Consider the following 144,179-nt stretch of genomic DNA (forward strand, 5'->3'; position numbering starts at 1 on the left):
ATTATTTATTTCTGATGTATTTCACACAAAAAACCTTTAGTGGAAACGTTTTCACTTATATGATTTAAAAAAAAAACGGCAAAGTGGCAAGGCTTGCCCACCCTGCGTTGGGGGGGGGGGGGGGCACAGTGACTCATTTGGGGGGGCATGGCCCGCGAATGACCCCCCATGACGCCGACCCTGGGTGGGAGAAGTACTCAGATCTTGTATTTGAGTAAAAGTAGGTACCAGAGTGTAAGAGTACACTGTTACAATTAAAAGTCCTGCTTTCAAAAATGTTACTCAAGTAAGTACATAAGTATTAGGATCAAAATATACTTAAAGTACCAAAAGTAAAAGTACTCATTATGCAGATTGGCCCTTTTCAGAATAATAATGTGATATTTTGATTATATTTATTGATGCATTAAAGTGATAGCAAAGCTAGTAAAGGTGCAGCTAGTTTGAATGACTTTGTATTCTGCAGGGTAGCTTGTGAATTTACTCCAGGTGCAACTAAAGTCTGATTTAAGTGTTGATTATATTTCACATTTTCAAACAATACCTGGAAAGTATCTAAAGGTATTAAATACATTTAGTGGAACAAAAGTACATTATTCACCTCTGAATTGTAGTGGGGTTTAAATTACAAAGTAGCAAACAATTGAAATACTTTTGTAATGGATCTTGAACTTCTACTTAAGTACAGTACATGAGTACATCTACTTAGTTACTACATATCTCTGAACTTAAGTAATATAAGTATATTTAAGACAAGTGATACCCATCACCACAACAAGTACCGATATAACGTCACATGTAAAACACACACCTGTCTCCTGTCCCCAGGTCCGTCGCTAAAAAGCGTCCCCGGGGAAACATCCACTTTTATTTTTCCGGGTTGGGATAAAAGAGAAGGAGGAAAGTGGTGTATCTCTCTGTGACATGTATATTTTGTTAGTATAGTTTTTCGTACATGAATTATGTATAGCTTAATTCATGTATTTTTGTTATTTTGCAGTGATGTTTGTCTTGTTTAACCTTTCTATCACTGTCATAAAAAACAGATTACATAACACCCCTTTTTATAGTACAGTAGGCTACAGCCTAAATGTTGGGGCTATAAGGCAGCTCTTTTTGCCATTAGGTTGGGCAGTGTGGTTGTAGGTTGTATTGAATTGTTCCTGGATTTAAGTGTTGCCATGGCTGTGGCCTGGCTATTTGCCATCCCTTGTAAATAAATTCCCACACCGTGTGATTTGCTGGACGTTCTGCCTCTGCATCCTTAGGTCGGGCCGCTAGGTCAGCCTAAAATTCATAATAATACATTTTATTTATCAAGCGATTTATCAGGACAGGTGCTCAAAGATGCTTTATATAGGTAAAAAAAAGGGTAACAAGTCAATCATCTTGCAATTAAAAGTCTAGCCTACATCTGCTTTATTTGATCAAAGTGATTTATTTCGAGATCATCATGACCCGTCCCAGATGTGTCCTGTGAGCCTTAGGAGGGCCGACCTTTAATAATCGTCACATTAAACTTTAATTCTTTATACAAAGCAGTTAATACTAGCTCTGTTAAAGAGTAAACATGCTACTGATGATGTATACATTAACATCTAATGTCTTTCTTTACACATCCATCACTAGCTTTATCTGTAGTAAATGTTCTGAAAATATGCCTCTTCTTTAAACAAAAATTGTTTTGTGGGCAAATACTAAACATCTATATTACGATACTGACAGCGTTAGCTACGATTCACTTTCTTTGATCAACATTTTGTCAGTGCCATAGTGGCTGATATTTACTGTTAATAGTCAGGGAGTGAACTGCAGTCAGAGGGTAATAATTCCACAACCAGAGTCAAAAGTGTTTAAATAGAAATTTGTATTTACATCAATATCAACAACAGAACAAATCTGTAATATACATCCTGTAAAATGACAGCTTATCTTACCTTGAAATAACGAAAAAAACAAACCCTATGATCTCTTGCCTCGTTTTTGCACTTCATTTTAACTCTACAAAGTTTCCTGAAGTAAAAAAACAAACATCTTGACATAAAATGAAGTTATTTCCTGAAAGATAGAAGAGATACTGATATGTCTTGGAGTGGATTGCATTCCATTGGTATTTCTCTTTCACAGCAAAACATGCTTCGTTTGTTTTTCCTGGATGTAAAAACGTTCTGTTTCCAGTCCTCTTCGCTCTGCACTGAACGGCTCTCACTGTGGAGGAACTTCTCCTTATGCTTACAGTACAAAAACCAGATCCATGATATGTACCCCAGTCACCTTCAGACGAATATAATCATTACAAATGTACACCAGAAACCTTGGAGACTATACAGAGATGTGGAAAAATATCTTTGGATTGCGCATGTTGAAAAGGTAGATTCGGCAAGATGAGACTAACAGTCAACAGAAGATGGGGGTGAATAAAATACCCTCGACAGGGTTAAGGGAGGGGGAAACATTGCAAGGTTACATTGAGGAGCAAATTCCTCTTTACTGTACTGTAGACAAAACCCATACACCTCCCCTCACACAAAGCCCCCAAAAATAATTTCATTTTCTAACGTAATCAACCACCTCCGCCATCTTCCAATAAAACCTCCGACCAGCTCAAACCTTCAACTCGTCAGATCCTCGTCACAAGTAAAAGTGCCTCGCTAAAACATGGAATACATGACTTTTTGGAAAATTAAAAAATACAGCATACAGAAAAATGACAAACAAGGGAAGGAAACCCCCGAACACACCTGCAATATTTGCAACGGCATTACAAAAATAATAAAAATCAACCAAATAGGCATTGACCTATGGGACACAAAAATACAACCAGGTCTCATACTTTGTGCAATAATGGGCCTTTAAAAAGCATGTTTGATATATTTTGTAGAATATTTACAATTCATATTCACAGAGACATCTAATACTGCAGTACCATTTGTTTGCTTATAACAGGTGTTAGGATGCTCAGTTACAGTCTAAAGCATAGAGGCGTAGAGTTATTGCTCCGATCTGCATAACGTAGATAACTGTGCTTTATAGCTTCCGATGACTTCAATAATGAGGCGCATCCAAAGTAGAAATAAAAGAAACCCATTGTTGTGAAGGCATTGAATCTCTAGTAAGGCTGTAATGATGAAGAAATATTGCATCGATCTTTGTTCCACACAGAAGCTTCCTGGTAAAGTGCAGCCACCACTCGTTGTACCATAGTTCTGCAGCCTGGCCGTGACGCTGAATACTGCCGACAGCAGCGCACTCACAAACATGCGCTCACACACACACAGACAGACACACAGACAGACACACACACACACACACACACACACAGGTACTTTGTGTTTGTGCATCACCTTCACAGGGCAACAGATTTTGAGGCTTCAATCGGGGATGAAGCCCAACGGTAGTCCGTCTAGCCCCACGTCCTCCAGAATGAGCGGTCTGCTGTGCCTGTGTCACAGATAATGCCGGAGAACTCTTACTGCTTGTGTTTTTGAGTGTGTGTGTGTGTTTAGGTCCAGCTATTCTCGGGCTCGGACCGCTCTGCTGCAGCTGAAAGGCTCCAGATTCTGCCACCGGTCCTCAGCAATACTTCTGCAGAGACAAAAACAGGATATTGTGAGAACACAACTCAACAAAATATATAACATACGTTTACCTATATTCAAGCATTAGGAAATGTTACATATTATCATTTAAAACTCCTATGTTGCAATGTTTTACACACCTGATCAGGTCCCATTTGCATTCTGCCCATTGCCATGGGGTTCATGCCCATCTGGCCCTGCATCTGGCCCTGCATCTGGCCCTGCATCTGGCCCTGCATCGGGCCCTGCATCGGGCCCTGCATCGGGCCCTGCATTGGGCCCTGCATCTGGCTCTGCCGCTGTACTGGCATCTGGCCCATCTGTCCCGCACCGGCCCCGCTGACCGGCCCTGCTCCACCCATGGAGTTGTTCATCATCATGGGTCCAAACTGGCCCTGGCTGCCCTGCTGGGGAAACTGCTGCTGGGGGTAGGAGCTAAAAAATAAAAACAAAACAAGGTTAAACACAGGCCGTTTATCTCAGACAGAAATAAACACAAGGGAAAACCTTATATGATGCTAAAAAGGTTACCATCAGCTTTAAACACTTGAATAATTGATACATTATTTTGCTGAACGAGGCCTGGCGGTACATACTTGCTGCGGGGAATGCCGCCTTGTGTCCAGCCTTTCATTTCTCCAGAGGGGTACATGGCCCCTCCCTGGGGATTCCCCTGCATCCCCGGCATCATGTTGGTCTGAGGAGGGCCTGCCATTCTTCCTTGCATCATGTTTGCTGGTGGGCTACTAACAGGAGCCATGAACGATGGGTCCCCCTGCTGGTTCATCCCTGCAACTACAACAATAAGAACAAAGTTAAAGTGGAACACCCAAGAGAAAATGACACACGTATCTCAGTTAACTCACCGTAGTTACCTCCGTAGTTGAAGCCCTGCTGTCCAGGCTGGTTCATGGCAGGGCCTCCGATGGGGCTCTCCATGCCTCCTGGTGCGGTGACATTTGGAGGAGGGCTGAAGCCCCTTGATGCTGCCGCCTGCCCCTGCCCCTGCTGCTGCTGCTGCTGCTGCTGCTGCTGCTGCTGCTGCTGCTGCATCAACATCATCATCCGCTGCCTCCTCATCTGCATGGTCATCATCTCCCTTTGGCGCTGAGCCATCATCTGCGCGTTCAGGAAACCAGGCTGCAGATAAATATCACACTTTGACATTAACACTTCCAAATGTGCCATAGCAGATGACATTTAAAAAGTGGCAAGTGAAGGCACACTACATTAGTGAGAGTAAGTGCAGATTACATACCTGGCCAGGCATGTTTCCAGGCTGCATGTTGGGCTGCATGCCAGGCTGCATGTTGGGCTGCATGCCAGGTTGCATTCCTTGTTGCATCCCAGGTTGCATTGCAGATTGCATCCCAGGTTGCATTGCAGATTGCATCCCAGGTTGCATTGCAGATTGCATGCCAGGTTGCATTGTGGGTTGCATCCCAGGTTGCATGCCAGGTTGCATTGTGGGTTGCATGCCGGGCTGCATGCCTGAATGCATGGCAGGGTTTCCTCCGGAGGCGTGTTCCATCTTTATGCCTTGTCGGGTCTGGTTCATGAACTGCAAAATATGACAAGATAAAGAGTTAAATATTGAAGTTTTTGTTTTTGTTATGTTAACTGCTGGGTGTCATATTTGGATTATATAACGGAAATGTATCGTAATGAATCCTTTAAATCAGGGGTGCCCAACCAGTCGATCGCGATCGACCGGTTGATCGTGGGGAGATTCCCAGTCGATCGCGATATGTGTCTAAAAATAGAACAACAATATTCTGTTTTATCGTTAACGTCCTATAACATAATCTTCCTGTGCCAGAATAATGCACTTGAACGCATCAAAGCTTTGTGATTGGCCGGCGTGACCCCATGTGTCGGGGCGTGGCTGGTGGGCAGTGGGCACTATTTCGCTGACGTTGTCCGTGTCAACAGGAGTGACAGTCCGCACACACACAAGACCGCAATTATGGCAGAAGCAAAAAAGCCCAAAATATATAATTTTCACTCCGAGTGGGAGGATGATTATTTTTGTATCTATTCCAATTCAAAGTCCATCTGTCTCATCTGCAATGCGAGCGTGGCTTTATCGAAGAAGGGTAATTTAGGAGCGGCATTTCAAAACAGTGCACAAACGCTACGAGACGGAACTCCCTCCTAATTCTGCCCTACGCTCCAAAAGGGGAGGGGCCTGAAAGGACAGCTAAATGCACAGCAGTCCATTTTCACCAGGCCCAACAACAAGAGCAAGGCTGCTACCATAGCACCTTATCGTGTCAGTCACGTTCTTGCGAAACACATGAAGTCTTTCAAAGACGGCGAAGTTGTGAAAGAAGCATTCCTGGAGGCTGCCGATGCGTTTTTGGGGGACAGTAAAAATAACTAGCATTTCAACATGTTTTTGATATAATAAAAACTCAAGTTAGATACCGTTATTAATCTGCTGTAAGTTTTAGTTTGTTTGAACTTATTCATTATAATTATTGTACAAAATGGTATAAGATAAAGATAATAGTCTATTATCAATTCAGGTTCAGAAACTAGTGTTGCTTGCATCCTATTTTAAAAAAGGCATTTATTTTTATACTCTACTAAATGCAACAAAAAAAGGGTTTGATTCTATTAATTTTGTCTTTTTTATTGCACTTTGGCAGCAGATTCCTGTGCAGCTTCAGATCTGAGTTGTCTTATTAGTAAGCCTAATTTATACTTTTGTAGCAACACTACTCAGTTTTATACAAGTAGAAGTGTGTATTTACCTGGTAGTAGGCTGTCAGTAATAGCTACGCCTCTCTATTTGGACTGATAGATCTCGGCAGACTGGCAACTTTAAAAGTAGCTCTGGGTTCAAAAAAGGTTGGGCACCCCTGCTTTAAATCAACATTTGTGAAAGTGTAAATGACAGCTATCAGAGCATAAAACCTATGGCCTGTTCATTCTTACAAAATCGAGACTCTAAAGTCTGACAAAAGCTTATTTGTCATTACTGGAAACAAAAACAATCAACAATTGAAATGCATTATGGCTTTTTTTTAAATAGGGACATCCTTCTCCTGAGACAGCAGTTGACCTGATTTAACTTTATTATAACGTGTATATCTGTGTGTGTGTGTGTGTGTGTGTGTGTGTGTGTGTGTGTGTGTGTGTGTGTGTGTGTGTGTGTGTGTGTGTGTGTGTGATCACCTGCTGTCCCTGCAGTCTCTGCTGCAGCTGCAGTCTCAGAGGCTTGGTGGCGGTCATCATGCGAGGCCTCATCATGTTTGAACGCGGGTTGCCCATACTCCCAGCCATATTAGGGAAGCCCCCAGTCTGGCCCACTTGATTCATCATGGGGTTGAAGTTTCCTGGAGACTGACCATGCATCGTGGAGCCACCATAACCGGGCTGCATGCCCATAGCGGAGGGCCCCGGGGGTCCAGGGTAGCCCTGGCTGTACATAGGTTTTTGGTCCATGCCTAAAGAGGACTCGCGCCCGGGGAAAGGCTCCGACTGCGGGCGCCGAACCGGCCCTCGCTCCTGGCCTTCAGGTCCGTGGTTCTGGGGAACAGACAAGATGCATTTCATTCAGACTGGACAATTAAACTTTAATATCAACAAAAAGCAGATACGGGCATTCATTTTGTCTAACTAGTGATAGATCATTTATTTATGAACTCTGCACAAAGACCATTAAAAAAACATGTTATATTTTCAAATGATATTCTCTTTAATGTTGGAGATGATGAACTTATTTTTTACTGATAAATGATCAATTATTTGTGGATTTTATTTGGTATTATAAATCTGAAATTTAAATTTGAGTATCAAGCTTTCAACTAAATAGCTTAACATTGAATGGACAACTATGCATATATAAATTGAGCATTGCACCCATTAAGTCGTATTTTATATTTCCTGAAGCACAGGCTTTCTGCATAAAGAATAACAAATGTATATATTCCCAATTGTCAACAAAGTAAGTTTTTTTAAGTTTTCATTTCTTGTATATGCTAAATATAATACGTTTACTCTAGTAAGTGAAGTACCTGGCCTACTATTTCAGGGATGCCTAGGGCTCGGTCAATCTCCTGTAGAGCGATAACATCAGTGGTGTTGAGAAGAGAATCCAGCTGGTCCAGAAGTGCCCGTTCATCACTCGGACCCTCGCTGTTGACCCGAGGCCCTAGCAGCTCCTCCAGGGGGTGCCCAAACTGGTCCCTGACACAGGAAACCACACAGGAAAGCTTACACCACTGACTGGGATCACAGAAGCTATCAACACCATCTTAGCTTCAAAGTTGGAAAACATCTAGAAGCATAGGGTGAGGTGCAAAAAAGGTGTACCTGGTTGTGTTAGTCTTTGGTCTGTCCATTCCCATAGCAGAGTCTGGCCAGGACGGGGACCGAGGTGTGGGGCCGTGTGCACCAAACGGGCTCATACCCATACTGGCTTCATTGGTACCTGCAGAGAGGAAAATGGGAAGGTAATGATCAATAAGAGGTCACCTTAAATCAAATTACACAAGTCCAGAAAATGATTCTGATACCGATATTATCTTTATTCATATCATGTCTCTCATTACAGTTCAATGCAAAACATACCCATATCCATGAGTTGCTGCTGCAGCATAGAGCGGGTTTTTCCGGGAACACTGTTGGACCGGTTGATTATGGGTCCTCCCATTGGACCGGAGCGTCCCATGCCAGGGTGTCCTGGTCCGGCCACAGGGCTGCCGCTGGACCTCTGCATGCCCCAGTCGCCTGGTGCCGACATGGGAGGCCTCTGAGGCATTCCCATTCCTCTGCCCATCCCTCCTGAAAGACCAGAAACAATGTTTTATCAGTATGTTTCTCAAGTATTTAAAAAAAAAATTGGTTTAGTTATAAAAATATATAAAAATAATAGTATTATCCCCATGCTTTCTACTCTGTTGATCCCAGGAATCTTGGGCATGCTAAGTTAAAGTCTTTAATTTACTTGTTGGATTGCCTCGTGGCGGACACACACCCATGCCCCCTGGAAAGCCATTGGGAATGGGCCCGGGTCGGATCGGCGTATCCATCTTCTCCTGCTTGATCAGTGTGGGACAGGGAAGGTTTCGTCTGCTGGCCAGCCCCCCTCCTACCGCTCCTTCTCCTCCCATGGGCTTGGCATCCATGGACAAGGCTCTCTGATAGGCACTACGCTGAGCTGGAGGCATGGGGCCTCTTACCCCTTCTGGAGCACACACACAATACCACATTTAAGTTCACATACCAACACATATAGGTTGTGTGATTAACACTGCCCTGACAAGGAAGCATCTACAGTGTGATATTTCATGCAAGACTTATATATAAAACTATCTGATGCCATATGCCAAGGCTTCTATGGCTGTAGTGTCTCGGACGTGCATTATGTTCTGTGTTTTTCCACATTAACCAGTGTTACATTTGATTACGATACTAAAATAGATTGATGGACTCACCATGTAAACTGTCCGGCATATTTCCTGGTTTGTTTCCTGCCTCTTTCCCTGCTCTGGAGTCCGGTTCAGAGAAGAAGCTAGAAGTGTTCCTTGGGACCCCCAGAATGGTCTCCAGTGTCTCCGACTGAACCATCGAGACACAGCAAAGATTAGAAAAACATTCTCTACTGAATATCTTAAACTCAATTTCACAAATTAGTATTATGGGGCATAAGACTCACCACTTCATTCGGCTCCAATTTTACCTTCCCATCCATGCAGTGGGGGTCCGAGCTGGTGACCCCTGGCCCCTGAGCTACTCTCCCCTCCAGCTCCTCCAGCTTTGGCTTGACATCCCCGCCTTCTTTAGAGTCATCCTTGTTGAGGAGGTAGTGAAGGAGGGCGTGGGGCTTCTCCCTCTTCGGGCTGTGTTGCTCCTGCTTTGACTCTGGTCCTCTCGCCCCCCCTGCAGCGACGGGCCCCGGCTCAGCTGCCCCGCCCTCCAAACTGCTCTTCCCAGTGGCCTCGGCTGTGATGCGAGCCACCTCGTCAGGAGTGTTCCCGTTCTGCAGGAGCTTGTGGAGGATCTTGTGCTTCTCCTGCAGCGACTGACTGGTAAGATGTGCGCCGGAGGAAGAAACGGCGCCATGGTTTCCACCCGTGGAGGAGGACACTCCCGTGGAGGAGGAGGGGCTCGTGACACCGGCTGTTCCTTCTTTAGCCTCGGGCGTGGAGCAGGGGCCGGAGCTCGGTGTGTGGTTAGGTGGCACCAGCTCATCCGTGGGGGAGGTGAGGAGCTGCAGAAGCTTCTTGTGGCTCTTGGTGTCCGGGACCCGTCGGTTGGAGTCTCCCCCGGGAGGACCCGCCTCTCTACTGGCTTGGCTGTCAGGCTTTTCGGGCAGCCCCTCGCTGGTGGGGGTGTGCGGATGCTGCTGAGACTCTCCTGCACCCCCCAGTAAGCTGCCTGGGCTCTTAGAGTCAGAGTAGGCCGGAAGGCTGGGTTTACACGGCCCTCCAGCTGCCTGATTGGTGGAGTTGATGCTCGGGGAGCTGTCAGGCCTGTGAGGGGGAGGAGAGGTGAGGGGGGAAGGCATCGGGTTGCCCACTCCCTCACTGATGGCTTGGAGGGCGTTCAAGGAGCTACTGGAGAAGGTGGTGCTTCCTAATCCTCCTCCAGAGTTACCGGGGTGACTGGAGCTCATGGGAGAGTTCATACCTGCAGAGGAACAACCACAGATATGTCAACAATCCAGAAAGGTAACAATGTCAAAAAATACAGAAATGTCACAAAATGTGGTTAAAAAGTTGTGATTTTTTAAAACTGAAATAATGCTACCTATCTTTTCTACCCTGGATATGTACTTTTATTTTAATGCAATTAATTTTCATTATACAAGTGTGATTCCTTCTTTTTATGCAAGATAACTGCACTGTCCCCTTTGCTGAAACAATGTACCTTTCACCGCTGTGGGACGAATAAAGGATTTCAGATTTCTGAGGAAGTTAGATTTTTGACATGTAATAGTCTTCAGGAGTTACAAAGTTGTGGTTCATACCTCCAGGAGAGAAGGGACCTGCACCCATTTTTGGGCTTCCTCTGACTCTGGGTGAACCCATGACGTTGTGTGGGGGGCCATTAATCCCTGGACTGGCAGGGGGGGGACTGGTCATCCCGTACCCTCCACCTCCGGGTCCGCCTCCACCTCCTCCATGGAACTGACCCATCTGCTGCTGCTGCTGCTGTTGTTGCTGCTGCTGCTGCTGTTGCTGCTGCTGCTGCTGTTGTTGCTGCTGCTGCTGAAGCATACTGTGGTGGCCCATCTGAGTCATAGGCCCCATTTGGTTCATGGAGTTCATGGGGGAGTTCATTGAATGCATGGAATTCATCTGATTAATTTGACCCATGTTGTTCATCTGATGCATGGGACTCATTTGATTAATCTGGTTCATGGGATTCATGCGGTTGCCCCCGGTGTACGACGGCGCTCCCCTCTGTGGCATGTTGCTCTGCTCCGCAATGCCGTAGCCTCTGTTCATGCCCCCCGCTGGGCTCATGTTCATCTGTTGGTTGGGGTTGTTCACAGGCACGGTTTGAGGCCTTATACCTGCTCCCTGGTTGGCTCGATAACCATTTTGCTCCCTAAAATGGAATCCATAAAGTTAATAACAGAATATGAAACTAAGCAAGACAGTTACCAAATCTTGGAGAGCATTTAAAACATGTGTACCTTTGTAGCAAATGTGTGGAGAGGTATGAGTGCGGTTCATTGGTGCTGGGATTCCTGCAGAGGTCACTCCTGGTCTGGGCTGTGACTGGGGTGCCGTCAGCGAGTGAGAAGCGGTAGAGAGGGGTCTCCGCATGACCATTATGGAAAGCTAGAGTGGAGAAAAGGAGAATTGAAAACACAAAGAATAGCAAGTCAAAGCCATTCAAAAAAGTGCTAATAATCAGCCGTGCCAGGTTGAAGAAGTAACTTGAATAAATATCCATATATCTGATATATTCTTGCCGTTTGTGAAATAATCAATGCAACACAGATATGTTTTTCAGAAGACACAAAGGAAGGCACGGTAAAATGTGTTGCTCAACCTTCACTTGCTAATACCGGTCACAATAAATCTTCCATATAGATACTGTGCAACAAAAAGCCCTCCAGTGGTCAACGTCTAAAAGCTCTTAATGTGAAGCTAACCCAATTAATTCTGCAATAACAGCTGCTAAAGTTCGACAAAGACAAATGCAGGCTGCTGTCTGTTAGATAAGTAAAAAAAAACATGAAGTCAAGAGTGATACTCATCGTGACGTATGAATGCATCGACGTAACACATGTTGGGCTACATTCCTTGAATACTTTAGTTAATGATCAAATCACACCTGACACCTTTAATAATGGCTCAGAGCTCGCCAATGTCTGTTACCATGCTGTCATTCTAATCCATTAATGTTAAAAACAAATGCAAATATAAAGTTGCTGTAGCATCTGCTGATGTAGCACCAGATGCATGAATGCTATGCTTTTTGTGTTAGTGACTAGGGAGGGAGGTTCAGATTAAACATACCATCTTGATAGTGCCGTTTGTAGGACCACGGTTGTCCCTCACTTCGGTTGAGGAACATCTGCATGCAGCGCCTCACCAGGTCCTCCCAGCCCGGGCGCATAGTGGTGCTTAGAGAGGCCTGCTGCTCAATCTCAATCAGTTTACCTGCAAGACAAGATAAACCAATGGGATTACACAAAGGATGATGATTTATGGAGAACTATAGATGCAGTGAGTATGGTTTCGTGTATTTAAGAATCTTAGATGTACATCTCTAAATAACAAGAATGACATGGCTTTAAAGGTCCCATAACCATAACAGTACAAGTTATGAGTATAAGTGGGGACATTCTTTTTAGTACACAGCATCATCATATGCTAGCTCACAGTGCCTAAGAACATATTTCCAAAGATCGTGCCACCTGATTAAATGTGAGAAATGACTTTCATCTTATAGAGATAACACAGTAGAAACTTACCAGTGAGTTCATGGCGAGTGCTAAATCTCTCCGTCCTCTCTACATGGATAATGCGTCGTGCCACACAGATCATACATGACTGCAAATCTGAGTAAAGAGACAACACAATGATCAGTTGAGATTCTGGACAAATATAATTTTGTAGGTATGGTATTATTTGCAACATCTAGGCAAAAATATACCGAAAAATACAGTGGAAGGCATGGCAACACACGTAAATGTAAATGTATCTACAAGGTAGCTGCTAGTTAAATCATAACTTCAGCATTATTCAATGGAATTGAACTGGAATCAGTAGCCACATTTTAACAGTTGTATTTTCACATCATTTTAATCTAAAATAAAATACAAGATAAACCTTTAACCCCATAGGGAATTCAGCAACAGCAACAGGGGAATGAAAGAAATACATATTTGAAGCTTTCATCCGTGACATTTACCTTCTCCCTCCTCCATCATGGCTCGGGGCTGAGTGAGGGCGAAGCACTGCATGGTCTCATAGCGCTGGCCGCCCGGCCTCTCTTCTGGCATCCCATGACTTTGACCGTGACCAAAGTTGACCAGCATGCGACAGTTGAAGGTGTGGCTCTTCTGCCGGGGTGCCTCTCCGCTCCACGATGCCCCGTTCGGTGCTATGGAGAGAAATTGGCAATGGGTGAGCAGATGAACACGACTTCATACGTGTGTTATCGAGTACTCATGTTCATATATTTATACATCTGTGTGATTGAACCCTTGTCTCACCATTAGACTTGGGCAGATTCTTGTGAAACTCCTCCCTGTCCTCATCGTGGATGATATTATACACGCTGGTGTTGATAAGCTCCTCCTGCTTGTACTGCAGGTACTGCGTCACGTTGTCGGACACAAACACAATGTTGCCCTCTCGGTTGACCACAAACAGAAAACCGTCCAAGGCCTGAAAACATAGGTGCCATAAAAAATGAAGAGATGATGATTAACTTTATTTAGTTACAATTGATGCGCCTCTATTAACCAGCTGAGACACTTCTATCAAGTTTAAGTGAGCAATGACAGCAAAGCACTGGCACAGCATATGGACAGGCAGGTCATTATTGTTGCCCCCCCCCCCCCATGATTGTCCCCGAGCTGACCTGTAGGAGCAGCGGTCCCAGATGGTCCTTGTCAATGACCCCCTGACCAGTGGAGGACACATCCGCCTTCTGGACATCGTCATCACTGCAAGTGCTCTTTCCTGAGGACAGATGAGTAATTTAACAACAGTTAAATATGCCAATGGATTTGTATTTGTTACTTTATACATTATAAATCATTTCCATGGTGTGACTGGACTAGAACAACTGTGGTTCAGAAGGAAAGACTAGTGACCTTCATTCTGAGAAATGCACATGACCTGCATGTTTTGTTGAGTGACAGTTTAATACATTTTGTATAATGGTGTTTTGCCTATTGTACAGTTTGCTGTGGGTGCTTTCTTTATGCAAACATAATTGTCTTTCCAGCCAGCAGGTGGCAGCATGAGTCACGGATGAATAATTAGCATGCCTTTCTATTTTTAAAACCAGCATGTGTCTGAGGCTTTGTTAGATACCACTCTATATAGCAGGGCCATCTGTGGCGCGGACACTGAGCAGGGCGACAAATAATACCACTCTGGATTTAATTCAATTTCCAATTCAAACTAGCTGTTGTCTGAGCAAACAGAGAAAGCAGAGGCTAATTTGATGAAGGAGACAATGATCGCAAAGATGTGTAAACAGGGGGAGGGAAAAGGTGAGTTAAATGGACAACAGACAGAAAAGAGAAGAGAAAACAGGCCCTCCATCATAGCCATCCTGTAACTATGGCAACCTGGCTGCATAACACCGGGGCCAGCAGTAGCCAGCTGTGACCCTCTGGGTAGACTCCAATATTATTGCTCTTTCTCTTCCTCACCCACTTAACCTCACAGATATAATCTCAACGAATGTAAAACAGGTGGAAAATATCCTCCTTTGAATATCCAATCTAATGTCAAATCTGCAAAACGATTGGAAGATGGCCCGAGGGCAGCAGCGACTGAATAAGGTCTGATTCCTGCGTCACCACTAGTGTCATTCGTCTCGCAGCGAGGAGCACGGTTTGGCACTAACAGATCCACACTGTCACTGACAGCCTTGAGCCACGACCACCAAGGACTGGTCTCAATTACTGGTGTTCGTTTACCCCCAGCGATACAAAACGCCAAACTGACTGTCAGTCTGAAGCCGCCTGGCCATGAACCAAAACACCACTTCATCACGGCATCATCTGTCCTGCAGGCTAAAAGAACCAGCCCAACTAACGTCCTTGTTTACCCCCCATAGCAAATACTAGAAAATAAACATGTAAAAATAAATTATATAATTCCATTAGTGATAGAAATTTATTTATAACAAACAAAATAAATAATATGAATAATAATAATACCTCGACTTGTAAAAAACTAAAACTAAGAAAGGTTTGGCTTATTTGTCACAACAACAGCCCCATTCAGCTAACTTAAACGATACAAAATAAGGTTTAATAAAGAAGGCTTTAAACTGCGGTCACAAAACTGTGTGAAACTGCAATTCATATGTTTTAAATAATACATTTAAAGTAAGATATTTTGGCTCCAACATGCAGTGGCACTAACATTGGGATGGTTTATTGAAAACTCATGTACTTGCAAGTTATAAGCTTCAGCTAAATGTAATGTAACAAATGCAATAAAAGTAATAATAATGCTAGTGAGTGTGTGAGTGTGTGAGTGTACAGTGTGGGTACCTTGCTCTTTTATTTGTCTGATCTGTCTCACAGTCTCTTTGAGGATGGCACATTTGTCAGGCTTGACGTTGAAGCTGTCAATGTTGGAGAGATTGGCAGAGATGAGCTCCGCTAGCTCCTCGATGTACTTGCTCTCCTGTTCCCTCCGACGCTTGTCACACCTGCCGAGGCGCCAAGGGGATTAGACACGTTACTATGACAACCTCACCTCCCCATGCCCCGTCCGTATGCAGGCCATACGGCCTTGGCTGGGATGCTTCGGATACTTCGATGGCAGCAGAAGACATACGTTTGAACCAGATGAAGGGGGGTAGGGATGTTTACCGGGGGCAGTAGGGAGGAAGCGACCTCGTGCACTTGCTGACATTCACACCGAAAACAGCAGCGGACAATGATTGATTTGCGACTGACAGTCAACAGAAGTTACAGTACTCACCCTAAGCCTGGTGTGTCACAGGTGGAGAGTTTACGTTTGCGGTCGGAGCACAGCGGCTCCAACGAGTTGTCTCCTATGCCACTCATCTTCAGCGCATATCAGCCCCTGAAAGCACAAAACCGCACATCATATATACATGCATACACACATACAGGGAGCGCAACATGATCAGAGGGAATTAACTGGGAGTGTGGTTTTATATGCTTATGTGTGTGGTATAATCAAATCAAAGGATAAGTGTGGATTGGGACATGCCTTCAGCCGTCAATTCTTTGCAAAGTTCACTTTTTATCCCAGGCAAACCTTGAGAGCTCAGTGTCAAGTAATGGGGGAAAGAAATAAAGAAGCTACTGAGGTTATAAATAAAGTGACTTCTGAGGCGAGAGTAGATTGTAGATTCCCACAGATTTATGAGGGTAAACTATCCAGTTAGTAAAGCAGCCTTGGTTCCTGCTTAGCGCCTGATGGGAGTGAAATCTCATCTGTTCCACTGTAAGGAGCGACTGATGATGATGTAGTGATTTGGAGCCTCGGGGGAGATGGGTCATTCTGCGTTCAGCCAGCTTGCCCGCTAGAACGATACCACTCTGCTAGCAGCGGCAACACACAGCGCGCACAAACTGTTTCCAGAACAGTTTCATGTTCAGGCATGTCGCAGCACGGTATGCAAGAGAGTTTTAGCTGCTGTCCCAGCTAGAGACACATTTTCACCAGCCTTCCTCTCTGTCTAACTGCATGGGACGGCACTGGGGGAAAAAAATACCCACTGCTTATGCACGTGGAACCCAGAAACAATCCAGGCGATGGACTAGTAAGAATTATCCCCTTTCCGCTCTCTCTTTACTCCGCATTCTCCATACTAGGCCACATCCGCTCTTTATTCCAATAGGGTTTAACTGCTGTTTCCTCCCATACCATCCTGAGGCAGTCCCTCCCTCCCTCCCTGGGTGTAGCAGTACTGGGCTGTGGACCCTGCCCTTGTTGTCTTGCTCTGCCATTGCCCTGTGTCTGACCCCCTCAAAGTTCACGTTAGAGGAAACCTCTCTAACCAGCCTCTAAGGTCACTGCTCTTTTCCGATTCCCACCCAGAAACACACACACACAGAGCTGTAGCATGCTGCTTCACAACCAGATACGACTCTATGCTCGACTCTGCGTCCGCACACAAAAAAACAAAGTCTTAAACACAGAGTGAGCTCATTCCAGAGTGGAAAAGTATAGAACGGATGGGAGCCATTATGCAACTCCTACTCCGCAAACTGCAGGCTAGGACACGCAGCCCATTCACCACTACTACTCCTACAGGAGCGCCAAGTCTCAGACAAGCACTCCGCGCCATAAATCTGCAGCGCATGCTTGGTGTCCGTCTACCTTTCACCACCCCTCTCTAAAATCTGCCTGTCCTGCTCTGGCTGTGACTCTCAATGCCTTCCCTTCTCTCTTTCTCCCTTCCTTCCTTCCTGCTGTCTGTCCTAAGGCTCACCTCTGCAGCAGTGGAGAAAGATGACATCAGCCCTCAGTCAGCCTCAAATCCTGAAAACGGAAAACAAGCCGAGCTGGGGGCCTTTCTGAGAACAGGGAATGTATGGCTGTGTACACAGTTCTGGTCATGGGGGAAAAATGTTCAGTCTGTTTGTAACTTCACTTAAACAACTATGTTTGTAAGGAATTTAAACTACACGACACAATTTACATTGAAAATAGTATGTGTCATTTGTTAATTAATTCTGCTCTTTCCAAAAGACTTTGACTGCCTGAAATCTAAAAAAACCCACGCACACAGCACTTCTGGAGCAGAGTTAGAGATTGCGAGCAGCAGCCAACCAAAACCACAGATGAGTCTCAACAGGCCTGGCAGTTTGCCACTGACCTGAATCAGCTTCATTTGACAATGTGAAACTTGCTCAGGGACAAGATGAGATATGTCAGACAAACCATCAGGCAAACAAACAACAGCTGCCAACCTGAGAAATACAACATATCATAGTTAAAAATAATACCATTTCTTAATTTTTTGACGGACTGTCTACCTGGCAAGTGTGTGTGAGTGTGTGTTTTTCAGTGGCGAACCGTGTCTATCACAACTGGACCTTCTGTAGACACACACACCCCCCGGCTTTATAATGTCCGTCTTTTCACTGAATTGTCGTCTTGAAAAGGGTACTCACAACAATTCCGCAACAACTTCATCTTCACCTGCTGCACTTGCCATTTCAACGTTAAAAACAATAAAGCTGCATGAATTGCTTTGTGGCATTCATCTCTAGATCCACTGTCTCGAGCCAGTGAACTACCGGGCCTCTAGAGCAGTGATTCTCAAACTTTTTTCAATAATGTACCCCCTTTGAAAAAAGAATTCAGCCAAGTACCCCCTGATCAGCGCAAAAACTATTTGTTAGGGAAGAAATGCCTATATAAAGAGATACAGTACAGTGCTGCACCATCAGTGTCTGATTTATTAAAACAACAACCTTGTAACTGAGAAACACTTAAATGCTACATTTCAAATGTTTACAATCCATCACTAAATTCATGCCCAACTAATTTTAACATCATGCCATAACACTAAGACGACATTAGTTGCATTGAACTGATCTTTTTAATAAGTTGTACTTACAATGTAGTGAGAAACATGGGCTTGTGCTTCACTGAGGATCTTTGTCATTCTGACAGGGAGGCAACCTGCAGTTATTACACTTCGCGTTTTGAAATATGTGTAACTCTGTCAACATAAAACCCACACTGCTCAAACTTCCTTACTTTTCCTAAAATTGGTATTTTTATCTTTTTTTTTTCATTAACATAATAAATCTCACGTACCCCCTGCAGTACTCCAACGTACCCCTAGGGGTCCACGTACCCCCATTTGAGAACCACTGCTCTAGAGCAGGGATGCCCAACCTTTTTTGAACCGAGAGCTACTTTTAAATTTGCCAGTCTGCCGAGATCTACCAGTCCAAATAGAGAGGCGTAGCCATTACTGACAGCCTACTACCAGGTAAATACACACTTCTACTTCGTATAAAACTGACCTTTGTACGATGAATACTTAATAAAATACTGCAGATCCTTTATCTTACCTCTTTCTAATCTACACACATACAAGTATTTAACTGCAGTTACACAACAGTGTTGTTGATACAGAGTTGGAGTTTATTCACACGTCACATACTACAGTGGGTAATGTTTTCAAGAAACATTGGACAGTGCTGCCACATGTGACACAGGGAAAAAAGAAAATACTCTGAACCCTTTCTTTGCCATTGCATACAAATAGTGTTGCTACAAAAGTATACATTCGGCTGACTAATAAGACAACTCAGATCTGAAGCTACACAGGAATCTGCTGCCAAAGTGCAATAAAAAAGACAAAATTAATAGAATCAAACCCTTTTTTTGTTGCATTTTATTAGAGTATAAAAAGAAATGCCTTTAAAATAGGATGCAAGCAACACTAGTTTCTTAACCTGAATTGATAATAGACTATAATCAATTTAAACAGAACAGATCTGAATGTTTGCATTCTTATACCATTTTGTACATTCATTATAATGAATAAGTTCAAACAAACTAAAACTTACAGCTGATTAATAACGGTATCTAACTTGAGTTTTTATTATATCAAAAACCTGTTGAAATGCTACTTTTATTTTTACTGTCCCCCAAAAGCGCGTCGGCAGCCTCCAGGAATGCTTCTTTCACAACTTCGCCGTCTTTGAAAGACTTCATGTGTTTTGCAAGAACGTGACTGACCCGATAATATGCTCTGGTAGCAGCCTTGCTCTTGTTGTTGGGCCTGGTGGAAATGGACTGCTGTGCATTTAGCTGTCCTTTCAGGCCCCTCCCCTTTTGGGAGCGTAGGGCAGAATTTTAGGAGGGAATTCCGTCTCGTAGCGTTTGTGCACTGTTTTGAAATGCCGCTCCTAAATTACCCTTCTTCGGTAAAGCCATGCTCGCATTGCAGATGAGACAGATGGACTTTGAATTGGAATAGATACAAAAATAATCATCCTCCCACTCGGAGTGAAAATTATATATTTTGGGCTTTTTTGCTTCTGCCATAATTGCGGTCTTGTGTGTGTGCGGACTGTCACTCCTGTTGACACGGACAACGTCAGCGAAATAGTGCCCACTGCCCACCAGCCACGCCCCGACACATGGGGTCACGCCGGCCAATCACAAAGCTTTGATGCGTTCAAGTGCATTATTCTGGCACAGGAAGATTATGTTACAGGACATTAGGCGCATTCACACTGCGGTACTTTTCCCACAAAGGTTCATGTGAACTTAGTTCATGTGAACTCTTTTATCGCGTTCACACCAAAAAGAGCCGGTACTAAAATTAGTTCATGTGAACCTATTTACCCCCTCGAAAGTCCCTGCTAGAGAGCCGGGACTTTCGAGCGGCTCTTTTGTGAGAAAAGAGCTACATTTCTAATTGGTTGGGCGGATTGCAAACCACGCCCCGTAAAACTCCCAAAAAGTTTTGTGAAGCCGCCATTTTATTATCCTCGCATTAGCATTATTATTTACACACAGCATCTATTGCACGTCTGTCCGTCCTGGGAGAGGGATCCCTCCTCTGTTGCTCTCCCTGAGGTTTCTCCCATTTTTCCCTTTAAACTGTGGGTTTTCTTCGGAAGTTTTTCCTTGTACGATGTGAGGGTCTAAGGACAGAGGGTGTCGTATTGTCATACTGATATTTTGTACAAACTGTAAAGTCCACTGAGACAAATGTAACATTTGTGATATTGGGCTATATAAATAAACATTGATTGATTGATTGATTGATTGATTATTAGCATTAGCATTAGCCCAGCGCAGAAACGCAGAGAGACTAACTTATGACAATACAAAATAAAACATGGGAGCGGTGGAGATGAGGAGGTGTCGGCGTTCTGGCGATTTACTCGGAAGGCTTCAGTAGAAGCCAGTCCCTAACTTCGGGGACTTCCGGCCGGGGACTCCGGGTGGCAGTATACGCCGTGAAGTGGTTTGCGGCCTGCCAGTAAACCCAAAGCAGAAGAAGAAGAAGCGGCTTCATTTGCCTAATCCACCCCCAGGGACTTTTTCCAGTGTGAACGCGATCTGTACTTAGTTCATGCGAACTAAAGAGTTCACATGAACCTTTGTGGGAAAAGTACCGCAGTGTGAATGCGCCTATTAACGATAAAACAGAATGTTGTTGTTCTATTTTTAGACACATCTCGCGATCGACTGGGAATCTCCCCGCGATCGATCGGTCGATCGCGATCGACTGGTTGGGCACCCCTGCTCTAGAGGATAGAAGGCCCGATATCAAGGATATAGAATACCTTGGTGAAGGATATTCTACCCAGAGACCCAGAACAAGATCTGATTGGTTGCTTTCTTTTCTAACACAAAACCACTGAAATGCGTAGCATGGTCCGAGAAGGACAAACAAATCAATGTAACACTGTAATATTCAGTGTTGGGCAAGTTACTTTTAAAAAGTAACTAGTAATAGTTATAGTTACTGCTCTCAATAAAGTAACTGGTTACTTTATTAGTTACTAAATTATAAAAGTAACTAGTAACAAATTACTTTACTTTAAAAATAATAACAATAAAAATACAAGTTTTTGTGTTGTTCGGTGGCACCGTAAGAGAAAAGACAACTCCCCATCATTGTAGCAATTATCATTATGAAATGTAGTGGAACAATAAAACACAAAAGATATGTTTAGACATTTTGACAGGCATCTTTATTGTAGCCTCAACAATCAAGTGGACAATGCTTTCTGTCCTGCACAGTTTACATTTGACCGTAATATTTGTTGCGTCCTTTATCCCCACAAATTGAAAATAGTGGTTATATCTCCAAGTTGTAAATGCGCTGCTGCTCTCGCTGATACTTGCATCTGCCATTGTGTGTGTGTGTGTGTGTGTGTGTGTGTGTGTTGGTGGTGGTGGGCGTTGCCGTGTATGTGTGTGTTAGCAAGTAGGCTTGTTTGAGACAAGCGAGACCTGCGCAGTTGCGATCAACGTCTTCCTAGTGCGTTGCATGATGGTTACGGCCCGTCCACACAGCGGCGTGCGTTGAAGCTTCCAACGCTTCTGCCCATTCACTTTGAATGGGGGGACGTCACTTTTAGCCGAACTGCATTTTGGGAAGCGACGTGGAGCGTTGCTGGCGTAGCTGGCGTCAAAAGTTGAGCAATGTTCAACTTTTGACGCCTCGACGGAGGCGTCAGCCAATGAAATCCCGTTTATTCAAATCTGCCAGTACAATCGCTAGCCAATCAAACCGCGTGTATGCTGGGAGAGACTGCGCAGGTCATTTCCTCATATTCAAACAAATTGAGGGAAAATTCATTGTAGCGATAGTGAATCACCCGGTGCTGTATGATCAGTCTCTGTTGATCTACCGGGATACAAACCGGAGGAGCGAGGCATGGAGGGAGGAGGCAGAGACAGTGGGTGAAACTGGTAGGTTTTCGCCTGTTTGGGGATTTTATATCCAGTTTACTTCGTTTTAACATTGCTATTGCTTTGTATGTCGGGGGCGGGAGATTCATGTGATTGGTTGTTGGTCGTGTCGCTCGCAAAAAATCCCCAAGCTTCAGATACGCCCACCTCCAAGCGTCAACGCACGCTGCTGTGTGGACGCTCCGTTAGTCATTTTGTCCGACTTGCTCTGGAGGCTCGCCTACATGAGACGTTATATAAAGTATGAAAACGGTAAGCAGTGCAAGTATAGTATAAAATATATAGATATTAATTTCATGATGATAAACATTGTGGAACAATGATGAAAAATGGGAATGGATGTGGTGACGTAAAACTGACACAAAACAACAACAAACTTTTGCCGAGCCAATTGGAGAGTTTCATCAGCAGCACGGGGTAAAAACCACCAATGAGCGCTCAGCTCGAGATACCAGCGAGTCGTTTCCCATCAAGCATTTTGCTTCCGCAGCCTGTGGAGAGGAACTGCGCCGCCTCGCCGCGCCTCGCTGTCAAGGCTGCGGGCGTCTTTGTCCCGCGAGATTTCAACGTCTCAGAGCAAGTCGGACAAAATGACTAACCATCATGCAACGCACTAGCAAGCCGTTGATCGCAACTGCGCAGGTCTCGCTTGTCTCAAACAAGCCTCTAGTGTTTGTGTGTCTGTATTTTCCCCATAAGGCAAGACCCGCCCAACTCTGTCTCTGATTGGCTTACCCTGAAATGTTATCCCGCGTTAACCAATCATCACTCCTCTCTGGTCACTTTCACTTTTCCATGGTACTGTGAGAGGACATCACTGTATTTGCCTGTAAATTACATCCGCAGGGAGATTCGGTTCAGTTGGATCATATAATGTAACCCATTTAAATCACAGTAACTATAACGGCGTTACTGAATGGGAATAGGTAACTAGTAACGTTATTAGTTACCGCAAAAGGTAGTTGCGTTACAGTAACGCGTTTGTTTGTAACGCTATCGTCCCAACACTGGTTACAGATCAACAACACAGATACCATTCTCATTTATTCATTTTATATACATTTTATTTAGGGATGCACGATATTGGTTTTTTGAAACCGATACCGATAACTTCCTGCTTCTCAAGACCGATACCGATAACCGATAATAATATAATATATATATATATATTAAATGTACCTGTAGTTTTTGCACACCTGGTGGTACAAAAAAGACTAGTAGTGAGCAAATGACATGAGCATTACTACTATGAACAAAACAAAGCCAAGAACAGTTTTGACTCTTCAAAGTGACCATATTTATTTTCCCAAACAAATCTGGCAAACTTCTTGCCTTTTTCAAAAGCCTCGTCGATAGGTAAAAGCCCCCGTGCCTTTGCAGCTGGCTTTGGATTCGCTGCTGGGTTAGCAGCGCAGGCGTCTTCGTACGCTTTTAACACACCATCGTAGCGATGGCGATGTTTCAGGTGACTAATCAGGTTGGAAGTATTATAGCTCGTTGCCTTTTTCCCTCCTCGTGGAACTTCTGCATTTGTTAATACAAATAGCAAGCGAACTATCTAACTCTGAAACTTTGAAATAGTCCCATACTACCGACGACGTGTTTGTTTACTGTCCTGGCTTCACGGCCGCACACCATTTACGTCACAGCCAGGCATGAGTTAGGGAGCGCTGGATTTGTGAAGAACTCCCCTCTTCCTAAACCACTAATACCACAGTACTGGCAAAACGGGAGGAGCCGAGTGAAAAACAAGCGCCCCTCATCCCAATCCACCCACACCGCAGTATTTGTTTCTTTTTTTTTACCCAAAAAATATATTGTATATTATCGGGGCTATTAATACTTTTATCGGGTTTATCGGGATGACGTCATCATTCCTAATATCGGGCCGATAATTATCGTGCACCACTAATTTTATTTATATAATAAAATCGATTTTTTGTTTGTTTTATCTGAGTGTTCCAGGGTATTTCCTGAATACCTTGAAGGCCCTGACGGTTCGCCACTGGTGTTTTTCTTTAAGTTATACATCATGCTCACCTTGACCAGTAGAAGCCCCAGACAAGCTCCATTCAGGGTCTAGTGTCGCTTCAATGTCTTAACATCTCCTGGAAAGAGAAAATGGAAAGGTCATGAACTCTGAAAGTCTTAACGTGACTCCATAATGGCACTGCCATTTTTATGTTTAGCTTTCACAGAAAATCATGAAAAAAAAAAAACTGATTTCTAAAAATGCACAGGAAGCCACTGCAGATAGCATCCTGTTTGCGTCCTCCCCTCAGCCCGTTCCACTGCGTCATCACTTCCCTTTCCTGGAAATGTTGCCACTGATCCACCCTATTTACATATTCTGTTTATCAGGCTAGACCCCTGTCGCCTGGATCGTACTCGCACACCTTGATTGATATTAGCTGCTGGCCATCAGAGGCTTACACAAGCGTTTGTCCTCAGTATTAAGAGAACAACAAAGTGTGGCAATTATTAATCTATCCCCAAAACGGCCAGAAATCCCTACACAATTATCAGGTGGTGGCTAACTCTTAATTTATATCCTGATGGGCCAATAAGCTATCCTTACTGAACACATGACTAATGTTTTATGTGTTGCTTGGTCATTATTTATAGTAAAAAAAATGGTTATGTCTCCTCTTTATCCTACAATTAGAACATATACACTGCTTTCAAAACGTTGAGATGTCAGACATGCGATATTAAGTATTATGTCAAAGCTTCCATAACCTTCAGCACTTATAATGCTATTCATAATCACAGTAGAGAAGGCCCTCTGGGGGTTTGTTGTTTTCGCATCCGAGCAATTGGATAAGCTGTAATCAAAGCAACATAAAGGAATCTCTCTTGAGCTGGCCACTATCATCTATTTTACAATGTCACACTCAAATTTCAGGATTTAAATGGTTTACTTTCATTTTTCTAGCCACATTTTCATATCAAGGGACGCGTCATATGGTCCCAACAGAAAGTGTGGCCTGGCTTTCAGTGTTTGGGTACAAACTGATCCCAAAACCAGTGACCTTTAGCACCATCCTCCCTGTCACAAGCCTGTCACATGTTCTCTCCTAATGAAAATCTAATAATAAATCACACTCAAATTGCTCATAATACAGCTACAATTTTGCATGGCTTTAATGAAAGAAACCTCCTCAATTGGTGTTAAATGTTAAACAAAAAAACACACTAGCATTTATTGGTAGCCTTAATAGTTTCTAATAAAACAGTCTAACTCACAATAACCACAGTAGCTGCAAGCCTGCATCCTACTGCCCATCGTGTGTGAGTGTGTGTGTGTGTGTGTTCCTCCATCACAGACCACTGATCACATCAGGCCTGAACGTCAAGCTGCTACTGAGCTAATGCTGCAGCTGAATAATTTATCGCAGAGAAAGAGAGAAAAGCGTTCCCTGTCTGTCAACTGTCCAAACACAGCTTAATAATTCTGAATCGCCTCTTACAAACGCTACAACAGCAAATCACCAATTCACAGAAACTAGGGTGAGAAAGCAGTGTGTAATAATAATATATGGGCATCTTATCCAATACAATTGTTAAACTGTGTGAACTCCTGTGTTTTGTGTCCTTGTTTATTGACACATGAACAAATACACAGCAGTAACTTCTGGAAGGGAAATGTAATTCAAACCGGGGGATATATGGTGTGAATATGGTCCGCAGCAGGAGGAGGAGTCAAGGCAGATTGAGTAGAATAAAGAGGGGGAGGAGGTGGGAGAACTGGGAGGGGAGGGGGAGGGGAGAAGAGTGGACACGGTGCACGACATAAATAGTGCTGGGTATCCATTGGAAAAAATGTAGATACTGGTGGCAATGGATATTTGACATTGACATATTTGACAGTAATCTACTTTGTTTTTTACGTTGTATTGTAATAAAAAACTAAAGTGTGATATATACTGATTCCTCATTGTATTTTAAAACTGCTACTACTTAGCACACTCATATAATGTATACATTTCAATCAGGAGATACTTCATTTTGTTTAAAGAACATTTATTGACACATGTCATATGATAAATGTTAAGTCTTTGGCGATTAGACCCCGATCCTGAAATGGTATATCTAAAGGGGGAAATGCAGCCGTAAGCATATAGGGAACCCCCCGGGGTCTAGACACCGGTGATGATGCTGAAGATCTGGATTTGATGAGGAGATGGGATCAGGGGCGGATCTACCGGGGTGGCATGGGGTGTTAACTGCCACCCTAAAAAATAGCCTTCCCACCCCAGCTGGCATCTTTGTTTTGAAAGAAAAGTTGTGGCTCATCGGACATTTATGAGAGAAAATCTCTAATGTCCGAGTGCAAGTGAATGCAGCACAAGACGCGAGTCTTGTAACCCCTCCCCCGGCCCTGGCGCGAGCTTCGAAATATGATTGGCAGAGATTTCATTTGAACAGGGGGACAGCGCAAAACGAGAAGCATTCGGACTCAAGTACATGGAAGGAATGAGGTATTTGCGGTCTACAATGACAGAGAAGAGACTGTGAAGTTTGGCTGTACTTAGCATTGAATCAAAACGCACTAAAGCTTTAGATCTTAATAAGTTTGAGAGGCGTTTTGCTGAACAACATGGTAATCGCCGCATTCAGCTGTAATAGGCATGCTAACTTGAGCTCTGCTCACGGATGATTCGAGCATAAAAAACTGTTAAGATGATGACCTTGTATGTGTGTATATATATTTTTTTCTTTGTGGGGGTCTGCCCCCAAAAAACAGTTTTATGTCCTGAGAAAGTCAAATAAGACGTAAAAGTTTACACTGCCCAGCCAAAGAAAAGTAACCACTTTGATTTAACTAGGCCAGTAGGTAAGGACTTTCCACTGGATAATAACTGCAGCGATGTTTATGTTTTAGCTGAATATACGTTTTTTTTTAACCCTAACTGATGCAGTTAGTCACTTCTTTAATGTTTGTTCTTTCTGATGTAAAGTCAAGGTTGTAACTGTTTGCAGTAAAGTCGTGGGGCGCTGAACTGTTCTCCTTTGAATCTTTTGAATTTTGATATAGGAGGGTGAGCAAGCATCTTGAGGAACATTCATCATTAACTCCTCCAAAAAAATATAGTTTTTCAATAATAAATGAATATGTGAATTATAACAGTGATTGACAGCTGATTGGAATAATATGATTGTTAATATTATATTAATTCAGACAAACATCGATGAGACAGTTAATTAATGTACTGCAGCAGTCTTCATAGATTTGGTACCCCTGCTGGTCTAAGAGTGAAACAAACTCATTCAGTTATTGTTCAGTTAAAATTCATTAAATGATGTCTGCCACCTTATATCAGAATCAGAATACCTTTATTAGTTCCACAGAGGGGAAATTTGCAGCGTTACAGCAGGAAAGAGCCACAGACAGCTTAGTGTTGCATATCTTAAATGCATTAAAAAAGTACTAAGTTATAATAAACAAACAACACAACAATATGCTAAAAAAGTACTAAGTTATAATATAATAAACAATATGCTAAATAAATATATAAATATATTTCTATTTAAGGCTTTACTGATGTGCCACAATAATGTCACCTATGTTATTGAGTTAAAATATTAATATTGTGGCTTTCCAAGTTAACATTAATTGATATGACTGCGATTAAATCAGCATATACTTCTGCCAGGGGATGCCACCCCTCAAAATCTCCTGCCACCCTATGAATATTTGTCTAGATCCGCCCCTGGATGGGATGAAGAGGAGGTGTGATGAGGTCTTTGGATTAGCTCTCCTGGCACTGGATATGATGAAAGGAGGTGGATGGGGAGGAGGCGGGCGGCAGCATGAACACCTGAAATCACAGCTGACTGCAGGAGAGAGGAGAACCATTTTAAAGTTTGGCTGCAGCACAGTGATTGGCTGCTGGAGAATGAGGTGAATGTAATAGGTTAAGGACAATGCCCGTGATGAGCTGATTATAAGCAGCTGCGGGCTGAATGTATACCAGTCTTCCTGAAAGAACTTGCGCTGAGCTTCATTTAGCTACTTTTACATTTTGTTAGCAATTGTTTGGTTAATTTTATTGTATTCTAACTTATTCTGTATATTTATTATTTGTATTCAATTGAGATACTCTACACAGATATGCCTTTTCTACTGTTGATATGTACATACATGTAATGTTTGTTTAATTTCTATTCGTTTTACTTTTAACTCATGTGCAATGCTTTTTATTGTGATCGATAAAGTAAATCCAATCTAATGTAAAAAATTCTGCTTTTCACAACGTTTTTATTTAGAAGTACTCCAATTTAAAGCATTACAAAATGAGTTGAGTAGAATAATTGTAGGAGTGAGAAGTGAAGTTATGGGCTGTTTGTTTTACCTGGAAGGCTAGCATGTATCTTTCAAGCTGTGTCTGAAAACACTCCCTATTTATTATGTTATACACTATATTTACTGTCAGCCATTTGGGTTTTGGTCTACAATTTCACAAATGAGTGTCAGAATCTATAAAATTACAGTCATGCAACTCTACACCTCTCAGTGATAATGCAAAAATGATCAGCGATCGCCAGAATTCAATTTAAATGCTCGCCTAACTATTAAGTATGTGTCATTTAGAGAGTACTGAATGAGTGAAGGAGGAAATGATTTCAGACAGTCTCGGTGTTGAGTGCACTGAGTAATGACGGGCAAATGAGGATCGATGAGCCTTCTTACACATTACTCCTGAGAAGTGGAAATGAGGGGCACCTGCTGCTCAGAGAGATTTACGGCAGGCAAGTATACTGAAGATTAAGTAAGAGTTTCAAAATATCAAGCAATTATGTTATCTCCTAATGTTGAGAATTAATAATCGTTTTATCTTGTTTATCACCAAGGAGGAAGTCTATCACAGCGTAAATAAAGAATTAGTTCTTGGCCTGAAATAGTCTGGAGTTGTTACCTGTTTAGTCATACAAAGACTCTTAATTTAGATTAAAATATTGCATATGTTTTTGCATTTGATGCGGAACGGGACTCCAAACCCGCAGGTAGTGGCACATGATTAAAACATGTCCTTACTATTGGGTACAAAAATACCAGGATCTTCCAGGGATCTGGGCCCAAAGCATGTGCACTTATAATCGTCTTAAGCCCCACCTCCAATCCGCTGCGCCACATCTGGGTTCTGCTATATAAATGTAGAGGTAAAATAGCTTTATTTATATAGCACCTTTCAGCACGCGACAATTCAAAGTGCTTTACAAAATAAAAACAAAAGACATTTAAGAATAAATACAGCATAAACACATTATTAAATGGCATTTAAAAACAGGCATAAAAAAGCAAAGATAATGAAATAAAGAAATAAACACAGCAGGTACAGAATACATGAATAAAAGGCATACTGCAGTGTGTGTGAGTATGAACAGCTCAATTAAAAGCAGCGGCAAAGAGATATGTTTTTAGTCTGGATTTGAAAATAGGAAGTGTTTCAGCGGACGTGCACAATTCGGGAAGTTTGTTTCAGATTGTTGGGGCATAATAGCTAAAAGCTGCTTTTCCATGTTTAGTTCTTATTCTTGGAACAGAGAGCAGGCCCAACCCAGAGGACCTGAGACTCCTGGATGGTTCATAGTTATGCAGGAGATCGTTTATATACCTCGGTCCTAAACCATTTAGTGATTTAAAAACTAGCAATTTTAAAATCAATTCTTTGGTCGACTGGAAGCCAGTGTAAAGACTTCAGAACCGGACTGATGTGATCCACTCTTTTAGTGATTGTGAGGACTCGAGCAGCAGCGTTCTGAATCAGCTGCAGCTTTCTGATGGAATTTTTTGTGAGCCCTGTGAAGACACTATTACAGTAGTCGAGTCTACTGAAGATGAATGCATGGACAAGCTTTTCTAAGTCCTGTTGTGACATTAGTTTTTTTAAATCCTAGATATGTTCTTCAGGTGATGCAGACCTAATAACTGTTGTAATGAGACTGTTAAAATTCAGGTCTGAGTCCATCACTACACCTAGATTTCTAGCTTTATGAGTTACTTTGTAGTCTGCCGACTGAAGCTCTGCGATTACTTTTAATCGGTCCTTCTTTGCTCCAAAAACAATGATCTCAGTTTTTTGTTTGTTCAATTGGAGAAAGTTCTGAGTCATCCAGTCATTGATGTGCTCAATGCACTTGCTCTGTGTTCTAATCGGAGAGTAGTCTCCCGGTGTAATTTTAAAATAAATCTGGGTGTTGTCTGCATAGATATGATAGCTTAGATCACTGTTTTTAATAATTTGAGCCAGTGGTAGCATATAGATATTAAAAAGCAAAGGTCCTAAGATGGAGCCTTGAGGAACCCCGCATGACATAGTTGTCATGGTTGATTTGTAATTGCCTATTAAGACAAAGTTTGTCTGTCCTTTAAGTAGGAACTAAACCAATTCAGAGCTGTTGCTGAAACTCCCACCCAGTTTTCTAGACGGTATAGCAATATATTGTGGTCAACCCTATACGATCATTTCCTGAATTGATGACGCCATAGCCCTGCCTCTCCCCACTTCTCCTGCTCACCCCTGCGTCATTGCTGATGCGTTTCGCCAACAACAACAGCAGATCACAGGGTTGCGTTCGTGCTCCAGACGCTACTGACCATGATACAGATGTTAGTGCAAAATCTATAGCTCCTCTACCACAACCATCAGCAACAAGTGGACATGGAGAACTACATGAACTACATGTTACTAAATCCACTGCGGAGAATAACCAGAAGGGCAACCAGGCAACCATGGCAACCATGCTCGGGGGGTCTTATTCGCTGCTTTTGGTGTATTTTGTGGCGGAAGTACAGCGCCACTTACAGGCCCAGCATATGTACTACAGCGCCTCCAGCGGTTTCCAGCTGTCTCGTGTGGACGGACAGGTTTCTTGAGCCGAACGGACGGGGCCTAAAAGGACTCTTTGCTTGAAAAAGCTGAATGTGTTTGAATGGACTATATGAGGCTCCTTGAGGAGTGTTGTTTTTTGTGTGTGCCTAACAACTATCAGCAAGAGAGCCAATGGGGATCTCCAACAGCCTGTTCTCTAACAGATAAGATGCTGATGAGATTACTTAGGTAAACACTTCTGGTAGTGAATGACACTGCATTTTCTGTAGAATCAAAACACTTCAGTCACTATTGTAAAAAGAGAATTATTTGGACACAAAGGAGTTTGGCTGATGGCCATAATGGCAGCAGTGTCAGTCAGTCAGGACCAGAATAGTGGAGAGGACATGCCTGCTCCGCCTGAAATAAAACCGGCAACTTGATCTCCCTGAGACAATGAGTGGCAGGCCCAACAATAAACACTGGCCAACCCAAAACAAAGATCAGACAGAATGGGGCACACATACACAACTAAAGATCCCTACACAGCCAAAGCACATGTGCCCAAACGTTCTTTACTATGAATGTGTGTAACAGAGAGTTGGTTAAATAGCTTCAGTTTTTTAGGAATATACTGCAAAAAAAAGTGACATTCTTTTCAAAATCAAGGCAGACAAGAGCTACTAAAAGCATTTAGTATCATTACTGCACTCACACACACTCAAAAACACCAAAAGACCTACAGACATGGTAATAAAGTAACAAAAAGGTGTCCACTTGAATTTGTGACATCAAGAGCAAAAAAGAAACAAGAGGAGAGAATGACTTCCTGTTTTGCTTCAAAGAACTTCTCCGCCTCCTGCTGAGCATACAGCCAGCCGCTGGGCTGCGTGCAACTGGATCTCACGCAGACCCCAGACTCAACATCTAAATGTGGAGACTTCAGACTTCATTCATTAATAAATTAGAATTAGTAACGCAAAAATGAAGAAACCTATATACATGTCACTATTTAACATATAAAACAATAGTCTACTATATGAATAAAGTGTAAAATCCTTCACATTCAAAGAAATATCATGGGTTTTGAGAAATTATCAACAGTCCCGCACACTTTAGATTGGTTCGATCGTAAAAACAAACTTTTGACAAACACATTACAGATTAGTTTGATGTATAAAAAGCTTGTTGTCATTTTGCACTTAATAATTGACTCCTAGTTGTCAAGGAGCACCTTTTGTAAAGGTCCCATGTCATGCTTTACCGCTTATTACCCGTCCCCTTGGGTGTCATGAAGGTTTTTATGCATGTAAACGGTCTGCAGAGTCAAAAACCCTCAAAGTACACCCTGTAGGGAGTAAAACTCTAACACAGAAAAGACCTCCCCAAAACACCTCGTTGGAGATTTCTCATTTTCCAATGTTTTCTTCCTGGGTACTCTGACGTGGGGATACCCAGAGGCCACACCCTCTGCCAGCCTTTCACGAAACAAAGCTTCCCAAACCTTTCAGCGATTCATGCCGGATATGTACAGCGTAGGGCACTGAAGAACGATGCTGTTCCTACTTTGTTTGGACCAGCGGGAGATTCGGGTACACAACCTGTAAGTATTCATTGTTGTTTGTGTATTTATGATGTTTAAAACAAACAAGGTATCTACCACGACTGTTTAAATGGGTAAACGTTTTTCAGGCTACTAAGTTGGGATCGCGGATAAATGCTCTCCGCAGACCCATTCTCACAGCGTTATAAACCTTTTTCTTACTAAATATCAAGCCACGAGTGTTTGTGTGTGCTCAGGATGAATTTCGCTTGTTCTCGCTGTATCGACGAGAGGCTGCTTGCTGCTCCTCGCAGCAGATCGCAGCAACAAGCCTCTCAACGTCCCAACCAATCAGAGCACACTGGGCTCACAGGGAGGGGGGGCAGGAGCTCCAACAAGCCGTTTAGGACAGAGAGTGAATAACGGTGAATACACATACTTTACAGAGATGCTGTATGAGAAACCAATGTGAGTTTGGAAAATTGCACAGTATAAATCTATTTTAGTATACCTCAACCAGTGCATGACATTAAGGATTTTGGGAGATGGCCCTGTGGGCCATCTAAGCTAATTTACAGATGGCCCTGAGCCCAATAGAGATTGCCCTGAAAAATGCGCGCGGACGAAATGGTACGAAGGGTTTGGGGGGCCTCCCCCTAGAACATTTAGATTTTTGCAGGTCTTAGATGCTGTCTGGTGCATTCTCTAGACTGAATTATAAGATGAACCACCACAATATTATATTGTACAATTTCAATTTTATTCTTAATTTCACGTTTGTAATGTTATCTACTGTAAGTTGGTCGAACGAATGCCTCCTCATCCGGAAGCTGACCGAGCAGACCCGAGCAGCAGTCGAGAGGAGCCGAGCGCATCCGCGAAGCACACAAAATGGCGACGTCAGAGTTCCCGTTCGTCGACAAATCTAAATCTCTTCGGTCAAAATAATTTCCCTTTAGCGCAATACCGCTTCAGTTGCACCACTTATGTGACAGACAAGAATAGTATGTGACCGACAAGAAGAGTCAATTCTAATGTCTAACACTTAATGTGGAGAAAGAGATGTCCTATGGGTTGATTGTGCGTTGATCTGTTGGTAATGCCTCGGGGTTCCGGTGGGCATGTAAACAAATGCATAATGCTGCGCTATACTTTGTGGCCTCACCCGGTTGCATAGCGACACTTATTGTTTAGGTGTCTTTTAATAAGCAGGTAGTCCTATCATTAGCTAGAACTAGATAGATCTGATCGATATGGACATAAACGCGAGTGAAGTCTAATCTGACGGGAGAGAGAGATCAGCTGCTGCTGACGAGTCGACACGCAGCTCTGCATGATCACATGCAGCGGTGAGCGGACAAAACACACACTTCAGGTTAGAATATCACACGTAGCTATTTTAATTACCTCTCAAACTACCTAAACTAGTTCTAGATATGTTTAGTTTTACTGTCGGGGGGTCACTCATTACTGATCCGCGAGCTGCATGATACTGGCATAATAGATTGCCCGATCGGGCAACCAGCAGGTAAGGCTTCATTGCCCGAGGTAAATACTAGATGGCCCCGGGCCATCGGGCAGTCCTTAATGTCGAGCCCTGCCTCAACAATGGAATTATGATCAGTAGAAATGGCCATGACATGGGACCTTTAATGTAAATAAATCCAAACCTTTTCAAGATGGATTTATGGGCACCTAGAAATATTCATCAAATAGTTTTGAGTGAAAATTGAATGAATTCAAATGTAGCTCCATCATTCTGTTTTCATTCTGGACGAACAGACAATGAAAGCAACGTAACATTTGTAATCAGAAGGTCTTGTAAGTTAAGGAATAAGTTAGAAAATGAGCATTGCAACAGCACTTTTAGTGTTTGAAACTGGTGAACTTTAAGCGATTCATTATTTTACCCTTGCATGATGGAAGGAAAAACAAAGGAACCATAGAGGACATTACTGGTTTGGCTTCATATAATTAAGAAACATATTTCACTTTGTTTAGCAACCATCCATCATCTTGACAGTTTGGGGATTCCCACTTAATTTTGAAAAAGGATAACTTCCTGCAGCAAAGATTTTTGCATAGAGTCAAATGCCCCTTTGTTGGTGAACATTGCCAATATTACACGTGATTTCAATGAAACATGGGCTAGAGCGACTCAACTGAAGCCAGGATGGCGTATTAAAGAGGAGAGTGGCACCACACAATGCGATTCAGGGATGGGGATGAAAAGAACATATGTCAAGCATGTGTGTATAAGTGTTTATTTAGAAAAAAGGGAAGCTGTAAATTGTTCAGAGAAAGACTCCATTTAGGTGCTGAGGCAGCTGTGAAATTCCAGCGAGGCTTAAAAACAAGACGAAAACACAGGCTTTGTCTGTAGCGTGTCTGGTGGTGGAACAAGATGTTTCTGCCTCTTTATTCCTCTGCAGCTATAATGTGACCATCCATTCAAACCATGCAAGGGTTGCAAATTGGCACTGCCATAAATAAAAACAAATACAAAGCCAAACTTGTTTAATTTACCAAATTAACTCGCTTAAATAAGTTTCTCGAATGAAAGGCCTGAACGAGTCGGAGTTAAAGTCACACAAGGAGCAGCTCACAGTGGAATAAAGCGCACCTTTCAAAAACCATGGTGGTGACGCAAACGAAAAACGAGGGAGGTGGAGTTTGGAAAGCAGGCAGTGAAGCACACTTTCCAAAGCTCATTGAAGTGTGTGAAGCTTTTCAGAAAAGCACAAGTAAGGTGCATAACTCAGTATGGAATTTGGCTTGATTGTTCAATCAAGACCTAAACTGTCCTTAACATTTAAACAGTTCCCTAATCTAATAATATTAGTCACACGAAATCTTTGTAGATTAAAGAAATGAAATGAGACAGAAATGTCCCAAAAAGTTAACACTGCTTAGCTCATCTGCGACACATTTGCAAAAAACATTGTTGACGTAAATCATGTTAGAAAATGTCACGTAAAATAATTTTACAAGGGCACATAAAAACAAATCAGAACATTTATTTGTCTTTGTGGCTTTTCCTCAAACTTGTCGTGTACATGATGCCCATAGATGAATGTGGTGAGGGGGGAGAAGATATTTCAAAGCAGAGAGGAACTGCCTTCATATGTATTGCTTTTTCCTATAAAAAAACATCCCCCACCCATGCCCAGCACACAACACACACACACACACACACATCTGAGCTGTGTGTGCATCTCCCCATTATTCTCACACAAACTGCATGGTGTAGAAAAACCAGGGAAAATAAATGAAGGTGGAAACAAAGAGATGGCAGATTCCACTGTGTGTGTGTGTGTTTTTCACGCATGCATCTCTTACAACTATCCATCATTAATACGGACAAAGAACCAAAAGGACCAGACAAGGTCGCACGCCGGCATATATCCAACCAGCTAAATCTCCAACAACACTCTTCATTTTCCATAAGCTTGACATGTTGCTGTATAAAGCGAGGAGATAAGAGAGGAGACACCATCGTCCAGCAGAAAGACCACAGCGGCCAAACAAAATGCAGGCGGCTGTGATCGCACAAGGCTAATATTATGGAAATTAGATCATTAATCAGGCCTTTAAACCGCCTTTTATCTGGAGAGCCAGAGCGACAAGGCCTGCTCGGCCGCCATATTGGCCCTTCTGATAACATTTGCATCTTTAGCAGCTGATGGAGATGAAGGGAGAAGAGAAATCTCATGTAGCCTCAGATAATTCAGAGTGAAGATATGTCAACACTGTAATTACATTTAGGAAAATATTCTTAATGATGTCACGTTGATTTGAAGAAACACTGCCTGGTTTTAACTTTTTAGAAACAGTGTTTGTGCACACGTTTCCACTGTGTAAAAAAACAGATATTCATTTCATTTTCAGACTGCAGCGCAGCTCTGACGATTTTCCCTCTTCCCTTCCTCCCTCCTCCCTCTCTCTCTCTCTCTCTCTGTGCTCCCTCCCCCTTCCTCCTCCTCCCCCTCTCCCCACCGTCCCTGTTGGATTGGTGGAGTAAACACAGGAAGAGAGCGGGCTCTGTTCCACCACGCCAGAGCTGGGCTGGGCGTTCCTGCAGAGCTCCTGCGCCGGGGTCAAAAGTTTACTGTGGTTTTCATTTCACCTTTCCTCAGCCAATCACAGCGCCACGCTGCAGCGCCTGAACTTTAACCTCCGCAAAGAATTCCACTCAAAAGATGGTCTGACGCCAGTTTCACAACTGCACCCCCCCCCCCCCATCTCCCATTTTTCCCTTTACTACTGCTTTTCCTTTCCTTCAACTGGCCAGTTTCACGTGTTGACAGAGCCTAGGTGAAAAAAGATTCCAGAAAAGAGGTACGAGGGGTAACGGAGAGCCGAGCGGGACTGGGTTTTTTTGTCTTCGCAGCCATGCTTTTCGGGAAAAATATCAATACTTGCTTTCTTTTATCCCATGGTGAAAAACAACTAAGTGTGGCCCAACAAAAAACAAAACAACTTAACTCAAAATCTGAGAATCACGAGATCAACGCACAAGAAGAGACCGTTTTTGTTATTTTTGTATCCTAGTGAAACACACAGAATTACTGATTGATTATATATAATGAGTCAAAATGTATTGAACTAATCCTTGTACACTTGATAAGGTGTAATATACTACTCTTTAGTTTTCCTTCTGTTTACGTCTTCATCTACAATGCCGGACAGAGCCTGCAACACGTTCTGCCCACCACATGGCGCTCAGTTCAGGTTAACACTATTAAAAGCTTGTTTAAATGACTTATGAGGACAGGCTGGATACAGGGGTCACAAGTACCAAGTGCTGAAAGACACACAGAGAAGGAGAATGGGAGAAAAATAAATGAGGAGCGCTGCTGGCCTTGTATCATAACACTCAGGAATCTGAATCAGAAGTGACCTGACACACACGCCATAATCCAACAGTGGGTTTGTTTGTGTCTTGCTCCCACTGCACCCAGTTCCCATCTGCTGAGTGATTAAGCCTGCACTGCTAATCAAGTCGCTCACACTGTAAGGCAGCGGGCAAAGGACGAGTCATGCTGTTCGAGCTGACACACGCCGCCCTTTGATTCAAAGTGCATCATTTGTTTTCACACGCCAAGAAAAAAAGTTCATGGTCAACAAAACCAAATCACATAACTAAGTGTATTTGTCGGGAAGCAGAAACAAAGTGGCTGTGGCACAGGTTCAAACCCCACTGCAGTCAGCATGTCGTTGTGTCCCTGGCCAAGACACTTCACCCCAAGTTGCTCCTGTGGGGATTTCCCACAGTATTGAGAAAGAATGTAAGTCGCTTTGAATAAAAGCGTCCAACAAGTAACATGTAATGTAATAATATTGATAGGCGTCACTGGTAAGAATACCCGTTTTATTTGAAAACTAAAGCCGAAGAGATATCAGTTTCTATTACGTTTTTTATTTAGACTCTAGAGTGTTTGATAATAGTGCATTTCTGTGCAACTGTATTGCAGCCCGCAGTACATTACTTGTCTAATTCTTCACATTTTTGATAAGTTGTTAAATTAAACCTAAAGCATAACTTTTGTACTAAGTCAAGATCAAATCTCGATCAAAATTATTACCAAACTAATTGTGCATCCTTTATAAAGCTTAACTAGTACATAGATTGTACCGTTCAACAACAACTACACAATCATAACATACTGTTTACCTCTTCAAGATTGAGTTTTTTTAATATACAATTGTAAGTATTGAAAACCTTACAACACTTATGACTACTATACTTTCCTTGTCCGTCAAAGGAAATTCATTGAATCCTTCAAAAGCATGCGAGATGACTTCATCCACACTGCGGCAAAACACACTTATACTGATCTTATTACTGTGTGTTTGGCCCCCGTAAGTGTCAAACTCTGCCATTTCTATTTAAATTCAAACTCATAAATTGCCCTATATAAGGGGAGCCACATGGAACAGGGTAATACAGACGGTGGTGCAAATTGAACAGGGACCTTAACGTCTCCTATTATAGTCATACCACAGTATGAATCTATAGAATCACTTGTTCCAGGATGGCATTGGCAATCAAATGAGCGTATGAGCACCACGAGAAACAAGACGAATGGAAACATGTCGGTCACTTGCCAAAATTGGAACCACCTACATACAAAATATTGGAGCGGACTAATTTCCAATATTTGTGACTGCTATTTGGTATACAAAATAATGCATTGGTGCAAACTTCAGATGATGTGGCACCGTCAGGAGGCAACCTTTTTATTGGATTGTTGCCTTAACAACAAGCCACACGCTCAGGGCTGACGTCACCCGGCAGAGCGAGGAGCAGGGAACATTTTCCACTTTATTCAGAAAGGAGAGAAAAAAAATCAGTCCAATTAAGGAATGAGTGTTGTAGGAAAAAATGGACAGTACTAAATTATCTGACACATGCCTTGCCAGTGTTGACATGCTGTAGAAAGTCTGGAGCCATTAACGATGGCGTTGAAGTCTTTCATTCACAACTTGACTTTTCTTTGAACTCAAGGCTGCAATGAAGTAGAAATTCCAATTTGTGGAAAAGATGTCTAGCACTAGGCCGTGAGCAAGTGTCTGCACACCCGCTGCAATTTGCGATAATTTATTTTAATGAAAGGAGCCTTTAAATTACAGGTGAACTATAAGACCGGAGACACGCAGAGCTCGTTGCTTGCACGGTCACATCACGCAAGGATCCTCTTACAACTCACAACGGCAGCGCCATGCCAGCCACAGCTGCCTCTCAATCCAGGCAGACCCAGAAACCACACCCCATTGCCACATAGGTCCAACATCCAACCGTTTCATCTTGGAAATGTACAGAGAGGGAGAGGAACACAATGTAAACAAAGGAGGGAATAATTGCAACCAACCATTTGACACAGTTCAATTACAGGGGATGGAGCATTGAGGGCAGTAAAGGTGACATTTTGGAACATGTGCACTTTGTAGTTGTCCACGCCAAACTCCCCTTGTTGTTTTCATTGCAAAGTAATAATCTAGCCTGAAATAAAACACACTTTTTTAATTTTTAATTTATTTAAATGGAAGATTCATTGGACGAGAAAATTGCAGACAAGGAGAAGATGGATTTTTTTCCATGTAGCATTTGAGAAGTTCATCCAGAACTGACTGTCTTTCTTTTCTCTTCTCCTCTTTACCAACCTCTCTTTCTCCTCAATAACAGACAGGGAGAGCATCTGGTAGCAGTTATCTCACAAACCAAACTTTTTTCACCCTTGCTGTCTCCCCCCCAAAGCATTTTTTTTTAATAAAAGGGGGCCCTAAACAACACAAACAAGGTCTTGCTAACATTTTACAATGGTAACAAAACTAGGCCAGGGAGCTACCCTCCCACTGGCTTGTTCAGGTGAACCCGTTTTACGAGCATTCTTCAGCTGGGGGAGCGAAAGTTAAAGGGGGAGTTGAAGTTAAAGAGGAAGGGCAAGGAAGGGAGGGGGGGGGGGGACAAAGCTCTTGGCACCCCCTTCCCTAATAAACTCTTGCCTTCGTCCAATCAACAGGGACTACAGAGAGTGAACTGTTCCAAATCCTTGCTGGTTATAAACTAGAATTGGGTGCAATGATTGCTTCAGGCTGCCCGTTTGGCTTTCAGAAGTGTGCATGGCTCACATATGGCTGAGCTAGCCTAACACTTGGGTATTACCTCAGGGTTGAAGAAGAGGGGACCGAGGGGATGAATGAGATGTAACCTCCAATAGACTCGAGAGTGCAAACTACGCCGCTTGACTTTGGACTCAGTGGGCCGGCTGTCTGGCTTCCTCTGACTAGTCAACAACAATCTGGCTCGGCAGCTCTCATATTCTCACTCTCACTTGTTTGGGCAAAGTCGCTGTAAATATTTTAGCAGTGGAAACACGACTGTCTTGTTGAGCAGAGTTTTCTATATTTAGCCCTACAGAGGTAGGCAGAACCTACCTGTTGAGCACTAACTCACTGGTGTGGGGGTTGTGTTTGTCCATGTTAACAAACACAAAACTGAGTGACCTTGAGATGTGGTGTTTAAACAGGATGTTTGTTTTACACAGCTTGAGATGACCACGTGAAACTTTTTTAAACCGTGATTGTAAAACAGTCTGGCATGTAAAGTCAAGTCTAAATGGCATCCTGTAAAAATGTACTCCAACTCAACTTGGAAAGTGTTAAATCCTGATGACATTAATATAAATATGTTTTTTCTATACCTGAATGACAATTGCTAGCTACCAGTTACCCTCCAGAGGTATCAGCTCTGGTATTTTCCCTGACTAACCCTACTCTACCTGTACTGCTGCCTAACAAAAAGGCTCGACGTCCGAGGAGTCATATTTCAATTAGGGTAAACAATCAGGCTTTGCTTTCAGCTCTGTGTGTCATCAAGAGTCCTCTCAGAGCCACTACTCACCCATGCATTCATCTTAAATTGAACACATACCACATGACCGATTGGCAGTTACTCGTAACGAAACGTATTATCTCCATCTCTCTGTAGACACACACACTGACGAAACACTTGAAGAATGCTTTGTATTCAGACATCACCGACGCAAAAATGCAGCTTGACAAAGACAGATTCGAGACAGCTATCAGAAAGTGGCAAGCGTGTCACTTGTTTTTCCTCTTTGTCGTGATACCAGCTATTAAACTCAATGCAACACATTTACCCAAGACTGTTACATATCAGGGAAATGTAATAAATGTTTTTAAGTATTGGAAAACATTGACTTTTGAACCCAATTAAGCCTACTGGTTTCCTTTATGAATGTACAGTGCTTCCATATAGATCTATACATCTTAGGGCTGCTCAATTAATAGTATTTTAAATCGCGATTACGATTATGGCTTGCAACGATTACGAAAACAATGTAATCGAAATAAAACGATTATTCTTTTATCATTTTTTTCTTCTTCTGTTTTTCCACTTGAATTATACTTAAAGTTCAGGGTAATCAACTGTTAAAAACATACTGTTAAAACAAAATTTCTCCAATAAATGGATGTTTTCAAAGTCAATGAATAATCGCATTTAATAATCGCAATTACAATTATTGACCCAAATAATCGAGATTATGATTTTTGCCATAATCGATCAGCCCTAATACATCTACACATATGTATAGTTTTTAAAATACAGTTGTTCTGGACATAAAAAAGGAGTGAAACAATCAATACACAGACAGAATTGAAAAATAGAAACATTACCCAGAAGCTGAAGACGTCACTGAACGAATACGAACGGCACAACGGGAATATTTTCACATCCATGCATTATCTGACACACATGATTCCCATATCATTTATTTCCTTAGTCTGTTGGTAAATGCGTCACAACAACATATTTCTACAATTGTATACTTTGGACCGGATGCTTAAATGTTTGGCATGAACCTCAATGAGTTATAACTGAATATGCCACTGAACATGTGCTCATTCGATTATCAATCAGCAATCTGATGTAAGAATCTGCCACCAGAGAGAGACTTCTCCCAGTCCCATGAGAAAAAGTGATAAGTTAATGAATTATTGAGAGCACAGGGGCCGGCAGACAAAGAGCGAAAGCCATGCATCCCAGTCACTTCTTCACCCCATCTGCAGTCAAAGAATCCCCCCAAAGATTGATTCATTGTTAACGCAGCCTGACACCCTGTGTGAGGGAGAAAGAAAGTGGGAGATAAAGGGACAGAGAATGGGGGACAGGGGGCTCCGTTTGCCAAGAATATGAGCAGAAGCAGCTCATTGGACAGGTTCCCACAGTGGTCATTCTACCACTTACAAAAATACCTTGAGTAATGGCATTCCATCAGACTCAAAATAAAGACAAGTTAGCTCATCTGACGGCTGCACCATTCTCCCTTGTTTATTCCCAGCTGCCTGCCATTTAAATGCTCCCTTTAGTGAGATATTGCAGATTTCGTATTGATTGGCCTGCATGAAATCATACAAACAGGAACATTCATCAGTAAGCGACGTCCTGGCAGCTAAACCGTGTGGTAATCTAACAAAAACAGCAAGAGGTTTTGAGTATCTCTCACGTGGAAACTGCGCTGTAAATACCTGCAAGTATTGGCAGGGATGGCCCCAGGCGAAGAAAGCGACAGCACACCTATACCTCAACCGTTTCAGTGGAATGACTAAACTACCTCCTCATTGTCTGAGTACACATGAGCACGCTCTTCAAGAATGTCCTCTTACCACCCAAATACTCAGCATGCAGCTTGTCGAGCACAGGGAAAGCAAACCTGGACTCTACCTGAACCCTGAGAGGGATCATCCTCCCTGCACTGAAACACATCCATCTCCTTCAGCCAGTCTGCCTGTCTCTCCCTCACACACATCATGTACCTAAATATGATTTATCAGCGGTGAAAAGCAACATTTATCATCCTGTGATGGGCCATTATACCAACCATTACAATCACGGATGCATAATCTCTCTACAGCTATGCAAAGACATAACAGATGCTGAGGATTCTCTAAACCAGAGTGAGCCAACCAGTTCAAGTTTGGTGTCAGCAGTGGAAATACAAGGTGGTTATGCAGCTGGTTATCATCAGAAATGTATCAAAGATTAAGAAAAACCTATTTTACGAAAAGAGACACATTGTGCGCCTCTCGTTTGGCCATTTGTCTACCTGGTGTTGCATGGGGTTTGTTCACAACAAAAGGCAGATCAGAAACGAGTTTGTTGCGTTTGGTACGTTGTCACATGCAAGGATTTTGCTTTGGTGTATGGTCAGAAACATAACGATTATAAAAAGAAAATGTTTTTTAAAAAAAACGATTTAACATTCAAAAAATTATAATAAAGCGAAGGATTTACACCAAATGTAAATATACAAAATAAACTTAAAAACGTAGTACAATGTGAATATGACAAACTGCAGTATTTTTTATATTTAAATGGAGGGCTGTGCAAACATGTGTGCAGAATTGTGCAAAATATATCAAAGAAGAATATACATTGAGTTAAAACCAGTTAACTCTGCGTTAAACTAACGGTGCAGGCTGAAAAACCGTAACAAATGACCAATAAACAATTGTATTATGTCAGCCAAGAAAACGACTGCGGTGTAACTAACGTTGAGCTGTGAACACACACAATTCCTGCAGCCCCGTGTGTACCAAAACTGCTGGTGAAAAAAGGAAAAAAACTGTTTCCAAAGGTAATCTATAGTGTTTTGGACGCTGAACACAGCCCAGTGTCTCTACAAAGTTAACATATAGGTTTTTAAACACAAACGAGTTTACTCATATCAGTGTGGAGCAATAACAGCTAACGTTAGGCTACAGTGAACCAGAGAGCCTCTATCTCGTAAACTTTGTAGCTAAAGGAAAAATAACCGGTAGAAAAGACAAATAAACATGCCAGGCTTAATGTAAAACAGTATTCTATTGAAAGTTTAAGAGCTATTGATATCATAACAGATCTTCCATAACACACAGACAGCGGTAAGGTGGCTCGTTGTATCACGGTAGCTTATAAAACCACAGCCTGCTCGGAAGCGGAGCAACACCGACTATCTCTCTGGGACTAATGTGCACATTTCAAACACACACTACACTCCCTGTCCAAAACTTATGTATAAATAAAACATAAACTAACTGCAGAAAACTCACCGGCTTCGACGCTTTCATTGAGTAGAGCAGTTTCTTTTTACGCCTCTACAAACTCTCCGCCATCTTCGGCAGGACCGTGTTTGTTTAAATGCGAAACACTCCCCGAGCGGAGGGAGCCAGCTTGTAAGCAGAGCGAAAGGGATTCTGGGTAATGTAGGAGGTTTCCCTTTGAAAGACGCTTCGAACGGTTGGACATGTTCTTTATGCGAACTACACGTAGAGCAATACCCAAAGGCGATATGAGCAGCAGTCACTGATATTATTAGGGGAGAGATTACAAAACTTATTTATAGGCCGGCAGGAAAGCAGCTTTATGCAAATTACTTGTCATACCGCGCCTAGAGTATTGCTTTATAATGCTATTCATTTTTACATACAATTATAACGATATTTTTTGCTTAATATAAATGAATCATTGTTTTTAAATATTAAAAATAACCCAAGTGGGCATTTGGCCTTTAAACAAATGGTATGATGGTAGACTTCCAATTAAGCAAAACAGTGCAAAAGGCAATTTGACAGGGTGAGCGATGTGTAAAACAGAAATAAATATAATGCCCACATTTTAAATTGCAAATGTGATTTATAGTCTCCATAATGTTAAACAGGGCACTCTATCCGCTGCAACACAATTGGGTTTTTAGTACCTTGCAATTATGTCTGTAAATGCCACTCACTTAGATGCCATCATGTGCAGCCTGATGCCCCACAGATTTTGAATCCAGTGTCAGATGTATTAATTGAAGTGAGTGTGGAGCCACCGTCGACCCCTGAGTATCCACAGAGGATGGTAGAAACTATCTCCATGGTGATCTCTCAGACACACTAGTTTTACATGTTTACTACTGAGGAGGGAGTACGGTCCAACCATGGAGGGAGAGTAGGGTGAGGGGGGTGAAGAGAAGAGGCAGAGTTGGTAATTAGCTCCCTACTTGTTCTTTCCTGTCTGAAAATAATTTTGCAATCAGTCTATACAAACTTTGAGGTGAAAACATTCAAGGGTTTGCATGCAGTACATAGTTGTCCATACAAATTATTTGGTTAAAGCAAAGCAACTGAGGAGGTTCATTACCAAAGTCATAGCATTATCTGTTGTGCAACCAATTCACAAAAGTTACTCAGACAAAGCTTGTGTTGACAGACCAAGAGTATTTCCTGAATTGTTACACAACTATAAGGATGGATAATAGGTTATTCATGAATTAGTCACAACAAATATATATTTTAAAAACATGATTAAATGTGGATTACTCAGATCAATGCAGATGGTTTGTTTATGTTAGAGCCTGGTGAAGTGATGAAGTCACCAACAGTTTTTAAAAGAACACAAATAGTTTTTCCTGCATTTTTGTAGTGTGTGTTTTTGGTCTGTTTGTATGTCTTTCTGAGTGAGAGAGCCTCAATTACATTCCATGGAGACCCAAAGAGGGGCCCGGTGGCCCTCTGTGTTTGTGCCCCTTCCCCCACAAAACATGGCAAACTGACCTCCCCCTCAAAGAGTGTGAGACACTTTATCCCATCCCCCCTCCCTACTCAGCTTCTCTACTTTGAAAGGACAGGAGATAACCGTTTGAAAGGACAGGAGATAGCCCCATAATCATTAATGTATTCAGATTAGTTTACCTGCAAACAGCTAACAGCATGCCTTTCTTTACTCTAAACCCATTCCCATCCCCCAATTTCTCTGCAGATACAATACAACAGCACACACAAACATCTTGCATTATTAGATATAACCATTAAAGCAATATGACAATAAAGTGTTTTGCATTTAAAACCCCAAATTACCATGACATGGTGCCTCTACAATGTTTAAAGATCAGTAATACACTTTGTTTATGAGTTGCTCGGGGCGTTCTAATGGTTGTTTACAGTTAGCAGGGTTATCTGCTATACAAATAAATCATTGATATAGTTCCTCTGGCTTCCCTGCATTACTTATAAAAAAGAAAATCAGTAGAAAACAACTAAAAACACAGTTATACCTAAAGAATATATTTTTGTCAAATGCTTTTATTGATAAAGGATAGTAACATACTTTTCCATTTCATATAATCAATAATTCAATAATGCAAATTAAAAAAAACAGTCCTCTTTCGAATAAAACGATAAATACAATCTGTTTCATACCTCAGAAAAATACAAGGCACTAAAGCAAGACCTTACAATCATTTTTATTTGTAGGCTATATAGTTTCAAGATGTGGGTGTAGACACAGTTTGCTTTAAATAGCGTTTTGCATGTTAAACTATTGATTTTTTAATAGCAGCTCTGGTAAATGTCAATGAAAAATAAATAATTAATTATAGGCAAAGAAAGTGACCAGATTTCAAGGTATCTGCGTTGAGATAAAGATGAAAGAAGAATGATTAAAAATACATTTACATAAAGCCATATGATATGGCATTGAATCAAAAGGAACACGTGAAGATTTTCCAGGAATCACCTGAGTAGGCAAAGTCTGGCTTGGGCGCCATCTTGGGGACAGCAGGCCTCATTACCAGCCGGCCACTTCAGAACAACACCGCTCTGCAGGATGGACACCAAATAAACTAAAAGTGGAGCCTGACTAAGGTGACATAATATATATATAACCTGATGATGTTATATGTGCTGTGTCACCACAGTTATAAGTTTAAACATCTGGTTAAAGTACAGGCTTAGTGTGATTTGTCATGACGTCCTTTGCTAATATTCCCTGTTAAGTGTTACCTGAAGCTAACTCACTAGCTAATTAACTACAAGCCAGGTGTGAAGATGTTGACGTTTATTGGCAAGAAATGTAAAAATTAACTTATGTGAAAACATTCCCCACGTTTATTTCTTGTTTATTTTGTTTTCGGTACACGTTTTTAAGGTGTACCTGCAATTTAGTGACAGCCGTGGAGAAGCTAGCTAAACCAAATAGGCTAAGTGGTAGCCTAGTGACAGTGGATGAAAGTAACTTAAGTATATTTTCTTAAGTACCGTTCTTAATTTGAGATATTTATGATTTACTTGAGTCTATCCATTTAATGCCACCTTATACTTATACTCCACTGCAATGTAGAGGCACACATTCTACTTTTCTCTCCACTACATTTATTTAACACTTAGTTATTTATTTCATATAGCGACACATAATAAGCTGATATGGTATATTGCAGTAATGTTATATTAATCTACATAGTATTGACCAATTTACATTCTAAAATGCTCTTAGATGTAATAACCATAATAACATAATATTGTGCATTCTGCATATCAGGTGCTTTCACTTTTGATACTGAAGTACATTTAGCTGATAGTCCTTCTGAAAGTTATATTTTTCTGAAATGGGCCGATCTGCATAAAGAGTACTTTTACTTTTGGTACTTTAAGTATATTTAGAGGCTTGTACTTTTACTTGAGTAACATTTTGAATACAGGACTTTTACTTGTAACAGAGTATTCCTTCACTCTGATACTATACTTTTACTGAAGTGAAATATCTGAGTACTTCTTCCACCTCTGTCTAACAGTCAGTTCAAACTGTTATCCTATTGAGGGAATACATGGAAGCAGGCTTAAACCATTATACTCCATCCTACATTGTACACTCATATGCATCCCCTGCTTATAATGTCAACACATCTGAAAGCCTTTTTCCACAGTGGATTCTTATTTATCTGGTGATTCTTCTTTATATATACAGCCTAATTTCTTGCTATTGACCTTTGAGAATCCCTGGGCTGGTGTGCACTGAGCTGTTATGAGTTTCCCCACAAGAGGCCACTGCTGTCTTTCACCCTTTAGCAGGAGAGGCCACAGGCAAATGAGCAGTGCAGACTTTTTCACAGCAGTCACATTTTATAAATTACAAAAAGCAGAGTGCAATTAGCATTATCGCCAAGTGTAACAATGCATTCCATCTCACAATGTTTTAGCTACAGAGACACAATCATTTTTGTTTTTCCCTTCAAACAAATCAACCCACCATAGTGTGACTTTACAAGTGATGCATAACATATTCTGCTGATCGATGTTGGATCGATGGCATACTGGTACCCCCATTAAATATTCACAATGTGCATTCAACCACGACCAGTCCTCGGGAGACGCATTTATTAAATAATTCTATAGATTTTAAGAGATATGAAAAGGATCATCGGCTAATCTGTATGCAGGTAGCATCTTTTAAATGTCTTACCTAAATGTAGACATAATGTTGCCATTGTCATGTTATTTGCTACTTTTTTCCAAATGTGCAATCAAACATCATTTGATATTGCATGCATTTTATTTTATGGTTATAATGTTGGAATAATACATTTATATTGCTTTGCTCATCTTCAGACAATCAGCATACATATCTCTCACACTAAGTCCTCCCTGCTTCTAGATGTTTCTCTGGTACGTGTATGGGAGCTGCACACACTTTGCATATGTGAGTAAATCAATTATAACACCATAAAATACTTAAGATAAAAACGTTTTTGAATTAAAAGACACCTCGATGTATAGCATCCATTTTGAACAACAGGAAAAGATTATAAAAGCTTTGCTAACATTTGCAATTAATAAACATCCTCCTTGACTTATGGGAAATTCATTCAATCAAAAGCAAACTCAGCTGTAATTAAAAAAGATCTAAAGATTAGGCAAACAAAATCAAGACAAGAAGTCCCTAATATAGTGCAAGAGGACTGTGCCAACAATGTTTTCTGAGTTACCACACATTTCTTTGATGATCTTGCTGAATCCTGTTGAAATGATATATAAAAAACTGAAAGTCACTGTTGCTTTAACAGCGTAATCTTGTCTATGCGGAACCACATTGTTACCATGAGATCACATCAGTTCAAAAGCAAGCGTCAGATAAATCACATGACTAATTCAGTCTGCATTTCCGACCTTGCTGTTAAACCTTTATAGGCCAAGGAGACACAGTACACTCCATTTAGCGTCTGTTTACTCATTGCCTTTATTTGTTAAGCAGTGTATTAATATTTCCCATAAAGGTTGATTGAGGTTGAGAACTATTGAGACTCCTTAGGAAAACAGCCACAGGCCTTTCTTTGTGTGCACATCTGCTGACTTCCCTTACACCAGAGGCCTTCTTTATAACTGAAACAACAACAGCGTTATACAGTCCTAATAGTAACTGATATGTGTACAGAGGCTGACTTTTTTATTTGGGCCTAGCTCCTCTTGCTCTGAGTACTGCGTATGAGCTTGCCTGTGCTGAACAAAAGACAAGCAGCCAGGAAATGCACTAGCCAATCAGCAGCTGCCTTTCATTCTGTCGGCATGTGCGGCCAGTCTCTGCGCGCCTTCTATCAGAGCACTGTGTCGGACAGCTTGGAGAGCCGTGGCTGTGCTCTGAGCAGGGTGAGGGCTGACAGGGCTGTCCTCCATGTTTAAATAAGCATTGTATATCACACAGAGTTTTGTAGCCATGCATCCACAGAGGTAAGCCTTATTTTTATTATTTCACACATCTCTTGATAAGGCACCAGCTACTGTGTGTGTGCCTGGGTAATAATACAGGTTTCTCTGACAGACTGGGGGAGGGGGAAGATCATTTGTCACCCCACAGCATAGGAGTGGAGCTTTAAAGGAGAGCATAGCATGGTACAGTGTCTGCTAACAGGACGGTAGGGGGTCACAGGTCAAGTGTAAGGTCATTGTACATTCATAGAACACTGACTTTAATCTGCTTTTTCTTTTGTCAAGATCATAAAAGAGGTTTTGTGGCTGGCCCTGGCCTATATGCGGTCAACATGGCAGGCCTGGTGAGGGATCCAGGATGGCAGAGACAGGGAGCAGTGCAGAGGGGAGTCCCCAGAGGAATTAACAGATGGTAAACTGACAGCACAGCAAGTTTAATTTAGGCCTCAGACTGGAGCGAGAGCAAGGCAGCAATTGTTTACCAGACTAACATGGGAATAAAAAACAGATTGTAAATGATTCTACGCCACACACCAAGTTCACCTCACCACAATTACATAATTTACCTGGCGAATCATACTTTGAACAGGCCTAAACCTGTAAGCCGCTCACCGGTTTTCCAAAAATATCTAGGAGTAAATATGCAGTAGCAGATTATTTCTCACAGGGTTGGAGGAATTGCCTGTGCACTGCCTCCCAGTGTTGTTCTCTGCTACCGAGTGTCAGCCATTTTAGAGAGCTTCCCCTTTCTGTCCCTCTGCTCCAAGCACACTGGGTATTTGTATGTGAGAAAGAAGGAAAGAAGAAGGGAAGGACTTCCTCTGAAAAGGCTCTGCATAGAAACCTCATCTCATCCAGAGAGGCTTGAAAACCTGTTTGAAGTCGACCAGGTTAGATTCTGTTTATCCATGTATTCATGTCAGTTTCCTGTGTGCATGAATCAGATTTTTTTTAATGTAGTTATTAATTGTGTCTTTCTGCCAGTGTATCAAGATTGTCGTTTATTCCTGAATTGGATATATTCCAGGTGGAATAGGGCATATCTGTTTGTTATTCTTAGTGGATGACAAATGCTGTGTTTTATATATAACCAAAGGAAACTATAGCCTGTATATAATGACGCACATAATGTTGCTTGACCAGAGTCCAGGAGCATTGACTGAAACAGCAAATCCCCCCCTCAGTGTTTTGTGAATGGTGCTGGGTAATTTGTCTAATCCCTTCATTCAACTATGGTGTGAGGATTGGGGTAAACCGACACAGACGGCCTGTTCAGTTTGGTGTGTGTATTTAATATCCACCTTTTGACCTTCTTGGAACTGCGTAGTTAATGTAGTTGGCCTTGACATTTTGGCCTGGATGTGATGAGGGATACTTCTATTGCACTGAATATAAACCAATGTGCTTTAATTCTGTGCATTTAAAAAAAAAAAATCCTGCTCAATGGTGATTAAAAGAAATGCAAAAGATCTCACAGATGATGGGAAAATACATGGCGTTCCTCTCATTTTCTAATTCATGTTAATGCCGTCTTGTTGGTGCTCACACTCAAGTCTCCAGGCAGGTATTGATTATGAGACAGGATATGTTGAAGAAGCATTGCAGAGAGAGCGAAAGAGAGGGGGAGAAGGAGGGAGGGGTTTAGTCCCTCCATGCTGTCTGGGAGGCCTGTGACATTTCCAGTCCTGTCTTTGTGTCCAGCATCAGGCCCATGCTGCATATCAACATGCTGGGCCACATAATAAGCCGCATGAGGTCTTTTACAGCAGATTTGACTTGTGTCGTGTGTACGTGCTGTTTGTGTGCGGTGCGCACAGTGGTCAGAGAGAGAGAGGAGAAGAGAGAGAGAGAGAGAGAGAGTGTTCAAAATGGATGCCATACAGATACACTGGCTGAGAGCACAGTGAGGGAGGGAATCTGATCCTCTCCCTGTCAAGCCCGTAGAGCGGCATCTTACATGAGTGACTGCTAAATGTCCGTATGTGCTTTAAAGGCAGCGGGAGCCTGGGTTTTGAGGAGGCTTTTTAGCAGGAGCAGTCCTCTCTGCATTGCAGCACTGAGGCTGAGGAGAGCGGGGAGAAGGGAGCCCGTGTGGCACACCGAGCCGAGCACCCAATCAGGCGCCTCCGTGTGGCGCTCAAGCCAATCGGCAGCCTGCAGCCGAGGTTAAAGATTGACAATTGCAGGAGAGAGCAGCAGGGAGAGAAGGCCTTCTGGGAAACCTGGACCCATCTTTTCCCTCATCCCCCCAACGCCCTGAATAATTGAAAAAGATTAAAGAATAAGCTGAAGAATCTGTGTGTGAGTAAGGAAAAAAAGGTATGCTGTTCATTTCCTTCATTGAAGCATGGGTGTTGTGGTAATAGTGGGTGTGGAGAGGGTTGTGTCAGGAGGTAACAATGTGTCCTCTGTGGGTCTTTGATTTTGAAATGTTTTTCTCAGGATGGACACTATTGATATCCGCCTATGTGACCGTCCATGTCTTTCTCTTTGTCTTTTCTTGCTGTATTTCCTGCCCTGGACAGGACAGGATGTTGAGAGGGTTTGTTGTCAGAGGATGTCCAGACACGTTAGATGAGAAGGCCAGTAAAACCATAGCAGTGCACTCCTGTCTGTCTCTGCAGATGTGCTGTGTTCCTGTCTCATGCTTCATCCTCCTTTAGTGATTGAGGAGCAGGAGGGGTAGCCAAGATTATTCAAATGGCAGCAGTATTTCTGTTTTCAGTCTGTTTTTCACACAATACATCCAAATGGTGCCTTACCTCTGTAGAAAGAAAAACAGGAATTGGCAATATGAGACAGTGAGGAAGGTGCTACTGCTGTGGCGTCAGAGAAAATGGCAACAGTAATAGGCTCGACAAGAGTGTGCCTGGAAACCAAGGTGAATGATGTTGGACTGATACCGAATTAACCTGTTGGGCGGATTTAGAAAAGAAGGTGTTTCACAGCACTAAGTGTATCTTGAATTTCCAGGAAATGTTTCTCCTCAGAAATGGGGATTTGATTGTGCAATCCATAATGGTATGCTCTCCTTTATTAGGTCACTTGCTCAATGAATATTACATGAGTGTTTTGAAACAACAGGGAAGTCTTTTTTCCCTCGCTGGATGTCAGACGCAGATTCTACTGTGTTGTGTGTCATGTTTACTATTTATAGATCTGTGGTTGGTGGAGAAGAGTGCCTGCAGTTTAAGATTGGACAACGGCCTTGCACATTGAGCTGTCTTTGCTCTAGTATTGGTTATCTTTTTACTTTAATTGTGTTTTAGATATCAACATTTGAGAGATGTCTAAACAGAATTCTGTTCTATCGTGTTCCTGTAGTGTCTGGCTCTTATGTTTCTGGCATTTTGCAGACTCTTTCCAGCTGTTTTCATGCTATATCTATTTAGCTTAAAAGCTTAAAATGTCTTTATTGATATTATGTTACATTCAGCAGAGTAGAGCACGTTGGAAGCAATGTGTTTTATTGAACTGCACACAGCGCTCGTAAAACAAGAATCTGAGTCACTTGTCACAAAAAAATGATTGTGAAAAATGAAACGGTCACAATGGCTTCATTTATCAGTCTACGCCTTTTTGACCTATGGTGTGGTTTCAGGAAACTTTGTCAGAAGTAGTTTGAAGATGCGATTTAATGTTTTTGAGCGCTTTAAGATAACTCTGTTCCCATCCAAACACCCTCACTCTAAACAGAATGATATCACTGTCAAGGAGCACAAGCCTTTCTTGTCTAGAAAAACCCCATTGTACCAAGGGAAATATTTGAGGAACTATGTGAGACTGTTTAATAAAAAAGCTCATATAGCATTTACATTTACACTAATGTATCACCCAACTGGAGGTCAATATCTTGGCGATTTCTGCACTTTGCCAGACAATCAGTTGTGTTCTTGATGCTCCGATTTAACTCTAAAAACTGAAACTTTTAACCTGGAAAATGAAATATTGATCAAATAGTTGGATATTTCAATTGGCCTTCAATTCGAGTAGTTAGCGAGGCTTATAAACTGTGATGCTGCACGCATTTAAGACGCAGTACATCATTTTGGGGGGTGGACTTTTGGCTTTCATAGGATAAAGTGTAGCAGACAACTGACAGTAAGACATGGGCTAACCTCTTTAACCCCAACTTGAGTGTACCACTTAACTCTTAGCAAGTTGTCCTAAGGAACCATTTCAAACACATTTTTAACTTAATTATATATAGCACAAGTTATAAATAAGATACATCTTCAGCTGTTGGTGAGGTGTGACTGATACATGTTTGATGTTTTCTGCATCAGTGTGGCAGAGGAAGAGGAGAAAACTGAAATTACATCAGAAGAAATGGAGATTTCCACGAGATCCAAAGGTAAGAACATATACAAGTTGGTTTTTGATAGGTTAGCAAAGCTCTGTTTCTATACTGGCGATGCATTATTGTGTAAAGTGGTTCAGATGTGCCTGTCTTGGTTTTACTTGACATACTATTCAACTCACTGTGCTAACTGGCTCCAACCTGACTGAGAGTGCAGGAAACATGTGGTGTCATTTCTGGTATTTGTTTCCTGCTCTAAGTAGGCCACCAGAGAGCCCTCCTTGGTTTGTGTAATCTTTGACCTCTGTCTGCAGTTTCAGACTCTGGATCAGCAGAACGGGTGACCCACAAACGAAAGATATCGAGTCCCTCTCACTCATCCAACGGTCACTCCTCTGCTGAAACCTCCCCCTGCCCCACCAAAAAGAAGAAGAAACCCGGTGCGGTGAGCAGCGGCAAAGACCAGGTAACGATCACCTGACACGGGATTTAAACCTGCTTCACTCTCAGCTCAATGGGATAAGTGTCACACTTACAATAGACAACAACTCTTCAGATTGATTAAGCAAGCTCCTTAATCAAAACACCTGAAACACACAGAGTTAATGCACTTGTCGTAAAAGGTCAGTTCACTCAAATCACAAAAAAACATTTTGATTCTTGCCCCTAATGTGAAACGTTTAAATGTATCCGCCAAAGGTCGAAGTTGTCTGAAACTAAGAGTACTGTTCTCTCCCTAAACATGGGACTGTGTGATGCTGCCTAAAACATCCCAAACTATTCATATCCAAGAGGATATTTACATTGATTGTTTGGTGAGCAAGTCAGTGTTCTTTTCAGTGATTAAAGTTGATAAATATTAAGCTATAGTAAACATATGTTTTGTTATTGAGGGGTACCTTTCACTTGATGGCCATTCATCCAAATGGATATTAGTTTTTGCATTTTTCAAACATTCTTTTCAGTTTTAATGTATTTTGTTGTTGTTATTGTCAATACAAAAATCTGTTGAAATCTTACACAAATATGAGCCTAAACAGACAGTTTGAGAAAACATTCGCAGCACTTTATTTTAGCATTATTTTTTACTGACTGAACTCTACATTAATAATAATAATAATAGATTTATTTTGTTAGCGCTTTTACAGGTGCTCAAAGACGCTTTACAGATATAGTGAAAAGAAAAGAAAGGAACAACAAATACATATATAGTTAAAGTCAAATTAAAATCAAGCAATACAAAAACAATCACACATTAAAAGCCAGGTTGAAGAGGTGAGTTTTTGTGAGTGTTTTGAAGGTGGTGAGGTCAGTGCGGTCTCTGATGGGTTGGGGGAGTGAGTTCCAGAGGGAGGGGGCAGCGACGGAGAAGGCTCTGTCCCCCCAGGTCCGGTGATTGATGCGGGTGGGGATGGATAGGAGGTCGGCTTCTGATGAGCGGAGGCAGCGGGAAGGGGTGTGGTGGTGCAGCAGGTCTGTGAGGTAGGGGGGGGCCTGATTGTTGAGGGCTTTGTGAGTAATCAGGAGGACTTTGAAGTTGATTCTTTGACGGACGGGGAGCCAGTGGAGGTTCTGGAGGACGGGAGTGATGTGGTCTCGGGAGCGGGTGTGGGTGAGGAGGCGGGCAGCAGAGTTCTGGATATGTTGGAGTTTATTGAGGAGGTTGGATGGGATGCCGGCGTAGAGGATGCTATTGCAGTAGTCGAGTCGTGATGAATAGTGACATTTGTACGTAGTCAGCAGCTAGTTTCATTGTCTTTGATTTTGATCGTATTTTTCTTAACCCAGAAGTGCTTTCTCGTCTGGAGATGCCAGATAGCAACATCCTTTATGGTGAACAACAGGATACAAATTCTGTTAAAGATAAATGTAAAACAATTTGCGTTTATATTGTTTCTGATGTAACTGCCACATTTACCAATTCAATACAAAATAAATAAAGGCTGCCACATTCATACCCTCAAACTCAGTAGATCATAAATGCAGGCTCACTGATAGGATCAGCAGCATGGGTGCAGTTACTGCTCCTGTTTGATCAGTCATTCATACTGGGTCAATATTTAAAGTTTAGTTTAGGAGAGTTTCACTGATGGGACATGAATGCTCTTCTTTAGTAATGCCCTGTGCCACATCAACACATATTAGGTGCGGTTACACTCATCAACACCTGGAAACTCCCCAGTATGATTACAATCTGAACTTTCAGACACTTAGCAGCTCCATTGGGGCGGATGGGAAGTTTTTAAATAAAATTCATTTCATTTAAAGGTGGGGTGTGTCATTTATTTCAGAAACACTTTTTGTTATACTCCATGGAATGCTCTTAACATCCCGATAGCAATGAATACATGAAATGCTTTGACAATAAATCCATTAAAAAATGTCATCTGTGGAAGCTGTGGCGCTGTAAAAAGCACGACCAATCATTTTAGCCGGCCCGGCTAAAGTAACTGGATGGCCTACCTGCCTGTCAGCCTTCCATCTGTGCACAAACTTATCTCGTGCCCTCATTGGTCATGTGCGCGTTCGTGTGTGTTGGAGGAGGGGCTCTGTAAGGAAGTGGCAGATTTTTTTCGGCTGTGTATTTTCAAATTCTAGCGCACTCGAGCTGGTTTCTCCAAAATTACCTATTCCATCTTTAAATGAGTTGTGCAACATCTAAATGTAGCTTCTTCTGCAACTGACTTTCATCTTTACTCTATGCCGTGATATTGTGTCCTGTTAATATCATTTCTAAACTGGCATCAGTGAAATTGAGGCAGAGCTATTTCTTTCCATTTCACAGATATTTAAGCTGCCTTGAGATGTCTCGGTTGTTTATGGTTGTTGTACATTTGATGTTTTTTCTCATGTGTCTGAAAGTCTTTAATACACACTGTTTAGTTCCAGCTGTTTGAAATCTTACTCCTGATTAAATCCAGGGCTAGATGTTGTGATATTATTACAACATCTCAAGAAAGGGAACTACAGCTTATTAGAGAGATATTTTAAAATGTATTTTAGAGTTTTATGTTTGGGATTGTCTTCCATAGGAATACATATTATTGCTGTACATCTTTACGTAGTTGTTCTAATTTAATACTAATAGTATTTTAATTTGTTTTCTGACGTCTAATAAATAATCTATGCAACTCTAATTTTAACACATTTGTTGACGTTATTATTATTTTAGTAAGAATATCTGCAATATGAAAAAGTGTATTTCCTTTGAGTGTAAAACAGTTCACAAATGCACAGTCGGTCAATGATTGCTGGTATCTCCCAATTGGCACATTAAGCTAAACTTTGTAAATGATTAGTGGGAACTGTAACTACGGGAGCCTTTGCCAGTTTAAAGGAGCCCGTCAGAAATGTTTACCCTCCTAAACAGAAAGGAGCATTTGATAAATATCCAGAGTTGTTGTCTTTAAGGTCATTTCCATCACAAGGAAAACATTATGTTGACTTTTAATAAAGGGGCCCTATTATGCTAATTGTCTTTGGGATTTTAGCCTTTGCAGACCATTTACTGTACATGCACAAAACCTATATAACACACTACAGGAAAGGAAAACCCTAAAAGCATAATAGGGCCCCTTTTTAAATGTCTCATCTTATCAACTAGCAGTTATCGTTTGCCACATGTACTTATCATGGCTCAACAACAGCAGTATTAACTTTTGGATATGTTTCTTTTTTTGTTGATACTGTGCACGTGTGCTTGGCTTCTCTAACCTCTGACCTGATTTTGACCTTCCCCAACTTTGTCTTTCTTTTGCCCGCATTGCAGTCAGAACTAAGACATGGTCCCTTTTACTATGTGAAGCAGCCAGCACTCACCTCAGACCCTGTTGATGTTGTACCGCAGGACGGCAGGAATGACTTCTACTGCTGGCTGTGCCACCGCGAGGGCCAGGTGCTCTGCTGTGAGCTCTGCCCCAGGGTTTACCACGCCAAGTGCCTCAAACTGCCCGCAGAGCCAGAGGGGGACTGGTTCTGTCCGGAGTGTGAGGTACTCGCCCAGGAGTGTGTATCGTGTTGGACGAATGCTCAGATTTTATATTTAAGTTTAAAGTAGCAATATTAAACTGTTAATGTACTCTTAAAAGTGACAGTCTTGCATTCAAAATCATACTTAAGTAAAAGTACAAAGGTATTGGCCTCAAAATATACTTTGGTTCCTAAAGTAAAAGTACTCGTTAAGCATAATGGCCCATTTTAGAATTATTCATATTCAATTGCTGAATTATAATGATCTATGCATGAATGTGTCTATCCCAGCAGGTAAATGTGGAGCGAACTGTAATGTCTTTGTATACTGCCGCTATATAGTTTCATCTATACTTGTCTGTCAATGTTTATTTTTAAGTTGTCATATATATTTTGATTAGCTATAAATCCAATTATATGAAGTAACTAAAGCTAAATGATAAATGTAGTGGAGAAAAATTTACAATTTTGGCTCCCAAAAATGTAGTAGAGTAGAATTACGAAGTAGCGTAAAATGAAAATACAAGTACCTATGTAATTGTACTTAAGTGCAATCCTTGAGTAAATGTACTTCATTACATTGTGTACAAGTGTAAAAAACAAGTTTCAAAGCCTTAAGTCAGAGCCTGTTGAAATAGCAGTACGTTTGGAGTCAAGTGATGAAAGCGCCTGTTTTTCTCTCGATGTCTTTCAGAAAATAACAGTCGCTGAGTGTATAGAGACTCAGAGCAAAGCCATGATGATGCTCACTATAGAGCAGCTGTCATACCTACTAAAGTTTGCCCTTCAGAAGATGAAACAGCCAGGTGTAAGTACTCTGTTCCCTCTGTTCATAGTGAATTGATGCTACCAAACTGATTACATTGTGTTGTGGCAATGTCTAATTACAGATGGGGTATACTGTATATTCTCATTTCTGCCTTTTTCTAATTCTACATTCAGATTGATCACTTAGGCCCTGTGTCCACATAGTGCTTTTTTAAGCAGAAAGGGGCTAGCAGGGAGCTGGTCAGAGCTTCCTCCAGCATTTCATCGGAAAAGCTTGTTTCTATGACAGCAATATCTCAACTAGGTATCACCGCTTTTGTAAGACTCACCAGCTTTACCTCCTTGCTTTTTCTTATCAATTTGGGCGACTACGTATTTTAACAACGACCGGAATTTGCTTCCTTATATTGTTAGTCTTAATGAACTTGTCACTGCTCAGTCTGATAGCTGTAAAGCAAGGAGGATGAAGACTTTAAGGCGATACAAAAATCACACAACCGGCAGCAAAATCCACTGGATGATTTGTTAAGATTCTTCTTTCTGGCCATTAAAGCTTCTCCTCCAATTTCTGCACTAGTGCTTTTCGGAAAAGATTAATGTTTTCAACTACAAGCAGTGGCATCACAAAAATGGCGGTAAGCTAAGAAAAACAAACGCTGGGTGCAGCACTTTTCCTCAAGGCAACTGAATGCCATCTGTTCTCTCCTTTGAGAACAATTGAAAAAGGCGCCATGTGGACACAGGCCCTTTAGATATTGGCATGTGTTGTTTTCTGGACAAAATTGTATTTTTAGATTGCTTATATACCCATCATATTCCCCTTAGTCGTGCTAGATGTAAAGATCTGCAGCCTGACGTGCTACCTGTCCTCATATCAATATTGCATGATTATATATTATTACTTTGCATGTGCAATATTTCTAATAACAGAACTAACAATCGCAGTGATTGTACTATAATGAGCCTGTCATAGCTGGAAACCATGAACATGCTAGCTGGTGCTGAGGATACAGCTGCCCCCTCTCACTCTCTTTCAGGATCATCCGCGCTTGTCATCTCGCACCCCCCATGCAGCTTCCACGCAGAGAAAGACTTTTAATTGGGTAATCAATTACACCACTAACAAGACCCCGTCATGATTTTTTCCTCCACTGGTTTTCCTCCTTTTGTTTGAAGCAGCTTGTAGATTTTCTTTTAGTAGTAGCATGTGTGGTAGAGGGGAAGGTTGAGCAGTAAGAGTTTCCTTCATTCTCTTCTCTGTTTATTCACTTCTATAGACTGAACCCTTCCAGAAACCTGTCTCTCTTGAACAACATCCAGATTACGCCGAGTACATTTTTCACCCTATGGACCTTTGCACACTTGAGAAGGTAAACCCACAAGCTGTTACAAATGTATCTTCGATAATATGAATTTAGCAATGTTTGAAAGTGTTGTCAGTCGGGCCCCATCTTTCCTTTTTGCACCGCAGAATATTAAAAAGAAAATGTATGGCTGCACAGAGGCCTTCTTGGCAGATGCAAAATGGATTTTGCACAACTGTATTATATACAATGGAGGTATGTTTCATTGTGTGGAAACCATATTTAAAGGGGCCCAATTATGCTAATTTACCGGTTCATATTTGTATTTTGTGCCTCTGCTTGGACATGTTTCCATGCTTTAAAGTTCAAAAGGTCGTTATTTTTCTCATACTGCCTGTGCTGCAGCACCTCTTTTCACCCTCTGTCTGAAACTGGAGCCCAGTCTGCTCTGATTGGTTAGCTGGCCGGCTCTGTTGTGATCAGTCCAACGCTTAGAGATGTCCCGCCTCTTATCACGTACAATGTGTGGGAGCGTTAGCCAATAGAAGCGAATATGATTCGTAAGTAAAGAAAGGAGTTCAATGGATGTGTTTCAGGCAGGAGGGGAATGTATAAACCCATATAACACACTAAAGGAAAGGGAAAACCACAAAAAGCATAAAAGGGCCTCTTTAATAAGAAGATACATATACTATGTCATGAAATAGTCTAATTGATTTTCAATGAAATCAACTGATTCACTGTTCATTGTCAGTTTTTAATTGCAATTCTCATTAGTTTTGTTAAAAACGATGTTGTGTAACATAAATGTATGTCTTTGTTTCAGGCAATCACAAACTCACGGCTACCGCTAAAGTTATAGTAAAAATCTGTGAACACGAGGTGAGTATTCGGAAAATATTTGTATATTTGATTGACAGAAACGAGTGCTGAAACTTCATTTCATATTTCTTCTGACTCTTTAATTATAGATGAACGAGATTGAAGTCTGTCCTGAGTGCTACCTGTCTGCTTGCCAAAAGAGAGACAACTGGTTCTGTGAGCCTTGTGTAAGCTAGTTGAGTGACTTGAAGTTTCTGTTTATGATTCCACCAGATTGTTTAGCTTTTTAAACATAAATCCCTGGAATACACCAACTTAGTTCCAGTGTTTTACTGTTTGTCTGCAGAGTAACCCACACCCTCTAGTGTGGGCCAAACTGAAAGGGTTTCCATTCTGGCCTGCTAAAGCTCTGCGGGACAAAGACGGACAAGTGGATGCTCGCTTTTTTGGTCAGCATGACAGGTATCAGCCCTACAGTTACTCAGTTCCTCTTGCACAATTCAAGCTTTGTTTCTGATTTATGTTTTCATCCTTCAGGGCTTGGGTTCCTTTAAACAATTGCTACCTCATGTCCAAAGAGATTCCCTTCTCTGTGAAGAAGACTAAGAGCATCTTCAACAGTGCCATGCAAGAGATGGAGGTCTATGTGGAGAACATGAAGAAGAAGTTTGGAGTGTTTAATTATGCCCCCTTCAGGACACCATACACTCCTGACAACAACTTCCAGATGCTGCTGGATCCCTCCAACCCCTCATCCGCCTCGATCAAATCTGAGAAACAGGAGAAGATCAAACTGAGCTTTGATATGACGGCATCGCCCAAGATCTCTTTAGCCAGGACCATGTTGTCTGCAGCTGTAGTGGTGGGAGGGGGCACAGCAGGACGACGGCTCCCCCTCGCTGACATGCCTCGATCCCCCATGAGCACCAACTCCTCCGCCCATACTGGTTCGGATGCAGAGCAGGAGACACCGGACAAGTCCCAGACAAAGGCTCCAAACAGCCAGTACAGTACAGGAGAAGAGTCCATGGACTGTACAGGTACCTTACCACGTGCATGTTGTTGTTGCAACAAGTATGTTATGTCTAATGAAGAAAGACTAACATTATGTGTCTCTGAACAGCATCACCTGCCTATCCTCGACCATGTCCTGCAGGCAGTTCCTTGGACAGCCCTAAACCATTCCACTCCCCAGCTCCCAGTGTCAAGCAGGAGAAGACGCCGCCCACAGGAAGCATTCTGAACCTCAATCTAGGTGAATATTTTACGGCAATTATAAAATGTAAACGGTCTGCAGAGTCACAAACCCTCAAAGTACACCCTGTAGCGAGTAAAACTCTAACACAGAAAATACCTGTCTGTGCTTCCCCAAAACGCCTCGTTGGAGATTTTTCTTTTTCCATTTTTTTCTTCCTGGTCATAGTGACGTAACGGCCAATCCGCGGACTTCCTCACACACTCACTCAGCCTTATCTTTTCTCCGCCGCAGCTCCGTGGATTTCTCAGCCTGAACTCAGCCTGAGCACACACACAAACTCACAGCCAGGCTACGAGTGTGTGTGTGCTCAGGCTGAGTTCAGGCTGAGTTTCGCGGTGTCTCGCTGTCTCGCAGACCCCACGCAGCAACCAGGAAACGACACCAGTAACCCAGCTCACACTGTCCGCTCCTCGCAGCAGCGAGCCCCGCAACGTCCCGCCAACATGGCACCCAGACCCCACGCAGCATTCTCATCTGTTTGTCATTACTGGTGTCATTTTCTGGTTGCTAACAAACACCATTGTAACACATAATCACTGATGTTCCGCTGTAACGGTGGTGGACTCATAATAACAGAGTGGGCGAGCTGACCAATCAGAGCACAGTGGGCTCATAGGGAGGGGGGGGGGCTCCAACAAGCCCTTTAGGACAGAGAGTGAATACACATACTATACAGAGATGCTGTATGAGAAACCAATGTGATTTTGGAACATTGAACAATGTAAATCTATATACCTCAACAATGGAATTATGATCAGTAGAAATGGCCATGACATGGGACCTTTAAGTACATTTAGGAGATAAAAAATAAGGTTAATCAACCAATCGATCTGTTGAAGTATAGGCCTAGGTGGAATTTCAGTCCTACAGATACATTTCTGTTTGGAATAATCTCATGTTGTGTTTTTCTAGATCGGAGTAAAGCAGAAATGGACCTAAAGGAGCTCAGTGAAACGGTTCAGCAGAAACAAGGAGCCACACCCGTCCTCACTTCTCCAAAAAGACAGATCAAGAGCCGTTTCCAGCTGAACTTGGACAAAACCATAGAGAGCTGCAAGGCACAACTGGGTCAGTAGAGCATGCATTGAATAACGAAAAGCAATTTCTGTTGTTGATAGTCAGCAGAAGGATTGCTCTCCTAAGTAACTGAACATAGCGTTGTGATATATCCCTCTTTCTTTGTTTTGCAGGTATAGATGAGATCTCTGTTGATGTGTATAAAAGTGTGGAGCACAGTGACTCAGAAGACTCTGATAAGACTGACTCCAGTGACAGTGAGTATGCCAGTGATGAGGAGCAAAAGACCAAGGACGGTCAGGATGCAGCCTCCAATGATGACGCCCAGAAGGAGCCTATCAAAAGTAAAGGCAAAGATCAACCTTCTGTAAGCCAAGATAAGGAGGGTAAAGCCGATTCACTCGAGACATCAGACACGGCAGAAAGCGACACCAGTGCAGCAGCATCAGATGCTCCGAAACGAGAAAAAACGAGCGCGGATTCTGAAAAAGAGAGCCCTGTCAAGACCAAAGCAACTCCACTATCACCTCCTCTAAGGGAGAAGGTGCAGGCAAAACAAGATGCAAAACCGCCGGTGGAGGACTCTGACTCAGAGAGAGAGCTGGTTATTGACCTCGGAGAGGAACAGGGAAGCAAGGACAGGAAGAGGAGCAGGAAAGACCATACCACTCTTAAAGAGTCATCTGTTGGTAAATCTGAAGGTGAGAGTGATTATCTTTTAGCATATGTGACATGTCGTTACATAATCTTTGGCACTGGTAAATAATGTTGGTACTTTCCCTGGTAGGTAAAGCCCTGACCCCATCGACACCGTCTCAAAACAGCACAACTCCCTCCAGTGTTTCACCTATGGCCATCCCTGTCACCATGGTCTCCTTCACTGCTCCCTCTCCCTCAACCATAAGCCTCGCACCCGTGTCCAGTGCCACCGCAACACCCCCTTCTTCTTCTTCATCCTCCTCCCCAGCCTCCACCACGCCTGCTTTGAAGAAACAGCGTCCTCTGCTGCCCAGAGAGACGGTGCCGGTGGTGCAGAGAGCGGTGGTCTGGAATCCCTCCGCCAAGTTTCAGACCTCCTCGCAGAAGTGGCACATGCAGAAGGTGCAGCGTCAGCAGCAGAACCAGTCACCTGTGGCCACCATGCAGATAGAGGCGTTGTCTCCAAAGCAAGGCCAGGCTCAAGCATCAACACAGGCCACAGGGAATGGCTCCACAGCAGTATCCTCATCTTCCTCTTCAGCACCGCAGTCTTCACAAAGCACACGCTATCAGACCAGACAGGCTGTTAAAGGTAGATAAAACGTATTTCAAGTATGACTTATCACCGTGTGAAGTCCTTCATGTAATAGAAAATCCTGCTATTTACCCTTCACAAGGCAAGGCAAGTTTATTTATATGGCACCTATCAACACAAGGCAATTCAAAGTGCTTTACAAAAAACGAAAGACATTAAGAAAATGGCATTTAAAATCAGTCATTAAAAAGAAAAGATAATAAAATAAACATTAAAAGAAAAAATACATGGATAAAAGTTACAGTGCAGTTTAAGATGTAAATAGTTCAATTAAAAGCAGCGACAAAAAGAAAAGTCTTCAGCCTGGATTTAAAAGTAGTCAGAGTTGCAGCGGACCTGCAGGTTTCTGGGAGTTTGTTCCAGATATTTGGAGCATAATAACTGAACGCTGCTTTACCATGTTTAGTTCTGACTCTGGGGACAGAAAGCTGACCAGTCCCTGAAGACCTGAGAGATCTGGATGGTTCATAATTTAGCAGGAGGTCAGAAATGTATTTTGGGCCTAAACCATTCAGTGCTTTATAAACCAGCAGCAGTATTTTGAAATCTATTCTTTGACACACAGGAAGCCAGTGTAAAGACTTCAGAACAGGAGTGATGTGATTCACTTTCTTAGTGTCAGTGAGGACTCGAGCAGCGGCGTTCTGAATCAGCTGCAGCTTCCTAATAGATTTTTTAGTGAGACCTGTGAAGACACCATTGCAGTAGTCCAGTCTACTGAAGATAAAAGCATGGACAAGTTTTTCCAAATCCTGCTGTGACATTAGTCTTTTAATCCTAGATATGTTCTTTAGGTGATAGTAGGCTGATTTAGTAACTGTTTTAATGTGACTGTTGAAACTCAGGTCAGAGTCCATGACTACACAGGGCACAGCAGGTGTGCCCTAAATATGTTCAATTGGAAAGGCCAAAACAGAAACTCATTGGTGGACTATGGGCTGAAAAGCAAACACCTATTGCATTAACTTAGTTTGACCCACTTTAGGCAGCCCTCCTCTACAAATGTGCAAAATATTTCTCCATCCTTTTTCCATAATAATCTGAATTTCTGTGTTTTCTAATTCCAGCTGTTCAACTAAAAGACTCTCCCCTCAGCACATCCATGGTCACCCTGGTTACCAGTAGTCCAGCTTCTGTTGCCATGATGGCAGCGTCAAGTTTAGGCACAGCTGCCACCTCGTCACCAGTCGCCACAGACGTGTATATCCCCACGGCCTCAGCAGAAGTAGCTGCAGACATTGCCAAGTACACAAATAAAGTTAGTATAATTATCTGTTTACATTTGCCACATTTACTGGAGTAGCCTAAGCCCTGGCTGATCATTAAAGAAAGCCCTGAGAGAAAATTACGAGAGAATGTCAATTCTATCTAGCTTTTAAACTACATATTTCTGACTCTGACACAAATTTGGGTTTGACGATGACAATACAAAAATAACCAGATAAGAATTGGTATTTAAAAAAGGCCTGTGTTGTTGTTTTTACAAAAGATAGTGTAATTATGGAAGCTATGCATGTTTACTATTTGAAAACATGGGATCTTCAGCATTCATAATCGTATCTTGCCCAAAATAAGTATTATTACGAAATAATCTAATAATAACTTCGTACAAATATGACCGTTGCAAATATCAAAGCAAGTTGTGTTTAAAAGATGCAGGAGAATGATCTCCTCAGACTACAATAACATGCTTGGTATGGCTGTATAATAAACAATTCCGAGCTTTCAAAGACACCTGAAGGCCCCTCGACAACTTCCCCATAGCGAACAGTATAGACGGCTAAAAGCGGTCAGAGTTTGCATTTTACATTCACAGTGGCTTAAAGAGAGGTTCTCTGCAAATTATGTCACTAAATCATATGCTGGTTTGTCTTAAAACGGCAGATATGAGTTAGATACAGTATTGTTGTGAAACTGGGCATGCTGGTAATTCAGAGGCAGGTGGAGGGAGCATCATGGGGGAGCATGGGAGGGAGTCGGCCATCTTGGTGACGTTAGTCTGACGTAAACTAGTGAAGGCTCTGTCTGGGGCCCTCTGGTGGATGAATCACTGCACTGCAAGCATTAAGGCTGGCAGTGCTGTGATTCATAGGGTAGTGAATAAGTGAGTAAAGTTATATATGTATGATTTTAAAAAGAAACTTGATTCTCTGAACTATGATGTTTCTTGAAAAATCCTGCCCTGAATGCCCTGCCATGAAATACTTTTTTCTTGAATGAGACTTCGCAATATAAGGATTTACTCTTTTCAGATAATGGATGCAATCAAAGGTACAATGACTGAAATCTACAATGACCTTTCGAAGAGTACTTCAGGCAATACAATAGCAGAGGTAAGTGTTTGCTCTTGACCCAATAGAAATTACTATTGTCTATTCAGACCATAACAGTGGCTTTGCATTTGGCCCTTTACGTACCCTAACCCCTGTTTTTGTTTTTAAACCAGATAAGAAGACTAAGAATCGAAATAGAAAAATTACAGTGGCTCCATCAGCAAGAGTTGTCAGAAATGAAGCACAATCTTGGTGAGAACTTCATCGACCAATGCATAAAGCCTTTTCCCCCCAAAACTGTATGGTGTTTTTACTTCTGCTTGATCGTGTTTATATGTACTTCAATGCAGAGCTTACAATGGCAGAGATGAGACAAAGTCTGGAACAGGAGAGAGAGCGGCTTGTGACTGAGGTGAAGAAACAGACAGAGCAGGAGAAGCAGCAAGCAGTGGACGAGACCAAGAAGAAACAGTGGTGTGCTAACTGCAGGAAGGAGGCCATCTTCTACTGCTGCTGGAACACCAGCTACTGTGATTACCCCTGTCAGCAGGCCCACTGGCCCGAACACATGAAGTCCTGCACGCAGTCAGGTATAGCATGTTCCAGCACCATCAATGTCTATATTACATCAACATATGAGTTATATTTAGCCACATCACATATTCAATCTTGCATCATTTTTGTGTCATTCCTTACATTCATACTGGGAATCTTTGCACACATTTCTGCACAATGCTTCCGCCCAGCTCTTCCACTTACATTCTAATACACTGCACACATTTTTTACAGTCATTTTTCATATTTTATTTGTTTTACTTTCTTATTTATTGTACAAATAATGTATTTTACTTTATTATATTTGTTACAATACTTGTTATACTTAAGTAATCTTCCTTTGTTCAATCAACATCAACTCAAATTCCTTGTTTGTGTAAACCTACTTGAGAATTCACCTGATTCTGTATCAGTCGATGACATTAACATAAGTTTTTTTCATAAGCCTGCTCATATCTCTGTCTCAAAGTCTCCTTTTCTTTGCTTGCTTCTATAATCACTGGCAACAATACACCTAACATTTTCCTAAATGTAATGTTTTTTTTCTCCCCTCATTTTTGTTCTATTTCAGCCACAGCCCCACAGCAAGAACCTGAGGCTGAGTCGACAGCAGAGCTCCCTAACAAAGGTTTAGGGCAGGCTGGAGGCCCGAGCACTCTGAGAGAAATGCCGGTCTCTGCACCGTCAGACAAAGACTGTGACATGGAAAAGAGCACTGACAACGTTGCTGTTACTTTGTCCTAAACAAGATTTCCATACTTGAAAATGTAAATGTGTGTAGATATTTTTTTTCCACTATAAAGATATGTCGATGTAAATTTGTCTGTTCAAGCGGCTGTTGAGGGAGCAATCTAAATCCTTTTTGATATATAAATATATATCTATATTTGTGTTTGCCTTTTTAGGCTCACATATCCCAGTGCACAGTGGTTACATTTTAAATGTGGAAACAAGACTGACAGCAGATAATAACCACTAGAGGGGGCAGTCTACAACATGTATACTGCACATTCATGCACATTTACCAACTTTGGAGAGCTGTCAGTTTACAGATCTTAAGAGCATGCCTGAGTGTCACAAAACATAATCATAGTGTTAACAGTTTCAAACTGCAAAAATGTAACCCTTGATAATGGACCACCCAGAGGTTAGATTAGACTGTTGACAGAAACGTCTGTACATTTGCTATTTTATATTTTATGTTAATGTATTGTTATTCTATTGTTGCCTGCTGTATACTGCAAAGAAACTAACAAATACAAACATTTTAAACAAACGGTTTCAATGTTTACAATGCAGTTTGCAATCCAATGGCGTAGCTTTAACTATAGTGTGAGTTGGAAAATACATTCTTAAACTCAAGTTTGGATAATACCATCTGGTAAAATTGTTGGTTTATATTTGTAATTTACATTTTAATTAGGGCATTAAATACAGACGCATGTGTGGTCAAAATTCTGCGATTCTGTATCAAATATCAGAAGAAGTTTGGGATTTTGACAACTTTAAGCTGCAACTCATTCCTTAACAGAATGGATGGTTCCCACTTCCCAAATGTGAAACCTGACGCATATTTGATTGGTATACGATGCGATACATTCAGTATATTAATATATTGTCTACTACAAGTGATTAATTGAAGTGATCAAATTCAGCCAGATTTCCATTTAGATTGTACATCTTTATTTTTTTCTAATATAATCAAATAAAAACGAAATATGCTAGCATGAAGATTACGTATTACTTTGTATCTTGTATTACAATGCGTAGGACCATGGCGCTGCGTAGGACTACAAGCTACAAGCCAAACAAACCCAGTACTGTTGTTCGCGCATGCTCAGTTCCCCTCCTGTCCGATGGGGGCGCTGCAGACACGCTGAGCGTACTCTAACCGTCAGCCATCTGCCGCAGTCAGTTAGCTCCTCCAGAGGGAATGGAAAATGGAGGACTGACCTGAAGAACGAGGGAATATCATCGGTATTTCTAGCCTTTAGGTGGGTAGACTGCAACAAATGGATATTTTAGCAATGTATGTGGTTTCAAATTATGTGTGAGATACGCCCGTGTCTCAGTTGTGTTATTTCTGCAGGTCGGTTTAAGATGATGTAAACTGCGCCTGAGGTTAGCTCAAACGTTAACTGGTGTGCAGATTACGCTTGTATTTGTCCTTAATAATTTGCATGTGTTAGTTGAATATGACTAGTTACGAAACGCATGTCGCATTAAGCTTAATGGTTGATAGTTAGCGTTATTTGCTATAATTTCCTCTGTAAGCTAAGTGGCTAATAGCTACAGGTTGAGTTTTCCGTTAGCATTCCTGTGCTCGTGCTGGCTATTAGCCTTAGCTAGGCTTGTTAGCTACAAGTGCACGTTTCGCATAGTTTAGTTACTCGCTGTAGATGCAAATAAATGACGAAAACCACAAACATGTCAAGACGCTTAACGCCAGGTACATAGTTGCTTATTGTGACCGGTCAATTAAAGCAAAGAACAGTTTGTGCCACTGGGCTTATTGTTAACGTTTTCTAACGGTCGGTGTTAGCTATCATGGGTTGTGTACACGGTCTGCAGGAGGTCGCGTTACATTCTGTTGTCCTAGGTCGATGTCTGATATCCACAATATAGTTTGGCTTATTTCTTAAATATTTACAGATACGTAGGCCTGCATTAGTGTGATACCTATGCATGGCTGTGATTTATTGAAATGTAAGATTTACTATATCATGCGCACCAAGGCCCAGTGCAGCTTCAATATTTTGGTTTCAAGCGGCAAATACTCACTGCAAACGGCCTTACTGTGTCAACATGTCGTATAGCGACATTTCTACAGACGGTTTCTCTCATCGGTTTGTTTGTTAAACGCTAGTGTTAAATGAGATGTCAGCGGTCCCTCCCACCTCTCTTGGCAACAGTTTTTCCTGCCATTCACGTGGCACGGTGCTGCGATCACAGCACAGAATTGAAGAAATACTTTATTAATTGGAATCATTAGCTGTATTCTTTTTCAAATGTTGACGGTGCAGTGTGTAAAGCTATTCAATCTACTAGCAGGTATAATTTCGCATTTACCTCAAAGTTCAGACGACTCGTTTCATAGCAGCATTTGAGCAAGAAAGGCAAGTGAAAATAATAAGATACGAGTGTCCGATACGCCTACTCAATGAGTCAGCATGAACGATACCAGCCCCTTAACTGGGTCACTTTAAAGACATGCATGCTTTATTAATGTTGGTCATTTCACTTGTGCTTTACGTGCTTTGGCATTCAATATTCCAACTGGGAACATGGTGTATATAGCAGTTATGGAATTGATTAATATCCCAGTGACTAAGCAAGTGACTAAGTGCCCTAGCTGTTGCATCTCAAACCAGTGTGGAGTTCTTGGGTTTTACTGGTCTCTTCTTTTTGGCAGATCCTTTGACCTTGTACCAAGACAGATGACTACTGATGCAAGGCTTTTGCTTTGTTTGAAGAACTCTGTTAATCATCACTACTGAACTGCAGGTAAAGACAATGCCTATTTATTTTATGTGTGCACGTTTGGCCCTGGAGAATCTCAAATACAGTCCAGTTTCCGTGAACTCTCATAATAAATAACACTTGAAAAGAATATCAATGATTTAAAATCAACATTTACATCTATACATGTACATTTATATCTATATTGTTTTGGGCCAGAAAACATTGTGCCTTAGAATGTATGACTATTAAACATGTATTTATTTATCTATTCCAATGTCCGAGTTCCATATTGATAATATATATTTATATTAAACTCAGCCAATGGTAATTGTAGTTTTTCACATGCATATAATAAATACGTTCTCTTTTTATAAAGTTTGTGATAACGATGTATATTCTGCAGAACATTTTACAACTGATTCTGACATTTGCATTTGATATGCTTATATAATGGCCCAGCATGTTATTTACATATAGGAGTTTTTACATATACCTGTTATTGATATAAGAAGTCACATGTGGTTTCGATATGAGTTTGAAAACCCAAATGCGTATGGATACATTTATTTGGAACAGACAGTCGAGCTAGTGTCAAAGACGGACATCCCAACATGTGTCCTGCTAAGGACCTCAGTAGCCTTTTACTCAGCGGCAACTGCGGTTTACTATTTTTGGAATAGATTTGAAGGAACTTGAAAAAAATCTGTATTGCACTGAACCAACACTTCTTATAAAAGGAAACGGATCATAATAGGCTCTTAAATTGAAGAGCATGATCTCTTAAGCTATGCAATTGAAAATGCCATAATACATAGAATAAGGACAAATGAATGTGTGTAAGATGGAATACTATTATATGAAGTAATTCTGTTTTGGCTACATTTGAACATTTTAAATGACAACAAAATGTGTCCTGGTGATGGGAACATCTTGGTAATACCAGCTTGCCTTATTAATAAGCCCCCCCCCCCCCCCCCAGTATTTGCCGTATTATAAAATGGAAAGAGTGACTCATGGCTGGTCTCTTGTGCTCTTCTCTTAACTGTAGACATTCTGTTTGAACGTAGTGATTGTCTCGATCATCTATGGAGGAGAATGCGAGCCCTGAGCTTTGTGTAGCTCCTGAAACAGAGCAGAGCCAGGACAGTATGGATAGCTGCTCTCAAGGTACCTTGGCTAAGCATCTCTTCCACTCACAATGAAGGGGTGTTGACATTGTAGCAATACTGGGCACAGTTGTGGTTCTATGATCTTTAAATGATTAAAACAAATAATAATTGTTATTATTGGTTTTGATTCATGTAGGCTCATCAGTAAAAGTGTGTAGTTTCTTGGCTATGTTACACCCTGAAGACTGTCTTAGTTAGTTAGTAGTGGATAGTCATCTGTTCTCTTTGAATACAGCTTGCTTTGTTTGTTCACAGGATTTGTTGAAGGGAATAGATCGCAGAAAGAACCGCTTCACACCGAGAGCGAGAATGTGGCCAAAGAGACGATAGAGGAGCCAGAGAACTCTTCCCTGGCCAACAGTGACTTAAAGAAGACCTGGTCTTTCCGCCGGTCCACTGTTGCAAAAAGAGATATGCCAGTGGAGGCAGTAACCGACTGTCCTGTACGGCGCAGCGGCAGGCAGCCTAAGCGCACTGACAAACTAGAGGAATTCCTATCGACCGCCAAAAGAGGGACAAGAAGGAGCGCCCCTCTTAGTCTGGAGAGTGGAGATCCTCCTTCCCAAACCCCAACTGATGCAGAGACTGCCTCAGAGGCCAGCTTCGATGGAAATGCTGACACCAAGGCTGCAGAGGACAAGACAGAGTCCCCCGAGAGGAAGACGAGAAGCAGCACAAGGAAGCAGCCCCAACGGAAAAGTCAAGGCGGCAGACAGACTCGAGGAGGCGGTGGAGTGACAGTCAAAGATGAGGGGAGCTCTGAGAATGATGAAGACAGCAGAGACGCTGCCAAGAAAGACCAGCTACAGGATAAAGACGAAGAGAAAAAAGACGGAGAAAGTAATCCCAGTCCTGAAGATGTAGAGGGCACTAATGCAGCACAGCCTCAGCTAGAGCAGGACTCTGGGGAGAAGGAGGTTGTCGAGGAGGAGCACCAACATGGAGATGAAAACGACAAAGAGGAAACGGAGAAGGACTCGGACAAAGAGACTGACGAGGAGAGCACCGGCAAGCCTGCATCGATGACTGTCAAACGTGGACCCATAAGAACATACATCAATAAAAAGAGGGCAGCCACTAAGAGCACCACCCCTGTTAAAGGTCCCGCCCCCGCCAACAAGATCACCACTCCTGTCAAGAGGGAGACGAAGCCGAACGCCACCCAACCTTCTGGAATAATGCGCAACCCACAAGGCGACAACGAAGATGAGAATGACTCTTCGATGTCTTCATCTTCCTCTTCCACGTCGTCTTCCATGGATTCAGATGAGGGAGGTTATGACCCCAATGCACTTTATTGCATCTGTCGCCAGAAACACAACAAAAGGTATTTATTTGTGATATTTGTGAGTGATATAATATGGGGTTAGTTTGACCAATATCTACCTGTTTCTTATCAGATAACTGAATATGTCTCAATGTTGTATTAAAACAATAACTTCAGGGTAAGACATTCTAGATTTAGTAAGAAAGGATGGATGATTTAATAATCCATAGCTCAGACCTAAACAAATCTTACTAACATCACTATTCTTAAAACAACTAAAAATAAGGAATCATTTGCCGTGTTGGAAGTTTTTCTTTTTGGTAAAATATATCATGTCAAAATAAATCAGAATCCCTTTATTAGTCCCACGGAGGGGAAATGTGCGTCGTTACAGCAGGAAGAAGAGCCACAGACAGCTCAATGTTACATATGTTAAATATGTGACATGCATTTTTTTTTTTTGAAGTACTAAGTTATGATATAATATATCATAAAAAGTTACATAATTTAAAAAATACACATCCTGTAACAGTTCTTAGGATTTAGCAGCCAGGTATATATTACAGTTATTAACGGCATCTATATATATTGCACATCTAGCACATATTGCACATAGGTGGTTGGTATTTAACAGCAGCAAGTTACACCATTTACAAATGTACAGTTATTAACGGCATTTATATATTGCACGTAGTTTGTTGGTATTTAGCAGCAAGTGTGTGGTGTGTGGGGGGGGGGCTAGGCTATCTTTCTCTGAAACTGTTACAGAACGCCAACAACGTTAGATATGGATAGCACCACCTTCTTTCTCATAATCTGTAGATGCTGCGATTTAATAAGTAGTTGAAATTAAATTGGCTTTGTGTTATGAGCCAGGTTGTCGGCTATAATTGTATTATCGGAAAAATGCATGGTAAAAATAGATTTCCCATTATTAGCCTGTAATTGATTCTCACTGATGCAGAGTCAATTTAAAGGTGGGGTAGGTCATTCACTTCAGAAACACTTGTCATCTGTGGAAGCCGTAGTACTGTAAAAAGCACGACCAATCATCTGAGCCGGCTAAAATAACTGGATGGCCTACCTGCCTGTCAGCTTCCATCTCGTGCACAAACTTATCTCGTGCCCTCATTGGTCATGTGTGTGTTGGAGGAGGGGCTGTGTAAGGAAGTCTGAAGGAAGGGAAGATTTTTTTCGGTTGTGTACTTTCAAATTCTAGCGCATTCGAGCTGGTTTCTCCATTCGTACCTACCCTACCTTTAATGTGTTTAACAATTAAGTACATTTTAATTAATATAATACCAATTGCTCTTTAATCAATGCCATTTTAAGTTTCAATGTATGTCATCTTCTTGTCGTCAGGCTCGTATTTACAGCCACAGTGTGTTTCCACATTTCCATGTTGTGTTAATTCTCAAAAAGTGTGGTAAAGAATGCTAGACTGAGTTTTGGTTGGCACTATAAAAGCTCTGTGCTCTCCAGGTTCATGATCTGCTGTGACCGCTGTGAGGAGTGGTTCCATGGAGACTGTGTGGGCATCACTGAGGCCCGCGGGCGCCTGATGGAGAGAAATGGGGAAGACTACATTTGCCCCAACTGCACCGCTAAGAAACAGCAGCTGGTCCGACCCGCCACTTCTATGCTCTCCTCTAACATAGATCTGGGGAAGGCCAGAGCGCAGACTCTCTTATTTTCCGCTGCAACCTTTGGGCTAGACTCCAGTATGTTAGGTGTTCAGTTGGGGGCGGCACTTCCACCCTCCACCATTGGAGCTGAAGAGAGGGGATCAGAGGACCAGGGCATCAAAGGCAGGATAGAAAAAGCCACTAATCCAACTGGGAAGAAGAAGATTAAGATCTTTCAGCCGGTAGGTTCAAACTGATCTCAAATCAACGGCTGTGTTATTATGAGTCCAGCTAATCATTTATTGACTGATTTGCCTGATGTTTTGTCGTCCAATGCTTCATAGAGGCGAAGTCCCGCCCATCTACTTCCAACCCATGGGACCTTATTTCGGAAAAATTATGTATTGAAGTCAATGGGGAGAGAAAACGTATCTCTCGATCCCGTTTGATTTGTGCCACGAATTACACATATGATGTTTGTCAATCTTAAAAAATTATTTCCATGTAAAAAAAGTCAGTTTGTCGTAAAACCAAAAAAATACGCAACTAGAAAGACTACAAATCCCGGTCCCGCATGCTGGCTCTTACGAACCGACTAACTCCCCTTGTGTGTGTGTACAGCTCTCAACGTGCCCAGACTTGGAGTGAATTTCACCTCGTTTAATACTTTTCGCCTCATTCTGAAAGAAAGAAGTGAAATGTGCCAACGTGCCGGCCGTCTTGGTGTGTGGTGCGAGACGGGAGATGTAGTTCATTGAGCGGTTTCACAAAAAAAAGGTGTTACTTCACAGTTTTACAACACATTTTTATTTTATTGTACTTGCAAAATTATCTTTTAAATTGACAAACATCACATGTGTAATTCGTGGCACAATTCAAACGGGATCGAAAGATAATCTTTCTCTCTCCATTGACTTCAATAGCTAATTTTTCCGAAATAAGGTCCCATGGAGCTCGACCGGAAAGGGAGGGACTTCGCCTCTCTATAGTACATGTTTAGTGTTGATCAATAATCACAATTTCAACCATTATATGATTGTTGGATATTTAAAGCAGTTAACATTCACAATTTTGGGGGTTTAATGGCTTATAAGTACATTTTAATCTAGATGACAAAATGACATCCTTAGCTGTTAATTTGTACTGTGTACCGACATGTAGCAGGCCGCACAGCAGCCAACCCAACCAAAAGCAGTCCAGAAAGCCGCACCAGCTGTGGAGAAGAAGGCCGAGCCGAAAGCACAACCAGAGGCGGAGCAGAAAGTGGTGTCAAACGTAGAGGTGAACACAACACCAACAGGGGGGGGGGCAGAGGAGAGGCCCGGGTCGGAGGAGAAGCCCGGGCTGGAGGAGAGGCCCGGGCTGGAGGAGAAGCCCGGGCCGGAGGAGAAGCCCGGGCCGGAGGAGAGGCCCGGGCCGGAAGAGAGGCCCGGGCCGGAGGAGAAGCCCGGGTCGGAGGAGAAGCCCGGGTCGGAGGAGAAGCCCGGGCCGGAGGAGACGCCCCCAGAGGAGACGCCCCCAGAGGAGAAGCCCCCAGAGGAGACGCCCGGGCCGAAAGCTGCGGACGAGTCTTCCCTTCCCAAATGCATCGGGCCGGGCTGTGAGAATAACGCTCAGCAGGACTCTGTGTACTGTGGTAATGACTGCATCCTGAGACATGCCGCTGCAGCCATGAAGTCCATCACTGACGTCAAGGAGCCCAAGCAGAAGGTCAAGGCCGCGGAAAAGAAAACCAAGGCTGCACCAAAGGTAACTCGGACCACTCGATAATAATGCCTTCTGCCTGTCCTTTAAGCGTAGATATTCTTGCCTTTCACCTAATGAGAAAACATGGAGTGGAGTTATATTTCGGCAGTAGCCGCACACGGCACTTCCTTAGCTTAACTGTGTGTCATATAAATGTTGCTATGTTGTGTTTTTACCAGATCTGAGAAATGATTTCCTTTGTGGTGTGTCTTGGTTCGCTACAAATTCTTTCCTTTCCTTTCTGTGTCACTGTTGATTAGCATTTCAGAGAACCAACATTCATGTGTCTAAAATAATAATTTGAGGTCAAATTATTCAACCAATGGGAACAAGCAGCTGCTATTTTCTGATATATAAGAATGTATTGATGTTGAGGAAGCTAATTAAGTTGGTCATCAACCCATTCTGGCAACCTGCAATGGAGCAGGTTCAAATCACTTAAGACAAACTGTACAACGGGCCCGTCTACTGACTCATGGGGGAAATGGATTCATCATCATCAAAATGATCAAAAGTGTTTTTGTTTACAACTGGGTGCAATTGTAATGTGTGGTATAGTGTGTGCAGCACAAAACTTAAAGCCATTTTCCCAATGTTATCGTTTAACTTTAACCATTAATCAATCACTGATTCAAAGTGATGTGACTGCATGATGTTAGGCTTTTATATAGTCAGAAATCCTTTAAACCTTTTCATACAAGAAGCAGTGATGAGTATAACAACTGTAATAAATCTGAGGGCCGAGTGATGAACTGGATCAAGGGGTTCAACAGAGTGAGCCCATCAGCCTATAGATAACATTTGTCTAATCCAAAAAGGGAAAAAGAAGACTTTGCCTCGGATTGGAAAAGTGAATCCTTTCCCAGTACGCTTTTATGTTTGGGGGTGATAAATACGCTTTAATGTTTGGGGGTGATAAACCTGTTTTTAGGATGTTTAGCCAAAGGGATATCTACATAAACATTGCTCCTTGTTTTTTAATTGACACATGGTTTCGGTTACAGAGATGCATTTCAAGCTTTTTGTATGCACTCACACTGTCTGTGGCTTTAATGTCCTGTATCATTAATGTTATCATAATGGTGACTGCAGAGAAACAAAACACCTATAGGCTTAAAATATCCACTGCACATACCATCCTTATGAATAATTAGACGAACAGTATACATTATTTTACCGGTATTACTGTTTGGTTTGATTGTGTGCTTATGTTCTGTATCTTTTCTAAGCCTATTGTTGACCTAATTCTGCATCCCCAAATCCACACGGGAGTCTTCAGTCCTCTTTTTGTCATTACTTTTCACACGGCCTATTTCCTGCACACTCATAGCTGGAAACATCCTGAGGTTTTATTACTTTGAAAACCCACTCAGGCCGTTTCTCAATGTCGAGTAAAGCTGCTGCAGAGCCACTATTTCAAGTATACTACGTCATGGAGTGGCGCCGAAGGACTGTTTAAATGCCCAGCATTCGGCGCCACTCCATGACGTAGTATACTTGAAATAGTGGCTCTGCAGCAGCTTTACTCGACATTGAGAGACGGCCACATACTTTTTGTGAGATTGAAACTTTAAAGGGTGTGGAAGCAAATAAACATCCATGTTCTGTCAAGTGGCTAATCTGAACTAGCTTGCAGGGAACTTTTATTTATTCCAGTTGGGAAACTATTTTCATATCGTTTAAACCAGGGGTGTCAAACTCAAGGCCCGGGGACAAAATCTGGCCCGTGACTTCATGTTATGTGGTCCCACAAGAGCTTGCAAAGAATACAGTGTTTATTATACGGTTACATTCCGATTTACAGAAGCACGTTGCCCATAAACTACATGTCCCACAATGCATCTCAAATTTGACATTTTTCCCAGAATCTGACTTTTCCCCCAAAATGTTACTTTTTTGAATTTTGACTTTTTTTCTCCAGAATTTGGCTTTTCTTTTGAAATCATTTTGTGACATTCTCACTGAAGAGACTTGCAATTATTTGCCCCAGACTTCTGCTTTCAGACGTAGCTAATGATGAAGTTATTACCCTATATGCCAAGAAATATTTGGTACAGTGTAATGTTTACAGAAGCTACATATAGAGCAATTCGGACATGCTATGTTCTCGAACTGTACTAAAAGTGCGAGCAGGAAGGCCGTACAAGTTACATATCATAACCATGGACAGATCTTCCTGGCATTTTGCAATTCTTTTATCAGTCAAACGTTTTTTCTGTTTTGACTGTAATACTGTCAAACAGCTGAGTGCTGAAACTAAAAGCCTGAATGTGTGTTTCTTCCCGTCCACGCAGAAGAGCGCCGCTGGTGGCAAGAGGAAACAAAAGGAAGCAGAGGAGGACTCGGACAGCGACGGAGACTACAGCTCGGAGCTAGATGATGATGAGGAGGAGGATGACGATGATGATGACGAGGAGGATGACGACGAAGAGGAGGAGGAGGAAGAGAACGCTGAGGAACAACCGCCCCCGCCAGCCACTGCATCCTGGTCCAGCGACCATAATTACATTGCAGTAACACCAGAAAAGACTACACCCATATCACCAACAGTTTTAAACAAAAAGTGTATGTATCTCTTTGAAGGTCTTGGGCTGTTTTTGAAACTACGTTGTTATGTTTATATTATACATGTGGTGCTAACGTAACGTGCCGTGGAGCTGGACTCCGCTGTATGCTAGACTTAAAAAACATTTGCAAAGTGTTTATGAAGTGATTTTGATAATGTAAAGGTTTCTTTCTACTAATGACATGTTGGCAGCTGTGACTAAAGGTAAGTGCTGTTTGTGGCTTTGGGTAAGTATTTAATAATAGAGAATGTATTTATTCCGAAGGGACTCTCCACAGGTGATTAGTCATTTGATTAGGTACTAAGACTGGACGCAGTGGCTTTGGGAGTGAGTTCAGCTCGGGAGAACCACATTCCCAATAGATATACCTGGGTTATAAACTGAAAGCAGGAGTTTGAATAACAGACATTATACCAGGTAGACCTAGCGTTCCTTTTGTGGCCCTAGCCATGCTATGGCCAAGAGGTCAGTGCAGAGGCCCCTGCTACATCAAGTTAGACTTTTTCAATATGAAACTTGTCCTTTTTGAGTGTGTGACACTTAATCGATGGATTACCTCTTTCCCCATAGCTAAAAGGCAGGGGTGTAGGTGAAAACAGGACCATGTGGAAGAAAAGTCTCAACTTAACTCTTGTGCTTCACTATTAGATGCATGAATGTGATGAGTGACCGTGAGTGTGATTTTTACAAACTCCTACACAAGTCTCCACTTCCCAGGTTCATCACCTCAGCTGTTGACCCATTAAAAAGGTTCTTCCCTCCCTTTCTCCAGCAGGTAGGTGTCTCAGATCTCCCCATGTTAATGTGGACTAAAGAAGCTAACAGCTCATATTGAGTTGATAATATCTGCTGTCACTGCAGTAGTTTATTTATACCCTTCATTTTGTGGTTAATAGGCTGACTTCAAAGATTTTTTTATTCATATTGATTATGATGCATCACTCCTGGAAAACTGGCTTTGAAATAAAAGGTGATATAACAGATTGTAGGATGCCTCGATTGATTATCTGAGCAGTGTTGGCTTGCTGTGGGAAGTTCAGCTCAATCTAAGCATTTACAACTGATTTATCTACACACTATGGAGGCATCACACAGAAGACACCCCCTCCCCCCAGATGTTCATCAGACGGGAAAAGAAGGAAGCCCTGCCAGAGACCACCCCCCTCCCCTCTCTCCTGGAGATACTGCAGTGAAGTTCAGAAGAAAGAAGCTGAAGACCTGGCTGAGCAAAGGAGGAGGACATCCAGCCTCAAGTGTTTTACACATTTTGCACTTTTGACGAGATTTGATAAATATAAGAGGATCGTTTGTTCCAATGAAATGTGGACAGTTAGTTTCCCTTTATAAGGGGTCATTGAAGGCAACATGTGGATCTTTATTGATGAGAAAGCACGTTTTTAAAGCTAATTGAACCTCTAAGGTCAGGAAATCAGTGTGACCATTGACTGCAGTGACCAACAGGAGGAAGAAGTCATGGCTCATTTGTTCTTGCTTAGCCCCTGTTTCTTCTGAGTCATATTTAGCTTGGTGTGACACTAATTAGATGATGGTTTACTTTGGTTGCTTCGGGTCTCAATACTGTGGTTCTGGACAATAATCTTGTGGTTTCTACATTTCAGTGGGTGATTTGTGATAATTTGTGTGTTCAAGTGGGGTGATGCTTATTCTAATTCAGCTTGAACATACAACTTGAACATAATGGATGACGCTCTAGCATCTGCATATGACAGTTTGAACTGAGTGTGTATTGCCATACAAGTCTTGGTGATAACCGGTTAACATAATACTATATTTTTTAGTTTAAGGAACATTCTTGTGCATCTGCATCTATTATTCATATGACTACCACTGACACTTTTTGGGTTTTCACTTTTTAAGACGGAGCTCATAGCCTTAGCTGGTTCTAGTGTTTGTGGTTTGTGGCTGAGCTCATTAAACAAATGTATTTAAATTAACAGTTTGAAAATGAGGAAGTTATGAACGTCAACCTGGTAGTTGTGGTTCTATCTTTTCAATATCTGCTGAGTACTTTTGCACGAGACAGGAGTGCATCATTCCGCCTCCCTCCTATTCGGATATATGGTGGGAGTATGAAGCCCATTTCTTCTAAATAATGTTTAGGAAGAAAATGCTTCTTTCCCAAATGGACCTGCATTAACAGCACAATGTATCCGCATTCAGCTGCTACAAATAAAGGGGCTATTTAACCGCCCAGGGTGTCAACTTTGTGTGTATTTAAGAATGTTTATTGCAGTGTGTTCAGGATGCGCACACACAACCTGTGAATTACGTTTTAATTTTTTCATCAAGAGTGGGTGGTCTTAATTGTCTATGACAGTTAATTATCTCATAATGTGGAGCTTTATGAGTCAGCAATGTCATCTGAAAGTCATTCTGTCTTGCTACATGTTTCTGCTGATATTGCAAATGATTGCATATTTTAACATGTATGTATCTTCTTGGTTTGCAGCCCCCCCTAAGGAAGAGAAGCAGAGTGAGAAGGAACCTGCTCAAGCAAAAGCCCCTTCTCCTACTAAAGGGAACAAGAAGTCCACGGCGACTAAAGCAACCAAGGTTTCCCCAAAGGGCAGGAAGCCTCAGACCACCACCTCGAAGGCGTCAAAGAAACCTGCGACACCCCTGAGTAAAACTGCAGCAAAGTCCAAGAAACCCGGTCCGACACCCGTCCAAAACAAGTCTCGCTTTCCTCAGGGTCCGATCCACGCCACAGGAGCGCTGAGAGTCACCAAGTCCAACTTTACCATTCCTAAGAAGCAGCCCCCACAAAAGGAACCTCCATCCTCTTCGTCTTCCAGAGTCCCATCAACTCCACCCTCTTCAGCTCCCTCCAGCCACTCCAGACCTCCACATCCAGCTCCTTCTGCGCCCACTGTGTCCCCCGTGCGGCCCCCACCAAACAACCAGATGAGAACAAACATCCGGCGCTCGCTGACTGACATCATCTTTAAGAGGTAAGGAGTCCAAAGTTCGTAATACATCTACAAATATTTCAGTAAAACTTCAGATTTGAACACCATCATTTGTTGTGTTCGGTACCACCAGGGTGAGCGACAGTGACGACCTGAATATGAATGAGCCTGAAGTGTCAAAGCTGTCGGTTGCCATTGAAAAGGAAATGTTCAACCTCTGCCTTAGCACTGACAGCAAGTACAAGAACAAATACAGGTCCCTCATGTTCAACCTGAAAGATCCCAAAAACAAAGTAAGTAAACTTTTCCCCGTATTTTTTGTATGTTTAAAGAGTTGTGTATGTGCCTTCAGCCTGAAAAGCTTAACAAGCGTATTTGTAACTGATGTTCATGATTATTGTGTTGTGTCTCAGGGCTTGTTCTACAGAGTGGTGGGTCGTGAGGTCAGTCCCTACAGGCTGGTGAGACTGAGCGCTGAAGAGCTGCTTTCCAAAGAGATATCTGAGTGGAAGAAGCCTGATACTGCTGAGGTAAATACTACTCTCATTTTAAATGAAACATGAAGTTTAAATGTAGGTAACTCTAAAGACAAAATGTGCTGTTCTCCTGCAGGCCCACTCTCCCGGTGCAAGGGCCCATTCAGGGCACTCTAAACTGGGCAACAGGCATGACTCTCATAGCATGGATATGGATGACGCTCCACCAACATCTGATGGAGATGTATGTATCTCTGCCAACACTTCATCTTCTCGCATGGCCGCTGCTGCAGTAAGTGGTGGCATGCTGTCTTTCTCTCTTCAACACTTATTTTTCACTTTTGCATGGGTTGCTTAGTTACAAATACAAATCCTGGGTTAACTATCTTGCAAACTGTCCTGTTTTTCAATGCTGTTTCTTTCTTTCTGAAGCTTTCTTTTTACCGGGTGTTACACCTTATCTGTTTTAACACCCAGATATCACCCAAAGTACAGGGTGTTATTTGAAAAGCAATGATTTGTTTTTCAAGCTCACCTCAGAGTTTTCTGTGTTCACAGGACCAAGATGAGTCGATGCCCACTCCTCCAGCCTCGGCTCAGCCCTCTGCTGCGGAGGGCAACAGTAGCGGCAGCATGCCAGACATTTTCAGTACAATGCTCAAGGACACTACTTCTGAACACAGGACTCATCTGTTCGACCTCAACTGTCTGATATGCACAGGTAAATGACACAGAAGTGTAAGGTCAATTTTGAAAAGTGGCCATTTTCCATAATTATTTGAGCAACCTCAGATTTTATTCTACACGCTGCATGAGTTTTCAAATAATGAAAACATTTGGTTAGCACACTGAGATGTAGGAGGTTGGCAGCCTGTTGCCTGCAGCGTTCCCATTACTCCAGACAATATTTAAAGAAAGGGTGATACTGATGTCATGTTTTGTTTACTCGTAGTGGTAAGTGTCAGGCTCACTGAGAAACATTCACAGATTTCAATGTTAAACTGCAGCAGAAGAAAATGCTCATTATGCACAAGCTAATAACTTCATAGCATTTTTACTGTTGAAGTCGCCATACAGTTTGAATTACAGTATGGCATTTTTTTAATATAGAAATATTGCAAGACTTTCCTTCATTACGCTCGGTCATTTGATGAATGACAGACAAACATTTATTTAATTAAAATTCTTCAACATTTTCTTTGCGAGATTTTTCACACAAGCAATCATTCTTATAATCTTACCCTCCAGGTCAGAGGTCAGAAGATGAGCCTGCAGCTAAGAAAGCCAAACTGACCAAGAAGCCTGACACTAAGCCTCTGAGACACGAGCAGCCCTCCTCCAGGTCGGGGGACGTGTCTCCTGTCCAAGTCCCTCCATCCTACCAGCCGACTGTGGAGCCAGCTGTCCCAGAGCCACAGCCACAGTTGGACCTCAGTATGCTGGCTCCTCTGGCCCAGGCCCCCACACCCATCGCCCCCATCGTGTCCTGTGTCAGCATCACCCGCAGAGACCCCCGCATGGCCAGGCACAGCGCCGCGGTGACTGTCACCTACCCGGCTGCAGAGAGACTCCCCAACAGCTCAGCAGAAGCCCTCCCAGCTCCCCTCAGCGCTCCAGCGGATGTCGCACCCAAAGCTCCGCTGCCGATGCCCCCGGCTCCCCCCCCTTCAGTGGCTGCCTTCAAACCAGGGAAAACAAGGTGCTTAATCTCATCACGCTTTTATAAATCAGCTCTTCAGAGACTTGCTCGCTTTAGTGGTTTATTTGTTTGCAACTGTGGTATTTTTTTACTCAAGGGCTTAAATTCAGGGTTCCAATAGTCATGGAAAACCTTTTTAAAAACCATGTAATTATAAGTTTTGCAATTATATGTTTGAAATATTTTGTGGCATGTATGTTCCATATTTATATTGCCATATTGTTTTTCCAGAAAAAAAACACATTTATAATTCATTAGTATAAATGGTATAACTCGGTCTGTTTCCCCTTATTTTGTAATGCCAGTGACAGACTAATATAATTAAAAAGAATGTTTGCAATGTGCCTCTTAAAGGTATTTTCAGTTAATATAAACATTACAATCTATTAGACATTGGACAAAAGTTTTCATCAATAACTAAAGTTTACTTTACACATCTGTCTGTATACATATACGATATGAATGGTCATGGACATTTCATTATGGGTCATTATAAAAGTTATGGAGGTGTTTTTAAATTGTTGTCCCTTAAATTGCATTATAAATATGTGAGGTATTGGATTTCCCCTAAAACAGAGACATTTTGGTTTCACAGTTCATCCGAGACCCCTCCTGAGGGCGAGACGGCGATCTTCCTCCACGGTCAAGAGAAGATCTGGAAAGGACTAATCAACATGCAGTCTGTGGCCAAGTTTGTGACCAAGGCTTATCTGGTGTCAGGATCCTTTGAATACCTGAAGGAGGTTAGCAATTTAGATTAGTCTTCCTTTTTAATCATTGTTTAATGCAAAACCTTTGGGCATATCATGCAAGCAAGCAAAAGCATCATACTTAGTGTTATATTTTTTGTGCAGGATTTGCCAGACACCATTCACATTGGAGGACGGATATCTCCAAGCACAGTGTGGGACTACGTTGGAAAACTGAAAACCTCACTCTCAAAGGTTTGATGAAAACAATGATTGAGTATAAAAGTGCTCCATTTAAAGGCCTTGCATCCCTTACATACTTTGCTCTCTGTGTTTTCAGGAACTATGTTTGATCCGTTTCCACCCGGCCACAGAGGAGGAGGAAGTGGCATACGTCTCTCTCTTCTCCTACTTCAGCAGCAGGAAACGATTTGGTGTGGTGGCTAACAACAACCGACGTATCAAAGACCTCTATCTCATCCCTCTGAGCTCAAAGGACCCATTACCCTCCAAACTCTTACCGTTTGATGGGCCAGGTAAGCGTTCACAGGGTCACACATATATACCACTAAATGTAACTGTGTTTATTTTAATGATTTTGTGTCATATTTGTTTTTTAACTGAGGGTTTGGTGATTTATTAGTTTGTCCTGTAGGGGGCACTAACTCTTTTGCTAAATCTCATCCAGAAAACACCTCATATAACAGCTGCTGTGTCCTCTGCTGTGTTTCTGATTTTGTATAACACATTTCTAATAAAGGAAGTTTGCATCGCAGGTTGATGCCATTTGAGTCCAGTCTCAGCCTGTTGTTTCTTATGACTTGGCTTCTACATAAACATAATGTACCTATTTGAATAAATAAATAATTTAAAATGGTTGACAAGTTACATCATATCACACCGGTGATCAAATGGTAACATGCTGCACCACTTAATTCCTTACTATTGGACTAGCTTCAGAAAAAATATGACTACACATCTTACTTTTTCCCGATGTTTCTTTAAACAGATTGAAGTAATGATCTTTAATCAAATCTCCATAAGAACTGATGTTGTAGATTTACCAGAATTATATTATGGTTTGCAATCTATTGCAGTCTTACTGGCAGTCATGTGTTTTTGCAATTTCCTGGTGCAGTCTTGTGCTGTCAGTGACTCTTGGTTATGTATTGCATAAGCAAGACCTCTACAATAACCAACACAAGCCTACTGATGGCGCACGTTTCTCTGCAGCTAATACCTGCATACATATTTCAGTTTGTTTTGTTTTACATATTAACACATTTAATGACTGCGAACCATTTCCACAATTGTCAGTTGAGATATGAAAGGATTCACTTAAGAGAGCAGATACAACTCTGATAAAGCCTTATGGACTTACAATTCCTCATGTATGTATCAAAACATCTTGTAGAAACTAATTTAACTTAAATGTCTTTATTGAGCAAGTCAGGAATACAAGATTATCATTCAGTTCTGTTAATCTACGGTTATCAACATAAAATGTTTACAAAGGTCCTTGTTTTGTCTTTTCTTGCAGGGCTTGAACCTGCTCGTCCTAACCTCCTCTTGGGTCTGCTGATCTGCCAAAAGGACAAAAAGCGAGCTGGTGGTCCGTTAGAAACTGAGGAAAAACGATCAAAGATTCAAAACAGAGATACTGATGACACTGGCCTTCCAAAAATATCTTCTTCAGTCAGAGGGGACAGAAGCTCGCGACAGAGTCTGGAAATCCCCTTCAGCACCACTCCTCCAGGGTCACCTCCTTCTAACTCTTCTGAGACCTCCAGCAGCACCACAGCCACCTCCTCTGTCTTTTCTCTTTTGTCCTCTTTCAAAGCTACATCCACTGTCACCGGCAAGGAGTCACCATCCTCATCCAGCTCTGTTGCTTCCTCTGCTGCTACGCCTCTTCAAACGATCCTCAACACTCTTTTTGGGAAGAAAAAGCACGACTCAGAAGCTTCCAACTCTCCGTCTGATAACAGTGGGGAACTCACCATCCCGTCCGCCTCAATGCTTGACCCCATTGTGCAGCAGTTTGCACAGAGTTCTAAAGAGAAACAGGTGGAGGAGGACGAAGATGACCGACCGTACGATCCAGAAGAAGAGTATGACCCCAGTATGGGCTACAATGTGCCTAAGAAGTCTGTGGAGATGGAAATCAAACCTAAAATCTCTAAGCAGCCTGAGGTGGTTGCAAATGAAGCTGATGATGTAGCTTACGATCCAGAGGATGACTCAATTTTTGAAGATGTCAAACCTGTTGTACCAGTTCAAGTTAAGGTTGAGTCTCTTACTGATGCACAAAAGATCTTGGAGAGCCTAAAACAGATTGGGGATCAAGCATTCCAGAAACAGGGAGAGCACCAAAAATTCTCTACGGTGACACCTGATGTTTCATTGACACTTCCAGACACATTCTTAACCACACCTGTAACATCCCTTTTGGCCAATTCTCAGCTACTGCAGCTTGGCAAAAAGGTTGAGGAACTAATAAAGTCTACATCAGTTGCTCCCTTGATCAACCAAAGGAGAGATCCCCGACAGAGCAGGGATCCTCGCCAGGCTGCAGACGACAACAAACCGACTGAAGAACCTGAGGAACAAGAAGAACCATCTGCTCCGGTGGTGGATTCTACAGCTGTTTCACAACCTGTGGTTCAAGAGGCTAATCTGGATAAAGTTACTGAACTCCCAGACTCCTCAGAAGCCCAAGAGACAACGCTGCCTCTTGAGGAAGTGAAAAGCGAGACGCTACCCTTCCTAACGTCAGACGAAACAGAGGTAGCAATTCCATTATTAGGAGAGGACGTGGACCCTGATATGGAAGTCAACTATATGGATGAGCCAGAAGTCAAAACTGTGGAAGCTGAGCCAATCAAGCCAGAAACAGAATTGGACAAGTACAGTATTTGGCCAAATGCTGCCAGTATCTTAAAAGCTAATGAAGAATCAGATTATGATGATAATAGCCAAGATGTGCCATCCAGAAGTTATTATAACGAGCATGCAAACGCATCCCAAAGACCTTCCACAATCCCAGTACTCACTCAGAGCACAAAAATGGTCGACACTCCACACTCGCTTGAGCACCATCACATGCCGCATCACAGGTCAGGCTTCGATAGAGAGTACAGACCTCCAGCTGACATCCCCCCCCCATCAAACTTCCCCCAGCACCATCCGATGCAGGGACAAAATATGGTTTTAAGGCCTCCTCCGATGTCAATACGACCACACATGCAAGGCCACCCTCCAGTGTCAGGCCACCCTCCAGTGTCAGGCCACCCTCCTATGCAGAGACCCCCTCCACCCATGCATGTTCATCCCCCTGTCCGTGGTCCTCCCCCTATGCAGGGTGATAACAGCCAACAATATGGTCCACGTCCAACTGCATACCCTCCTTATCAGAACCAGTGGCAAGGCTCCCAGCCGCAGCAGCTTCCTTCTGTACCACCTCCCCATAATATCATGCCCCTCCGAGGACCACCACCACCACAATTTCTTCCAATGGCCCAGAGAGGCCCTGCTCCCCAAATGTTTAATCCCTCCATTCCCCCCCAGCACATTGTACAGCAAGGTCTCCCTCCAGGCCTGCCCCCACCTCCTACTTTTGATGGACAGAATCTTCCACCAAGATTTGGGGGTCCCCCACCTTCACCATTTAACTTCCCTGCAAACAGAGGTCCTCCTCCACCTTTCGCTGTGCCACCCCATAGTCACTTTGAAAACAGACTCCCTCCTCCGTCCCACTTTCAAGGGCCCAGGGGTCCCCCGCCACCTCAGTATGGTGATCAACGGGCTCAACCCGCAATAGGGGACCAACCTCGAGGCCCTGCAGAACATTATAACAGAGAAAACCCTAACTCTTTCAAACCAAACGTGGAGCAGAATCCAAACCCTCTACATATTTATAAAGACGGTCAGGGTCCCCCGCCAGGTCCAGCCTACCGGGGTCCGCCACATAATCAGTATGAGGACAGAAGAGGTCCACCCTCCATTGGCGAGGTAAGCGGACAGCACTTAAATCCTCATAACCAGTACGAGAGCTCCAGACCCCTCTCTTCACCTCCACGTCGAGGATCTTTTGATGAGCACCGGGGTCCCCCCCCTCAGGAGAATAGACCCCATCCCTCTGAGCGTTTTGGAGGATCCGAGCGATACCGCTTGGACAGGCACTCTGATGAACCTAGACCTATCCGTCACTCTGGGCCTCTACTGCCAACTCCTCCAGAGGCTCCCATTGGTCCTCCGAGTCGCATGGGAGCTCACAGTCCAGACTTGCACCAGGACGACCCCTGGAGGCGACACTCTCCTGAAATGAGGAGGAAGAGCAGCTCCACCCGAGAGGACTCAGAACCTCGCATCGGAGAGCGCTTCAGTCGCTTCGAAGGAGGGCACAGAGAACCTGCTCCTGGTCCCTTACAACCCTCTGAAGAGAGACAGGGGGAGCAGTCCGAGGACCGCCGGAGGGAAAGAGAACGGGATGTCCCACACCCAGGCAGGCCCTTATGGGACAGGGGCCAGGACAGGCGGTGGAGCAGAGAGCCGGAGTGGGATAGAGCCAGAGAAAGGGACCATGATCCAGAGCGTAACCGGGAAAGAGAACGCGATCCCGAGCATCCCCGGGAAAGAGAACGCGATCCCGAGCATCCCCGGGAAAGAGAACGCGATCCCGAGCATCCCCGGGAAAGAGAACGCGATCCCGAGCATCCCCGGGAAAGAGAACGCGATCCCGAGCATCCCCGGGAAAGAGAACGCGATCCCGAGCGTATCCGGGAAAGAGAACGCGACCCGGAGCGTACCAGAGAAAGAGAACGCGATCCTGATCGTACCAGAGAAAGAGAACGGGATCCGGATCGCACCAGAGAAAGAGAACGGGATCCGGATCGTACCAGAGAAAGGGAACGAGATCCTGATCGTACCAGAGAAAGGGAACGAGATCCTGATCGTACCAGAGAAAGGGAACGCGATCCTGATCGTACCAGAGAAAGGGAACGCGATCCTGATCGTACCAGGGAAAGAGATGTTGATCCGGAGCGCAACAGAGAAAGGGATCACGATACGGAGCGTCCTCGAGAACGGGATCCGGAACGTACCAGAGAAAGGGATCCGGAGCGTCCCCGAGAAAGAGATCATGATCTGGAGCGCAGCCGTGAAAAAGAACGGGATCCGGAGCGTCCCCGAGAAAGAGATCATGATCTGGAGCGCAGCCGTGAAAAAGAACGGGATCCGGAGCGTCCCCGAGAAAGAGATCATGATCTGGAGCGCAGCCGTGAAAAAGAACGGGATCCGGAGCGTCCCCGAGAAAGAGATCATGATCTGGAGCGCAGCCGTGAAAAAGAACGGGATCTGGAGCGCAGCCGTGAAAAAGAACGGGATCCGGAGCGTCCCCGAGAAAGAGATCATGATCTGGAGCGCAGCCGTGAAAAAGAACGGGATCCGGAGCGTACTCGGGAAAGAGAGCGCAGCAGAGGGAAGGAGGGCGAGAAGGCCAGGGAGACGGAGGTGGAGCGACACAGGGATCAAGACACAGACAAGAGAAGAGACCGGGAAAGAGACAGAGCCAGGGATTCTGACAGGAGGGACCACGACCGCGATAGAGGGAGAAACCGAGAACGAGAGCGCGAGCGCGATCGAGAGCGGGACAAAAAACGGGATAGATCCCGTAGCAAGGAAAGAGACCGGGACAGAGACCGTGGGAAAGACCGAGTCAGAGAGAAGGAGAGAGACAGAGAGAGGGACAAAGACAGGGATCGTCGGGACAGGAGCAGAAGCCGAGATAAAAGAGAGGAAAAAAAGGACAGTAAACACGATACACCTAAGGAGAAGGACAAAACTGCAGAAAATGACAAGAACGTGTCCTAGTCAGTTTTAAGGACACTACACGAAAGAGAGTTCAATCTTTCACCGGTTGAAAAAGAGTTGTATCACTGTAAATGTAGATGAGCAGTATTTCTTGAAATGTCCAGTTGTATTCATACTAGAAAGTTTGACAATGTTTGTATTATTTTTGTCACTTAAAGGTTTCTAACTTGTTTTACCACATTTGAAAAACAAAAAACTGAAGGACATTTTTGTTGCTTGTGTACAAGATGTTTAACGTGGGCAACAGAGTCCTATTACACATACCTTTCTCCTTTCCAAGCAGTTCTTTTTTTTTAAGGAAACAATAATGTAACACACCATTTGCAATATGTAAATATGAATGTATTTGTGTATATACTGATGTTTTTAATCATACTTTTCTAAGTAGTGAGAAATGAAAGCCATATATCTGAGATGGATAATGTGAAAGTAAAGGAAACACTGTTTACAGGCAAATGTGTGTTTAATGTCTAGCCCCAATGAAGCGAAAGGCTCCAACTATCTACAATATTCATCCCATCTATGGTTGTAAATGATATGTCCTGATTTTGTTTCAGCTCAACCAATTAAACCTGTTTGATGACATCTTCCTCTGCTGTTGTCAATACAAAGTTAAACAAAAACAGTTTTGAATAAATCAAGTCATGTGAAATTGCTTAGTTTTAATGTTTAGGTTTTTGGTATATTAGTTACTCTGCAGTAAAGTGTCACATGAAGGTTAGGCCATTGCCAATAAATGTGATTTAGCAACACCTCCAAAATAATTTACTTAATTGTTTTAAAGTTTTATATCCACATTTATCCAAGCACTGGCAGAATCTCACCACAAGCTAAAGTCTCAAGGAAACCTGAGTACAGTCTTTTATAAAACCTTAGATATTTGTGCCCTTACATCGTTCAGAATGAGGAGAAACCCAGGCGTGATGGGAATATCTGTAGGATACATTTATTTGTAATTTACATGAACCAAAACTAAGGAAAGAAACACTCCATTGGGTCCCTTAAATGCAGAATGCTTTAATATACTTCACTAACGTAACGTAATGGTAATATATCCTTTTCTTTAAGAACACCAGTGTTTGACTTTATGTTTGCCATAATCTGTGAAGCTAAACACGTGTGTGTAATGCTAGTTTGATAATAGGAATAAATGCAAGGAAGAACCACAGTAAATAAGTGAATAAAATGTATTAGAAATTACAAGAGTTCAGGTTATATATTGGATAAACATTTCAGGTTTAGTGGAAAAAAAAAACATTTTCACTACTTCTGAATCATAGGCACTTAAGATTCAATTGCAACAGTTTCACCCGGTTTAGAACGGCTTTCTTTATAGAAACCTGTATAAGAATAACATTTAATGAAACAAAAATAGTAGTAATAGTAGTATCATGGCTAAATATTTTACATTCTGATCTTAAGCTTGTTTTTAGTATGCAGTGTGCAGTACACTCAAAACAAACTGCAGACTAATTCTTGTTAATATTTCCTTAAATGGATTCCTGAATCTGTGATGATATGTTTATTACATTCAGTTCTCCGCATTAGTATGTAGTCGCATAGTATAGAGAGTATTGTAAACCTAAGTATGTAGATTGAATTTGGGGAACATTGACAGAAAATACTTTAAGAGCTTAATTGTCTTTGGCTTTCTATTCGTTCACCATACTCAAGGGATGCATGTGAAGATCATAAGTATGTTTTTTGCAGAGACACTGACTCCCGTGACCACATCATTTGAATTTTCTTTGGGCACCACACAAACTCATCTTTACGGTCATAGTTCAAATAGGCGAACTTGATGAGACTCCTACGTTGTTTCTTATCGAGGACCGCAAACACAAAGTAGCTCAGAACACTATCCTTGATTTGTGGCAGCTCTCTGTTGACGAGGGTCTCCTCCAGGAAGAAGTGCACCAGGGGGGCTTGGTAGTGAGGGTACCCCAGGGTTCCCAGGCACTTCAGGATGCGGGTGATGCGCAGGTTGTTGTGAGTGTGACTGTCAATGACAAAAAGTTGTTATATATATTATTTGTATGGCTTTTAGTGTACAATTTTAGAGATAAAGCATGAAGAGATCACCTGTTAAGGTTGTTGAATCTCGCTTTCCAGTTCAGCGCTCTCGTCAATTCTCCTGTTTGCTCATTAAGCAACTCGATACCATAGAAGTCCAACATGAGCTTATAGGACTCCAACAGATTCTCCAATGCCAGGCTGCTTTGACAAATGGCCTGAAGGGAAAGTAGAGTTTACAATCTGGACATTTATTTTAAGATATGAATTCGGTAGCTTTTAGCAGTTTACCTTTATTTCGTCTTTCGTCAGTGTTCTTGCCTGATAGTTCACCCCTGGTTCCTGCAGTGGGAACAACCTTTAAGAGAACAAATGAGTACATTGTTTCAACAGGAAGTAAAAGGTTAAGGTTATAACATTTTCAATGATGTGATAATAGAGTATCTTACCATTGAATGTAGTAGTGTTCACTCTCCAGTCTATTATAATCGCTATACCATTCATTGTGGAAATCCTTTATGAAAGCATCTGATAACAAATACAATAGATAAAATAAGTAAATACTAAGTTGATAGATGTTAGGATAGTTATACTGATTTGACACATAAGTCAAACGTGATTGTAAGTGTAGGCCTACCGTCAGGTACAGAACGCATCAGCCCTTGATGAAACTTCAGATTAGGCTGGTCATTCTATTCAACAGAGGACGATTGAGAGATTATACAAATTTTATATACACATAATTAAATACCTTTATAAGTCAAACACAGTTTTCATGTGTGTACTTACCGACTCATTCCAGCTTGACATCTTGCACAGAGACTGTGGGGAAATATAAAAGAACAATATGTGCTTGGTTAACGCTGAAACAAGTTAAAGTGTATATTATGTTTGTAGTGTGTGGGTGTGTGTACGAGTACGCAACTTACAGGGTAGTCATGCCTGTAGTTCTGCATGTCTTTTGCGGCATTCTCGAAGCTGCTGAACTTGTTCTGGTGCACATAAAAGAAAAGAAAGTCAGTTGAATCTCAAGACATTGTGAAATTGTTGCAAATGTACATTGGTCTAAAGTAATTTAGTAGATTTACTCAAGTACAATTTTGAGAGACGTGTACTTTACTTGAGTATTTCATGTTTTTATACTTTGTACTTCTACTCCACTAAAATTCAGAGGTAAATATAGTACAATTACTCCACAAATTGTTTTAGTGCCTTTAAATTACTCTGCAGATTTGGATGAATGATGTGAAATATAATCAACACTTAAATAAGACTTTAGTTACACCTGGAGTTTATTAATAAGCTACCCTGCAGTATACAAAGTCACATAAAACTAGCTGCACCTTTACCAGCTTTGATTACACATCAATGCATCAATAATTATAATCAAAACATGATATATAACTCTGAAATGGGCCGATCTGCATGGTGACTACTTTACTTAGATGCTAATACTTTTGTACTTTTGCTTGAGTGACATTTTGATAGCAGGACTTTAACTTGTACAAGAGTATTCCTACACTCTGGTACTTCTACTTTTACAACATATCCCTGTGACAATTAGAAGTTAAAATAAGGTTATGTTTGGATCACTAAAGACACACAGTGTAAATCTAAACATAGAAAGTGAATCCAATGCATGCCCTCTACAGTACAGTTCGCCCCCCTCCTCACAGCGCAGCGGGCCTCTGGACTCACATGCTTGGCTGCAGGTCGCCTTGTCCCGCTGCATCTCGGCTCCTGGTCCTCTGTCTCCCAGGTGGAGTCATAGCCACAGTAAAACTCATCTGAGGAATCAACGCGAAACTCTCCACCATCTTCCTCAGACCCATCTTCATCTTCGGTTAACTGCGCAACAACTTCTTCAGACTCCCGGACGCTTCGGTCAAACCCCTGCCGCACCTTGGGGGTCAGATCTCGGTTGTAGTCAGCGGCCCTCTTCGGTGGACCATTACCGCGGGACTGCTCCACATCTTTGGGGGAACTAATCGCTGGAAAGTTGACTTCGGAGTTTGTTTCAGGCTCTTCCGGGCTTTCGTAATTCGATCGCCATCTTATCGGTATCAATGCGTTGACTATTAATCTACAAAGTCTTCTCATACAGCGCCATATGATACCAGGAGAGCGTAAAAACCACTCAAACACAGAATAACCTCCGTTGTCGTTGAAGAAGGCCATAATACCCTCCACACGTCGACACAACAGCACTGACAGGGGCCTCATGTCACCTGATGTCGCTTTATGACATGTCTGTTTCGCTTTCACTTTCTCCCAACTCCTACTGTAAATAGTTAAAAACGTTAAACGTTGTCACCAACACACACCAACTCCACCTCCCGGCTCAGGCTGCTAGTTCAGGGTTAAATGGCAACAAATATGTATTGCTAAGAAAGCTGATCTGGAAAATATCATTTGAATGTAGGGGAGTCTGTGGACAGTAACAAATCGTATTCCTCCAATCAGAAACATGCTGGACCTTTATTTATATCACCATAGGGACAAAAGGTGTTATAGCAGCAACAGAATAAGAGAGAAACACTTTAGTACACATGAGAATACACACAGGGATATTAAGAATAAACAAAATAAAAAAAGAATTAACATGTTTTAACAGTATGATTGGAAATAACAAAAATAACAGAAGTTAAACTCTGATTAGGTGAATGTCCATCTTACAGTATGTGAACAAGGTTAAATATACATTTAAATGTGCAGGCTTTTGAACATGCAAAACAATGAGGATAATTCCCCCACATCAAATACAGCTTTATTTGTAATGCACTTTAAAACCTCCAGAATATAAAAATCAGACAGCTCAGCACACAAACCATAAAATAAGTAAAGATACAAATGAAAAGCTAAAAACTTAAAATAAACAAGAAAGAATAAATAACACCAGCCATGTACTTAAAACAATAGACCATTTAAAACAATGAAAGCAACAATCTACAAAGTGTTGAACGCTAAGTAAAATAGTTAAGAAGCGATATAAAAACAGACTGTGAGAGGCCTGTCTAATATTTGATTATTAACACATTTGAGTTTTTGAAATGTAGTGATTATTATTTAAAAGCATATCCTTTCAATTTGGGCTAATATTTAGGTGGAAGTGTCCCGTTAAATATCTAACATCCATCCAACAATAGTAAAATAAATAACCTACCCTATGCCAAGATTTTTTTGGTTAATGACACTCAATCTTAATTATTTGACTTTGATTTGGTTCTTCTCAGCAACTATGCAGAGGCAGTATACTCACTAGAGTAAGAATTACCCTGGTGCCAAAACAGCTACAATTTACGATCATTTGAGAAAACAGAATACAACACTGCGTCCTCACACCAGGTGCCTGAACCAGAATGAGACACCTGGTGTGAGGGTGCCTCAACCTTTGAAAATAAATTAAAGACACAGTCCGTGCCCTTTTGGCTAATAAGGCTCAATGGACTGTTCCCATTAGCTGCAAAGTTCAAACCTGTATTCATCTGAGACACTGACGACTCGTCACCAGAGAAGACACCCGCCTGCAGGTTCATATAAAGCCTTTTCTAGCTTTGAAAATACATTTTTGTTTTTATGACCAAAATAGACTTTGTCTCCGTAATATATGATGATCATAACGATTCTGGCGTCACCCGCTGTTATCAATGTACAGATAGCATCATGTTTGCATTGTATTTTCCTGCCTCATTTTATACGGGGCTGGCACTTGGACAGATGAGTGTCTCGACTCAGTCAGTGCACATCCTGCTCTTAATGTCTTCCTGTGGAAGATAAAGGGATGCATGAAATGTCCTGTAGAGCACAGAGATATGAGATGATCCGATAACACTGCATCATTACTTCTGGAGAGTTGTTAAACCACAGGATCCTTTTTATTTATTACTTAAGTCACTTGTCTAATACTGCTTAATTGATGTTTCTATTTCTTCTCTGGGTGATTTGTCTCCAATGTGAAATCTACAAGAAGAAGTGATGCTGAATAATACTGAAGTAAGCACTGTGTGTGCTCATTAAGTGGACTCTGGCGATGCTATTATCTCTGAGGGACTCCTTTCAAAAGGAGATAATTGCTGTTACCGCCCATGGAGAAAATCAAGACACTGTTAACATCTGCTTGGCAATAGATTCATTTGTGCTAACTAAAGCGGGATACGGTCCTGTGCTGTCTGCAGAAGATAAAAACACAGTGTAGAGATTGCCATATGCTCTGGATGGAATGGAGGCAATAAATGTGGATTTAAATGACAGATCTCAGGCTCTTTATGGCCTGGTTTAGTGCATGAATGGCTCACACAAATTGAAATGTGAAATGATGGAAACTTCATGCAGGATATGGAACTGAAATCTCTTGCAGCATGGAGCTACAGCAGTCAAGTCTATTTTCTTGTTGTTCTGCTGTGAACTCAATTAGCATATATATATATAGACATTTTTATTGATTGGGATAAACCCCTTGAGATGCACCATCTCGTTTTCAAGGGGGCCCCGACAATAGCAACAACTTACAGACATACATAAACAAAAAGACAAAATGCAAAACATGACACACAAGACAACCCACATACAGTCTGTTAAGTAAAATTCAAGCAATGCATACAATCATTACAATTTGAGACAGTCAAGCAAATCAGTTTCATCAATATCAGTTTCATTAATAACAAGCACAGACCAGTTGAAAGTGAGATGACAATGCATGTTTAAATAAACCCATGATGCAAGAGATCTAATAGCAGCAGGTAAAGTATTCCAGTCAGTTGGGGCTTTGAACATGAACGCTCTTCTGCCAATCCATTTTTTTGCAGAGGGGACAGAGAAATAAATCTGAACAGAATGTCTAACTTGATGAATTGGTGAGTAGGGTACAAAATACTGCTTTAAATAAGGGGGATAGTTAAGATACATGCATTTAAATATCAGCTGAAGCCAATGCGTCTGTCTTCTTACATTTAAAGAAGGCCATTTAAGTTGGTTATACATTGTGCAGTGATGTGTACGAAAAGGACAACCAAGAACAAATCTGCATAGTCTATTGTAGGCTATGTTGAGTGGAGCAAGATCTGATTTATGTGCATTTTGGTAGACAACATCACAACCAATCATGACCCTGAGCAAAAACCCAGCAGATGCCTTTGAGAACCTGAGCGAGGCTTCATGAACATGCAGGCCTGTGTGTAGCTGCACTGATACACACACACATGGATCATCTCCACTGTGTGTGTGTTGAACTTAGTTAATGACAAAGGCTTGCTGGATCACTCAGGGACTAGTGTGCTCGATAAAGGTCAACGCTGCCCCCAGCTAATGCTTCATCGGTCAGAGTAACACTTTAGCCGAGCGTATTGTGAATACTCCGCACATGAACGCTTCACAGGGCAAAATAATCAGTGGAGTAGAGTCTGTAAAGCACAGTTCTGATGTGCTTTTCTGTGGCAGACACAACACACTCTGACACATGTGTATCCCAAACCTCTCCAAGCAGGATCAGGGATTAACAGCCAGGAGTCAGTCTGGGAAAGTCAGCAGCACAACAACTTTTTTTAAAGGCTTTTTTTTTTAAATATAGAGGGACAGAAAACGAAAACTGAGAACTTACGCATTTTTATACGGCTATGGCTGCCTTGTAAATGTAAAGGCTGCAGTTTAAAGTGGTGTGTGATTTGCATATCGGACAACAAATGTTTATTAAAAGCAGCTTATAGTTTGTGTTTGGCATCTAGGCTCCGGCCTTATCACTCCCTGAAAATGATTTTTACAAAGAGTATTGATAAGTGATGATTTAATAACTATGCCCCGGAGCCTGCAGGTGGATGCTTGGGTGGTGGTGGGGCAGAGAAGCAGCAGCGTAGCAGAAGCAGCAAGGCAGCAGCATTAGCGAGGTAGAGGGAGAGATAGCAGTTTAAATAGAGTGTCAGATTACAGAGAGTGAGTTTGGTTGGTTGAATAAAGGGGGTAAGGCAAATCACGTGTAAGCTCGAGTTGACTGCCTGAACTAGCACATAGGATTCGCTCCAATTGTGTCACAAAAGTGCCTCTGTAGGATAATTATGGTAAAGCAAATTAGTGTCTCAGTTTAGTAAACTGCTATTTTATGCACTTTAAACACTTGTACAGTACGTGAATTTTGACTGTAGTGTTGTCTCAAATCTCACACAGCTGCTAGCATACTAGCAAGATCACTTGCATGGTGGTGGTATTTATATTAAATATATTTAAAAAATGTAAGAAGAAATTAAGGAGGGTCACTTCAGTTACATATCCAAGTGGCGGTCCTTAAGTGTGAGACGTTTCCAGTGTTCACACAACTATTTGAAAGCCAGGAGTGAAAGCTGATAGTGGACTGCATTTTTCCATAGCCTACTTTGCATTGATTCGAGCACTTATGTACTCAAGATAGCACATAGAGATATGCAAAGTAAGACATGGCATAGGTCATGTGATGTGAGCACCTTTACTAACATCCTATAGGAAGGCAAGGTGCTGCAGCTGCTGAGCTCAGGTGCCTGTGCATAAGCTTTTCACCTAGGCTAAGACAACTTCAACACACACATAGCTTTCTTTGAGGTGCCTGAACTCATCACTCTCTATGGATGGAGTTGATGGAGGGAGCTCCTGCGTGTTGCTCTGAGTACCCTCCCTCCCTCCCTCGGGCCGCTCCGCGCGCACTCCGGAGTTGAGGATGAAGCCGCAGAACATCAGGACCCTCTCTCTTATCCTCTCCATAGTTTTCTACCTGCTGCTGGGAGCCGCCGTGTTTGACGCGCTGGAGTCGGAAAGCGAGGTTTTTCGGAAGAAGGCGCTGGAGCAGAGGCTGAACGATCTGAAGAGGAAGTACGGCTTCACGGCGGAGGACTACCGAGACATCGAGAGGGTGGTGCTGCAGTCCGAGCCGCACCGCTCCGGGAGGCAGTGGAAGTTCGCAGGGTCTTTTTATTTTGCCATCACTGTCATCACCACAATTGGCAAGTATGGTTTCTCGATACTTTATCTGGCTTCTTTGTGTTTCCGCATGTTTGTATGTGTTTAGAGGTGGAATAAGTACTTATTCACTTAAATAAAAGTAACAGTGGATCTACAGCAGTGTAAACAAATATGTGAGTCAAAGTCCTGCAAAGTAGACCTATGTATGTAGCCTATTACAAGCAAATGATCAGCAAGTTGTAAAACTATGTCAAATGGTCCCTTTCAGAGCGTTACATTGATCTTGAGGGACCTGAAATATTATAATGCAATTATCCTGTTTTTTTTAACAAGATAATGATTTGTACATCATATTCATCTCAAGCTATTTATTTTCCAGACTTCAGATGCTCTTTTAGTTTTGTTGAGGTAAAATGTACAGCTTTATCATTTTTTAATACATGAAGACTTCACAGTAATAATATGTGTTGCAGTTTAATAAAGTAGAAACGATGGCAGTTAAATGCATGTAGTTTAGTGAAAAGTTCACAATTTCCCTCATAAATGTAGCCTACTAGAGTAGGGTATAAACTAGCATCAATTGGATATACTTAAGTAAAGTACCTTAAAGTTGCAGTGGTATTGTCGTTGAATAAAACTGTCCAAACATGAGCTAAAAACCTATATAGGCCTATAGAGCGGGCAGAATTTGGGTGTTATTCATAGTAATTTTATCACAATTTGCAGTTACACATCATAACGTGACAAATCAAAATATTGATTCATGTAGGTAAATCCATGGAAGCTGCTACATATAAACCACATTGTACATTTTACATCTGTTCCATCTGTCATATATTTATATGTATGTATACATAATACCTTGTTATAATGCAACATGTATATTTTCTACTTTCTTGTTTATTTCTAGTCTTTGAATTTTTATTGTACAATGCCATGTATTTTTTATGTTGCTACAACACAAACATTTCCCAAATTGGGATCAATAAAGTACTATCTTATCTTATCTTGTAATATCTTGAAACCTTCTTAGACACTAAACAGCATTGCCAGCCATCACATGACATGCATATATTGTGATTTGTAGGTTACGGCCACGCTGCTCCACGCACTGACGCTGGCAAGGCCTTCTGTATGTTTTACGCTGTCCTGGGCATCCCTCTGACCCTGGTCATGTTCCAGAGCCAGGGCGAGAGGATCAACACCTTCGTCCGCTTCCTCCTGCGCAGAGCCAAGCAGGGCCTGGGCTTCCAGCAAACCGAGGTGTCCATGGGGAACATGGTGCTGGTAGGCCTGCTGTCGTGCATGAGCACCCTGTGTGTCGGAGCCGCAGCCTTCTCCCACTTTGAGGATTGGACCTTCTTTAACGCTTATTACTACTGCTTCATCACGCTCACCACCATCGGATTTGGAGATTTTGTGGCCTTGCAGAAGACTGATGCTCTCTCAAAGCGACCCCCCTATGTGGCGTTTAGCTTCGTGTACATTTTGGTGGGGCTGACGGTCATTGGGGCTTTTCTTAACCTGGTGGTGCTGAGGTTTCTGACTGTAAGCACCGGGGAGCGGGACGTGAAGCCTGAATCAAGGGTGGCGGAGCAGCCTCAGGACACGCAGGGGGATAGGGAGGTGTCGGAGGCAGAAACTGCTGATGTTAGCTATAAAGACGGACACAGCAGCTTGTGCAACCTGAGCCTCCCCATGCAGGGAGGCACCAGCTGTATGAATCTGCTCCAATCCCCTGTAGAGGAGCGCAGACTTGTTTTGCCTGAGCAAAAAAAGCTCTCTGATCCCAGCAGACTCAGGGCCTTGCTCTCCTGCATCTGCTGTGCTTTATACGACCGCCCATCTCCGCCTCATCCTCACGAGGTGGGCGGCCACAGCAACCCCGTCTTTTACAACTCCATCTCCTACAGGGTGGAGCGGGCCTCCTGCAGCTCCTGCTTCACCTCCTCACAGGCCTCCCCCTGCAGCCAGGCTCTCTGTGCAGGCAAGAACTATCCCCACAGCAGGAGGAAGTCATTATAACTATCCAAACATTACACTTTGTGGCCTTTGTTCTGGACGTTTTGCACACAACACTGAACCCTCTGATAGTATGTCTGCTGGAAGTGCTTTCTGAGTCCTGTAGCATACATCTTTAACAGTTTACAATGCTTTTTTATAAAGTATAGAGTAAATATTTTAACTAACAGATATCATTATCTTCCCCTGGTCGATTACTTTGTAGATATTTATTGTATTATTAGTTTGAAATGTTATGTTTAAATATGCAAATTAGGCAATATGCCTATTTGCGCAGTTGAGAAATCTGAACATACGTTGGTGACTTATTAGAGTAAACAAATGTGTATCGAGGGAATGTTTAATATCTCTCTATCATTTAATAAATCAGAAAATACTGTCAACAGCCAACATTATTTATTTATTTTATTATCCAAAATAAGTATACTGTAGGCCACATGTGTCAAACTCAAGGCCCGGGGGCCAAATCAGGCCCTTGGTGGATTTAATTTCAGCCCGCAGGATAATTTGTAATTACTATTAGATCTGGCCCGCCGGTATATTGCACGCACACCTTCACTCCATCCTGAGGGTTTCTTCAGCTCAGAGCCTGAGCCCAAACATTGATGACCTTGCACCCAAGATGAGATGCCAAGTATCTGACTTGAGCTAGCATCACAGAGCAGCACACTGAATTTGATGGATGTTTCCTTCTGCACTTTTTCTCTCACGACAACAGGGCATGTTTGGTTTTCTCTTTGAGGGAAATAGTTTTTGTTGAAGCTGTTGTTGGCCTGTGGGAAAATGTAATCATAAGAAATGACTCCGGAAAAGCTGCAGATAGAGCCATAAGAAATGAATGCAACTGATTATTTAATGTTTAATGTTGTTTTTATAGGCAATCATTTAAGCTTAGTTAGTTCCAGGTTTAATATGTGCAATAAGTTCATTTCAATACGTTTTGCTATAAACATTGATTCAGTCTGGCCCTCGACTAGTACCGATTTTTTTTATTTTGGCCCACTGTGTATTTTAGTTTGACACCCCTGCTGTAGACAATTGATACAATTGGTACAAGGTACCAGAAAACTAAATTAGTTTTAATTTAAAATTTATTTTTAATGTTTTATTAAAAAAAATCTGAAAGAAGACATGTTATGAAATCCATGAAGCTCAAAATGGAGAAGAAAAAGACAATGTTTGCCCTAAATATAACCACTAAAGAGAAATGTATTGCTTGTTATATAACAGCGTTGACAGGAAGTGTGTGAAAAGTGAGAAAGGTTATCGGCTATCTTCATTTATATCTGAGGTGTGAGACGTGCAGGTTTGTCAGCTGTCCTTCACTTGTTTCCACTCAGTAATTGTTAGTGTCTTCTAATAGGAACACTCACTCTGTCGCTCTGGGTGGTTTCCTTGGTAACGTTTCCATCCTCATTGCTCAGTGCTGTGGAAAACTGTAGTCAGGCACGTACAGTAAAGTGAGCAGAGACCGTCTGAAGGCAGCGGTCCAAAACGTGATGAATGAGTGTGTCAACAAAGACTGCAATATGAACCGCTGCACACAAAAAGTGGCAAATTAGAAATGTTTCCAAATGAGTGTTTAATTGCCTTCATAGATTTGTTGAGGAATTACACAAAGCTTTATTCAAAGGTATTTATCAAAAGACAAGAAAAGTATGCATTGAATTATACTTTGTAGAAAATAAGGCCACTAAAAAATTACTTGAAGGGTCCCTTGTGATGAGTGCTACCCAGCCTGTGAAAATAGAGGCCCTGTTGTGCCTTTTCCCTTTCCTGTGTGTTATATACATTTTTCTGCATGTAAATAGTCTGAAAGGTCTAAAATTCCAAAGTTCCCTCTAGAGGGGGGTTCTCTCCCACACACTCCTCCCCCTGCCTGAAACTGCTCCATTGGACTCCTTTGTTTACTTCTATAACATAGGGACATCACTATTTTACCCTTGCACTTCTGTAGGCTAGCGATAAAGCACTTTGTGCGTGACATGCTAAGAGGCGGGACATCTCTAATCGGTTGACCAATGACTATGAACCAAAAACATTTCTAGCTTTTCATTTCATTTCAAACCTTTATTTATACAGATAAATCCCATTGAGATCATTGATCTCTTTTTCGAGGGAGACCTGCTCAAGTAGTTCCACATGAAACATAAAAACATAAATAGAACAACAAAAGGACATCAAACAGCATCATTTACATAATTATCCACATAAATAGGTACCAATAGCTTCCGATTGAGTAGCATCCAACCGAGCTTTAAAAACATTTAGTGGCACCAGATTGTTCAGTTTCCATTTCAATTGCAGACTATTCCAAGACAGAGGAGCTGCGCATCTAAAAGCTGTCTTCCCTAAGACAGTCCTAGCAGTTGGCACATTTAATCAAACCACAGCATTCGATCTCAGGCAGTAGCCACTTACAATTTTCCGTGAGATCAGGGAGCAGATATAAGATGGAAGTTTCCCTAACATGGCTTTGTATATAAAAATGTACCAGTGACTGAGCCTCCGTACAGTTAGTGAAAGCAAACCAGCCCTTGCATACAGGGTACAGTGATGGGTTAATGCTTTACAGTTTGTCACAAATCTCAGTGCGCTGTGATACGCAGCATCTAACTTGACTAGGCAATTGGCAGGTGCATTCATATAAATCAAATCACCATAGTCTAGCACAGGTAAAAAGGTCACAGTGACTGGCCTTTTCCTGGCCTCAAGCGAGAAACAGGACTTGTTCCTGGAGAAGAAACCTAGCCTAACCCTCAGTTTTTTAAGCAGATTATTGACATGAAATTTAAAAGTGAGACAATTATCAAGCCAGATACCAAGGTATTTGTAACAGGTAACCACTTCAAGTTTTATTCCTTGCGTAGTTACAATATCTAAAACAGGCTCTGGTGTCTTTTTAGCTTTAGAAAAGAACATTACCTTGGTTTTCTCAACATTTAAAAGAAGCTTTAGTTCAGAGAGCTGAGTCTGAATAATGTTAAAAACAGCCTGTAATTTAACACCAGCCTCCTTAATGGAGGGACCTGCACAGTACATCACGGTATCATCCGCATAAAAATGTAAAGTAGCTTCATCCACATTTTCACCTAAACTGTTGATGTAGATGGAGAATAAAAGTGGACCTAAAACAGAACCTTGAGGAACACCATTTGCAATGTTCAACCTCTCAGAAGACAGCCCATCAAAGTGAACACATTGGGACCTTTCAGAGAGGTAGTTTACAAACCACCCTACTGCATGGCTGGACATGCCTATACTGGCTAGCCTCTGCTTTAAGATGCGATGATCGACGGTATCAAACGCTTTTGAAAGGTCAATAAATAGAGCTGCACAACTCTGCTTATTGTCTAAAATACTCGCCACATCATTCACCACTTTTATTGTGGCAGTGATTTAGACAGGATGTCATTTGTACATAAAAACACCTTTACCTGTTCACTCACTAGGCGTTCAAGAACCTTAGCCAGAACTGACAATTTAGAGATTGGCCTATAGTTATTTAATAAGGTGGCCTCCCCTTCTTTTAGCAAAGGCAGGACATACGCTGACTTCCACAATTTTGGAATTGTGTTAGAGCTGAGGGAGAGGTTAAAAAGAGTAGTGAGAGGTGGAGCAATAAAATCTGCAGCTATCTTTAAAAAGAAAGGCTCTACGTTGTCCGGGCCAGCCGGCTTTTTAGGATCTAGCTTGGTTAAAGCTTCACGAACAACATCAACAGTAAAAGGAGTAAAACTGAAAGGGTTTTCCAAAACACGTTTTTCAGAGTCACATACTGTGGTGTTCACAGAAGCAGAGTTAGTGACAGAATCAAATAGAGAACCACAGGACACAAAATGCTCATTAAAGCAATTTAGCATAGTAGCCCTGTCCGATATAGTGCCAGATGCTGTGGTAATGCACGGAGGTAGCTCATTACGGATATCGCCGGTGGATAACGATTTAATGGCTTTCCAAAATTTTCCAGGATTATTCAGATTCTTTGTGGTTACTGACAGATAGTACTTTGATTTAGCACTTTTGATTTGCGATGTGAAGCTATTCCTTAGCTGCCTAAAACGCAGCCATTCTACCTCTGAGCCTGATTTCCTAGCCTTTGCCCAGGCCTTGTTTCTCTCATGAAGGAGACTAGATAATTCAGCAGAAAACCAAGGATTGTCTCGTCCCTTCACTCTAAATGTACGCAGGGGTGCATGTCTATCAATGATCTCCATAAAACCAAGATAAAAACAAGACCATGCAGTTTCTACATCAGCACACAGATCGATTTTACCCCAATCAAAATCAAACAGATCATGCACAAAAGCCTGCTCCACAAAATGTTTTTTGTCTCTCTTAATGATAATGCGAGGTTTAACCTTTTGGACCTTAGTGTCCCTAATTGTGGCTACAACACAGTGATCACTCAGATCATTTGCAAATAGTCCCACAGATGAATATTTATGGGGAACATTAGTTAAAATGAGATCAATTAGGGAGGATTTATTAGGGGACTTAATGTTAGGGCGAGTAGGACTGTCCACAATCTGAGTAACATTTAAAGAGATACAAAGGTTTTTAAAATCCTCTGACACTGCAGTTAACCAGTCCCAGTTAAAATCTCCAAGTAGCACTATTTCCCTGTAGTCTAGTTGTGATAAAAGATTTGCTAGTGAAGACAAGGAGTCTTTGACAGCTGAGGGGGGTCTGTAACAACTCACTACCATGACCTGTTGACCCTTTGCCACTTCTATATTTATGGCTAAAAATTCAAATTGCTTACTGATCGATTTGGAAACTAATGTGGTTACACTGAACTTATTCTTAACATAAATGGCAACGCCACCACCTTTATTAGGCCGGTCGGTACGATACACATTAAAACCATTTAAGGCAATGTCAGAGGCCAAAATAGATTTGTTTAGCCATGTTTCTGATAAAACAATGACGTCAGCGTCAGTCGAGCTCGCCCAGATACGGACAAAATCTAGTTTACCTAACAGACTGCGCACATTCAAGTGGATGAAACCCAACCCAGACCTAGCTTTAAAATCAGCAGGAGTAGCGATCTGACTACTACTACTGGGCGGACCAGGGTTAGGTTGTACATTTCCTGACAGTAATAACAACAAAAAACCAGGCATCTTTTCCTCTTAAACGACACACATACATTGTCATCTAATTTAGAAACACCGGAAAAGTCTGCGAGAGTGTGATTAGAGCTTAAGAAGCAGTCCTGAAGAACCATCATCTCAGGAAAAAGACACAAAAAAGACAAACATATTTTGTCGAGCAGATTGTCTGTGACAAGGCAACCGGTAATTGTTTGAGCAACACATCCGAACCTTTACAGGGGATGCCCACTGCGGGTGGCAGAACAGACCTGAATCCAGTAGGCTTCTCAGAATGACTAGAGATCTTCTCATAGTCCAAAACAGTTAACAGGCACAGCAGAATCCCGATATGGGCCATTTTCCCAGACCAGCACACAGTATCCGCGATGTTCCTGGAGCAAAATCAGCACAGCAGCAAAGGACAGGCGAAAACAGCAGCGTGGAAGCGCTCCGGTCCCTCCGTGGTATCCCCGGGGTGAAAGCAGGCCTCTGCAACAGCAGAACCAGGACAGGTGGAAAGCAGGCCCCAGCGGTGGTAAAATCCTCCTCCATAGAAACACAGCAGCACACGCCCGGTGGAAGCAGGCCAAGCCCGAAGCGTGGATCCACTCCGTCTCTCCGCGACGACTCCGGGGTAAAAACCTCTCCAGTACAGCCGTATTCTACAGGTGGGAGCGGGGCCTCTGTAGATCGCAGATCGCATGCAGCAACAGGTGGAGCCGCTCCGTCTCTTCACGACTTCTCCCGAGGAAACCTCAGTACAGCCGTACTCGACAGGTGGGAGTAGGCCTCACAAAAAATGTGTAGTCTTTAATCGAATACAGACAAATGCACTTACCTTGCCCTATTTGCACTTACATTTGTTTTGTGTGACGTCACTTCTTCATGAAGTTGGGGCGGATTAGTCAGAACATATTCAAGGTCTTAGTTTTCTGGAATGCAGTATAACAATCAGAAAATCTTGGCATCTTTGATTTAGTGACGTACCTGACTTTCTTGAAGTGCAATACTATATTATTGGAGTGACTCTTTACAACTCTGAGTTTGCTAGTGTTTAACATGGCCCAAGACATACAAAAAAAGTTAAATTGTTCACTGTTTGATCTGAGATCTGTAAAACACCTTCTCACATGATGTGAGGTCATCTTCCTTTGCAGCCTCACATTTCTTCTCCTATTTCTACTTTAATCAGCAGGGTGACACGGTGTTGAAAGCAGCAGTTCTCCAATTCTTGACCCCAATTACAGCTGGTTCTTATTGTAGCAGTCAGATCACAGATCGACTCACAACTGGCATATGATTTTGTCCTGAAGTACCAGCAGTTTTGGGACTGACAATGAACTAAAAGAGCCATGCTGATAAAGACCACTATTCGAAGACACTGCAGCTAAAGGAGTTCTGTATCTTATTTTAAATCAGAACGAGTTGCTCCCCAAGAAGGCTTCATTTGCAATTATTATCTCCTCCTGTTAATATTTTAGTAATCTGTATCTGACCTGTACTCTGACCTCCTCGTGGAGGGTCATCTCAAGGATCACTTAAGTGTTGAATTATATTATCCTTTTAACATGAGCCTCTAGTGGAAACAGACGGTGACTTGCATTTTAAGTTCCTCAATTTCTGACACTAGGGAGCAGCATTGGTCTATGTAATCGGACTCATAGTTCAAATACTTTATTTATCCTGTTGGGAAATTGTGACAGTTGCTCCATTTTAGAATATAATATAAAAGAAAAAAAGTATTCAAATATAAGAAGTTTTAATAGAAATGAAATCAAAAATAAAATGATGTATGAACATAAGAAGTTCAATTTAAATTGTGCAGTAACAAATAAATAGAATAATAATATTTATTCAAAGATTGTAAGTGAAAGTAAAAATGTGCAGATTGTACATTAAAAAACAACAATATTTAAATTGTATCAAGATATATACATTTGAAAGCACAAAATGAGGGCAGTGTATCTGCATAATCCTGCTATTAATCCCCATGTTTTAAGAATATACCAGTAATCTGATTAATACTTTCTTACAAATATAACTGGAGGGAATACAGTTAACTCTTTTGTATCCCGATTAAATAATCCTGTAATCGGTTACTCATCAAACCTGGACACAGATAGCTTTTTTACGAGTAGATGATGTGTTTTCAGTGTTTTTAGTCAAACCTACAGACACGTTTTTAGTAATGAGTTACAGTTATGACCAATCAATAAAGCTCACTCTTTGGTGAATGAACTGGGCTAAATTTCATTTCATTTCAAACCTTTATTTATCCAGATAAATCCCATTGAGATCATTGAACTCTTTTACAAGGAAGACCTGCTCAAGTAGGTTCCACATGAAACATAAAAACATTAACAGAACAACAAAAGGACATCTTACATCATCATCACAGGGATTACAATTGACATAACTACCCACATGTACAGGTACCAACAGCTTCCGATTGAGTAGCATCCAACCGAGCTTTAAAAACATTTAGTGGCACCAGATTGCTCAGTTTCCATTTCAGTTGCAGACTATTCCAAGACAGTGGCGCTGCACATCTAAAAGCTGTCTTCCCTAAGACAGTCCTAGATGACATCATTTCCCATCGATATTGCAGATGCTGTGTCACCTCATTTTGATGATGACACCTGAGTTTCCCCTTCATACCTGTGTCTCTTGCTGCTCAGACACTCAGCCCTAAAGTATTGAAAACTATCTACTAAATGATAGTGTAACATGAGTTGCAGAGGCAGAATGAGCTTTACTCCAACACAAAGACCTTTGTATGAGGATGTTCTTATGTAACGTATTGTAAGTGAGAGGCAATCCATTTATCAGTTTTCTTAGAGTGTATTTGATGCTCACGTACTGGATGTTGTTACAGGCTGTTAGCTGTAGGTGGTGGTAGAGATCCTTTTTAAAACATCCATATTCTTCAGGTGAGTCCAGTTCTCCTGCACACATTCATCCATTCATGAAACTGCAGTCCAGGCATTTTGGTTTTACGTTATTGTTAATGATTAACAGGTTCTTCAATAATCTGTGCTGAGGTTGCTTAAAGGGCCCATGTCATGCTTTTCCGGTTATTACCCGTCCCCTTGTGTGTTATGAAGGTTTGTATGCATGTAAACGGTCTGCAAAGTCAAAAACCCTCAAAGTACACCCTGTAGCGAGTAAAACTCTAACACAGAAAAGCTCCAACAAGCCGTTTAGGACAGAGTGAATACCGGTGAATATGATACAGAGATGCTGTATGAGAAACCAATGGGATTTTGGAAAATTGCACAATTTAAATATATTCTAGTAAACCTCAACAATGGAAATATGGTCAGTAGAAATGGCCATGACATGGGGACCGTTAACATTTTACTCAGATCTGTTCGAGAGAAAATGTCTGCAAATCTATGAATTCAAAAATGCTAATACTAACACAACAATGCCTAGCCCATTAGGAAAACATCGATAACCTTCAGTTTACCCCACCATCATTGATTACAGTCCACAATCAAAGCAATGATGTGGCTTATCCTCCGTTGTATTGTAGTTGTTCAGGACTGAGAGAGTGTGTGAATAGTATTACAGATTTCCCTTTGTGAACACCCATGTTAAGTCATTACTGTCCCTGTTGAAGGGTCTTTCATGTGCATGGGAGGGGCGGCCAGATTAATTCAGTGCAAATCTTCTCTTTTCAAAGGGTAAATAATACAATTTACATGGCAGAAATATAGGCGGGAGGTTCATAATAGAGCCTGCATGCAAATTAAGTGCTTATGAATGAGCAAATAAACCAAACCAATAGCGGTTGCCATGTTTTGATTATGGAGAAATATATTTCTCTGTGTACACTGCAGTCAGTCTTTCAGGGGGAGCCCGGAGAGTTATTTTCTTGGATGTGCATCAGAATACCTACGCACAGTCTCTGTCGTGAGCACAATGAAAGATTAGGAACTGAAGACAAGTGTCATATTTATTCAGATTGATTAAATAAGTGGAAATTAGGTTTCAGTGGAGGAGCATTAAGAAAACAGACATTAATAGAAGTTCATTGGTGGGGTAATTGCTCATTAGTTTTAATTTCCAACCAATTTACTGCTTGTGTCGAACAGTGCGAAAAGGCTGTTTTCACTCCGTGGTTGTCTTCTTCAATCAGATGCTGTGTTTGACACACTGCGCCTCTTTGACTTTCTGTGTCAAAGGGATCACGCTGCTTGATCACTCGCAGTTTAAATTAGTCTTTAAAGAGAACCCCCCTCTAATCAACAGGCCCACATCTCTGTAATAATGACGTCCCAATTTGATTGCAGGAATCATAAACTGGTAATTAATTAAAATGAATAATGCCACTCTGAGTTATCTCATAATGTTCATGTCACCTTCCCAGTAACCACATTATTTAGCTTGGTGTGTTTGACTTTGTTTGACTGGTCGAAGAGGATACTGTCAAACATGTTCTCATCTTTCCATTTTAATGCAATATTTGTATTGTGTGCCTCTACTGTGACATGTTTCCATGCTTTAATGTTCAAGAAGGTCTTTCTTTTTCTCATACTGCCTGTACTGCTGCACCTCTTTTCACCCTCTGTCTGAAACCAGAGCCCAGTCTGCTCTGATTGGTTAGCTGGCCGGCTCTGTTGTGATTGGTCAACCACTTAGAGATGTCCCACCCCTTAGCCTAGCATCTACAATGTATTGGAGCGCTAACCAATAGAAGTTTTTTTATAGTTATTTCATTATGTTAGGGAATGCAAAGGATTGCAATCAAGGCGTTTCAGGCGGGGGGGATTGTGTCGGAGGAGAAGCTCCCACTGGTAAAACCCTTTACATGCACATTAACCTATAACACACAACAGGAAAGGGAAAACGCCCATAAACACAATAGGGCTCTTTAAATAAAGTCCTACTGTGATAGAAGCCAAGTTATTTTCTTTGGTACTTCTGCCAATGTCAGTCGGTCTGTCCACCTTTGGTCCAGTATGAATGATCTTATAACTACATTTATTTTACGTAATTTTGTACAGCCAGTCATTCTCCTCAGAAGATAAGACCTACTGACTTGCTAAACCAGCTGCTCAGTATATTAATATTCCATATTAATGCATGTGGTTTAACAGTGTTTGTTTCCTGTTTTAATTTGAAAGTCTCTTGCCTCTTGTGTCTGGTCTCGTTTCACTTCCTGTATTTGTTCTCTTCCTGCCTGTCTGATTGCCTGTTCTGCACTAATGAGTTTCACCTGTTCCTCCTTCCCTTGTGTATTTAGTTTAGGTGCTCCCCCCCCCCCTTTTGTCAGTTCCTCTTCCTCCTTATTAGCTGTATGGAGTTTTGTGTGCCTGTTTCCTGCCAGCTGTACCTGCCTGCCACTGTTCGTGTACGTTTTTCTTTATCAACATATCTTTAATGTATGTGAACTCTGCATCTGGGTCCCTCCTGCCTCTGCTACATTAGACACTGCCGGCTGTTCTTCTGGTCCATAGGGACTTGGCTTGGGAACAGGAAGGTCAGCGGTTCAAGTCCCGGAGAGACCAAGTGCTAGTACAGAGGTGTCCCTGAGCGCTGTACATAATGGCAGCCAACTGCTCCAACACCAGGATGGGTGCAGAGACCTTTGGGGCGGCAGTGGCTCATGGGCCTTGGTCTTTGAACCGAAGGAATGCCAGATCACGTCCCGATTGGACCAAATATGGATTAGGGACTAGAACCTGGAGAGGAGCCTCCTGGGCCACCCATAAAACCAATTTCAGATTGTGACACTTTCTCTCTTCTGATTCAGTGCATATGCAAGTTAAGACAGGACACCTTAAGGTCACTTCTACTTAGATGCAGGGTAGTCTGCTCAACATGTGGTCATTTTTGTGAATTCAATACTTGGTTAGGTTTGGCAAAGGTTATGTTGTGGGTGAAGATAAACATGTTTGTTACCAAGGTTATGTACATAAGTTGAGTACATTTGATGTAAAAGAAACCATTGTGACATCACAAAGTGGCCAAAATCTGATCAGCTAATTTTCCGACGGTGGATTTTGCATAAAAGGGGACCTTTAAAGGAAATCAACTTTGTTTTTACATGTCACACAAACAGCTGTCTCCAGTGTTTGCGCTTTTTGTACGACATTACTTAACTTACAAAAAACAGTTGATGTCCTTCATACCTTCTTTGTCCGTTTAATTTGACAGGTAAGACGTCTAACCCAGCTACAGTTGTTGCATGGTCTCTCCAGTTTGGCTTTAGTCTTGTTTGTAACATACTAAAGAGTTTGAGGTAAATATTGAGCTGTAAAAGGCAAAAAAAAGTGCAGCATAAAACGAGAGTGGCCTTTGAGGCAAATCATTCTATAGTGATTCAGTCTGTTGTCTGAGGCAGAGGATGTTAAATGATCAAGGTTGGCTGTAATCCATTTCCTCCTCAGTTGTACCATTTAACAAGACAACAGCTTCTCTGAGCACACGTCTTCCTGTCCAAACAGAGGCTCTGAGATGGAGCGGGAGATTGGATGAAGAGAGAGAGGGGAGGAGGAGGCCAAATGAAGTTTTCATTCTCTTAAGATAGTATATCTGCGGCCGGGGAGCAAGGCTGCGGCCAGTGGCAGATTAATGTCTGAGTGAGAGCGTCTTCATCGGCTGTGAGGGCTCCTGAGTTAGAGGATAGGCAGAAAAGAGTGAAGATGTTAGAAGTGAAACAGCACAAAGTCTTATTGTGACAGATAAGGTACGCAATTGCCTCAGCAATTTAGAAAAACACAGATGCTGAGATTGAAGAGATGCATCATTATGAGACGAGGACTTCCGTCTATTCTACAAATTCTGTGGCTGGGAGCCTCTCTGAGTCGAACAGGTCACACTTATCTCTTGTTTTCCTCATTATGTGCAGCTCTATATAGATCTTGCACAAATGCGTTTCCTCCTGTAAGTAAGACTGATTCAGAAGTTGTTGTCGGGGCAGAAATAAAGATCGAGATAAGGCAACACAATGGGCCTGAGTCGGGTTGGATAACAAATGCATCCTTTTTTTATTTTTAGACATACTGTGATGGGAAGAGCGGAAGAGAGGACCCTCATAGATGGTTCACATTGGAGATGCCATTTATATATAGTTGGGAACTGTAAAAGATGACAACAGAGTGATTTTCCACATCTGTTAATCTTCATAAATGAGCGAGTAGTCAGATCTTTGCTAAGGGCACTAAATAATTCACAATACTGCTCTTCAGTTTTATTCCATTTTCATAATTTTTGTTCTTCCTGTCAACTGTCAGTAGCTTAAAATCCTTGTTACTGTATCTCAAGGGACTGCTGTGCAGTTTCCCCATATAGAGCAATGCTCATTATCAAAAAGTGATAACAAGGAAGCGAAACAATGAGAAAATGATCATCTTTTTAGCAATTTAAGCTACATGGCAACATAAAATGGTTTACATTGATAGATTTCACCGCATGTGCTTATAGTCAGGGGTGCACAAAACTTTTTTGCCCTGGTTCTCAAAAGAGCACCTGGAGATGTTGCTTGGTGCTCATCCTTAAAATGAAATAAACCGTAACTTTTGAGGGGGTCTTGACTTTATTTGCCAGACACACGGCACTGAACACACATGCAGAGGTGAACACAGAACACACATGCAGAGGTGAACACAAGACAACATTAGCACGACCAGTAATCCTACAAGCTGTCATCACTACCCTCCTGACTGTTCTCCTCACTGTCTTCCTCTCTGTCAGACATGGTAGCTGATGATGTAGGCCTACTTCTTTCTCTCTGGTTGAGTCTGTGATTAGCTGCTTGCATCCACAAGTCAACAGCTAGTTTTGGGTTGAAAGTCTCCGTTGTCATCTTAGACAAGTGGATGTAATCAAATAAATATGTGAACATAACCAATATCCTACCATAGCCAATAACAAATTAATGTAACTTATTTTATTTTTGTTGTTCATTCAAATCTTATTTTACCTTAACATTTATTTATTTATGCATTTTTTTTAATCTTTCCAGTTTTAAAGGTTATTTTTGGTTTACTGTCCTATAGTATACATTGGAATGATTTCAAACCTGTTTATCCCAATAATTATAAAGGAGTGCCTTGAAAATATGTGTTTACATAAATTGTGATCAAAACGTTTGAGACCCACTGAGATAACTTAGACTAAAGTGAACTATATAACACTCAGAGTCCTTTACCTCACTGAGCTGTAGTCATCAGCCTCTCAGTCTGACTGGAGAGGACTCTCCCTCCACATCATTGTAGAAACATCTTCTTCTAATGGCGCATTTCCACTGCAACGGGGTAGCCCCGTTTAAGCGTCCCTAAGCGTCCTCGCTCAGGCCTCGGGCTGCCTCGCTGGCCGTCCGAGGCATGGATGTATAATAAGAACTGGATACAGCGTGGGAGGCGGGGCCTCATTCATTCCTATGAGAGTTGCTCATTAGCGCATGATGATAAAATGGCCCAACTTTTGAGAGAGCGAAACGTCACAGATTACCCGGCATGCCTGAGAAGTACCCGTATGTGCGCTCATAGAGCATGCGCAACTTTAACCAAAATGCTCGTTCACATCAAGCACGTCAATTTGCGTACACGTAACAGCACCGTGCGTTCATGACAGCATGGTAATGATTTGTTATTATGATGGATTTGATATTAACGAGGCGGCAGTTAGCAGCTAGCGGCTAGCTAGTAATTATGCTAATGTACATCAATCGTTATGTACTTATATTACGCTGTAACAGGATCTATTGATATCCAAGCAACAGAGCTTCATTTAGCATGAAATAATTATTGCACTGTATATATATATATATATATATATATATATATATATATATATATATATATTTATAATAATAAGTAATATTAACTTTATTTAATACAACATTTACAGCCCATGTAGTATGATAATGAATTACAGCAAACATGTGCAATATATCCATTATTACAGCTCTGTGGGATGGTAGTAAGACGATATGGATCCGTTCTTATTGTGCATCCATGGGTAAAGATAAACGCAACTCACATTGGTTTCTCAAACAGCATCTCTGTAAACTACGTGTATTCACTGAATTTCACTCTCTGCCTTTAACGGCTCGTTGTAGCTCCAATAGCTCCAGCCCCCACCCTCCCTGTGAGCACAGTGTGCTCTGATTGGTCGGGACACGTAACATGAACGTGCCGGGCGGCGCGGTCCCGTGGGTTAGATGCGCATTCATAATGCAGAGGGAAATAACTCTCAGAATAACGTTATTAGCACATTATTACAACTTGAGGAACGAATGTTTTTAATAAGGGCTATACAAGTGTTCATACTGGGTAGTTTATTTAGTTTAAAAAAAATTATCCAACGAGTTACAGACCACTCTTTCCCCATGTAAGTCAATGGGAAAAAGTGTTTCCGGGCCTGGCAACCAAACGGAAGTGTAGTACCACCGTTTGGCCAGCACGAATATTTTCATCTGAGTCCGGCGCACTTCCTGGGGGCTTGGTCCGAGGCCGTGGCGCATTTCCATTACAGTTTAGGACCTGGGGTAGCAACGCAGTGTAGGCGGGGCGATCGGCTTTGTTTTTGTTCACATTTCGAGTTGTTCCGTCGAGCTCCCGCTGGATTTGATCATCCCCAATGAGATGTAGGAACGTCGTCACCTCCTCGGTCGACCACGGTGTGCTTTTCTTATTAGACATAGCCATTTTTGTAGCTCATCCGTTTACAAAATGCTGTTTATAAAAATGCTGCAAGCTTGCTTCTAAATATATATGCGACGCTAGGGATGAACTTGCGCGCGATCTTGTGACGATTCTCTCTGACCAATCAGCAGTCGAGAGTGTTGACGTCACTAGTTCAGCCCTGGCCCTGGTCTGATAGAACCACGATTTTATGGGGCCGGAAAAAGAGGGAAAAAGTATCCGCTAGCCGGTACTAGGCTATATGGAAAGGCCACCAAAAACTGGCCTGGCCGCTTGAGGACGGTTAAGGACGCTTAAACGGGGCTACCCGCTGCAGTGGAAATGCGCCATATATCCGTTAGAGCAGCTAGCACCAGATTCTAATAACAACAGCGCCGGTACCGGTGCACCCTCCCTCGCTCCCACGCTCACTCGCACTTTGGCTGTGAGCTGCGGGTGCCAGATAAGCCAACATCCCCCATTTTCATCACTTACAGCACCCATCGTACAGGGCAAATGAAACGTGTAACCGGGGTAAAAAGGGTGTTACATTTACTTAATTATGAATATTGTTACATCAAGGCCCAAAATTAGGATGAGCCCCAATGGTCAAAAATGTTTTTTTCCCTCCCAGAGCTGCCAGCGCAGCGCCTCCACAGATCTGGCGCCCTAGGCGAACATCTATAACGCCAGCGCTACGGGCCGGCCCTGAGTTCATATGCAACTCGCAAATATCTTTCTCTCTCTCCTCTCTTCTCTCTCCTCTCTTTTCTCTTCTCCCTTCTCTCCCTTCTCTCTCTTCTCTCTCAATGTTGGTACGCAAATGCGCCTTTTTTCAAATGACCCGGTGCTCTTTTTTGGCGAAGGTGCGCATGCGCACCTGCGCACCAGTTATGTGCAGCCCTGCTTATAGTCCTCTTTTAAGACCTTCCTGAGCCTCATATCCAATTAAAATACTGTTATCTTTCTGCAGAACATTTCATTGTCCACCGTAGATTGAGACATTCAGCCGGCACAGAGTAGATCAGTGATGACCACGGCGGCATCTGAAATACTCCAGTCGGATGAAATGGTTCCTTTCGAACAATCATTTCTGTTTATCGCACTTCCATTTCTCGCCTCCAACTCTAGTTTTTTTTCTTTCTCTGATATAATGATTTTAATATTCCATTGACTGTGTCTTTGCTGGTCTGCTGAGCAGGAAGCAGACGTTTCCATCAGCAGAGCTGCGGCTGGCATTCATCATCAAAGGTCTGCCCAGGAAACAGACAGCTTTACACTCATCTGCATCTGCTTGGTATGCCAGCTGAGTGAACATCCACATCATCCCTACCCACACTGTTATTTCTGATTTGCATATAATGCATCAATTACTTCACTTTCACTAAACAGAAAAGCTACCGCAAGTTTCGTTTCCAAGGCAACTATGAAGAGTTGCTGGTGGCAGCAGTAAATTAGTTTGGCTGGGGAAGTTAGAAATCGCGACAGCAAAAAAGCCAAAAATATTGGGCACCAATTGTTGTCCATCCCAACAAATGCAATGGGAAGAAGGAGTGAACAGAGCGGTGAGGTGTGTAACCAAGTAAAATAGAAGAATACACACACAAGTAACAAGTATTCCTACACTCTGATAGTTCTACTGTTACTTAAGTACAAGATCTGAGTACTTCTTCCCCTTATACACATATTTTTGCTTAAGGTTTGTTCATAACATTTCCGCATTTGCAAATGATATTGTTTAGCACATTGCATCTTTACTGCCATACAACACAACCCTCCCCTCTGACTGTTTTACAGCAGATGTCATGCAGGTTGTTTTCAGTCATTACTCCTTAATGCTGTTTTCACACATGAACATACGATACATAATTAATGATACCCCATATGGTGTATTATTTCAGTTTATGGCAAATTAATATCTGTAGTATAAGGAGTATTTATGTACGTTTTGACATGAGTTCAATTCCTCCACTTATTCATAATGAACTCCGTGTCTTATGTTTATCACAATCATTTTTATATTAATTTTACACCTTGTACTCGATGTATACAATATGTAAATTATGTATATACATTCTGTATACATTATTTATCATAGTAGTTATTCCAATTCATATAAAGCTTTTATTTATAGTTCATAGTTAGAAGTACAAAGGTGTAAATAAGTGGAAATCTAAAAACATAAAAGGGACCCTTTTATTTTTGGGGGGTTTTCCCTTCCCTGTAGTTTTGTCTGCATGTAATTGGTCTGCAATGGCTAAAATCCCAAATGTCCCCATAGTGACATCACTGTGTAACACTCACGCTTTTTTTGGTTCGATCCATCACATTTTACGTGAAAGGCTAAGGGGCGGGACATCTCTCAGCGGTTGACCAATCACAACAGTGCACCGTCCCGCTTCAATCAATTTTCCAATTATTATCAAGTGGACTTCAAAAGATATAACTACATGTTAAAGGAATGCTCCACTCATTAGATAATTAATCAAAACTTCAGTATTTAGTGAAACATTATGTTTAAACCATACCCTGAAGAAATCAGCGATATTCCCCGGTAAATAATGATTTTATAGCTCTTTTTTTATCAAAACCTGTATATTCCGTTAGGCCGCTGCCATTTTGCCCATTTTCAGTAGTCACGTGATGGTCGTTTTATCATCCATGCGTTCACTTTGTAAACACACGAAAACATGGCGGAGTATTAGTTCGGACTCGTCAGCCGAGGAAGAAGTTTTGAGCAATATGAAGAGATTGGAAGGGGGAATTCAGCCATACAGGTTTGAGCCTACTTAGTAGATACAATTATTTTGATTACTAGATATGTATGCATGTAGTACCACCCTTGCTAGCGATTCCCTCTCTAGTTTAGCATACTCAGCCTCGTTGTCCCTGGCCCTAGAACCACGATTTTATGGGGCCGGAAAAACTGGGGGAAAATACCCACTACGCTATATGGAAAGGCCACCAAAAACTGGCCTGGCCGATAAAGGACGTTTAAACGGGGCTACCCGCTGCAATGGAAATGCGCTATAACATACCTTATTCTTACTCCGAGCACTACTTCTGGTCCTCCGTCGCTTCACACTTGCAGAGGGCGATTTCTCAACTGGCCGAACTGGTGTCCTGGTCGGTGATGACACCAGAAAGACCGATGTTACTGCATCTCCATTAAGTACGGAGCCCTGGAGGGTTCATAGAGAGAAAAATAAATAAAACGTGGCCACGTTTTACTTTCTCGTGCGCACGCTTTAGTAACTCGTGCGCACGAGTTACTAAAGCGTGCGCACGAGTTACTAAAGCGTGCGCACGAGTTAATAAAGCGTGCGCACGAGTTACTAAAGCGTGCGCACGAGTTAATAAAGCATGGCCTCGTTTTGTCTGTGTGTGGGGGGGCATTTGTTTATGATAGTATCGTTCGTTCCGGTGCACTCCGGCAGGACTATAGCACATCGAGATTAAGATTAAACACATTTCTTTCACTTGGGAATACACTTAACTATGGGGAACCAGATTTGTTTAAAGTACTGTTCGTGGTAATTTGAAAACAAATGCCGGTGGTGTCGGATACACACGAACACGCACACAGAGCGGAGCTGAGCACACACACACACACATCATGCGCCCCGTTGACAGGACATCGCCTTCATAAAGCGAGGGGGAATACTCTGGTAGTTCGATGTGTGTATAGGTGTGTGTGGTTAAACGTAGCAGCCTCGATCTCTATTCAGCGGTTCTAATGAAGGGAAACACAGTGAAGTAAACAGTAAAAGGCACAGCTCTTTGCAGCTGGTGCTGCTCTTCTCAGATTCTGCTGAGTTACACGTTACTGCCTCCAGTGCCCTGTACGACGAAGCCAGTTCAACAGACCCTGGACCTGAATATGTTCGATTTACCCGGCTTAACTGACCCTAACAAACGCGATGTCGATAAGCGGTCCTACGAAGCTGGTTATCAACTCAGTAAATCAACCAGGGTTTCTCTGTCCGGCTGAGAGCGCGCTCAAGTGAAAGGGACGGGGTTAGCAACATTTGACCAATCACAAACATGGAGACGCGTGCTGACAGCGCAGCATCATACTTCATGAATGAATAGTGTAAATAGCCAATCCTGCTTCGTAGTACAGGCCACTGGTGCCGCAGAGATTTCATAAAGTGAAGGAGGTTTTCCTTCGATAAAACAGCTGTGGGCAGCAGATACTGTGAGTCAAGGACAGGAATCCCTCAATTTAAATAAAACGAGGCCACGCTTTACGAGTTACTAAAGCGTGCGCACGAGAAAGTAAAACGTGGCCATGTTTTATTTATGTTTCTCTCTATGAACCCTCCAGGGCTCCGTAATTAAGTAATGGTTGTTCAATAAATACCATGTTATGTTTTATCATACTCATAGTAGTCGTCCGGAAACTTGAAATGTTCGCTGCATACATGCGCCTGTGGATCTTTCGGTTCGGGCCGGCCACATTTCGCTAGCCACTGCCTCCGAACGTACTTCCTACGCTTACCTTTTGGCAACAGATGGAACCGAGCATTCCGTGGATTGTTCCTATCAGAATTGTGGCAATGTTTCGCGATACAATGAGGCATATTTGAAGAGAGTAACTACAGTAAATAACATGAACATCAACGTGTCCTCGAAACCAAACGCATGGTTTACGTCACGTCCGGTAAAATGGCGCCGCCCACAGTGTTGATGTTTTTTCGGTAATTAATCAGTTTAAAATCACTGATAATGTCATCGGATTAAAAAAAAAAAAAGAGAGACTGGCAGAGACTGGTCTGTTTTATCGGATGGTAATTATTTAAAAATGAGTGTCATGAGCATACCATTCCTTTAAGCTTGCCCAAATCCGTTTAGCAGGCAAATGATCAGACATAATTGTTTACTCTGATTTGCATGTCTCATGTGATTCCTTTGTGTTTGGCTCAGAGCTGTGCTGTCCCTGAGGAGACTTGGAAACTGCTTTATGTGCAATTACACAAGCACCTGTAGTCTCGCTCCATTCATACCGCTCCTTTATCCTGTGAGGAAGTCTTTGTTTGCTCTGTTGGGGGGGCTGATGGCATCACTTCAGCTAAAACACACCGTTGCTTAGTCTCCACATACCGACCTTGAGAAAGAGTGTTTCTAGCTCTGGGGGTGGTATGAAAATGTTTTTTTTAAATTGCGAATTATATAACATGTGACTCATTCTCTCTAGCACAATCATAAGATCAAATGCCAACTTTTAACAAAACCTACCGCACAATGAAAGGGAATAGATTTAAGTTAAGGAGCACATTTCTGTCTCTAAACAAACATCTTCTGATTTATAAAACTTGTCGACCCTTTCTAGCAGGATATATCTCAGAATTTAAATTGACCCAACCAGAAAGTTATGGGTTTTTCTTTTTAAATTTGTGAACATGAATAAGTAATTATAGGCTTTTAAGCTACTGTCAAGTGAAAATGAAAGCACCAACTGAAGTTATAGGTTGTCCACTTCTATATATTTAAGGCACTTTTCATAACATTTGTCTATGTATGTTTTTAAAACAGTTCTTGTGCTTCTTTCAAAGTTGTTTCTGCAGTTCTGGACAGCTCTGACTGCTATGTAATGCAACATAAAAGGGGAAAGTTGGCAGGCCATGCCCTTTGTGTCAAAAAAGAGGTGCTTGGATTGAAATATTTTATGGTATTTAATATGATGTGATGATATGACTTTTTAACTTTGCTGTAACAGCCACTCCTATGACCAACAAACAAAACAAAATACGAACCATGTGAAAAAAATCGATGTCAGCCGTCAGATGACTGTTTAATTCTGTGTTGAGAATTGCTGAACTAAAGCAACGCAAACCACTACGCTGGCAATATGATTTAAAACATTAAATATCGCAGCAAACATAAACATACTGGTGGATCAGTTATGCATGACAAGCCAACGTGTTGTTAGCATTCAGTTAGCACAACATTAGCTGCATACCTCTTTCCCGGTTACTCCCTGAGTTGTCATAATACCTGTAGATTTGAAGGTCCTGTACCCCCCCCCCCCCCTTTTTATAAACTTGACATGGGCCTCCAATCTTTTGAAATCTTTTTAAGTTGCCGACATCAGAGATCCGCCGACATCAGATAGATAGATATGTCACTACATGTACAGATGTCCATTTTCACTTTTCACTTGTCACTTTAACTCAGGGAAGGGCAACTTTGATGGTGGTGGGGGCCACATCATTGATGTACTACCAGGGGGCCGCAGATTCACTTGGAACACACACACACACAAATTCCATGTGTTGTATGTAATTATTAGCAAATATACTAAGTCTGACATCTTCATTGACATTTTACAATCAAAGGGAACATCCCCAAAAAATGGGAACATCCTCTAATAAGCTCACTAAACAAATATCAGTTCACAGAAATGTTATTTCATTTTTACAAGTGGCATGTTTGTATTGAACAGGTTATTAAACAGTGGAATAAAACTATTTTAAACTATTGGAAAGCACGGAAAATGTGTGTGTATTGAGATTAACCATTAGATGACATACTAACCCAGACATTAGTTGTCTAACTTGAACCTAAAACACTTGTAGCCAGTCTCTGCATTCCCCTTATTCCACAATAAGGGGAATGTCAACACAGACACCTGTCAGCCCGCACTCTGCTGTTCCTCAGCACCACTCCCCCTCCCTCCGGCTGAAATTATGAATGAAAAGCGTAGTAATCATAGATAACACGGCAGGGTCCGTGACAGTTTGTTTTCATCTGATTTCAAATAAACAAAGTCTTGGTTTTAAGAATATTAAACTTGTTTCGCCAAATTGAGATGATAAAAACAACTTTTAAGCTTGTAAAGGCATAATTACAAGAGGCAACTTAACGTCACAGCAGGCATAACAACAGCCGGTGTTTCTTGTGAGGGTTTCCCCGGGAAACAAACACAATACACACAAATGCGTCACAGATTATTTTTGCGGTATTTGAAATCATCTACGCAGCTCGCGATGTAACTAGGAGTCTAGTGGACGGTATCAGTACTACAAGTTAAAAAAAAAATATATATATATTTCTTTTTTTTAATTAATTACGTTGTTTATAAATTAATCTGAGGGCCGCAAAAAGAGGAGGTGGGGGCCGCATGCGGCCCGCGGGCCGCCATTTGCCCATCCCTGCTTTAACTCATCGTATACTCATAATTTAGATGACCAAATATGTATATATGCTGACAGTTATTTTACACTTATTTTTACTCATCTCCTATTTCATAGTCTTTTATTATTATTATCATTATTATTTAAAAAAAATTCTTGATTTTATTTTTGATTTTATTAACCTGTGTGAATCTGTGCTGTCCTGTTTTTTCACACTTACCCTGTTGCTACTTGTACAACTGAATTTCCCCACGGGGATTAATAAAGTTCCATCTTTATCTTATCGTTAACAGTGATCGGTCCGTTCTTCTCTTAATTCAAACAGAGGTGATTCATTGATTTAATTCTTTAAAATAAACGCACCTCTGTTTCCCAGAGTTTCTCTTTGTAAGGGCATTTATATTTCGCACATACTCTTTACATTTCGGATGCAAAGCAGCAGTCGGATGACCAGGAAAAGCTGATAGATATTGACCGCAGCTGAGTTGCTATAGCCCCCCCAGAATTGTTGGTATATTGGTAATTGTGTGCAACACTTACATATAGTGAGGTGTATCTGACCTTGCATCCCTGACTTGGCAATTTTAATTATAATTTTGAAAACATTTTTATTTTGGTTTATACTTTGCTTATGTGATTGTTTAATCAAACCATCCCAACTAACTGACATGTTATTGGTCACTTTTTGAGACTGTAAATAACCCTGCCACTGTATAAGTGTTGTTTGCTTTGACGTGTCCTTGAAATAGATGTAGCCCACAGAGTGAGAGGAAGAGGTGTCAGCTGGGGTCCATTTCTTGCCCCGGGGCCCTCATGGGTTTCCAGCCATGTTCATTTCTTATTGAGACGTCCTTCAAATGGCAAACTTCTCAAATATTAATTCTGAGCTGCATTTTCAGTTAATATTCCGGCAGCGCTCCAGTACACCCAAACACATACAAAGACAGCGATTTATGAATGAAACACCCAAACCAGACAGCCCAGTCGATCAGTATAAGGCATGACATACGAACTGCAGATCCACCGCTTGTTTTCTTGCACGGTGCCTCAGCTGTGTGACTCACGCTGGCTGTGCACGCCTCCCACTCGAGCATCAATCTTGGATATTTAAGTCTCTTGTTTTCTCTCCACCACAGAACCATGAGACATCTGAATTAAAGATGGGCCCGAGACACACCATCGCTCATCATCCCCAAACGGCTCTGCCACCTGCAGAGATCCTCTAAGTCACTCACTCTCGCTAACAAGAATAGGGGGGACACACAGAGAAAACCCAGAAAGTTAAGATCTTGCAAATTAGGAGGAGGATGCTGACTTTTAGTTTTTGCATGTGTGGGAAAGTGATTGATTTTCTTGCACAATGGGACTTGTCACTTAGACATGTTGCATGGTAGGTCAGAATTAGATTAAGCATCAGGTCTTGTTCAGCAGAAAGGTGAGTGCTCGCTATTATCACACAAGTGACTGTGTGAACGTGTCAGGGGAAAACAATACAGTGATGCTGATTGTTATTGGAAAATGCTTATTGTCTAATAGCTCCTCTGACATTCCACATAATTGCTATTCAAAGCACGAACACGAAACACCAGTTGTTCACCAGGTGCATGTCATTAAGAGATAAAACATCTTACACTTTGAAAAACCAAAGGCATGCAAGCCCTCATTGGTTTTGATTGTCTCATTGTTTAGAAGCTCTTTTCAGCTTTTTGATTAACTGCGCTGCATAAAAGAGCACCAAACACACTCTGAATCAAGGCTTCTGCTGACTTGTTTTCCACAATTATAACTTTAGCACACATTTTTTTAATCTAATATTTAAACTCCATAACCTAAGGCATAGTTTAAATGTCACAGGCGGGTGTGCACATATTGGATGCATATAGATTTACAGCTAACATAGTTCAATATGGAGAGATTTAATAGAAAACAGGATTAGAAGAGTGCACTCAGTATCTCTGTGTCTCCTTTCCCCTTCCAAGCAAAGAGGGCTGATCTCACTCATTAGTCAATCCTTCCTCAATAAAGACAGGAGAGTGGCCAAGATAACAAAGACAGGGATTTGTTCATCTTCTATCGTACCTTATTTACTTTGATCATAACATATTCTGGTTTGGAGTAATATGCAGATGCTGCAGTTCAAACCTTTCTATGGATCTCAGTTATTGAGCCACAACAAAAGCCAACTGCAACAGACAAGGTAAGGCTTGTTTATAGCCAGCTGTTGGAAATGTCCTTTGCCACTGAAGAAGTTATGATACGATTGACTTTATTGTCCCCTTAAGGACATTTGTTCTGACCCATAGTTCAGAACAAATGTCGAACAAATGTCCTTAAGGGGACAATAAAGTCCTGCAGGTCCACAAAAGATAGAAAAATCATACATAGTACATGATAAAAGACAACATATTGACACATGACTTATGTACATATACACAGTTTGCACATACACGTACACGTAGACAACATACTGACAATGGCAACATTTGCACAACATGTAAACATCTATTTGAGATGTTTACATTTTGGATTGTTTATTTCTAGTTTTTTCATTTCTCTAATGCCTTGTCTCTTTATGTTGCTGCAACGCAAACATTTCCCAAATTGGGATCAATAAAGTGCTGGAACTGCTACCCCCGCGACCCGACCACGGATAAGCGGGAGAAGATGGATGGATGGGATCAATAAAGTACTATCTTATCTTATCTTAAATCCCATGGTTCACATTTAAACTATGCATTCAATGTGTTGAGATTCAATGTTTGTAATGGTCTGCTTTGATGGACCCTGAATCTCCTACCAGAAGGAAAGAGATGAACGATGGGTGGAGGATGTGGGTGGAATCAGATACACTTGTTTAAGCCTGTCTAATGATGGGTTGTTCATAGATGTAAGTGTAGATGTAAGTGATTAATAGCTTAACGGCCGGTTGAGAGAATAGAAGAGTCAGCAGTCAATGATGGTTTGAAACCGCCAATACAAGTTGAGGAAATAATAGTATCTCTCTGTTGATTAGACCCCCTCTTAGTGTCCTTATTTTGAGGTGCTGGTGTTCAACAGGATATTCTCCCTGATCGAGTCTAGAATACTTGTGGTGGAGAAAGGTTGAAGAGCAATGCCTGAAGCTCTGGATGGATTTGTTGTGGAGTGAGAATTCTGACAAGATCCAAGGGTGATGAAAGCTGGAGGAGGGTGGGGTGGAGGAGGGTTGCATGGATCTGACACTGATCAGACAGCTGACAGCAGCAGAGGAAATCAGAACCAGAAACACGGTTTATTGGTAAGTAGGTTCACACGTACAAAGAATTTGCTTTAGTGGTGCATACATTAACACAGTAAAAGACAAATTAATGGTAAGAAAAGGACCGTTAGTCGCCACAACATCTGGTAGCCAATTATGTAGTTTATGTTCAAAGAAAATCATATTCAACTGTACTAGATGTTATTGAAAGAGTTATCCCTCAGTCAGCTATGCAGGCCCTTTGCTGCCAATAAAAGAAAACATTACTGGGACAAACTTCGCAAAATGATGACTTGGTTTTGTCTTAAAATAATGAATCATAATGACTAGTATCAGAAGATAACAAGAAACCAATTTGCAATTGTAAGTATTTTGGATATATTAAAGTCATTATTTTGAGAGCTTCTCTTTATAAGGATTAACAGGATCTTTTTTTGCCTGTCAAATTTGTGGAGATGAGATCCCACAGTTAGCTGATTGAGTCGAAAAGTGAAGAGAGAGAGAGTAAGCATGTGTAGAGGGTATTCATAAGCTTCATTTTGATGTTGAATTAGCATGATATCCCATTAAATACTAAACAAATCCCCTGCCTTAATCCGTTTCACACAGATGATCAGATTAAGTCGACATTATTTACATATCGAGAGGATGCAAGTGCTGGGCTTCTGTTTAGCCACAGAAAACAAGATGTCTGAGGCAATGTGTGTGTTGCCTTTGTCCGTTTTAAAGCTGAAAGAACAATGTCAAAGACAATGTAATATGAAATTGGTCACTGATAGTTTCAAAACTACCAACAATCGTCATCCAAAACTGAATTTCCTCAGTGTCAGGGAATCATTTCGCCCTACATGTTTACCTTTTGCCCTCTGATGCAGCTGACCAACCTTGAGCAGCCGTTATCTCCCTTAAGGAGGGGCTGCCCTAGCAAGTTGTTGTTGTTACGAGTTTGTGACCGGGCAACTCTCGGTGAGAGATAGTTATTGTTGTGGGACACCTGGAACACATCTTTCTCGGGGTGTAGATGACCCCGAGCCATAAGCGACAACAAATGTGATTCAGTGTCCTCAGCTGTTTAGTCTATCTATTGAAGAATGTTGATTATTACACTCTGAACTAGTTAAAGCCTCGAGCTACAGGAGGGTGCTTCAGAATTGATTGTGGCATCTCAACCGTGTGGTCAACTCGTGGCCCGTGACATGTCTTGTGAATTCTCCGGCCGAAGCTCCAAATAAATCGTCAGTGTTTGCCATCAAAGCTCCAGCTCTCCTCGTGTCTCTCTTTGAGTCCTGACTCCAATTGCTTCAGAAGTTTCCCCCACACTCGGCTTATGGGAGCTTTAAAATAAGTTTCAGCTTATTGTTTAGCTGTCGAACAAACCGCTTTATACCCTTTTCGTTGTCTCTCGCCGATCCCAGGGTCATTTTTGGCTGCAGAATAAACAAAAAAAGCCTGAAACATGCACTTGTCAAGGTTCAGAGGCAAATTTTGCAAATATGGCAGTAGCCATCGATCAGCTTAAGATAAGATATACTTTATTGATCCCAAGTTGGAACATTTGCGTTACATCAGCATGTTTAACAGTTGTTAATATGCAGTGGTGTTTATTTGTAAATCATTTGGTATAATCACACAAATTCTGTGTTTTATATTTAATAATTCTGTGTTCTTTATTTATTGATTGTTCAATACCTGACAAGGTCGGAGATGAAAAACTTGGGTCGCAGGTTCCTCAACAGTGCATTACAAGACATCTATCGATATGTGTACATCCACCATTAAACTGTCATATTCTGCACATTTCTTATACTACATAGTAAGAGTATAATACATATGTATAATATCAGTTAAAAATAAGTGCTTCAACATAGTTAACATTGCTGGAGGTATACACAAATATTGATAGATGTCTTGTAATGCACTGTTGAGAAACCTGCGACCCAAGTTTTTCATTCAATGCATAACTACACCGTAGTTGTGTATATGATATGTCAATAAACCTTAGAACATCTTTAAATCTTGAAAGGGATGTGCAAAATATACAGTCTTTAATTAACTATTAGTAGAGAATAACGAGTAATGAATATACTTTATAGGGATCCTATTAATATCTAATAATAAAAATAATGAAATTCAATAGCATGCTTTAACCACTATGGTGTCCCTTTATATCAGATGTGCACCGTTATGGTGTAAATACAACCTATCTACCAATTGGATCAAATATAAAAGTCAGCCGCAAGGAGACGTATTGTGTGAAAATAAATGTAAGATGTTGTTTAATTGCTAATATATTTATGATCCACGTCACATTTTCAGTTTTGGCGGCAGTTCCTCATGTTTGTCTAGAAGTCTTCTCATCAGGGCTCTATAAATAGAGAACTACGGCAGATATGTAATATTTAATGCAGCCGAACCGTGTATTACAATGCCGTTATGTGATGACTTTCAAAGAGAAAAGCAAGCACACTCGGAATAAAGTATTATTTTATTTAAAAAAAATGTTTTCGGTCTGTTTCCGGAATTTGTTTATGACGATGTGATGTGAGATGTGAGACTGAGTTGGATAATTGCACAGGGGAAAATAACGTATCTATGCCACCATTTTAGATGCGGATTTTGTTGAACTAATACGTTTGCGCTGTGGACCAACACTATACATTGACGGGGAAGGGGGTAGCAATAAAGATAACACCATTAAACTGTTACACAACATAACAGAAATAATATCGATAGCAGCGTCCCTAGCAGCCACCTTGGTAACAATGAAAACGTTGAATGGACACAATTTCCTGAAGTAATCTTCGTAATAACTAGCAAACTAAAGATCATGTACATCCACTGCACACATAATCTGAAATACCAACTCATATTTCTCGCATCAAATGACATCAAAACGCATTTTAATGGCCAAACTAACCTTCAAATAGGCATTTTCCACCGAGAATAAAACGAATGTCGGCCATGTTTTTTTTTCTGCAGGGAGAAATGTGAAGATCACGTGACATAGACGCCAGCCATTGGAATGAATGGTGAAAAAAAACGTAGGGATCTTACAATTTCAGAGGCGTTTTTGTAGAAATACTACGTACCAAGTTGTGGACCAACGTAGTTATTACACATTTAGATGTGAGACTGGGTTGGACCATCAGGTGAAAAGCTTGTATGTGGCATATGTTTACAACTTTTGAATGTTGCCATGGGAGGAACAAATGCAACAATTGTCTTCAATAAGTCCCTCAACTCTTTAGAAACACTGTTTTTCTGGCTCCTCGTTCAATTTAGAAACGGCCAAATCCTTGTTATCAAGTTCAGATTTGAGATCTGTCTGTTTCTCACATTACTTACTTGCTACAGTGCCGTATCTCGGCAGCAGGTCACTGAGGTCACCTGACCCGGGCTGCTTTTCGTGTTTCACACTCCAGACTTTAACACCATCAAAGGCAATCGCTCCTTTGAGGTGGTAACTCCCAAACTCAGTAACTCCCTCATGTTGGAAGGTAGACAGTACTTTTAAAACACCTTTGTAGAATGGCTTTTTCCCAGGTTTATAGCTTTGTATAGAGGTTGTGGTTCTTTAAATTTCACTCTTTGACTACACTGAATTACACTTTATACTGTCACTGTGGAGCACTTTGTGATATCTGCAAAATAGAGGGCTATATGATTAATCTTTGCTCCCTTACTTGGGTCTAATGTTGTTTCTTAAGGTAATTAAAGTAATTTGTTTTTTGTCACCGCTCTGTTTTTCAGACAATAACAATATCACGAAACCATTGTTTTCTCCGTTTCTGTTTAATTGTGTGTTTTATTTATAGTCCAACAAAAGGGAATGTAGAGTGTGTGTTTTAGTTTTCTTCACAGAACAGCTGTCAGATGCTGCCTCTTACAAGTACTTGAACTTCACTCTCAAATGTAATCAAATCTGAAGCCGCAGCAGTGAAATGAAACGCAGTATGACATGAAACACTTTGAAATGAAAATATGTTATAAAAGTTTTATGTTAGGCTCTGCACTGTAGTAATTTACAACATTAACTTTAAGTGTGTTTGTCTTTGTGTAGTTTTAAGGGTTATTTTTCGTTCAGAGTAAAGGGGAACATAACATTCATTTCCATTACATCGTGCTCATGCAAAATAGATGGCATATTATACTGAATGGCTGTAAATGACAATAATCAAAACCAAGATTTTTTTTGGGTGTCTTATTCAGAACATTTTAGTCTATAACTCTCATTGTTCTAATTTTTAAAAAGAACACACTTTTCTTATAGTTTATTGAAAGAGATGATGTACAAACGTATGTCGTCTGAACCAATTGAGAATTATGCAGTTGGAAACACATGCTTAAGGTTGTACATTGAAAGAAAAAACAAAACAATAAGACAACAAGAGGACATATAATGCTGTTAATTTGTTGGTTCATATTTGTATTTTGAGCCTCTACTGCGACATGTGTTCAAAAAGGTCTTTTATTTGTAGGAACTGACTTTTACACTCACACAAATCTATACAACACTAAAGGGAAAAAAAAACCCAAAACATGAATGGGCCTTTTCTTAAGGAAAATGAAAGGGCAAAATTCATCAGCCCAGTTTACTTTCACAGAGAGGAGCAATACAAAGCAGCATCCCAAGTGGATACATACAAAACTGGCATTGGATGTGCATGGCACAGGACAGGAAGAATTCTGTCTTTTCGTATAGCAAAATGTGACTTGTTGTTGCCCAAACCTTTGTTGTACAATAACTATTACAGATAGTATAACACATTTCTCTTATCCTTGAATATTGAATGTTGAATATTGTGCTATTATAAGTGAGTCACAATAGCTCTGTGTAAGGAATTTTGCTAGTCCAAGTTTGAACCTTAGACTCCTGTCTCAAAACAGTCTGTAAATCGTTTCTCTTTTGTGTGGCGAAATAATGCACAAAGCTTCCCCTATTCTCTCAGGCTCTCTGTTTTCACAAAAGGTTTGCAGCACTGTGAAGATGGTTTACTGGTCATGGCAATTCCATTGAAATCAAATGTGAACGCTTGTGTAACCATCCTTAAGTCTTTGTACTGCTCCACACATTGCAGATGTTCCTTTAAAATGACTCTGAAAATGAAGTACATTCAAAGGGCATCCAGTTTGTTTTGTGGCCAATAACAGCTCTCTATCAACCCACAAAACTCCATTCATGCAGTAGGTAGAAAGTGGTGGATGTAGCCGCTGCACGTTGGAAGCACTTCAAGTGGAGTCCATTAAATTCAGAGATGATGTGGTGAGGAGTCACTTAAAAATGTTTTTGGGGGAAATCAGTATTCAGATTCTCCTGGGAAATGCTGAGGTCAGCTTTGTCCTTTACTCTGTGGTAATGCTTTCAAAAAAGCAGCAAATCCAAAGTCAGCTTTAAATTAACTGCTAACAATACGTTTGCTCCCTGCGCAAACAACCTCCTCTCAAACACACAAACACAGCTTGAAGAGTTGGCAGGTGTGCATTTTAGATGTGCTGCGGAAAAAGTGATCCTGAAAGTGGAGCACTGACAAACTCACAGGAAACGGCAATCTTTATCGTGCCAATTCCGATGACTGTATAAACTTGGACATCCTACAGTATATCTTAAATATCCTATATTATGCTAATGTTAAGGTTTACATTTGTATTTAGTGCCTCTACATGTCTCCATGCTTTAATGTTCAAAAAGCTCTTTGTTTTTCTCATACTGCCTGTGTTGCAACACCTCTTTTCCCCCTCTGTCTGAAACCAGAGCCCTCTGATCGGTTAGCTTGCCAGCTCTGTTGTGATTGGTCAACCGCTTAGAGATCTCCCGCCCCTTAGCCTATCAAATATCATGTGCAGGAGCACTAGCCAATAGAAGAACGTTAGTTACATAGTGATGTCTTTGTGTTACAAAAGTAAAGAAAGGAGTCCAATCGAGGAGTTTCAGACGGGGGTAAAAGGGAACGTTGGAATTTTAGCAACAGTTTTTCAACATGGATGAAACATTGCTGCTGCTCTGTTTTCCCCCCTCAGGAGAAATGTCTGGTAAATATTTTGGTTTTAATACAGGATAGATGCAGGGTGGCAGTATCTTTAAAACACCTCTTAAAATAGCCACCAGCTGGGGTATCAGATGTGAAATGTGCAATCTCAGAGGTGCAGTGCAAAGAGCAGCATTGTGACGTTGCAGACAGCAATTCTCCACGTAACCCCATTGTGACTGGCAGACATGGGGACGCTGCTGCTCCCCGCTGGCTGTGCCGCAGATGATGAATGATGCCATGCTGAACTAGTTTAAGAGGAGCATCACACAATCGCTCATTTCAAAAGGCACTGCTTCACACAGCGGCCTGGGGAACGGCATGGAAAGTAATATCCATCAACAGCTAGCGAAGCAGCAGCGCTATCAGCAAACACAATTTAGAGCTCAGAAACATTATTGTTTTTCTCTCCCTCCTCTGTTCGACTGAACTGGCTGAGTGATGCTCATTTGATGAATATGATGCTGCTGTCATGAGAGTATGAACTTGGTCATTATTGGGAAGAATTGAGTTTGGATGAAAAGACGTTCTGTAAAAACAGAAGAATTCCACTTTGTTTCTTCTGCCTCATAGTGGTGTGAGCCTCGTGAAGAAAAACTGCTGCTGTGTGACAGTTGTTGTCACAATATTATGGCCCGGAAGAGCTCCAAGTGTACTTCCTGAATAAAAAAAGAACACGGCAAATTCCAAAACAAAACATCCAATCACATAACAAATGGCCAAGTTCATGACACACCATTTTCTATTAAACTAACTTGAAAGAATATGCAAAAGCGTTCTATTGCTGAAATGAACAGGATGTTAATACAGGTGGTATATGTTTACATGTACTGGTACAGGTTTGTCTAATGCAAGCATTCCGTATATTTTATTGTTGGTTATTATTAGACCTTATAACCATCTGCTTTTATTGTTGGTTGTTTCCACTTTGCTGGAGCTTCTTAACACATTTCAAAGATAAACGCACCTTTTTAGTTGTGACCAGCGGCTCTTAAGCTTGCTCTGTAGGTCTGTTTGTCCATAATAATATTCCCCATACTGAAGCTGCCACAGTTTTCACACTAGGAGGTTAAAATTCGACACAGCTCAAGCGTTTGTGAGGTTGTGCTTGTGAATGCATGAATGCCTGGTTGCATGCATTAACGTGGTCGCAGCTATTGCAAAATGTTTTTTTTTCTAGAACCTGCCGCAATTATTCAAATAATGGTGTGTGATGATTTTGGTTTGGACCTATTAAAGGTTGTGGTGACACGTTATAAAACATAATTCACCGTTGGGATTATTGTGTTGCAACTCGGACCCGTTAGTGAGGGTACCGGGGTTGTTGTCATTCATGCTAGTTTGACATGCAGTAGCAGTAAATGTACTTACCTTGTCTTGATTAATGGATAATAAAGTGTGGAGTTCCATACTGAACACACCGCCTCTGACTCCCATTCATCGGCTCTACACTGGTGACCCTGACGTTTTCGTGAAAGTTTCCGAAGACTTAATGAACATGGCTGATGTTTTTGTTAAACTGCAGGAGCTTTGGGAGCAGTGGCGGCGCTAGGGGGTGGCTACTTGGGCTCAAGCCCCGGATGTTTTCTGAAAAGCCCCGGATGTTTCACTTAAAAAAAAAAAAAGTTTTTGAAAACGTCTCGGGAGTAATGTGCAGTACACCAGAGAGGCAGCCACTGTGGGACATTAGCCTGCGTACTGCGTAGCCTGCCCTGAAGAAGAAGTGATCCTTCCTAGTGCCTGACGCGTTTTAAGCTAATAGCCTATACAGTTATGGATATTAGAAAGTTATTGTCATCGAAGCAGCCGGCGCCACAAGCTGCAGCAGCAGCAGTATCAGCAGCTGACAACAATGTCATCACCAGCAGTCAAGAAATGGATGATGTTTCAGGTTTGTTAATCTAATGGTGATATCTGCACTCTGACTGACTGAGTAAGAAGTGAAAAAGAGTAATGTAACGTTAATGTTATAGCTAGTAAACATGGAGTAACCACACTAAGTATACCCTTATATGTTAGTATGTATACAGAACATGACTAAAAATTATCCTAAGATGTAACGTTAACCCTTCATAACTCAGTCTACTTTTAAGACACTAAAATAACGTATTCCAATTTTTATTTTGTTTTCACGCGTGGAATTATACCGGCTCTCGTTTCAGTACACATAACAACAGAACTGAGAGGCAACCCTCTGAATCAGACTCTGATTGGCTGTGACTGCATCCACTCAGAGTGTCTGATTCAGAAACGTGACTCTTACACTCTTTACGTCACAAACAAAGATGGTGGATGAGAATAGATCTATAAAACGATAAGCAATGCACCAGAATCAAGGTGAGACAATCCTCATCCTTTAAAACTCTACGCACATTCGTTTCACCTTAATAAGTAAACGACTATTTGAGTGAGTTAAGGCATTAGTTTGCTTCATTAAAGGGTGTTAATGAGTGTTCTCCAGTGCCTTTTGTCCGCTTTAAGGTGTTATTAAGGTAGGGTTAATGTTGCTCTCAAAGTGCACCAGATTGATGCTTTCAACTTCAATATTTAAAAAAACATCTTCCCGGGGGAGCATGCCCCCGGACCCCCCGAGAGGAGGCGACGACCCCCCCTAAAAGATGTTCGGTCCATCCCCCACTTATAAAAAATAGCACTGTACCCCTGCACCCCCCCCCAACCCAACGACTCCTGGGCTAAGCCCCGGATCTCCTACAATCCTAAATCCGCCTCTGTTTGGGAGCATGCCGCTGCGGCGTGGTTCGCACACGTGGAGGCACACTTTGCCTGCCGACAAGTCCGTGATGGGGACTTGAAATATTTCCACGTTGTAGCAACGCTGGGAAGCTCCACGTCATCCAGGTTGGTGGGATGTATCGCAGACCCCCCACGCCATGGCAAATATTAGGGAAGATCTGCAGTGTTACACGGCTGATGAATGGTCTACGGTCAGCAGCTGAGGGTTCCAGGGGATTTCCTCCCTAACACGTCGGCTCCCTGGTTTGATTGAAATTGAAAAGTTTATTAACAGCTTGTATATTGGGTACAGTACAGTACAGCTCGGCGTCAGCGCAGCAGGTTTGCCTGCAGGACGCCGCTGAGAGTTTTGCTCCGATTCCCACTGCTTGACATGGTACTCAGGTGTCCCGGGTTCCCACGGATCTCCGCTCGGCGGAGCACGTCTTCATCCGGCACGATGCGCACAGGGGTCCCCTACAGCCTCCTTACGATGGACCTTTCCGGGTTTTGGAGAACGGGGGCAAACACTTTGTTGTCGACCTGGTGGTAAGGCCGAGCACGTCTCGGTGGACCGGTTGAAGGCGGCCCACCTGGATTTGGACCAGCCGGTGGTGCTGGCGCGAGCTCCGCGACGGGGGCGCCCCCCGGCCTTGATCCCTGTAACTGAATTGAGACCCGTTGTTCCGGTCTCGCCTCTTCCGGAGGCCGCCCATGCAGAGGTTGTTTTTCCGGCTCCCGTGCTCAGGAGTCGTGGGGGTCGACCTGTCGTTCCTCCCCGCCATGCTGACTTTGTTTACGGGTGAATTCTGGGGGGGCTTGTGTGATGACACGTTATAAAACATAATTCAAATCAAAATCAAATCAAATCAAGTTTTATTTATATAGCACATTTATAAACGATTTTTGGTCGAGCCAAAGTGCTGTAGGCCTACATATAATAAAAATAGCCTACAGTAGAGAGACTTTACAGCAACGAAGATTGTTCAGAATATCAGTATGAGAAAAACGACACCCTCTGTCCTTAGACCCTCACATCGTAAAAGGAAAAACTTCCAGAGAAAACCCACAGTTTAAGGGGAACATGGGAGAAACCTCAGGGAGAGCAACAGAGGAGGGATCCCTCTCCCAGGACGGACAGACGTGCAATAGATGCCGTGTGTAAATCGAGATAATACATTTTACAGCATATAGACCGAATGTTAGGAAATGCATGTGTCTGTAATAAGAAGATGAATCCATGAGAATTCACCGTTGGGATTATTGTGTTGCAACTCGGACCCGTTAGTGAGGGTACCGGGGTTGTCATTCATGCTAGTTTGACATGCAGTAGCAGTAAATGTACTTACCTTGTCTTGATTAATGGATAATAAAGTGTGGAGTTCCATACTGAACACACCGCCTCTGACTCCCATTCATCTGCTCTACAAGGTATAGAATGACATTTTGCATATTTGCTTTCTTGCAGAGTTTGTTGGATTGATTGATTGAAAAGTTTATTAACAGCTTGTATATTGGGTACAGTACAGTACAGCTCAAAACATACAATTGTTAAGGGGATGCAGACCAGAGAAAGACTTTCGTCTTGTTTACATCAGGGTCCCCCATTTCCAATTCATCATATCATTTAAGACATATAAGACATATTTGACATACAGATGGCTTATTTACAATTTACATACAGGTGTTTTTTTACATACAGATTGCTTATTTACAATTTTCATTTTAGATTTCATTCTAAAACATCCTAACCGGACATTTAATACAAGTCTACAGATATACAGTTAGTAACAGAGTCTAAAATGCGAGTATATACATAGATGGGGGGGGGAAGCTGTCCATTGAACGACAGATTGAGATTTGTACCATTACCGGGGCCAGTTTTGCAATGCTCTCCCCCGAAGGTGCTCTTTAAGAGAGGTTTTGAAGGTAAGTATAGTTTTACTTTCCTTTACAGTTGTGGGAAGAGCGTTCCACCTTGATGTGGCATAATTGCGAAACGTGTATTCCCCCTTTTTTGTGCCAAATATGGGTTTCACATGATTTGTGGAGCTCCCTCTGGTGTTATGATCATGGTATTCCTTGACCTTTGGGAAGAATTTTGACATGTACATGGGTACCATAGAGGTGTAGTGGAAAGAGTGATCATTCTAATATGTTACGCAAAATTCGAAGCTGAAGCCAGTTTGCACAAACAGTGGAAACAACTAGCATGACTTTATACAATGTCCACAAAATCGACTCACCCACCAAGTAAAAGTAAACCAATAAAACTAAGAAATGTTTTTTTTTACACTTCATGTTTTGTATGGCTTAAAAACATGTAATATAACGTAATAGTAAGATTTAGATCCGCTGATTTTGCAAACATTTGACGGACTTGCTAAGCTAAGTCTGTATGCTAAGCTAAGCTATAACGTTTTATTTTTCCTGCTACTACAACGTGTTATGGATGACAATGTTAAATACGCTCTGTGTGTTCAGAGAACTATAATGGCTTCATGTACCGCGGCTTTGCTGCATGTAGAGTGGGTTTTACCTTGGATTTAATGGCTCCACTAAATTATAAATATGTTCAATACTTCACATGTATTTGGATAATAAGGCACTTAACTGTTCTATTTCACACTTAGAAATCCCTCTAATGGGTCTCTTTAGGCTTCACTTATCCCATTATCTCTGCTGGAAATGTGCATCTACTGTATGTTCAGTTGAATCAGGTTCAGCCCATTTTGCTCTATATCAGTGTTTTCTCTATTTCCTCTTCTCTTTTCCTCCGTGATTGTGTTGTGATCGACAACTAGGGGATATCCTCGGCTCTGATGATGAGATGGAGAGTCTCATGTGTCCGCTGAATCCCCACAGTTAGCCTCTCTTTCAAGAGCTTTCAGCCTCCATTTCCTCTAATTTTTGTTAAAGGTCCCATGTCATGCTTTTCTGGTTAGTACCCGTCCCCTTGTGTGTTATGAAGGTTTTTATGCATGTAAACGGTGTGCAGAGTCAAAACCCTCAAAGTACACCCTGTAGCGAGTAAAACTCTTAACACAAACGCCTCGTTGGAGATACGTCACTGTCCATTTGATTCTTCCGGGTACGCATGATGTCAACCGTACCCGGAACGAAATGGACCAATCCGTGGAGCCGTTACGTTAAGCCCCCGCTGATTGGTACAAATTGACCAATCCACGGACTTCCACACACACACACACACACACACACACACACACACACACACACACACACACACACACACACACACACACACACACACACCACACACACACACACACACACACACACACACACACACACACACACACACACACACACACACACACACACACACACACACACACACACACACACACACACACACACACTCAGTGCAAGCAGCGCTGCTGATTTCTCCTCCCTGGCTGCAGGCTGATAACAGACAGTTGGGATCGCGGCGAAATTCTCTCTGCAGACCCATTCTCACAGCGTTTATCAACCTTTTTCTGACTCAATATCAAGCCACACTTATTGTTTTTACTTCGGCTGTGACTTTGTGTGTGCTCAGGGTGAGTTTGGCTGTGTATCGCTAAACAAGGAAACAACACCTCCACAGAGCTTAGCGCGATTCACAACGTCCCGACCAATCAGAGCACACTGGGAGGGTGGGGGCTCGAGCTATTGGAGCTATGGAGAGGCGAAGTCACGCCCATCTACTTCCGGACCATGGGACCCCGGAAGCGAAAAATGTACATTGAATTCAATGGAAAGAGAACACGTATCTTTTGATCCCGTTTGAATTGTGCCACGAACTACACATATGATGTTTGTCAATCTTAAACAATCATTTCCAGGTCAAAAAAGTCACATTTTGTCGTAAAACTGCTGAAATATAAGACTATGAAAAATACGCTACTACAAAGACTACAAATCCCAAATCCCATTCTGGGTCGCGTAAGTGATGTCACAGGCATGCTCGGTGATTTATAATAAGACTCGTAATTAAAGCGAAGAAGAAGATCTCATAACTGATTTATTCCCTCCAATAAATTATAGATCGCTAAAAATAAATTCACTTTTACAAGATGCCTGTGTGCTTTGTACCAGGTTGTAGTCATAAAAGTGATCATACCACTTGCTCCTTCTATCGATTCCCGTCTGATGAAAGGACCAGGAGTCGCTGGATCAGACATATCAGGTAATATCATAGGTAAATATACATGTTGTGCATGTTCATGTGCATAGTCAAGTTAGCTACCTAGCTAGTAGCGACGAGTAGCGAGCACGTTAGTTAGCATTACTTTACTTAGCCTTGTCATTTTTAGTAGCCTTACCATGAAGTTATTATTTTATTACATGAAGTAAACCAACATTTTAAACAGTAAGAGCAGTCATGATGGTAAGTATTTCGTGAAACATTTGAAGCGTAGCCTACTGCGCCCTCCACCGGGTGCTAAGGAAGCAGTTCAGGGAGAGTCGCAGGCAGGCAGGGAGCTTTGCATGACATTCTTCTGGACGTGTTTCATTGTGATGACAATCTGTTTGTTGGAAAGACAGTAGTTGTGTGCTTACTGAGAGAAAATTATTAGAAGAGATAATTATTCAAAGTGTTGTTACTTTCAAGTGTTGTTACTGACCTTTTTCTCTTTTATTTTATTTACCTCACCTGTAACTGCTGAGACGTTGAGGAACATGCACACTGGACTGACCTGGCAACCTGATTTCCACTGTACGTATTTGGTTATGGTATATTATTTATATATATCAAAGGCACATTGCACCCCCCAGAGACACACATGTATTGAGTGTGATATTTTGCATAGGTCAAGTGAAATCATCTTTACATACTAGAAAACTGTAGGAGCGGCAACTTGTTTTGAAAATTGAATTTTTAATATCCGATAATAAAGTTGATCTGATTTCTTTATTCTTCTCTCTTCCTAGCTCCACCCATCACCGTTCTCTGTTCCTGCAGGTCCTGCTTGCTAATCAATGCTTTATTTTTTTACACAATTACAAATGAAGTCAATGTATTGTATGACATGAAGTTGTGCTTCATTCTGAGTCAATAATAAATTAATTCTGCCTTCAACTGCAAAATGATTGTGGACTGCACCGACATCCATGTAGCTGCCCCCCAGTAAGATGAACCAAGCAAAGTTGACATAGTCAACATACAGCTGTGCTCTTAAATTGACATGAAGAATTTGTGAAATATTGGTAATTATTTGGAAAAAATGACGGACGATGCAGAAAACCTTTTTTATTTAGTAACAGTGGTCAGGTGAAGCATTTATCCCTACATATGTGTCACACTTAAAAGGCCAAACACACTGTTTGGCCTTAAGAGCTGTCTTACTTAGGGTTCAACTAAAACACATACAAGCTGAATGTTACAAGTGCTTCACAATATAAATACAAGAGTGCAGACTGTTTAAACTATGGGTAGGGGGGCTATTTGGCAGGTTTAAATGATTGTTAGTAATGAATTATATAATTTTCTCATTGTAGACGAGCAGACAGGGAGCCAGATGAGAAAAGCCGAATATGCAGCTGCCATTTTCCTCATGGAAAAGAGAAAGGGCCAACTGTATTTGAGTGGACCAAAGAGAAAGGGAGCTTAGCGGTTAATCAGTCCAGCGACCACAGCTACAGCAAAGGGCCAGAGTCTGCAGAAACTGACCCCAAATTCTCCAGCGTGCAGTCCGCAGACACCGAACCTGATGTGCTGGTACAGCTTTGCTGTGCCTTGGTGAACCTGCAAAATCCCCTGATAAAGGAAGTAGCCAGCACCCTCACCGTTGACTAAGCCAGGGGTTCCCAAACCTTTCAGCCTGCGATCCCCGGGGGGGAACATCCAGCTGGCCCGCTGCATCCGCGGAGAGGGCTTAAACTGCTGAAACCAGCCCAAAGTCACACAACGGCTCTTTTAAGAGCCACCTACACCTTTTCTAAAGAGTTACAATCCTAAGTTATTATAATGATTACACTGGTTCATATTTACTCAGTTTACTGAACTGTGATGCATGAAACCAGAAGGGGAATTGTTGAGGTTTACTGAAGTTACAAAGATATTAATAGATATGAGTATAACAGGTCAGTGTAAAAACAAGCTTCTGTCAGTCATGAATCATTCAAACTATTTATATAACCATGTAATACAGTTATGTAGTAGTTCAGTAAAAGTAATTCTTTATTTATATGTCTTAAATATCCTTTATTTTAGAGGGGCCTGAGACTTAACATGTTCATTGCCCAAAACTGCACTGTAGTTATTGTGCATGTGACAATAAGGCCTTAATATTAGGGCTGCACGATATCAGGAACACATAACACTTGCTATATTTGAACAAAAACGTACACATGCAGCATTATTACTTTTCCAACAACATGGGATTTATTGTTTATTAGTTAAATATCATGTGTGTGTGTGTGTGTGTGTGTTTATTTATATGTCCTCCTCTCTACTGGCCAACACAGGGAGCATATGCTGAGTGTAGAAGTTCTCCAGGAGGAGGAGATTTCCATGCCATGCAGGGTCTTTGGGGATGGGGATGATGATCGCCTCCTTCGTGGTCCACACAACAAAATAGCAGATACTCCGGTCTGTGATGTGCAGCTGCCCTTGGACCTGGTGCCAGTATGGGTGATTCTCCTTGAGAACATAAGACCCACCCTCCTCACGGAGACAGAAAGATGGTAACTGGACTGCCTCCGCGATGGTCATGTTCCTCTGGCTGTGTGGACACTTCACCTCCAGCAGGGCAGATGGCTGCACAAGTCCATCGGGTGATGCTCCCAAAACACCCGACTCACTCACAAAGAGACCAGCGTCGATCACTGTCACCCGATAGGCCTGCACAAAAGCCTTCACCCCTTCGGCCTCATTTACAACTCCCCAGTTGACAGCCATGACTCCGTCTAAATTGTAACCCCCAAGCACCCTCTTCATGAGGGACGCGCATGGAGTGGATGAAAGTCCCGACCTCAGCACAGCACCAAAATTGCTGGCTGTCAACCTGCCCTGTCTGTGTAACTGCCACTGGGGATTTGTCCGCTGTCCTACGGTGGCTGTCTGGATGGCAGCTTGCTGGTCTCTTGTCAGTTGCATTGAGGCAAGAATTGCCTCAAGCCCCCGACCCCCATGCTCCTTCACCAGCTCCGGCACGGTGACAATGGCCTGATGTTGAGGCTGCGGCTCTGGCTCAGGTGATAAAAGCCATGCCATGCCACACTGTGTGCCCCTCAGTGCAGACCTGAACCAGTCTACATCCTGAGTGGCGATGTCTCTGGCCAGTGGGTTGTATGTCTCCTCTTGCTGTTGATAGAGTTGAGACACCGGCTGGACTACTTTGGAAGTGCCAGGCTTCCTCCACTGGCACTCAACATCTGTGGAGCTGATCTGCCACATGGCAAATATTGCCAATGCTGCAGCGTGGCTGCATTTGTACATCCCCCGTGCACAATCACAGACAGCGCTCTGCATCGCGCCATCGTCTCCCATGCAGATCTATAAAAATAAAGTAAGTACCATTTGTTAGCATGCTATAATAGATTGAATGAGCAATACAAGGATGGTCAGGATCTGGGGGTGGGAGGGTTTATTTTTCCATATATTTGTCTGATTGTTGTTATTGTTTGATTTTTCTGTATTACCTATGAGGTTGTTGTGTTTAATATTCATGAGAATATTTGTCATTGTTCAAATGATAATAAACATTTGCATAAAGCATATTTGTCCACTCATATGTTGATAAGAGTATTAAAAACGTGACAAATATTCCTCTAAGGTACATTTAGAATAGATACAAAATGTGCGATTAATTTCCGATTAATCGAGATTAACTATGGACAATCATGCGATTAATCGCGATTAAATATTTTAATCGACTGACAGCCCTAATTTTTTTTAAATGTGTATGAATACATTTTGAAAAACATTTGATCAACAAAAAAAAAGGATTTGATCAGGATCTAGACTCAGTGTGTAGTTTATTAATTAATCAATGCTCTCTACATTAGGAACACACATACCAGTGTACCAGAGGGAGTCACACACAGCTGTGCCTAGATAACCAAACAAATTGACAAGATAACCAAAATCCTTGAATCTACACACAGCAAATAAACTCAAATGACACAAAGGAGATCGCACATAGAGTATAGTCGATATAAAACTGTCCGCTTCAATCTGAAGAGCAACTAAAACAAAACACGGGAGTGTACCTTGTTCTTGTGAACACTAATGTTATCCACAGCATACACAGAGACCACGAAGTTCTTAAGGAGAAAACTAGTTGCTAAAACAAAACACGTTAGTGTACCTTGTTAGCTAATGTTAGCTAGCTGACATTAACGTTACACATTGCACTCATATTACTCACCGAAACCTTGTAAAGCCGGTCCCGCATGCTGGCTCTTACAGAACCGACTAACTCCCCTTTCATATAGGTACAGCTCTCAACGTGCCCAGACTTGTAGTGATGTTCACCTCGTAAAATACTTTTATTCTCATTCTGAAAGAATGTGGTGAAATGTGCTAACGTGACGGCCATCTTTATGTTGGTGACGCGTATTGTGCGAGACGAGAGACCTGTAGTTCACTGAGCGGTTTCACACGAAAAAAATGTGTAACTTCACAGTTTTACGACACATTTTTATTTTTTTGACTTGCAAAATGTTCTTTTAAATTGACAAACATCATATGTGTCATTCGTGGCACAATTCAAACGGGATCAAAAGATAACCT

The 144,179-nt window shown here is 41.9% G+C and overlaps 6 protein-coding genes across 32 annotated transcripts; 3 read left to right on the forward strand and 3 right to left on the reverse strand.

Moving 5' to 3' along the window:
- Positions 1 to 1,849: 1,849 nt before the first annotated feature.
- LOC117543727 (nuclear receptor coactivator 3-like) lies at positions 1,850 to 44,272 on the reverse strand. 8 transcript variants are annotated; one of them, XM_034212223.1, is made up of 24 exons: positions 44,150 to 44,272; positions 24,215 to 24,282; positions 22,910 to 23,001; positions 15,725 to 15,829; positions 15,289 to 15,449; positions 13,635 to 13,735; positions 13,264 to 13,438; positions 12,960 to 13,151; positions 12,520 to 12,606; positions 12,062 to 12,205; positions 11,230 to 11,377; positions 10,558 to 11,141; positions 9,244 to 10,217; positions 9,023 to 9,146; positions 8,533 to 8,772; positions 8,157 to 8,369; positions 7,899 to 8,016; positions 7,601 to 7,772; positions 6,759 to 7,112; positions 4,837 to 5,139; positions 4,445 to 4,718; positions 4,175 to 4,373; positions 3,719 to 4,013; positions 1,850 to 3,585 (listed from the first exon to the last, which is right to left on the reverse strand). In XM_034212223.1, exons 4-24 carry the CDS (start codon positions 15,808 to 15,810, stop codon positions 3,574 to 3,576), a joined length of 4,956 nt encoding a protein of 1,651 aa, XP_034068114.1. In that variant the 5' UTR covers positions 15,811 to 15,829; positions 22,910 to 23,001; positions 24,215 to 24,282; positions 44,150 to 44,272; the 3' UTR covers positions 1,850 to 3,573. The 8 variants fall into 8 exon arrangements, with proteins under 8 accessions (XP_034068114.1, XP_034068118.1, XP_034068119.1 ...); XM_034212227.1 differs by lacking the exon at positions 22,910 to 23,001 and having other exon boundaries at positions 7,610 to 7,772; XM_034212228.1 differs by lacking the exon at positions 22,910 to 23,001 and having other exon boundaries at positions 4,445 to 4,697.
- A 2,405-nt stretch (positions 44,273 to 46,677) lies between these two features.
- On the forward strand, positions 46,678 to 68,394 carry zmynd8 (zinc finger, MYND-type containing 8). Of its 14 annotated transcripts, XM_034212263.1 has the most exons (23): positions 49,510 to 49,579; positions 49,671 to 49,764; positions 49,844 to 49,970; positions 53,845 to 53,912; positions 54,173 to 54,324; positions 57,628 to 57,849; positions 58,522 to 58,635; positions 59,633 to 59,698; positions 59,873 to 59,965; positions 60,067 to 60,154; positions 60,726 to 60,781; positions 60,871 to 60,948; positions 61,047 to 61,183; positions 61,259 to 61,761; positions 61,845 to 61,976; positions 62,892 to 63,047; positions 63,170 to 63,697; positions 63,784 to 64,287; positions 65,358 to 65,548; positions 66,543 to 66,623; positions 66,737 to 66,815; positions 66,914 to 67,153; positions 67,690 to 68,394. In XM_034212263.1, exons 3-23 carry the CDS (start codon positions 49,891 to 49,893, stop codon positions 67,860 to 67,862), a joined length of 3,741 nt encoding a protein of 1,246 aa, XP_034068154.1. In that variant the 5' UTR covers positions 49,510 to 49,579; positions 49,671 to 49,764; positions 49,844 to 49,890; the 3' UTR covers positions 67,863 to 68,394. The 14 variants fall into 14 exon arrangements, with proteins under 14 accessions (XP_034068165.1, XP_034068158.1, XP_034068161.1 ...); XM_034212265.1 differs by lacking the exon at positions 49,671 to 49,764 and having other exon boundaries at positions 49,466 to 49,579; XM_034212262.1 differs by having other exon boundaries at positions 49,671 to 49,970.
- Positions 68,395 to 68,956: 562 nt separating this feature from the next.
- Positions 68,957 to 91,209, forward strand: dido1 (death inducer-obliterator 1). 6 transcript variants are annotated; one of them, XM_034212260.1, is made up of 18 exons: positions 68,957 to 69,112; positions 70,531 to 70,622; positions 71,629 to 71,747; positions 72,005 to 73,076; positions 74,499 to 74,883; positions 75,803 to 76,390; positions 78,682 to 78,952; positions 81,425 to 81,926; positions 82,018 to 82,177; positions 82,298 to 82,414; positions 82,497 to 82,652; positions 82,919 to 83,081; positions 83,609 to 84,059; positions 84,655 to 84,802; positions 84,914 to 85,003; positions 85,089 to 85,284; positions 86,289 to 89,885; positions 89,946 to 91,209. In XM_034212260.1, the coding sequence occupies exons 3-18, from the start codon at positions 71,666 to 71,668 to the stop codon at positions 90,617 to 90,619; spliced, it is 8,652 nt and encodes a 2,883-aa protein (XP_034068151.1). In that variant the 5' UTR covers positions 68,957 to 69,112; positions 70,531 to 70,622; positions 71,629 to 71,665; the 3' UTR covers positions 90,620 to 91,209. The 6 variants fall into 6 exon arrangements, with proteins under 6 accessions (XP_034068151.1, XP_034068147.1, XP_034068150.1 ...); XM_034212256.1 differs by having other exon boundaries at positions 86,289 to 91,209; XM_034212259.1 differs by having other exon boundaries at positions 82,497 to 82,604; positions 86,289 to 91,209.
- A 334-nt stretch (positions 91,210 to 91,543) lies between these two features.
- On the reverse strand, positions 91,544 to 94,917 carry LOC117543749 (opioid growth factor receptor-like). Of its 2 annotated transcripts, none has more exons than XM_034212278.1 (8): positions 94,283 to 94,917; positions 93,562 to 93,624; positions 93,422 to 93,454; positions 93,270 to 93,324; positions 93,082 to 93,160; positions 92,924 to 92,990; positions 92,702 to 92,850; positions 91,544 to 92,618 (listed from the first exon to the last, which is right to left on the reverse strand). In XM_034212278.1, the coding sequence occupies exons 1-8, from the start codon at positions 94,853 to 94,855 to the stop codon at positions 92,309 to 92,311; spliced, it is 1,329 nt and encodes a 442-aa protein (XP_034068169.1). In that variant the 5' UTR covers positions 94,856 to 94,917; the 3' UTR covers positions 91,544 to 92,308. The 2 variants fall into 2 exon arrangements, with proteins under 2 accessions (XP_034068169.1, XP_034068170.1); XM_034212279.1 differs by having other exon boundaries at positions 94,331 to 94,913.
- A 4,217-nt stretch (positions 94,918 to 99,134) lies between these two features.
- On the forward strand, positions 99,135 to 102,103 carry LOC117543793 (potassium channel subfamily K member 15-like). Its single transcript, XM_034212363.1, has 2 exons — positions 99,135 to 99,594; positions 100,641 to 102,103. The coding sequence occupies exons 1-2, from the start codon at positions 99,312 to 99,314 to the stop codon at positions 101,576 to 101,578; spliced, it is 1,221 nt and encodes a 406-aa protein (XP_034068254.1). The 5' UTR covers positions 99,135 to 99,311; the 3' UTR covers positions 101,579 to 102,103.
- Positions 102,104 to 142,162: 40,059 nt separating this feature from the next.
- Positions 142,163 to 143,856, reverse strand: LOC117543817. Its single transcript, XM_034212399.1, has 3 exons — positions 143,815 to 143,856; positions 142,542 to 142,940; positions 142,163 to 142,503 (listed from the first exon to the last, which is right to left on the reverse strand). Exons 1-3 carry the CDS (start codon positions 143,839 to 143,841, stop codon positions 142,315 to 142,317), a joined length of 615 nt encoding a protein of 204 aa, XP_034068290.1. The 5' UTR covers positions 143,842 to 143,856; the 3' UTR covers positions 142,163 to 142,314.
- Positions 143,857 to 144,179: the final 323 nt, after the last annotated feature.

Source organism: Gymnodraco acuticeps, unplaced genomic scaffold (assembly GCF_902827175.1).
Source record: "Gymnodraco acuticeps unplaced genomic scaffold, fGymAcu1.1, whole genome shotgun sequence".
NCBI classification, from domain to species: Eukaryota; Metazoa; Chordata; class Actinopteri; order Perciformes; family Bathydraconidae; genus Gymnodraco; species Gymnodraco acuticeps.

Coding starts and splice junctions, on each gene's coding strand:
- LOC117543749 (XM_034212278.1), bottom strand. CDS start 94,855: ATGAGGCCCCTGTCAGTGCTGTTGTGTCGACGTGTGGAGGGTATTATG. Junction 93,161..93,269: donor GATGCGTTCTGTACCTGACG/GTAGGCCTACAC, acceptor ATTTGTTATCAG/ATGCTTTCATAAAGGATTTC. Junction 92,851..92,923: donor TGACGAAAGACGAAATAAAG/GTAAACTGCTAA, acceptor CTTTCCCTTCAG/GCCATTTGTCAAAGCAGCCT.
- zmynd8 (XM_034212265.1), top strand. CDS start 49,891: ATGGCAGGCCTGGTGAGGGATCCAGGATGGCAGAGACAGGGAGCAGTG. Junction 58,636..59,632: donor AGAAGATGAAACAGCCAGGT/GTAAGTACTCTG, acceptor ACTCTCTTTCAG/GATCATCCGCGCTTGTCATC. Junction 64,288..65,357: donor GACCAGACAGGCTGTTAAAG/GTAGATAAAACG, acceptor TTCTAATTCCAG/CTGTTCAACTAAAAGACTCT.
- LOC117543727 (XM_034212222.1), bottom strand. CDS start 15,810: ATGAGTGGCATAGGAGACAACTCGTTGGAGCCGCTGTGCTCCGACCGC. Junction 12,607..12,959: donor CATGATGGAGGAGGGAGAAG/GTAAATGTCACG, acceptor CTCTTTACTCAG/ATTTGCAGTCATGTATGATC. Junction 7,113..7,600: donor TCCCTGAAATAGTAGGCCAG/GTACTTCACTTA, acceptor TCTGTTCCCCAG/AACCACGGACCTGAAGGCCA.
- LOC117543817 (XM_034212399.1), bottom strand. CDS start 143,841: ATGCGGGACCGGCTTTACAAGGTTTCG. Junction 142,941..143,814: donor ACCGGCTTTACAAGGTTTCG/GTGAGTAATATG, acceptor TTATTTTTATAG/ATCTGCATGGGAGACGATGG. Junction 142,504..142,541: donor TTGAGGCAATTCTTGCCTCA/ATGCAACTGACA, acceptor TGCCATCCAGAC/AGCCACCGTAGGACAGCGGA.
- LOC117543793 (XM_034212363.1), top strand. CDS start 99,312: ATGAAGCCGCAGAACATCAGGACCCTCTCTCTTATCCTCTCCATAGTT. Junction 99,595..100,640: donor CACTGTCATCACCACAATTG/GCAAGTATGGTT, acceptor TGTGATTTGTAG/GTTACGGCCACGCTGCTCCA.
- dido1 (XM_034212256.1), top strand. CDS start 71,666: ATGGAGGAGAATGCGAGCCCTGAGCTTTGTGTAGCTCCTGAAACAGAG. Junction 76,391..78,681: donor AAACCAAGGCTGCACCAAAG/GTAACTCGGACC, acceptor CCGTCCACGCAG/AAGAGCGCCGCTGGTGGCAA. Junction 83,082..83,608: donor CAACTGTCTGATATGCACAG/GTAAATGACACA, acceptor CTTACCCTCCAG/GTCAGAGGTCAGAAGATGAG.